Here is a 144,179-nt window from a genome sequence, read left to right on the forward strand (position 1 = left end):
TTACTCATGCAAATTAATTGAACAACTTCCAAAAAGTCAGCAAGTCCGTGGCTACCCTAAACCAAGGGTACAAAGACAATGGTCACAGAAGCTGCAAGTTCAGGAAATGGTCCCTAGGTGAGCCAGGTGCAGGAACTGGAGACAGACGGAGAACTGAGAGCATACATCAGTCTGTCCCAGCGGCACCTCGCTATCATTGCACATAGTCTATTATATCTACTATGAATGGAGTTCAGATTTCTCTCTTCATTCTAACTGTTGCACCATTTTTCTAGTAATTCCTGTACCTGTGACAAACTGGAAATAAGACAGACAGGGTCCTCACCATACATAGGATAAGCAGCTCTGCTCTAGAGAAAGCTTTCTTTTTTAAAAAATTAAGACATAATTGTACCTATCTGTACAATTTCCACACAGTGAAAAATGATCTGAAATGGTAGGTACCAAGCCTATCACCTCAGGTATTTGACCCATTCTTTGGGTTGGGACAATAAAAATCCTCTGTACAGCTCTGTTTAAATATTCGGTTTCTTGTTGCCAATCATGGTCACTGTCTTACTGTTCTGTCTAACACTACACTGTACTCCGAGCTAACTGAACTTCCCACACCTTACTATCTTCACTTCCCACTTACAGCCCCCAACTCCTAACCCCTAGTCCCTCTTCTTGTCAGGCCCTGGAAGACAATATTGTAGTTTCTACCTCTATGAGATTTAGCTTCCATGTGTGAGTGAAAATATGTACTACGTGTCTTCTGTATGTAACCTGTTATATCTAACATAATGTTCACAGTGTTAAAAATGACAGGTCCTCAGCCTTTGTCAATAGAACACTGTTCCATTGTACAAATGTGCCATTTCCTCATATCCATTCATGTGCCAAGAGACACTCCACGTCTTTGGCTACTGTAAAGAGTGCTGAATCTACATACATGTGCAGATTGTTTCTTAGAAATGCCGATTTCATAGCTTTTGAATAAACCAAAAGCAGACTCACTGGTCCTTTGACAGAAAAGACCTTTTTTGAGCCACAAAGAGCCCAAAAAGCTAGTGGGAAGTCAGCCAACTAAAATCAATAACTAACCTCGTTTTCCATTTTCCCACCAACCCCCTGTTACTGTTCCCTGTTTGGTTAAACAACTAAATTTTGGACAACAAAAATAGAATGTAGAAACAAAAATACAGAATGGTAGAGAATAGAGCTTCATTCACCATGACTAACTAATATCATTTGGGTCCAATATGTGACGACTAATACCACTACATGCTACCTGTGTCGTTTATTGACATATGACCACTCCGCTTTATGCTGACATCTCAAAACAAGCTCTGTAACAATGGACCGACCACATTTAATCGCCGGCCCTTTAGAGGGAAGCAAGCACCATGATGAGCTCTCTAGGACTGGCACTGGTGGGTGTTTCATGAGGAAGGAGCTCTCCTGGCGTGCTGAAGTGTGGATCAGCAGCATCTGTGGAAGGACTCCTGTTACACTCTAACCACATGTCACTTGACAGCATGCAATCCTTCTGGTTCTTCTCAGCTCCAGCCTGGCCTAGTATTCCAAATAGTACCCATTTCACTGGATTGCTGTAAGCACTGAATTTTGAAGTGCATATTTAGAGTAAATAAAAGTCAACTTTGGTTTAATTTCTTGTTGTCCTTTAGAACCTGCTTTGGTGATCAGGACTGTTTAACACTTCCAGATGAGACTAGGGGTGACAGAAAAGCCCTCTGAACCAGGACTCGGGAGAATGTCAAATCATAAAATTACATTAAGTTGTAAACATATTCTCAAGTCAAACCTAAGTTTACAAAATAGAGATTTGGTTTTGATTAATTGGTTTAATTAAATGACTTAATTAAGTATCCTTTATTTATTTACGCTAATAAAAATATTTTCAAATTATTAGCTACAAAAATCACATAATATAACATTTTGGATCTTTATTTATTGAAATGCACACAGATAAAACACACAATTTTTAGAATTTTTTTGCTAATTTCTTCTGATAGCACTTAATGTCACAGTCCTGGACAAGTATATACCAATCAAAAGATTGGGGTTTTTTAACCCATAAATAAATTGTTTCCTCAAATTTTACAGTATCCCATGAAAAACAAAATTTTCAATCAAGTAAATACCACTCATAATAGACAGAGGCAGAAAATGATGAGTACAGATGTGTACAGATAATACTGGATATAACTGTAGACCTTTTGTCATAGAGGAGGAGGGGTCAGTGAGGAAGGGTCTATTCTCCTTCCCTTAGGTTCTCTTGGGATCAGTGGCTGCTGGGAAGGCAAGAGGATATTTCTTCAGCGGTGTAGCCATCAGTAAATGCCTCTGCTCTGTAACTAAGTCCTTACCCATGCTCCTAAGGGCAACCCTAGTTATGGGGTCACCAAAAGACAAGGTGTGAAAGTTGAGGAAGAACAAGTTGGAAAGGAAATACCCAGATTAAGCAGCAGTGAGAAGGGAATAATGGGGGAGGGGGGTGCAATCAGAGTAGTGTGTGTGTGTGTGTGTGTGTGTGTGTGTGTGTGTGTGTGTGTGTGTGTGTGTATAAAGGTCAAAATGCACTGTGCATATGTGGGGAAAATGTCAAAATGAAACCGATTGTTCTACATCATTAATATGTGCTAACGAAAAGAACAAAACAGCTGTAATTACGTGCTAATGGAAAGAATAACACAGCTGTAATCCTGGGCATGGGCTGGAGTGCCCATGTGAGTGAAGTGCTTACTGCATAAACATGTGAGCCTGAGGTCAGGCCCCAGCAACCACAGGAAAAGCTGAGCAAAGGGGCCCATGGCTGCAATCTCAGAGCTAGAGGAGAGAACACAGGAGGATCTCTGAGGCTTGCTGGCCAGACAGTCTAGCTGAGTTGGTGAGCTCCAGGTTTAGTGAGAGACTCCTGTCTCCACAACAGTGGGTTCAGAGAGGACTGAGAAAGACTCCAGACATGACCTCTGTACCATCCACACACTCAGAGCCAGCTGAATGCATGCAAACTGTTCAGAGCAGGAAGCTCAGTCACACACAGCCATTCTTTACTTTTTCTTATGACAAAATCTTGGTTTTTTTCCTCATAGAAGTGCATCTTGCTGAATGTAGAATTGCCTGGAGTCTGGTTTTGGCTGGTACATACATGTGACTCATTCTGGTCAGTGGATAGAAATGGATACAGTTGGATCTTACTTCTAAAGTATTGTTCAAAAAGGAGTGAAGAAAGGTAAGAGTGTAAACTTTTGCCTTTCTGTCCCATCCTCCTTCCTTCTTTGTGGAGTTTAGAGTTCAAAGCCAGAACTCTAGGAACCATCTAAGATATGAAGCATCTTAGAAGTAGGACCCACAGTCTATCTGAAACGTCCATTTGTCAGCCCAGCAGACAAACAGAAGGTATCTGGGTTCCTAAGCCTCCTGGGCCAACCCCATGTTGCAGCTCACAGATCTTCTACCAAACTAAGAGAAAACCTCTTAGTTCTTAAACATCAAAGCCACAACATGGAGAATTTAACCTTTTCTTACAACATCTTAGAGCCATCCTCACAATACCATGTTCTTCCCAACTGCAGAATGCCATTGGAAACTACTAAAATATGGTGGGAGGGAATATGCCCTGTAATTAACAGAATGATATTCAGAGTTTCCAGTTTATCCAGTTTCTTTTACTGACTCTAAACTTTATCAGCAGAGCCTCTAGTTCTGGAGCCACAGAGAAATTTAGAGTCTTCAACTAGGAAACCAAATGGTCATGGGACTATGCTTTGCACATCCTTGACACAATTGCAACCAGTGGTGTAGAAAGCTAAGCATCCCTTATGAGTGATCTGTGGTGACGTAGCCAAGGGGATCCACTTGAAAACTCTTTGTACTATAACAGATCTTAAGTAAACACAGAAACTGTCCGGAAGTCATGGTAACCTCCAGATAAAATCAAAGAGAGACCTAATGGAAGCTAATGCTTCTGAGAGCAGGGAGAAGCGGACATTTGAATGTAGCAAACCAGAAATACCCAATAGGGTCTAGCGTCTCGCTGAATACCTAGAAATCATTATGACCATACGCAGCCTCCAGAGATTTCCAGCACTGACCTCACAAGTTGGCTACCTTCCACCGCTGCTGAAGGAAGAAACCACGACAAAGGAGTGACTGGACGCTAAGTAAGCATGAGCTATCCTCACTAGCTCTGAGCCAGATATAACCGCACATCCCAGTCTGTACAGGTAAGGGAAAGAAACTATTTTCATTAAATGGACTTAGATTATTATTTAGATATTAGAAGAGAGAAGTTGCTCTAGAGACTTCTGAATTATCATTACTATTAAGTATCATCAATTAGGAAAAGTGAAATAATAGATACTTTATAGGACCTGGTTAAGACTGATTGAACCTATTTACACTTTACTCATAACTGGACTTGGGCATCCACATGAATTTGCAATTCCAGCCACTACAATGGAAGCCACACCCTAAAACCATGGCTATATAGCTGGCTACCCATTAGCACCTGCTTAGTGAGCCTCAGCTTTCTAAGGTGTTTGTGACAGAGCATTACCATGGTAACAAGGTACCCTATAAATGCCAGCTATTGGTACACATTCTTTAAAGTTTAACAATGAGAATACACAAAGACAGAAGTCATCTGGGACAGGACACTTCTGGTCTCTGGCTGTGCCAGAGCTGAACTGGTCCCACAGTTCTTTGTACCCACTGGGGAGAGAGCTGGACTCTCAGAAGTGTGGGCAACCCTGAGAGCTCAGGGGAGACTACCACTCTGCTCACAATCCTGGCCCAAGAGGAACCTGCCTAGTGCCCTCCGGATACAGGAATATAGGAGCAGTCAGCAGCAGGAACCTTCTGGTTTCTTCCTGAACCTGGAACTGAACTAGTCCCACAGCTCCATGCACGCAAATCCTGTGAGGAAGAGAACGGGACTCACAGAAGTGAGGACAATCCTGAGAGCTCAGAAGAGACAATTACTTTTACCCACATTCCTGACCCAAGAGGAACCCAACTACTGACCTCTGTGCCCTCTGGGCACAGGGACCTAGGAGCAGCCAGGGTTAGGAACCTTCCAGATCCAGTCTCCAGAAGCATCTGCACACCTGAGAGCAGAGGGAAGACCAACTCTTCTGCTCCAAGTGTTTGTCTGGAGGCTTCAGGTCACACAAACCCAGGAGCAGCTCTTTGTTCCCAGATCCCACAGAAAGAAAACAGGTCTATAAGACACACAGGCTTACAGGAGGGTGAAGCCACTGGCAGAGACAACAAGACAAACTAACACCAGAGACAACCTGATGGCGAGAGACAAGCACAGGAACCTAAGCAACAGAAACCAAGACGACTTGGCATCATCAGAGCCCAGTCCTCCCACTAAAGCAAATACTGGATATCCAAACACACTGGAAAAGTAAGATTTGGATTTAAATTCACATCTAATGATGATGATAGAGGACTTTAAGAAGGACATAAATAACTCCCTTAAACAAATACAGAGCAACACAAGTAAACACTTAGAAGCCCTTAAAGAGGAAATACAAAAAATCCCTTAAATAATTACAAGAGGGATCCCGGCCTGCAGCAGCTCTCTGCTCCCAGACCCCGTGGGAGAGAGACCTCACCGCCTGGTCAGGTGGGCACTCCTGAGGCTGCAGAGCAGAAGAGACCTCCAACACTGCCCACCCCTGCCCACATCCCTGGCCCAAGAGGAAACTGTATAAGGCCTCTGGGTTCCGGTGGGGGAGGGCCCAGGAACGGCAGGACCCCTGCCTGAGACACCACCGGAACCTGAAGGAAACAGACTGGATAAACAGTTCCCTGCACCCAAATCCCGTGGGAGGGAGAGCTAAACCTTCAGAGAGGCAGACAAGCCTGGGAAACCAGAAGAGACTGCACTCTGCACACATTGCTGATTCCAGAGGAAAACACCAAACGCCATCTGGAACCCTGGTGCACTGAAGCTCCCGGAAAGGGCGGCGGAGATCTTCCTTATCGCTGCCGCCGCAGAGAGCTCGTGGGCAGCACCCTGCAAGCAAACTTGAGCCTCGGGACCACAGGTAAGACCAACTTTTCTGCTGCAAGTGACCTGCCTGGTGAACTCAAGACAAAGGCCCACAGGAACAGCTGAAGACCTGTAGAGAGGAAAAACTACACGCCCGAAAGCAGAACACTCTGTCCCCATAACTGACGGAAAGAAAAGAGGAAAACAGGTCTACAGCACTCCTGACACACAGGCTTATAGGACAGTCTAGCCACTGTCAGAAATAGCAGAACAAAGTAACACTAGAGATAATCTGATGGCAAGAGGCAAGCGCAGAAACCCAAGCAACAGAAACCAAGACTACATGGCATCATCGGAGCCCAATACTCCCACCAAAACAAATATGGAATATCCAAACACACCAGAAAAGCAAGATCTAGTTTCAAAATCATATTTGATCATGATGCTGGAGGACTTCAAGAAAGACGTGAAGAACTTCCTTAGAGAAACACAAGAAAACATTAATAAACAAGTAGAAGCCTACAGAGAGGAATCGCAAAAATGCCTGAAAGAATTCCAGGAAAACATAAATAAACAAGTAGAAGCCCATAGAGAGGAGACACAAAAATCCCTGAAAGAATTCCAGGAAAACACAATCAAACAGTTGAAGGAATTAAAAATGGAAATAGAAGCAATCAAGAAAGAACACATGGAAACAACCCTGGATATAAAAACCAAAAGAAGAGACAAGGAGCTGTAGATACAAGCTTCACCAACAGAATACAAGAGATGGAAGAGAGAATCTCAGGAGCAGAAGATTCCATAGAAATCATTGACTCAACTGTCAAAGATAATGTAAAGCAGAAAAGCTACTGGTCCAAAACATACAGGAAATCCAGGACTCAATGAGAAGATCAAACCTAAGGATAATAGGTATAGAAGAGAGTGAAGACTCCCAGCTCAAAAAAGGACCAGTAAATATCTTCAACAAAAATCATAGAAGAAAACTTCCTAACCTAAAAAAAGAGATACCCCATAGGCATACAAAAGCCTACAGAACTCCAAATAGATTGGACCAGAAAAGAAACACCTCCGTCACATAATAGTCAAAACACTAAACGACAAAATAAAGAAAGAATATTAAAAGCGGTAAGGAAAAAGGTCAAGTAACATATAAAGGCAGACCTATCAGAATCACACCAGACTTCTCGCCAGAAACTATGAAGGCCAGAAGATCCTGGACTGATGTCATACAGACCCTAAGAGAACACAAATGCCAGCCCAGGCTACTGTATCCTGCAAAACTCTCAATTAACATAGATGGAGAAACCAAGATATTCCATGACAAAACCAAATTTACACAATATCTTTCTACAAATCCAGCACTACAAAGGATAATAAATGGTAAAGCCCAACATAAGGGAGGCAAGCTATACCCAAGAAGAGGCAAGAAACTAATCGTCTTGGCAACAAAACAAAGAGAAGAAAAGCACACAAACACAACCTCACATCCAAATATGAATATAACAGGAAGCAATAATCACTATTCCTTAATATCTCTCAACATCAATGGCCTCAACTCCCCAATAAAAAGACATAGATTAACAAACTGGATCAACGAGGACCCTGCATTCTGCTGCCTACAGGAAACACACCTCAGAGACAAAGACAGACACTACCTCAGAGTGAAAGGCTGGGAAACAACTTTCCAAGCAAATGGTCTGAAGAAGCAAGCTGGAGTAGCCATTCTAATATCAAATAAAATCAATTTCCAACTAAAAGTCATCAAAAAAGATAAGGAAGTACACTTTAGGAAAAATCCACCAAGATGAACTCTCAATCCTAAATATCTATGCCCCAAATACAAGGGCACCTACATAAAAAAAAGAAACCTTACTAAAGCTCAAAACACACATTGCACCTCACACAATAATAGTAGGAGATTTCAACACCCCACTCTCATCAATGGACAGATCATGGAAACAGAAATTAAACAGAGACGTAGACAGACTAAGAGAAGTCATGAGCCAAATGGACTTAACGGATATTTATAGAACGTTCTACCCTAAAGCAAAAGGATATACCTTCTTCTCAGCTCCTCATGGTACTTTCTCCAAAATTGACCATATAATTGGTCAAAAAACAGGCCTCAACAGATACAGAAAGATAGAAATAATCCCATGCGTGCTATCGGACCACCACGGCCTAAAGCTGGTCTTCAATAACAATAAGGGAAGAATGCCCACATATACGTGGAAATTGAACAATACTCTACTCAATGATAACCTGGTCAAGGAAGAAATAAAGAAAGAAATTAAAAACTTTTTAGAATTTAATGAAAATGAAGGTACAACATACCCAAACTTATGGGACACGATGAAAGCTGTGCTAAGAGGAAAACTCATAGCGCTGAGTGCCTGCATAAAAAAACAGGAAAGAGCATATGTCAGCAGCTTGACAGCACACCTAAAAAGCTCTAGAACAAAAAGAAGCAAATACACCCAGGAGGGTAGAAGGCAGGAAATAATCAAACTCAGAGCTGAAATCAACCAAGTAGAAACAAAAAGGACCATAGAAAGAATCAACAGAACCAAAAGTTGGTTCTTTGAGAAAATCAACAAGATAGATAAACCCTTAGCCAGACTAACGAGAGGACACAGAGAGTGTGTCCAAATTAACAAAATCAGAAATGAAAAGGGAGACATAACTACAGATTCAGAGGAAATTCAAAAAATCATCAGATCTTACTATAAAAGCCAATACTCAACAAAACTTGAAAATCTGCAGGAAATGGACAATTTCTAGACAGATACCAAACCGAAGTTAAATCAGGAACAGATAAACCAGTTAAACAACCCCATAACTCCTAAGAAATAGAAGCAGTCATTAAAGGTCTCCCAACCAAAAAAGAGCCCAGGTCCAGGCGGGTTTAGTGCAGAATTCTATCAGACCTTCATAGAAGACCTCATACCAATATTATCCAAACTATTCCACAAAATTGAAACAGATGGAGCACTACCGAATTCCTTCTATGAAGCCACAATTACTCATATACCTAAACCAAACAAAGACCAAACAAAGAAAGAGAACTTCAGACCAATTTCCCTTATGAACATTGACGCAAAAATACTCAACAAAATTCTGGCAAACCGAATCCAAGAGCACATCAAAACAATCATCCACCATGATCAAGTAGGCTTCATTCATCCCAGGCATGCAGGGATGGTTTAATATACAGAAAACCATCAACGTGATCCATTATATAAACAAACTGAAAGAACAAAACTACATGATCATTTCATTAGATGCTGAGAAAGCATTTGACAAAATTCAACACCCCTTCATGATAAAAGTCCTGGAAAGAATAGGAATTCAAGGCCCATACCTAAACATAGTAAAAGCCATATACAGCAAACCAGTTGCTAACATTAAACTAAATGGAGAGAAACTTGAAGCAATCCCACTAAAATCAGGGACTAGACAAGGCTGCCCACTCTCTCCCTACTTATTCAATATAGTTCTTGAAGTTCTAGCCAGAGCAATCAGACAACAAAAGGAGGTCAAGGGGATACAGATCGGAAAAGAAGAAGTCAAAATATCACTATTTGGAGATGACATGATAGTATATTTAAGTGATCCCAAAATTCCACCAGAGAACTACTAAAGCTGATAAACAACTTCAGCAAAGTGGCTGGGTATAAAATTAACTCAAATAAATCAGTAGCCTTCCTCTACACAAAAGAGAAACAAGCCGAGAAAGAAATTAGGGAAACGACACCCTTCATAATAGACCCAAATAATATGAAGTACCTCGGTGTGACTTTAACCAAGCAAGTAAAAGATCTGTACAATAAGAACTTTAAGACTCTGAAGAAAGAAATTGAAGAAGACCTCAGAAGATGGAAAGATCTCCCATGCTCATGGATTGGCAGGATTAATATAGTAAAAATGGCCATTTTACCAAAAGCGATCTACAGATTCAATGCAATCCCCATTAAAATACCAATCCAATTCTTCAAAGAGTTAGACAGAACAATTTGCAAATTCATCTGGAATAAAAAAAACCCAGGATAGCTAAAACTATCCTCAACAATAAAAAAGGACTTCAGGGGGAATCACTATCCCTGAACTCAAGCAGTATTACAGAGCAATAGTGATAAAAACTGCATGGTATTGGTACAGAGACAGACAGATAGACCAATGGAATAGAATTGAAGACCCAGAAATGAACCCACACACCTATGGTCACTTGATTTTTGACAAAGGAGCCAAAACCATCCAATGGAAAAAAGATAGCATTTTCAGCAAATGGTGCTGGTTCAACTGGAGGTCAACATGTAGAAGAATGCAGATCGATCCATGCTTATCACCCTGTACAAAGCTTAAGTCCAAGTGGATCAAGGACCTCCACATCAAACCAGACACACTCAAACTAATAGAAGAAAAACTAGGGAAGCATCTGGAACACATGGGCACTGGAAAAAATTTCCTGAACAAAAAACACCAATGGCTTATGCTCTAAGATCAAGAATCACAAATGGGATCTCATAAAACTACAAAGCTTCTGTAAGGCAAAGGACACTGTGGTTAGGACAAAAACAGCAACCAACAGATTGGGAAAAGATCTTTACCAATCCTACAACAGATAGAGGCCTTATATCCAAAATATACAAAGAACTCAAAAGTTAGACCGAGGGAGACAAACAACCCTATTAAAAAATGGGGTTCAGAGCTAAACAAAGAATTCACAGCTGAGGAATGCCGAATGGCTGAGAAACACCTAAAGAAATGTTCAACATCTTTAGTCATCAGGGAAATGCAAATCAAAACAACTCTGAGATTTCACCTCACACCAGTGAGAATGGCCAAGATCAAAAACTCAGGTGACAGCAAATGCTGGCGAGGATGCGGAGAAAGAGGAACACTCCTCCATTGTTGGTGTGGTTGCAGACTGGTACAACCATTCTGGAAATCAGTCTGGAGGTTCCTCAGAAAATTGGACATTGAACTGCCTGAGGATCCAGCTATACCTCTCTTGGGCATATACCCAAAAGATGCCCCAACATATAAAAAAGACACATGCTCCACTATGTTCATCGCAGCCTTATTTATAATAGCCAGAAGCTGGAAAGAACCCAGATGCCCTTCAACAGAGGAATGGATACAGAAAATGTGGTACATCTACACAATGGAATATTACTCAGCTATCAAAAACAACGACTTTATGAAAGTCGTAGGCAAATGGTTGGAACTGGAAAATATCATCCTGAGTGAGCTAACCCAATCACAGAAAGACATACATGGCATGCACTCACTGATAAGTGGCTATTAGCCCAAATGCTTGAATTACCCTAGATGCCTAGAACAAATGAAACTCAAGACGGATGATCAAAATGTGAATGCTTCACTCCTTCTTTAAAAGGGGAACAAGAATACCTTGGCAGGGAAGAGAGAGGCAAAGATTAAAACAGAGACTGAAGGAACACCCATTCAGAGCCTGACCCACATGTGGCCCATACATATACAGCCACCCAATTAGACAAGATGGATGAAGCAAAGAAGTGCAGACCGACAGGAGCCGGATGTAGATCGCCCTGAGAGACACAGCCAGAATACAGCAAACACAGAGGCGTAATGCCAGCAGCAAACCACTGAACTGAGAATAGGACCCCTGCTGAAGGAATCAGAGAAACAACTGAAGAGCTTGAAGGGCTCGAGACCCCATATGTACAACAATGCCAAGCAACCAGAGCTTCCAGGACTAAGCCCCTACCTAAAGACTATACATGGACTGACCCTGGACTCTGACCTCATAGGTAGCAATGAATATCCTAGTAAGAGCACCAGTGGAAGGGGGAAGCCCTGGGTCCCTAAGACTGAACCCCCAGTGAACTAGACTGTTGGGGGAGGGCGGCAATGGGGGAGGGTGGGGAGGAAGACGACACGGAAGGGGAGGGGAGGGGGATGTTTGCCCCGAAACCGGGAAAGGAATAACACCTAAATGTATATAAGAAATATTCAAGTTAATAAAAAAAAAAAAAAAAAAAAAGAGCTCTGACTGCTCTTCCAGAGGTCCTGAGTTCAATTCCCAGCAACCACATGGTGGCTCACAATCATCTGTAATGAGATCTGATGCCCTCTTCTGGTGTGTCTGAAGACAGCCCCATTGTACTCATATATAATAAATAAATTTTAAAAAAAGAAAGAAAAAAATAATTACGAGAAAACACAATCAAACAGGTAAAGAAAAAAAAAGCCATCCAGGACTTTAAAATGGAAATAGAAATAATAAAGAAAACACAAAGGGAGACAACCCTGGATATAGAAAACCTAGGAAAGAGATCAGGAGACATAGATGCAAGAATCACCAACAGAATAAAAAACATAGAAGAGAGAATCTCAGGGTCAGAAGATACCATAGAAAACATCAACACAACTGTCAAAGATAATGTAAAACACAAAAACCTCCTAACCCAAAACATTCAGGAAATTGAGGGCATTTTAAGAAGATCAAACCTAAGGATAATAGGTATAGAAGAGAGTGAAAACTCTCAAATTAAAGGACCAGTAATTATATTCAACAAAATCATAGAAGAAAACTTCCCTAACCTAAAGAAAGAGGTGCCCATAAACATGCAAGAAGCCTACAGAACTCCAAGAGAAAAGAAATTCCTCCTGTTTCATAATAGTCAAAACACCAAACACAGAAAACAAAGAAAGAATATAAAAAGCAGGAAAGGAAAAAGATCAAGTAACATATAAAGGCAGACCTATCAGAATTATACCAGACTTCTCACCAGAGACTGTGAAAGCCAGAAGATCCTGGACAGATGCCATACAGACCCTAAGAGAACACAAATGCCAGCCCAGGCTACTGTATCCAGCAAAAGTCTCAACTAACATAGATGGAGAAACCAAGATATTCCATGATAAAACCAAATTTACACAATATCTTTCTACAAATGCAGGCCTACAAAGAATAATAGATGGAAAACTCCAACACAAGAAGGAAACAAAACTACACCGTGAAAAAGCAAGAAAGTAATCTCCTTGCAAGGAAACCAAAAGAAGAGAAACACACAAAAATAATTCCACCTCTAACAACAAAAATAACAGAGGAATGGATACAGAAAAGTGGTACAACTATACAATAGAGTACTACTCAGCTATCAAAAACTGCTTCATGAAATTCATAGGCAAATGGATGGAACTAGAAAATATCATCCTGAGTAAGGTAACCCAATCCCCTCCCCCCCAAAAAAATCACACATGGTATGCACTCGCTGATAAGTGGATATTAGCCCAAAAGCTCAAATTATCCAAGATAGAATCCACAGATCACATGAAGCTCGAGAAGTACAACCAAAGTGTGGGTTCTTCAGTCCTTCTTAAAAGGGGGAACAAAAATATTCATAGGAAGAGATATGGAGACAAAGTTTGGAGCAGAGACTGAAGGAATGGCCATTCAGAGCCTGCCCCACCTAGGTATACAGCCCATATATATACAGCCACCAAACCTAGACAATATTGATGAAGCCAAGAAGTGCATGCTGACAGGAACCTGATATAGTCCTCTCCTGAGAGGCTCAACCAGAGCATGACAAATACTGAGGCGAATGCTAGCAGCAAAGCATTGAACTGAGATCAGGGTCCCTGTTGAATTAGTTAGAAAGAGAACTGAAGGAACTGAAGGGGCCTGCAACCCCATAAGAACAACAATATCAACCAATCAGAGCTCCCAGGGACCAAACCACTACCCCAAGACTACACATGAACTGACCAATGGCTCCAACTGCATATGTAGCAGAGGATGGCCTTGCTGGGCACCAATGGGAGGAGAAGCCCTTGGTCCTGTCAAGGCTGGACTCCCCAATTCAGGGGAAAGAAGAGGGGTGGTTGGGAGGGGGAATACCCTTATAGAAGAAGGAGGAGGGTGATGGGATAGGAGGCTTATGGTCAGGAAACCAGGGAAGGAAATAACATTTGAAAGGTAAATAAAAAATATCCAATAAAAATAAATAAAAAAAGAGAGAATGTATATATTCCATGTATTACACACTGTTTTAATTTATCCTGGTAGCATTTTTAAACTCTAATGATTATGCTGTCTTAGTAAAATGGTGGTTGTAGTTTCTCCCCCAATAGCCATTACTGAATAACTAGCTAGGTTTCCAGTAGTTGGCATGATTTCCTTCCTTTTGAGTAGGTATTAAGGCCAACTAGAGAGCTGTTCTGAAGTCAGCCGAACAAACCAAAGAAAGAAGCAGTATGCAAGACCCTTCCATGGCTTTTGCTTGAGTTCCTACTTGAGCTCCAATTCTAAATTCCCTCAATGATGGCTTGAAATCTGTTATATGAAATAAATCCTTTCTTCAAAAAAAATAAGATTATAAAATATTCATCTCTGTAATGAATGCCCCCATAGAAGATGTGTTGGCAGGATTATGCTTACTTGAAAAAGGTTAGTCAGGATAATTTAAATGTCATCACTGTTTTCCTTCTGCCTCCAACAAGCAATTGCCTCTTGCCTTTAAGTCATCGTCAGCCAAAGTTCTTTGTTCTCCATGGTAAAAGAAAATGATGAAAAACCCAAATCCATAGGAAGGGCGCCAAAAAGTCAACAGACAATCCTCATGTATAAATCTTGACTCCCTTCAAAATATTTCAATAAGTCGTTTTATTAAAAATACATACAAACTATACTTTTTTACGTTATGTATGTGAGTACACTGTTGCTGTCTTCAGACACACCAGAAGAGGGCATCGGATCCCATTACAGATGGTTGCGAGCCACCATGTGGTTGCTGGAAATTCCAGGACCTCTGGAAGAGCAGTCAGTGCTCTTAACTGCTGAGCCATCTCTCCAGCCCACAATGTATACGTTTAAAAAGCAAAAATTGCTAAGCAGAGAAACAAGAAGTTGTACTAATATAGATTGTGTTTATTGAAATGAAAAACAAGTCTTTGTAGGATTTGTTTGCCAGATCTTTTTGAAATCAGCAGCGCAACATCATTTTCCTACTTGCCTCTCTCCCCATGACACCAGGCACACAATAGTCACTCAAAATAAAGACATGTTAAGAAAAAAAAATAAAACTGACACAGTATACGGTTTCAAAATTGTTTACTGTCTGGTCAAATAAGTTTTAATTGTCAGTCATAGAGTGAAACACACATAAACATATATGTTAACGTTTATCGAGTTTGCATTGTTCTTACATGAAAATGTGTTTTGGCTTATAGGGAAACACAATCCCGGGATAAGTTGTGTTCTATTAATCATTCTCATCACTGTCAAATCATCTCTTTTGGGTTCCTTGGGAGTGTGAATTGAGATTGGGATGTTCAATTCAGACTAATTGTCTACAACCTGCTCAAAAACTCAGCGAGCTCTGTGTTTTACCAAAGGTAGAAAAATAAGCACAGTATGTTGAGTTTTTCCATCCAAAGGTATAGCATATGGGAACAAAGCATGCTGGGCATAAAAGAAGACGTTTCTGACTGTCAATCACCCCTAATGAACACACACTTCCTCCACCATCAGTCTCTGACACAGCCCAGCCCAGCTGTTATTTTGCATTTATTGAAATTCTCCCTGCTAAATAATTATGCTCGCCTTTAAAAAAGTAAATTGCTCAAAATTATATTCAATTTCTCTCTCCCACCCAACACATTCTTCACCCTTACAAAGCAATCCCAGAGCACGGCACGACTGCGTTCTGACCGGTCTTACATACTCCTCGGTCATTTCTGTTGGGCTGGAACCACAACCTAAGTCACAGCACAGCAAATTCTGGTCTTCTGCAGAGTGTGTTCAAGCTTATATACTCAGGGAACAAGCCCTAAGCCCAAGCTTCACCTGGCTAGCAAGGCTCTCATCCTTTCCTAATTCATGTTACTTTGGGATTCAAAACAATCCTACAGGTCGCCAACTGAGACAAAAAGCTGAACAAACGCTGTGCACAATCTCTCTGGGGTTCATTGAGGCACTGGAATCCTTCCTGCATGCACTGGAACTGTTTTGATTTTCTTCCACATTTGAAGCACCTGCCTTTAAAAGCAGACGAACACATTAATCGGAAGAAAACCACCATGAAAACAAGTGTGTGTGTGTGTGTGTGTGTGTGTGTGTGTGTGTGTGTGTGTGTGTGTGTGTGTGTGTGTGTGTGTTTATTCCAACCAAGTTCTAAAGCCTTGCATGACTCAGATTGTGTTTTTCTCTGGGTCTGTATGTCTGCTACTGAATGCATGTGTTTGCTTCATGATAATTTTCTAATAGGCATAAAATATTGAAAAGCAGGTATTTACCAAAGGCCCCATACACCAGCCATTTCAGACTGAAACCGAAAACCTTTTAAAGAAATTTTTAACAACAAATTTCACCTATTCTACGTGTCTGAAACCAGTCATTAGATTTCTTAGCTTCTAGTTGAAAAATTTAAAAAAAAAATCTCTTTTAACTAAATAGGATACACTTTTAAAAAAAAAAAAATTCCCTATGGAGATGTTTCTTCTGTGTTGTTGTTTATTAAATGCCTTGCCGCGCTGACGTCATACTCCCAGCTACTGCAATTCGATGTCCCCTGCGTACAAGGTGATGAGCAAGATGGCAGTGAATCCGGTTAACATCCCTGCGTTCTGGATCATGAAGAAGGTGAAGTCCGTTTGTCTTCCAGTTACTTTTTCTCTCAGCATGTCGTTCATCTCTGGAAACTAGAAGGTACATTATTAAATAGCTGTCGCCATCTTGTGGTGAAGCCTGAAATGTTCGTCTGGGGTTTCCGCACAGGGGCTGAGCATTAGTTTCATTTGGGACATAGCACTATTTTGGTTCAGGTATGATAATGAGGAATCCTAGTATTTTTGCGGCATCCACAGTAAAACAATCGAAAGGTACCTAGCTTGATGCGTTCTCCCCTCAACTCTCTTCCCATATATCGTTGTCTACACACCAAATTTTAAGGAATTCAACCCTGTCGTTTTCACCCTCAGGCACGCATTTCCTTTAGTCCTTCCTATGCAATACTATATTCTACTTCATCTCCCATTAGATATGCTATTTTTCTTCTTATTTCATAGTATTTTTAAGTTTTTATAAATATTCAGTCTTCTGTATACCTTGTTTTATTTTGTTGTTTCTTGCTTAGCCCAAGCTGGCCTACTAATCACTACGTAGCTAATGATGTTCATGGACGTATAATCGCCCTGCCTTGGGCCACCACAGTGTTGGTGAAGTGTTAGGGTTCTTCCTATTAGATGTGTGACATTTTTGTTTGCTTATATTCTGACCTCACTCCTCTGGAGAGAAATACTCATGGACGTGGCTTTCCCGCCCATCCGATAATTTTCAGGGCTGACTGGAGGGGGAAAAGTTTGTGTAGCTGACTGAACCATTTTCTGAAGTAACTTTATTTACTTCTTCAGTTCGTTTCATTGTGCTTGCTCTATCTTCCCAGAATGACAATATTTTTAATGAATTGTGTATTGGTCTAGTGTTGAAGATTATAATACTTTCATTACAGTGACAACAGATAAAATCCTAGGTGTTTTTAGCAAATAAATAGTGTGCTTATCCTCAGAAGACAAGTTTAATTTGTCATACAGTAAAAGGAGACCTAAGAAAATAGCCCCTACTAGCGAAAAGTGTTCATTTCATCACTGTTCATAAGATCAGACACCAAAGAATCAAAGACAGCCCTTCCAAGTTACTGTTAGCGCAAGTTACTCACAGAGTGAGACGGGCTAGGCTGGGAGACGGCAGGGAGCTGAAGGCCACACTTCAACTCATAACCCGGACGTTCATTTGTAAAACGTCAAACTAACGCAAAATAAAATACTTGATTTTCTTACCATATCTGCCAGAGAAATGTAGAGGAACATGCCTCCAGCGAGTGCAAATATAATATTTGGAGCAAAATTGTTGCCCACCAAAATGCCGAAAGCGAGCCCAACGTAGCAGGAACATGCAGAGAGGAAGTTAAACAGCAAGGCTTGCCGAGTACTCATCCCTGCATTGAGCAAGATCACAAAGTCCCCTGGAAGAGAATGTCAAGTGAGTCATGCTTCCCTCTGTTTGGGGATGAGATGAATAATAATAATAATAATAATAATAATAATAATAATAAACAATAATGAAGAGGAGGAGGAGAGAAGGAGGAGGAGAAGGAGGAGAGGGAGAGGGAGAAGGAGAAGGAAGGAGGAGGAGGGGGGAAGGGGAAGGAGAAGGAGAAGGAGAAGGAGAAGAGGAGGAGGAGGGGAAGGGGAAGGGAAGGAGAAGGAGAAGGAAAAGGAGAAGAGGAGGAGGAGGGGAGGGGAGGAGGAGGGGAGGTAAGGAGGAGGGAAGGGGAAGGAGAACGAGAAGGGGAAGGAGAAGGAGAAGAGGAGGGGAAAGGGGAAGGAGGAGGGAAGGGGAAGGGAGGAGGAGGAAGAGGAGGAGGAGGAGGAGGAGGAGGAGGAGGAGGAGGAGGAGGAGGAGGAGGAGGAGGAGGAGAAGAAGAAGAAGAAGAAGAAGAAGAAGAAGAAGAAGAAGAAGAAGAAGAAGAAGAAGAAGAAGAAGAAGAAGAAGAAGAAGAAGAAGGGAAAGAAAGAAAGAGAGAGAGAGAAAGAAAGAAAGAAAGAAAGAAAGAAAGAAAGAAAGAAAGAAAGGAAGGAAGAAAGATCATTCATCTCAACATATGATCAGATTTTGCCCAGTCCAAGATTCAATCACCTCTTGCCCTGTGACCTGAGGCGCTCACCTAACTCATGAGGAAACTCCTCACACAGGATCGCTATGGAAGTACTGAGTCCTTGAAGAAGAGACAGAGTATAGGATGCCCCGATAGCCAAGCCATCGATGAAATTGTGGAGGGCATCACAGAGCGTGATCATCCAAGCAATCGTTCCTATTTCTGACAGTTTGGGCCCCTTCAAACAGGTGCATGAACTTGACTCTGCTTTTCCATCCTGTAAAAAGAGCAACAAAAAAAATATCAAACAACATGATAACTGATATTGTGTGAACATTCAAGAAATCCAGACAACTAAGAGATGGGTTATGTCCCAGGGGAGACAAATTGTTCCAAACTAAAAGTCATTGGTAGTATATGAGGAACCCTAATAATGCATCACAGAGGGAAAAAAGCTTACAGCAGGGGCAGGTGAAATGAATCACCTGACATACCTTGAATGAGTCACTTATAATTTTAATTGGTGGCCTTTTAAATCAATCCTTTGACTTGCATGAACAAATTCTTACAACCTCCTTCCTAAGATGTAACAGATATTAACCTAGGAACTTGATATATTTGCACATCTAAATGTTATTAAAAGACTAAAGTGAAAGTCGTCTTCACATTATAATTTAAATATGGCATCAATTATTAAAACAGGATGACATCAGGAAAGGTTCGTTCTACTTCCCATGTCACTGCGTGACCATTACCAGATTATTCTGTCAGTTTCTGAAGAGACCGTACAATGATCCAATTGTTCCTCAACAACTCACCAAGTTCACTGTGCTCTAGTTACTGTTCTGGGTGCTCTAGATCTCTGTGAGTCTTAGATATTCTATAAAGTATGATGGGCACAGGCCTGCCTTTGCACTGACACTTATTTCATTTTTTTTTAAGTAACAAAAAAAATAGAAAAATCCTGCGGCAGGATTTTCAAGTGAGAATCTTTATGAGAATTCCGAGTTCCATAAAATCAACAATTTTTGAAGACCCCAAGGATGCCTGCTAAAGCTCTTTGCATAAGAAGAAGACCGTACAATGTAAATGTGACCGTATGTAGAAAGCAGTTTGCACCTAAGTAGAGAACACTGTGTTCCTAATTCTTCTCTCCATATCTATCTAAGCATCCAGTCAGACTATCTGTTGAGCACCTGCAATTCCTTACATACTATGCAGATGTTATGGGAAAGTCAAGTCTAAGAAATTTTATAGGCTGGGTTGTTTCAATCTGTGCAATATACACCCAACAAGACAGGGGCTTCTTTCAGAGTGTCTGAGGGCATGAACATTTACTCTGATGTTGCTTCTTCGCTCAAGACACTGTGGCATCCTACGTTCACGACTGAATAGAGGTCTTAGAATACATCCTTTAACTGTCTACCTGGTGGAAATCTGAATCTTTGAAGGAATGTTTTTTGTTTAAACACATAGTCGGAAGTCGTCCAAGCAAATAAAGTCTTTTACTTTACCACAGTGTTTCTCAACCTTCCTAATGCACCCCTTTAATCCTCGTGTTCCAAACCATAAAATTATTTTATCACTAGTTCATAACTCTAATTTTGCTGCTGTTGTGAATTATGATGTAAATATTTGTGTTTTCCAATGGTCTTAGGTGACCTCTATGAAAGGATCACTTACCCCCTCCAAAAGGGGTCACGACCCACAGATTGAGAACCGCTGCTCTACAAGGAGAGAGTCATTTGTGGTCACCATCCTCATCCTTGCTGTGGTTGTTATGGAGTGACCAAAAGTCAAATGGCTTGAGTAGGTCCCAGGCCCTGTTTTAAGCACCTTAGATATTTAATTTACCTCAAAAAGAAATTCTGAGGCTAAAGAAGATTATTATCATTACTGTAGAGCGGAAGAAATCAAAACAAAAAAGTTAGTGTCTTTACCCAGAGGTGAAAACAAAGCTCGTTGGCTCCTTTGGTAGCAGTGGTCATTGACTGCTGGCTAATGAGGTAGGGGGGTCTCTACTGTGGTGAGCCCTGAAAGCAATTCATACTGAGAATTCTTCCTGAACTCTTTCTCAGCCCCAAAACTCTTCTCAACACTAGAAGAAAGGACAAAATAAGCCTCTAAACTCTACTTTAAAATCTGTGTCATCTTCACAAAGAGAGTGACATCTTCTCTTCAGATCAGGTCTTTTTATTTCACGCCTGTATTTTCAATGCATGACATAATGAGTAATAATGAGCTTTGGGGGCAGTGCCCTTGAGTCAGGAAGCAGTGACAAAGGGAGCCATGGGAAAAGCCACAGAGAAAGTGACCTAAGTGTGGTAAAAACAAACTTCCCAGTTACACTTCATAGGACAGATTTGTTTTTTGTTTTTTGTTTTTTGTTTTTTTTGGGGGGGGGGAGCTGGGGACCGAACCCAGGGCCTTGCGCTTGCTAGGCAAGCGCTCTACCACTGAGCCAAATCCCCAACCCCATAGGACAGATTTGAATTACAGCAACTGCTTCACTTTCCCACTCGGCTTGCCTAACTACTCACGTGCTTATAATTTCCTTATTTACCTGTGATGGTTTAGGGAAAGATCTGCAAAATCAAGCTTTGGAAACCTACATGCCAGGTGAATCTGCAGACACCTTAGATTCTACATAAGAAATGGCATTGATCTATCAGGCATGGCCCTCTTACCTGCAAGCACAGACCTCCCTGGCTTTGTTTATTACACCTGCTGTGAGCTCTGTGTGCTCAGGTCTCAAATTATACCCTTGAGAAAGTTAGGAGCGATAGACTTTTAATCGCTTTGGAACAAACCGAAGTCACCCACCCAGGAGGCAGACATTTGCAGTTCTTTCATAATTCACCCCGAATAAATCACTAAGCAGAGAACACAGAAAAAGCTAACCACCCTATTGGGTTTCCCTCTCCTGATCTTCATTTGTAAACTTTCGCTTAATGCTGCAGTTGCGAACCTGCTGCTATCACTTGCTTGTTTGGTTCCTTGTCTGGTTTTATTCTTCCTGATGACGCTGCAGTCCTCCACCATGATAAGGCTAAAGCCTAGTTTTAAGAGACTGTGAGCCCACAACATTTCCCCCTTTTTGTCCAGTTAAAAAGCCTTTTCACTTATATATAAATTGAGTACAATTATTACCATTCTACAATTTATAAAGCATATGATATACTCAACACCCAGTCCATCACTATATCAGTTAAACAGAACATTTAGTTATTCATTCCAGCATAAGAAAGGTTTAGAATCTATATTATATCTTGGCTAGCTTGTATACTATCTGATAACTATCTAATAAAATATGTATAGAGTTAAACAGCCTGATAGGCTATGAGACTATAATGTCTTCAACCCTGTCAGAAATCTGGGAATGACCAAATCTCTATACACATAGGAAGCCTAACACGGCTTCCAGAACTGAGAGGTTGTAGAGACAAATCTCCACTAGCACAGTCCCCTGTCCTGAAGTTATCTGTATTTTGATGCTAATTCCACTGCCCCAGGACAGCTGCCCTGTCACATACTCAGGAATCAGGTGACTTCACCAGAACCTTCTCCCCATTGATTTTGTAAAATACAGGTGAGGGGCAGGTACAGGATAGAAGGAGGCCTATCATTGGAGGAGAAGGAAGGATGGGTGGGAAAGAAGCTTAAAGGAAGAGGAGGAGACTAGAAGAGAAAGGAGACAGGAGACAGAGAGAGGGGAGAAGCCATGGCAGGTGATGTTAAGATTCTGCTCTGTGTATTTACAGGTTGTTATCAATGTTTTTAAGGGATGGATGGTACCAGGCTTTGTATGTTTAAGTGGGCAATTATATCTTATCAATTGGGTCAAAGGAAAAAAAAGAGACTGTGACCCAAGATCTACGTCTGTGATCAGGGTGGGGATGGGGGTTCTGACCAGACTGACCCTTTGAGCTTCAGACTCTTTATTCCCTACATCTGTTACTTAATCTTTTAATTGAAAACAGGTTCTTCTTTCATACAATACATCCTAGCTAGGGTTTCCCTTCCCTCTACTCCTCCCAGCTCCCCTCTCTCCCAACTTAACTCCCCCTCCCTTTCCTGTAAGAAAGGAGCCAACCTCCAAGAGATGACCACCAACCATGCCAAAACAAGATACAATAAGACAAGCAAAAGCCCTCATGTCAAGATTGGCAAAGGCAAACTAATAGGAGAAAAAGAGACCCAAGACTTGGCAAAAGAGGCAGAGACACACCTGCTCCCACTGTTAGGAGTCCCCCCAAAACACCAAGCTACACAACTGTAACATACGTGCAGAGGACCATGTGGGGCCCATACTTGTAGCTTCAATCTCTGTGAGCCCCTATGAGCCCTGCTTAGCTAATTCAGTGGGCTGTGTTCTCCTGGCAGCTTTGACCCCTCTGCTTTACTGCCTGCTGTTTGATTGATTAATGCAAATAAAATCAGACAAATTGTACAGTAATCAGAATGGGGGTAGGAAGAATATCACTCCCTGAAATTACAAATGCAGATGGGAGACTAAGCAGACACCAGACATACGCTGAAGAGGAGGAAGCAAGAGTAGGAAGAAGTTGTCCTAATAGTATAAAATGCACATGTCAGGTGGTTCCTTAAGACAGCTTCAGTAACGCACGGGAAGTTGGAAAAGGAGAAGAGGCATAGAGGGGCAATGAGAGGAGGGAAGAAGGATGAGGAGAGAGAAGAACACAAGTAAGGAGGAGGGGGAACAAAGAGGAGGAAAAGATGAGAAGAAGATAGAGAAGAAAGACAGAAGGTGACGGATAGAAGGAGAAGGGAAGAGACTAAGAGGACAGCAGGAAGCAGGAAGGAGATGAACAGAAAATGAGAGGTCATGGCTGCTCTTCAGAAGAATACTGATTACATAAATATGACTCTCTCCCTTTGTGAAACACTTGAAGTATTCCTATTTTTTTCACATGTAAGCATGTTCAAAACACAATGTCAGAATAAAAATAATAAAACTGTGTGGCTAGTGCACACCCTTCTGTAAAGTCCTTAATAGTCTAAGAACAAATATATTTGGAATATATATACATATATGCATATACATATATACATATATATATATATTTCTCATCATAGTACTCTTTGGGAGAAAAAGCTGTCAGTGCTATTTGTAAAGAAAAAGTGTTATATTTTCTAGATATCCTAGACATCTTTATGATATAGATAGATATATATATATATATATATATATATATATATATATATATATGGTGAAAAAGAAACCAGGGGAGCCATGGTTGGGGGTGAAGACATTGGGGGAGGGGGGACAACAAACAGGAATGTTACATCTCTGAAGACTTGAAAGACCCTACTGCTAACTAGAAGAGTTCCCACAGCAGGCCTTCTGTCAGGCTTGCTTCACATGAAGGAAAGGGCGATTGTCCCACCAGAGCAAGCCTTGTTGTTTGTTTCAAGGTTTCAGATAGTACATAGTCAACCTCCCTGTGCACTGGCTCATGAGAGGTGACAAGAGGCAGGATCTGCAAGCAGATTTTTATGGCTTATTGCCTGTACACTTTATTGGTGAGAAGGCAAAGACAAACAACCATTTGAAGGTTAAATCTTGCATTCTCATGCTGCAAAATGATTTGCAGAGGAAGCCCTGGTACAAAGTCAAAAAGAAACGTAGCAACCTACAGGAAATTGCATTAGTAGCAAAAGGGTCTAGATGTCAAGAAATGCAAACCATGTACATAAAGGTTTAAAAAGGTGTCTATGGATGGGAATTAATATAACAGAAGTAGTAACAATAAAATCGAGTTGAAAGACGTCAACTTTAAACAAAGGGTGGTTTAAGAAAAACAGTTTAAGCTGACTGTTGCTGCGTGCATCTCTAATCCCAACAATCAGGAGGCAGAAGCGGGCACATCTCTGTGAGTTCAAGGCCAGCATAGTCTACATAAAGAGTTCCAGGTAAGCTATGGTGACATAGTGAGACCCTGTTAAAAACAAAAACAAAAACAGAAAAGAAAAAAGAGGAAGGACCTAAGCCAACAATGCAGAATGATTTGGCTCTCTCTCTCTTCATTCTTCTTCCCAAGATGGCCATTGAGTACATTTCCTTTCTCTGTAAGGATCACGTGCCTGTTTACTTAGCCTCTTGAAGACAGGTGACCAAGTCAGCTTGTAAGGGTTGCCAAGGACTACACCTCACCCCTCCAGCTTGGGTAACGATTTGATCTCCTAAGTTAACATGAACCAGAAAGTTACAGAGTCCAGGAGGGAAAGTGAAAAGAAATATTGTCATATACATCCACAATACTTCACAATTTATAAAGCAGATCTGATGCTAGCATCTGCATCTTCTCTTGATCATTACAACATCCTCAAGAGTGAAACAGGACACAGTCCAGTATTTTCATTTCGGAGACACAGAAAATGACCATCTGAGAATAGAAGCAAGTTGCTCGAAATCACACAGGAGTTATTGGGTCAGACTACTTAATAATTCATTGAGTGCAGTATATATCCCACAGCAGGAACTGGGTTAAGTGAAGCTGTAAATATAAGTAAAAGAATCCTCATTTTGTTAGAATTCATAGCCCAGCAATGAGCATTCACAATTAACGCTATAAGCATGTGGTAGATAGCTCACAGATGACTCTCAACTCCTCTCCCATGCCCTCCTCCTCTCTCTGAATATGACTCCTGAAATATTCCTTGTTTTTTGTTTCCTTTTGTTGTTTGTTATTTGGTTTTTTGGGGGATTTTTGTTTGGTATTTCCACTTGAGACTCACCACTGGAGAATCACTACAGAAAGGAAGAGAGATGTCAGGTATTTATTCTTCCAGTTTCTTTGTGCACTCTGCCCACCTCAGGCTGTCTGCATCCCTCAAATGAAGACCATGGTTTCTCTTAAAGCAACTCTCCTTTCAGGCTCCAGAAAGGCCTCTTTGATGTTTGCTAACTTGGTCATGCCACTATTTCCACTGGAAATCATTGTAGCTAGGAATAGCGTAGGAAATCAGATCTCCCAAAAAAGGATATGTTAATTTGTTTTTATAAGATTCAAAGTTGAGAGGAAAGGGAAGGAGAGGTACATTACATTTTCCAGGGAAGACATGAATTCAGAGTTCAGGTAGGTCCTGCCTCTTGGTCCTGATGGCCTGGAAGAACCAGTAATAGCTGAAGAGACTGTGGCATTCAGAGATGCTACAAAGGACCTTCTGGCAAACTCTGGTCTAGCAATCATGCACAGAATCCTAGGATTTTGGAGTAAAATAATATCCCCTTTAGCATTATATGTTGGTTGGTGGGTACTACAGGAACTCCTCTCTGGCCATAGAATACCCAGTAGATGCAAGATCACATGTAATTGGCTATGATCTGGTCCAGCAAAGTGTAAAATTTGATATCACAACATCGTTCCAGTTTTGAACTATGCACCTAAAAAAGAAGTACATTTGGGTCTTGAAGATGCATGCATGTGAGTTAACAGTCACAGGTGATTCAGTCTTATGACGTCTCACCCTAGTTAGCTCTTTTCCTTCAAAATAACATTTCAATAGGAATTCCCAACAGCCAGTTCACTGTGGTAGATCTCTAAATGTGTCAGCACCAGTCATTCAAATTTATTCATAGTTGACCTACGACACAGTGATAAAGGAAGTCCTCCAAGTAAGCAGGACTTTGGATGGAATGTCTGATTTTCTACTCCCTACAAAGGAATGGGCCTGAATATAACGTTTAAAAGACAAAACTGGAAAATTGGTAGTGAAGATGTCTGTGAGGAAATATTAAGTGCGGGGCTCTTGGTAAACCCATGGTACAAAGCTAATTCTCTTTGCCTAAATCTCATAAAGGAGATCACAGAAAACAGCCTTGATAATAAAGTGAACAAAATCTGATTACAACTCTCTTTCAATCACCATCCTGATATTTGCTTAATGAGTCCACACAGAAAATGCCAAAATAGTAGGGAAATAGCTTATTCATGTCTTCAACCTCGGAGGTGATCTGACTTTCGAGAGCTCAAGAAAGACCCAAACTGTGGAAAGCCAAAATGACATGGAGCTCCCCTTCCCAAGAACATGGCCAAGATGGCTGTGTATGGCCAGGACAATGACCCTAGCCCCTTCTCATTGTGAGGGGAACTCACTCATTAGACTCACAAAGATAGAGCGGTTGGTGCATGCCTTCTTGGCCGCCAATACTGGTGCAAGTAGTATTTACAGATTTATATGGCACATCAAAGACATCTGTAAAAATGGCCTCCACACTATTCTTCATCAAAAGAAGGAACACAGTTTATTCATAGAATGTATAGAGTGGGTCACTTAGTCTCCAAGAAGCTTACAGATGGAACTGTGGGTTAAAGCTCAGCTAGAATGAAAGCCAAGGGACCAGCAAAGTTAGCATGCTGTCCATAGAGTATGAACAAATGCCTCATACCAGCAGACACACACACACACACACACACACACACACACACACTTAGTTATTAATTAACTGATTATTTATTAATATATGTATTTATATGATTAACTCTGTCACAGAGAAGTCACAGCATCAGGAATGGCTGTAGGTATGCTATAGAGCCCAGCTCTCCTAAAACACCTCATGGGATTCACATGAATCTGTGGGGGTCACAAAATTTGGCAACAGTGAATGATTTCTGTATATCCTAGGACTCAATATTAATTCAAAATCAAGTGAGAAATGAATCATACATGTTCCCCTGTTTTGATCGCACAACAGCCTTGATTCTGAACTCCTGCGTTCCCGGTACCATGAGTGCTGTCACACCATGACATTTGTCATGCCAATGAACAATAGTTCTGCTTTTATAGAAACAGTAATAATTTAATTATAGAAAACAAAGACTTTTAATAGTTTTCTACCATCATTCTTCAGTATAGATTCTTTGGTTTGTGTCATAGTCAGCTGTTTGATTTGTAAATTGCTATTTGAATTGCTGATTGCACTTATCAGAATAAATCATTTCATGAATTTGGGTTTGGGATTAGCGAAAACAACCCCTTAAAAATCTGAAATAGCATTAAATGTGTTCCTGACATCCTTTACAAAAGTATTTCGATTAAGTAAAGTATTTGATATTTGCAATCATAAAATCAAAATATTAATCAACTCTGATAATGTTGAAGATGATCTATGCCCCCAGTATCATGCACTCAGCTAAGATTGGATAGTTAATGCATTAATAAGCCAGCACACCCATCTCGTTTACAAGCACACTTGCTTTTGTCTTTAATAAGTGGTGAAATTATACCTGTCCAAAAGATGTCTAAAATATTTTTATGAATCATTATCAGTAAATGCTTTGTTTGCTTACTTATTTTATACACCTGTATTTCTAGAATCATGCAAAAAAATTTCCCATTGAAAAAGAGTCACAGGAAGCAGCCCTGGTTATAAGATACACAACTTCAACTCTGCTATCGAAGAGAGCAATCAGTCTTAAATTAAAATTCAAAGAATTCTTATTACCCATTGAACTTGGTGATTTCAAAAGGCCTACTGCCCAAGGGATTCACAATTCCACCAGGAAACATCATTTTCCATTACTCTTTGAAAGGAGAGTTAAGCCCCTAGCAATATGATGTTCTTATGGAAGCCAGCAGGTAGATGAAGTTACTACACTCGTTCTGGGGAGAATTAATATCCTGATACCGAATGAGGCCGCAATCTACCTTAGAATGCACGGAATTTGGAGAGACTGCTCTTAATACTCCCTTCCCGGCAATCCTTGCTCAAGGGAAAACAGCCCAATAAAAACAAGACCACCAAGTTTTTAAAGAAATGAAGGTTTGGGAGGCCAGAACTGGAGATGGCCCCTGCCAGGTGAGGTGATGGCAGTCAATGTGGTAAACGCTGAAAGGGGGAGGCTATAGCTAGCATCCTACAGTGATAACCAGCTCGGAGAGTGATGGTCAGTTAAAATTAACACTGCTCATCTGCCTCTTTCCCACTCTTTCCTTCCCCACCGTATAGGGAGAACACTGGTGGTCATCGGCAGATCAGTTGAAGGCGACCATGATCTTTACATGACGTCGTGCAGAGAGAGAGTGGGAGTTGGAGTCATTTGGTCCATTCGCTGTACTTTTCAACCACATGAAGAGTAAGAATATAAGCTCACAGAAGGAAAGAGGGCAGAAACTCACAGGTTCACAGGTTTTGTTCCCTTACCCATCAGATACTCTGCCTATTTTACCCCAGCCCTCTGCCCCATGGTTGTCATGCCTCTAGCTTCCGCTTGGCTCCATAGAAGGAGTTCATACATAGAGGGAAAAGTGAGGCAAGGTGAGGGCAGTTTTCCCCTGGCTCTCTCCTTGAGAAGCAACATGGCTTAGCTATGTCTCTAATGAACAATCCCTGCTTCACTTACAGCGGATTCTTGAGACTGGAGCCTTCCATTTCCAGGAACTTCCTGCTTATCTAGTTCTTAGACCATCCTCTGTCGACTATTAACTCCTCTAGTTCAGCCTCCTCCTTGTTCCTGAGCCTCCCGAGTTCAGACCACTTCCTCCATTCCCAAGTTCTGTGAATTGTCTCCCCCGCTTCTGTTTATTATTTGTCTTCATTTAAATGCTTCACCTCTTTCTGGAAAGGGAGGTCTAATTTCATGCCCAACATAGGGCTCGCAAATAGCATATGCACCATTACTCATATTTTAATGAAAAAAATAAAACCGTGTTAAATAGACACAAAAGATTATAAAGTATTAAAGGCATCCTAAAATATAAAATATTCATAAGTTTGTGCTATGACTAGAATTTCTAGTGATTTCAGTGTTTGTATTTTATAGCTAAGGGGTCTTTCCTCGGCTCACCAAAGTGAAATTTCACGTGAGACAGGAGAAATTAGTTCTGTTATTAACACATATAGCCAACTGGAATTCAAATGTATTAAGCTGACAGGCATTTGGTTTCAGGAAAATCTCAAAGCTGCTTCTACAACTCTCTTTGGTAATGAAAATAACTGTTAATGGGAAAATAACAATTTCCAGAAACTTAAAATTTTTTTCTTTGTCTCCAGTCTATCTGTGGAATGAGTTGAGTTGTTTTGGGGGTCTTAGTTCAAATAATCTAGTAGAAATAATTGTCATTCATGTTCCACTTGGGACCACAGCACTTTACTTTGAAAAAAAAACATATTTAAGAGAAACTTTAAAGGTTTTCAAGAAATCTGCTACTCTTTGCCCATAGAATTTAAGTGGCATACTAATTAAATATATACAGTCTTCCTGATAGACTATTTCCTGCTCTCTGACAGGCTGCCTCCTGTTGTTACATAAGCCAATGATGTTGGTCTTCTAGTACATTCCGGAAGCCTGGTATCACATCTTATAAACCTGCATTCTTTACCCTATACAACTCTCACAGTCACTGAAGACTCTTAAAGGGGCTTTCCAGATAACAGAGACTGGTTATGTTTTAATATGAGCTAGAGAAATCAGCTGCTAATACCTTGAAAAGTGCCTTTTCAAAAATACAGAAATGCCTTCACTGTTCAGCAGGAGGTTTCAGGGGGTATCAGGAGGAAGGGCCTTGGTCCTGCCACTGCCTGCTGTTTGCACGGCATTTACCATGAATTATGTCGAGATCTGAAATATAAAGGATCCCACCCAGTACAATAAAAATGATGACTGACTGATAGGATGGATGGCCCTGGGGAAAAAACAAAGAAGTTCTTCCTACTGGCAGAGGAAGTTGGCCTTTTAGGGCATGGAGCTTGGGCACAGTGGTAAGAGGCAAAGGATGAAGGATGAGAAGGAGGCTGAGAGGCAGTGGTAACTGCGGCCATTGTGACAGAACAAGCCATTAGAACCACAGTGGAGTGTTAGGAAACAGGCGGGCTGCCAGAGAAGAAGTGAACGACACGGAGGCAGAATAAAAGGGCCTTCTCTGTGAGAGATGACCAGAAAGGAGTCTGTATTTCACTGGTCAGGAAAACAGGAAGTGTGTGTATTGTAAGTGGAAGGTGTAAGGGGGTGGGTGGCCTATTTATTGGGGGTGAGCACCATGCCATTCTAAAGACGCACTGGACGCTATGAGAAAAGAGATTTCTACAGTAAGGAAGTTAAGGTGGAAGATGCAGAATCTACTCCCAGAGCACACAGCACACAGAACATTGGTGGGAACAACTCATACAGCGCCTCACTTCCTCCAGTCCTAGGACTGCTGCTGTATGGCCATCTGCTCCTCAGAGAAATCTTCCACGCACACTATTCCCATTTACAAAGGAGGATGCTGAGGAATGGGGAGGCCGAGTAATATGGCGTACCTCTAGAAAGGAAAGGAGACAAGATCTGAATGCTATACCAAGCAAGTTAGGTCTTATCTCCAGGGAATGGGGAGCCTTAGTCCCCAGAGGCTTCCCTTCTCTCCAGCAAGTATCTAGCACGGTAGACACTCCACGAGTATCTGTTGGCTGGATAAGCAAGAGCATACTCAGAGCGAAAGAACGTTTTCTCTCAGAACACACCCACAAATTGTCACCCCGTGAACCATCCACTCGAATCCTTCCAAAGAATACAGCATAGAATAAACATCCAGGAAATTCTCCTTGCTCAGCTTCTCTGTGTAATACAAGACTCAGAAAGCACAAACGCATTCGTCATCTGTTTGCCCATTCCTTGTCTTCAAAACCTAGAAACCAGAGTAAATGCTCTTGACAGGCAGGGTTTTTTTTTTTTCATTTGTTTAAAACTCAGTACGTGGAAGTTAACCAGTGTTCAGTAACTAAACAAACAGAAGGAAGATTGTTTTGCAGACCTCAAGTGAGAAAGCACGATACTGAACTCTGAGTTCAGCCAACATGTCCCAGAGACTCCCTGGGATTAAGAAGGCTTTCCCTGACAGCCATCCTGCCTCCTTTGTAAGACATACACCCTTTCTTTAGATTATTTGGAGAGGATCAATAAGGTAGTAGAAAAGGGCTTATGGTTATTAGTTGAAAAGCATCTTCTGATTCACCTGACATAAACGATGCTAAATTTCTAACTGCAAAAAATTAAATAAAAAAAAAAAAACACTAGAAGCAAGGACTTGACCTGGATCATACAGTTTAAAAAACATAAAATACAGGATTTTTTTAAGTGAAGTTGAGAGACTCTCTGACTCAGAAACCTGCACAAAAAAAGACCAACAGCCAAGGGACAGCACCCTGTTTTGTTGCCGTTGCTGCTGTTGTTGTTGTTGTTGCTGTTGCTGTTTCTGTTGCTGTTGTTGTTTTGAGGAGCCAAAGAGTTAATCATTATGTTGAGTACACAGTGTTCCCTGACATTTATGTCAAAAGTTTTGAGGTTTTCTGAGTCCAGGAACTGTCTTATTACTATTTCCTGGCTTCCATCTTGAGCAATGTCATTGACTGAAGTGCATCTGTTCTTGAATAGAATATTATGATCTGATCTGAGGTGTTCTGAGGCCTGCTGATACTTCACAGATACATAGAGTAACTCCCGCCTCTGTGAGAAAAAAAATGAGTGGGCTTTGGAATCTGCCCCGTTCATTCTGTTGTACCAACTGCAAGCACAAGTGGAAGACTATAGTTTCCTTCTTGGCTGAGTCTTCTAATTTCATCATATTGATTAAAAAGTGATTTGAGAAACACCATCCTGCTTAGATCATCAGTACTATGTTAGAATATGATAATACTTTGAAGATACTGTGAAGAGTTTCCATCTAGAATTTTCTCTACAGTCATTGCGGAGCAGCATCCACACTGCTCTTAGCTACTCAGGATCATCATTATGTTCCTGAAACCCATTAAGTTCTGTCCTACCTAGAGACAAGCCATTGGGTGTCGGCTCCGTCAACAAGACTGCTCTGCAGTATTTCCAGAGACGGCTCCATCTCACCATTGAGAGGTGAGCTTACATGTGTCCTCTTCAAAAAGACCCCTTCTGACCACCCAAGTCAACGTGGTCACTTGGACACCACATTTTATTTCCATGTACAGCATTGCAGTCCTATGATGCCAAGCTGTGTATTCCGTCACCGTGAGCACAAAGATTGTATGGTTATCTCTTTGCAGTGGTGCCTCTGGTATCTAAAGCAGAGTCTGGCACATGGAGGTGATCATATAATCACACGATAGTGCCTGAGTAACAGAACAATAGTCCGAAGGCAGCTTCTACACTTCCATGTAGCTTCCGAGATGAAGCATAAAGCAAGATGTCGTAGGGCATAAAATGTTTCTGCAGTGTAGCACGTTAGTCTAGAAACTCAATTTAAGGTTGTTATTGTTTTCATATGAGTCCAACACTATGGAGTCTGGGCTAAAGCTAAGACATAAAATACACAAAATCGGAACCGTTTCTGCAAACATGGCGTCTACCCAGTGAGCAAATTACAATTTTACTTTCCAACTGCAACACCATTTCCAGATTTGAGTCTTGCTTTGAAGCCTGGAAAACTACGGACGATGTTTGAGCTCTCGCTTCGGGTTGTTTTCCAAAGGCATTTTATAATCTAGCAAAAAAGTATGAAAAACTAGAGAATATCAAATCACAGCCACAAAAGGCTTAAGGAACCTTCAAATGTCATCTTTACTGGTGTGCTCTCTTCACTAGTGAATGTTTCCAACTTCTACCGATCTCCACTGAAGGTTTCATGAGGTCAGGTTCTTTCAGCTCTTTGATATTACTAAGTAAGAGATTCGATAACAAAAGACAGTCTTTTTTTAATCTCCTGACACCAGCTGACAGAAAGAATCGAGCTCAGGCACTGGTCTCTCCTGATTGGAACTTGGAACTCACAATTCTTCTTAATAAAGGACCACTGATAGGCATGTTGGACAAAGATAAAGACCAGAGACTTGGTTAACATAAACAACAAGTCATTCGTTTAATAGGGTTTATCTTCTCATAACTGAATTTCTCTAAAGAAACAGAAATATAGTATGATCAAAGTTACCAGCCAACAGACAGTCTGATTCTAACCTGGAGAATTTGTTTTGTTATGAATGGGCACTAAAATTGTTATAGATAGATAGATAGATAGATAGATAGATAGATAGATAGATAATTAGATATATAAAATATATACCGTGAATTAATTAAAGCATTGAACAATTTCTGCCCCCCAAGAGCCTTGTCAAGAAACGTGGATGCCATTCATGGAACCACAGAGCCCGTCTTGCTTAGGCCAACTTTCCATCATGCAACCCACCAAGCAGATGTAAACTCACCAGGTTCTGGTTCAGTATCCCCAGGCTGCAAGGTGTGGCAGGCATGTAAAGAACAGAGCACAAAGTAAATAGTTTTGAAAGCATAAATAGCAAAAGTAAAAAGGAAGGAAAGCAGGGAAAGAGGGAGGGAGGGAGGGAGAGAGGAAGGAAGGAAGGAAGGGAGGAAGGAAGGAAGGAAGGAAGGAGCCTACTTTAGCAAGACTGACAATTACAAGTTAGACACCTTTTACAAAGTAATTTTTAAAAATCAATGAGAAAGCTGATGTTGAAGACCCTCCATCAGTGGGATGCAAGCTAGGTGTTCCGCGGCTTCTGCTGGTTTGCAACTGACCTTTTACATGCTACAAATGGAGCTTTTACCCAGGACTGTATCCAGAACAATTTACTCAAACCTCTCACTTCTCTCCTTGTTTTCCAAATTAAAAAAAAATGTTTGGCATTAATTTTCAACTTTTTAACAATCCACACGCATAATGGAGCAACATAGCAATTCTTCATTATACTAATGGGGGAAAAATTAACTTGACATCAAGCCTAATTGAGTAAAACCTCACTAATTCTCCTAAATAGGGATAAGTCTTGCTTGATTAGTGAAAGCAATTTTGTATAGAACATGTTTAGATAAATGCACTCGCTGATTTCAGAACGTACACTAGCAAACAAGGCTGCAGCAGCGGGCACAGTGTGGGGAGATCCTAAGAAAACCCGCCACCACCTATGGGGAGTAATGTGGCTCGTCCATTACGGAAGAGGACGGCTTTAGATTGGCATTATTTTATAGATCTTAAAATTTAAACCATTAGTTTAGAACTTTAGAATCGTGTATACATAAAAAAAATCACCTCAAAGAGAGTTTTTATAGATATTGTCAAGATAGTCTACAGCCTAGCCTATAACCAAAAGGAACGAATTGTAATTAATTGACCAGCCCTGTGATGATAGAGTCAAAATTAGCAAGGATTCATTCTGCAGGCGTTTCTCCATTCACTGCCAGCTTTGTTCCTGAAGTTCTTCTGTAATGAGAACTTAGAGCAATGCTGCCATTAGGAAACTGTGTGGAGGAAGTAGAGCAGGAAGCTGGGATACAAGGCCCCAGGAGGAGCTCTCAGGTTGACTTGACCACCGAGGAACCTAAGATACTTCTCACAGACAGGATTCGGCCCTGTGCTGCTCAGTAGAGTTGCAAAGAGTAAACAGCATCGACTACGAAGTAGACCTCCTTGCTCCTCTAATACAACGTGGTCAGCCCTAAAATCATACAAACACACACACAACACTACAGTGACTCAGTAGGTGATGTGTGTGTGTGTGTGTGTGTGTGTGTGTGTGTGTGTATTTATAGATGTGCAATAATAGTCAAAGAAAAAGAGGTCACCGATTTGAGAGTGAGTAAAGGTGGAATATCGAAAGGGTTGGAGAGGGGCTGGGGATTTAGCTCAGCGGTAGAGCGCTTACCTAGGAAGCACAAGGCCCTGGGTTCGGTCCCCAGCTCCGAAAAAAAAAAAAAGAACCAAAAAAAAAGAAAGGGTTGGAGAGAAGGGACTTGGGAAGGGTTAAAGGGAGGAACTGATGAAATTATATTTTATTTTAAAAAAAATTTAAGGCAAAAATCCTTCAGTTCGGCCCTTCTGAGTTCTCTTCTTAACTGAATCTTGACATTGTGCTTCCTTATCATTCAATTCCTAGCACAGACACCTCCAGGAAACTAGCTCGCTTTTGTTTTGTAAGTGATAGGACGTTTGGATTATTTGATTTAAAATAGCAAACAGAGGCAGGGGGCGTAGCTCAGTCCTATAATCCCAGCACTTGGAATGAAAAAGCAGGACGACCATGAATTTCTGGACTACCTGAAGAGACAGCCTCAAAAAATACTGTTTTAATTTTAAAAATAGCAAATACGTGATAGGTGGCACACAGCATGGGGGTAGGACTAAAAATGACAGGGTTGACATTATATCCATCTGGGGCACCTTAGGAACCCCAGATCCTGTTTTTCTAAGCCAGAACATCCAGGTAGCCCTCAACCATGACTGAAGACTTTTTTTCCCCTTTGGGAAAGTTGAATCCAAGAGCCGCATTCATGGCAAAGCAAACAGGACTGAAATTGAGGACTATGCTGAAGACAGAAATGCAGTCATAATACTTTTAGTGACCCAGTATACTTCTCCAAACACAGATATCCAGGAATATACTCCAGCCTTCTTCTCACCCTCCAATCCAAAGGAAAGAAAAAAATGATCCATTCCTCCCACAAAAATTAACAAACAAACAAAACAAAACAACAACCAAAAAATGAGCTGTACATACTCTCATATACAGCTTCCAGTTCCAGGTCAATGGAGGGGGGGTGGAGAGAGGGAAGGGAGGAAGGAGAGAGAGAGAGAGAGAGAGAGAGAGAGAGAGAGAGAGAGAGATTTCATTTCTCGGTGACATTTGTAACATTTTTGAATGTTACATACCAAAGGGCAGAGAGTTTGTCCCTCCACACCTCTGACACATTAGCAGTACTTAGAAGAATACCAGGAACACATTAGATACTTGGGAAATACTTACTAGGTGACTCAATGTATTTAAATCTGTAAGACTCTCACAGAGATTCTTATTTGTGGAGTATCACTTTATATCAGCCATTGATATACTCCGCTCCCTGACATCACCTGCATGGTGGATAAATTCCACTTCACTGTGTCTCCATTTTAAACATAACATGCACAGTAATCAACTTCTGTAAATGGCAGAGTAATTTTTCCCCTTCCTATAAAATTGGTAGGAGATGTTGCACACTGCAAGAGGAATGAACTAGACGATCCCTCTAGTGGCCTAGAAGCATAACACAAGACACCAAGGCCTAACGTTCCTACGGCTAAAGAAAGATCTAGTAGTAACAGCTTCTATTTCCAAGCTGTGTGTCCTAGAGGAAGAAAAGTTCCACATAGAGAGGTTTACCCCTCCCCATATCAGAGAAGGGAACAAATCAACCTCGAGGGTAGGAGGTGACACATCACCTAGTGAGAACTGAGCACGTGCGCACACCCCACATGTCACGCGCACTACTGTTTCACACTTACTAGGTGCTGAGAAATCTGTGTTTGTCTAAATACCTAAAAAGTTAGAAATGAAAACTGTCAACTCCTTTCCAACATCTTTCTGTGATACATACATGTTTGGATGACAGCAATTTTTAAACTCTTCAAAGCTATAGGTGTATGATGGAACACAAAATACCATAGGCTACTAAATTTCAATTTTCTTGCTTCTCTGATTATTCTGTGATAAAGCAGAACTGGTTGAATAAATTTAAAAATACAACATTCTTTAGACATACTTTTTAATTACACTGTGATATTTCTTTCATTCTTCTATTTCAAAAAAAACCCAAAAATTACAATTTAAAACCTAGATTACTATATAATTTGTGTCCTATCAATGTCATATCAACTTAAAGTACTTTTCTTGACTCATAATTTAAATAGTTTCTTCAATTTTCAACTTTGAAAAAAAGTTAACTCTGTTTAAACACTAGCATCCAACATTGTCAACTCAATTCTTGAACTCATACTTGAATTCGAACAAACGAGTTTTAAGTACTGTTCCATCATTTTAATGGGTAATCTAGAATAAATTACTTTTGTCGTATTTAATACCAGAAAACACTTTTTATCAAGATAAGTTTATTACTTATATCTTACCACACAGCACCTGCTGCCTCGTGAAGCAATGCCAGGCCTTCAACTTTGCTCCTTAAATTCTGTTCATATTTCTGGATAATCTAAAGCACATTAGAAATAGCAGTAGGCTGGCCAGTGTGTTTACACTTTTGTTCCTCTGTGTCTATCCCTTCAGCAAAATGTTCACAAAACAATCCTCGTAAGAAATCATTGTCAATACTGCTTAGGCAGCTCATGATACCTGGTTCACAGGTAGCATCCAGGGCCATATCTTCTCTTCCCTCTTCAGGTCTAGAGTCCTAACCTTGTTCTTCTCTGCTCATGGATTCATTGTTGATGTTGGTATGAAAATCCAATAATTTCTATTTCAAAACTGGGGGAATCATGTCACGGGTGTGTCATGTTGACATTCAGGAATCTCATACATTATCATCCCAGACCTCCTGTTTGCAAGATGGGATTGTCTATTCTATATATTGTCAGAATACTCTCTTCTCAGATTCCTTCTCATTACCCTCCACTGACCTCTTGAGAGAATCTTTCCTGATTGTTCTGTTGAAAGAATTTCCCACACCTTCCCGTCAATCACCAGGGTTTATTTTCATCAAAATATTTATTGTTTCCTCATAGCTTCTGGTTTCCCTGTTTCTACTATTTCTACTACATTGACTAGAAGGTAGGAGAATATGTTTGCCTCAAAACCCCTGTGCCTAGGGCCCTGAGCAAGTACTCAGTATTTACTGGAAAATGAAGAAAAATCTGCACAAGTTCAGTACGATTAGTCATCTCGTTGATGTATTTAAACTATGTAAAGGAAGAGACCCACCTTTGTAGTGGAACTTAGACTTACTGGAAGCATCCTCAGGCAAAGTTAATTCTAAAGCAAGAGTCTTAATACCTTAATTAGCCCAAGCTTTCCAGCAATTTGACTAGTTAAAAGGGAAATGTCCGGGGTGGGGAGCAGCAAGATGGCTCAGGAGATAAGGGTGCTGCTGGCCTGATGACCTGCTTTCAATTCCCAGAACCTACGTCACATCACAGAAGAAGAGATCAATCCCACAACTGTTCTCTGTTAATATGGTCACTAGCCCTTTAAATTGGTTGGTCTGTCTGTCTGTCTATCTGTTTTAAGACATGGTTTCTCTGAGGATTAAACTTAGCCTTGCCCAGACTAAGCAGTTACACCACTATGGTACAACCCTCTTTCTTTTGCTTCACTTGTTTTGAGATGGGATTTCACAAAGCCAGATTGACCTTGAGCTCACTGGAGCCTAGACTGGCCTTCACCTTGCAATTTTCCTGCCTAAGCCTCTTAAGGGTTGAGTTTATAGATCTGTGTCTCCATGACTGGTGTAAAAGATCCATTCATCAGTGTTTAAACTGGCAGCTTACTTGACTGGTTCTTTGGCGTCATCACCAAATTTTGGCCATGATTTCACAAGGACCCACTGTATGGCACCCTGCATAATCATGTCCTCAGAAAACAATGCTCTTGAGCTAATCCATCTCTCCTCTCCTAGTGGAATAAATAGTATTGAACGGAGCACCAATGTGGTTGTCTCTCACATTGTGAAGAAGGAAGACCGGCAAAACGTGTCAGAACGCACCGTCCAACAGCCTCAGTGCTAGGCAATCCTCAGTGCTAGCATCCTCAGTGCTAACATCCTCAGTGCTAGCATCCTCAGTGCTAGCATCCTCAGCGCTAGCATCCTCAGTGCTAGCATCCTCAGCGCTAGCATCCTCAGTGCTAGCATCCTCAGTGCTAGGCAAGCTTCAGCTCTCAGAAGGTGTGTGTCCTTAGCTTACTCGGCATCTCTTAGTCCCAGTAGCCTAACCGTAACTGTGCTTAACCGTAGTTTATGAGGCTCAAATCAGGTAAGTCATCTACTGTTCAGACACAAACCTGGAGCACATTAAAAGTGTCCATTTTTAAGTACTACAGGAAATCATCTATTTGGATATTAGGATGTCCTCTGGTAAATCTTAATTAAAACCATCATTCATTACACCACCTGAGATAATTTCCAGTTGGTTTATTATTAACATAAAGCTATTTCAAACACACTTGAGAATTTCCCTTCATCCACTGGGAGGAGGATATGATCAAGCACAGTTTATTTCCAGGAAGAAACTCAAGTGTCTTTGTTCTGTTGGTTTTTTTCCCCCTCAACAATGGTTTTCAAATATTTCTTTTCTACTTTGCATTTTCCTCGGTTGTTTTTCCTTCTCATCTCAACTGCTCACTTTTCTAGTATGCTCAACTTGGTAGTTGTGGATCTGCATTTTCCGGATGAGTCATATGAAGATTTATCCTCTCCATCTGCCTGATGATAATTACAGTGCACACCAGTGGCTCTGTCCTCCCAGCACCCTTTTTTAATCATCTGTCTACTCCATCTGTATTCTATATTGGGTTGGTTAACATCTCTAAGTCCCTGCATCCTAATTAAAACGGTATTTGTCCTTTAGTTTATGGGGTGGTAAGATAATTAGTCTATTGTTAAAGGCACAGACCTGGAACACTCAATAAAATATCAATTGTGAGTACGATGTAAAATTACCTATTTAGGACATTTCCATATTCTCTTTAAAATCTTAGTTAAAAGTATCATTTGCCATACCACAATAACTAACTTCCTGTTAGTTTAGCACTAGTGTTCCTTCAAAGCCTGACTAAGATCCTGACACTTCATTCAGTCTAAAGTAACCACCAAGTAGAAAGCAGACCAAGAGGGTGCTTACAAGGAATTGGGGGTTTAAAAACAGGAAGTTTTTAATACTGAATACTGAATACTGAAATTATCAGTCTCAGGAGCTACCCATGGCTGTTTCCCATTTGTGGAAGGGGGATTGTCCAGGTGATAGGAACAAAATGATGCTGAGATGCTTGTGGAGGAGAAGGACTACTAACGATCCTGATGGTCCTGATGGTGCTGATGGTGCTGATGGTCCTGATGGTGCTGATGGATTGATGGTCGTGATGGTGCTGATGGTCCTAATGGTGTTGATGGTACTGATGGTCCTGATGGTGTTAATGGTCCTAATTGTCCTGATGGTGCTGATGGTGCTGATGGTCTTCATGGTCTTGAGGGTCCTGATGGTATTAATGGTCCTGATGGTCCTGATGGTCCTGATGGTGTGGATGATACTGATGGTGGTGATAGTTCTGTCCCAGCAGCTTGGCTTTCCCATACAAGATACCAGTTTCCTTCCCAACAATTAATCCTTTGGCCATAGATAATTTGAGTTTGATTTCTTTCACTTGAAATGAAAAATGGTCATAATACATAGAGAATAACCTCTACATTCAGTAGTTTTTACAAAAAAAAATGATGAGATAAAATCAATAAGTATTTCACAGCAGGTAATAACATATTACCTGCTGTGAAATACTTGCTTTAAAAATGGTACCCATTAATATTCTTCAGACAGTGCAAATATAAATTTTAAGTCAGTTAATTAACGAACACAGCTTTTGAAACCTTTGAATCTTCCTGCAATTTCAAGATCACTCAGAGCATCCTTTGGTTTGGGACCTTGAAAGAATTGAAGTGGGAGAAAGGTCCAGAGTTAATTTTGCTAGAGGTACTGTATAAATCTAACAGGAGGTTCTTATACCGCTAAACAACCTTGGAGAACCAAGAATTCACAGTTTCTTCACTTCGTGGGCTTAAGCATCCAGACGGAGAGCAGAAAGAGCGCACAGTGTCTCATCTGCTGAAAGTAGGCATGCTTAACATATGAGCACATAAAATACTGACTCTACTGCATTCCCTGCTATCTTTGTAGTGAAAATCACACAGTAGAGTAAAGGAAAAATGCAATCAGCATGACATACCTGGAGGGACACAACACTGACAGTGTCGAAGTGGATGTGTCCATTAGGCTCAGTGACAGCGGGGTTGGCATAGCATGTCACTCCATTGACAGGAGGTAATGGCAACGTTTTGGGCTGATGGGATTTTTCTTTAGAACCGAAGTCATCATTCCTGAAGTGAGTATGGTCATTCTGCATGTGAATAATGCAAGTAGGTTATAAGAAGAAAAGATGACTCATGTAGATCAGAAAATGATCCATTGTTTTTTATTTACTTTTTAATATAATTAATTTTTATTGAATTATTGAAGTAATCCAGTAATTAATTTTTATCAAAAACAACAACTGAATAATAAAATGAATGGAACTGTGGGCTCTAGAGAAAAAAATCTTGGCCATCTTTATGGTCCTATTAACATGCAGTCCTAAATGCATAAATGAATATATATATATATATATATATATATATATATATATATGAACAGAAAAGTCCTAATATTAGCATCACAGGCTCATAGCTATCTGGGCCTCAGTTTCCATTCAAGCTATGGTGAACCACTGAGTAAAAGCAAGTATGAGGGCAGACTGTGAAATGTCATCGTGTTTTTCATTTATAAAAGAATCTAGTCTATCTGCAATGTAATCTCTTGAAAGTACTAGCATTTCTTCTTTTAAACAGATTCTTATTAGTAGGTTCCATGGTTCCTGCTTTCTCTGTGATAGGGGACATATGTGTTGTTATTTAATTGATATTAAATAAGTATAAAGTATAAAATACAAACTATCCACACCTACTATTTTGCATTAAATTGGGGTTAATTGTTTCAAATTCTATATGAGTTGGGTATTTTTCTTATACTTGTCAATATACTGACTTTTAGTCTCCTCATATCTGCTAGTTTAACAGTCAGACTGTTCACATAATTCACAATTCTTGCCTTTGTTAGGAAGCCTGGAAAAGCAAGCTATCAAATGTCTCCAGTCAAGCCCGCTTACCTGGCCGTACGTTTTCAGTAGCATCTTAAGTGTTCTTTCAACAAAGAAAAGCATGTAAAATCCACCAAACACAGCAACTGCCTTTTCAACATAATTGTCAATTTTGGGATTAAATCCAAATGCCTAAAGAGGGGGAGACAGAACAATTCAGATAAAACCAAATGGTCTAATGGACTCCTGGAAAACAATGCCATGCTTTCATAGTATACAATTTTCCTGAAGTTCTAAGTCCACCCTTGAAATAAATACTCTGAAACATGAATAACCAGACCACACACAGTGCATTAAAACCTTCCTAGTAGCAGTCACCCCACGAAGTAAAACCCCCCAGACTTACAGATTCCTCTCTCGAGCATCCACAGCAATATTTACCTTAAGTAAGTTACAAGCACACACGATACTAACTGCACATATATGAACACAACGCTGCCCTAAACACGAGATGCAAATGCTTTTCTAATTTTAAAAAGTTTGTTGTGACTCTCATTGGTAACTAGCCAATTACATGGCTGTCCTCAAGTCAGTAAATCTTCTTAGAGTTTCAGTTTTCTTCTTTACATTTGAGGGTTTTAGGTAAGTATTTCTCTTGGGTTCTTTCTACACAAATACTAATAAAAACTATAACTCTGAGAATGCAGGCCTCATTTTTACCTACAGATTAAAAACTAGAAGTTTTTGTTATTTTGTAAAACTTAAAAGAGGGGCACAGTCTGAACTCTGCCTTCTCTCTGGGGCTTGCCTCTCACTCCTTCCATGTGCAGAATACATGGGGAGATGTGATCTCTGTGCATATGAATTTCTCTCATCCACTTTTAGGATGCACTCTCTTTCTTTTCTTTCACTAGTTCTTTTTTTATATGGCCATAACAGATAGGAAATAAGGCATGCACATTGCATATTGCATAAGTAAATAGTAAGTGATAACAACTGTACTCATTATCAAGTAATACACTTCAATCAAAGGAAATAAATAAGCTGTTCTGTATTTACTAACCCATGACTGATCTTCTCCTTTTAGTCAATTGAAAAAAATTGGGGAAGGGGCCTGTCAACAGAACACACAGTTAACCTCTCATCTTGTCGAGTTGTAGTAAAGACAGAAGGGAATTCTGTCGTCTATCTTCAATACATTTAAACATTAGAGAGTCTTTAAAAAAATGCACAATTAAACTGCAGAAAAGTGAAGTGTGGAGTTCTCCATGGCAACCTAGCATGCATGGTTGTCTGAACATGCATGTCCTAATGGCTGCCCTCGTAGAACAGTAATTTTGTCTCTGACTCCAACATTCCTTGAAGCATGAGATACTCTTTCCCACTTGCTGTGTTTCTGATATCTTTATCCAAAGCTTTCTAAATCCCTCATAAAAGGTGGTGGATATTATGAAGGCTAAAATGCAGAATTTGCTAAAGTGTTTAAAAGAAGCAGTTAGTCACAGAAATGCACATCCCACCCCCTTACCTCTGGAATAAGCTGGAAAATGGCATTTGAGAAAAGGGTCCCAATAGCCAGCCCCACAAAATAAGTCAAAATCTTGGGGAAATACGACTTCTTTATCAAGGGGGTTAAAATCAACCCCAGGAGAGAGGCCAAATTGATGATTGTCACTGACAAGAATCCATAGCCCCAGACTATAGAAAAAAGGGAAAAAGAGTAAAAATTAGTTACAACCAAGGACTCAGATGCACATTAACTGCATCACAGCATACTAACCTTGAAACACTTATTCTTTTTTTTTTTTTTGAAAGATTTTATTTATTTTATCTATGTGAGTACACTGTCACTGTCTTCAGGCACACCAGAAGAGGGCATCGGATCCCATTACAGATGGTTGTGAGCCACCATGTGGTTGCTGGGAATTGAACTCATGACCTCTGGAAGAGCAGTCGGGTGCTCTTAACCGCTGAGCCATCTCTCCAGCCCCGAAACACTTATTCTTTAAAGTCTTCGACAAATACCTTCTTCAAAACTAAAATTTCTCATTGAAATTTATATAGAAATTTGAGACCATACATGCAGTGGACTGAACATTAATAGGAATCATGTTTGTAGGGTCTGGGGTCCAGCTTAGTTGATGGAACACTTAATTTATCATGCAAGAGGCCCTGAGTCCAGTCCCCAGAATTTCACAAGCTCAGCGTGGTGGTTTATGTCTGTAATCCCAGCACTTGGGAGGTAGAATTGGGAGAATCACCATTTCAAAGTCACCTTCATCTGCATTGCAAGTTCAAGGCTAGCCCGGGTTATATGACATCATGTCTCCAAAGGAAAGGAAATGTGAAAATGTGCTTCTGATTTAAGTGACGAGTGTAGAGCTTACAGGGAACTGGAGAGTATCTGAAGAAGGACAAATGATCCGCCCTGTACAATGTAGAGGTTCCAGGTACCTCACCTCATCTGCAGCTCAGGGCTGACTTTAAAATGTAGCCTTTTGTGACAGACCTTTAATCCCAGCAGTTGGAAGGCAAAGGGAGACAGATCTCTGTGAATTTCAAGGCCAGCCTCGTCTGCAAAGTGAGTCCAAGACAGGACTCACTTGCAGAAATCCAGGATAGCCAGGGTCCTGTTATACAGAGAAACCCTGATTCCAAACAGTGGCCTTTTAGAAGAATAGAGGTACTGTGAGATTCAAGGGAAAGATGACGTAAACTGCTGCCAAGGTGAGTGGGGATGGCGTCGCTTCAAACTGACCACCATCATGCCAACATTGGGTTTCTCATAAACATTTGTCTGAAGAGCCCTGAAATCTACCTTAAAAGAAATTCTTAGGGGTTGGGGATTTGGCTCAGTGGTAGAGCGCTTGCCTAGCAACCGCAAGGCCCTGGGTTCGGTCCCCAGCTCCGAAAAAAAAAAAAAAGAAATTCTTCTAATTTTTCAAAACAAAATACTCCTGAGCTCTCGCCAGCTGGGCTTCCTGGAATCTGGAGTCAGCCGGTGCCCTGAGAACACAGATAGTGACCACACGGGAGTAGAGGGAACAGTTATATTGCATAGCTCACCTTGCCAAGCCCAGAGGGAGACTGGGTGATGCTGGCAACACATAGAGACGGTTCATCTCTCATTCACATGCCCAATGGCCACTCAATAAATGATGCTGGGTGTGGGGGCGGGGCACAATGACAAATGCTATCCTAGTTTGATGCTTGACTAGATGCGCTGCTCATCATCTGGACTGTAGAGGCTTGGCATGCAACAGGATAATCAGCAGTGTGGTCTGAGATAAACCAGGACCAGTACAACCAAGCCACACGTGGCACAGGGCACTGTCTGGAAGATGGGAAAGCTGCCTCCGTGTGGCCACCAGAAAACATCACTTAAATGTTGGGCCACTTTTCTCTCTGGCCCTGTCAGAGTAGTAACACCCAGCGCCCAGCAAGTGTCTGTCATATCAGCTGCTGTGCTCAGCCATCAATGTCTTCTATCTCATTAAACCAACAAAGCTTTGCAAGGCAGATGCTACCACCTTCCTTGCACAGTTATAGAACCCAGAACATAGAGTCCCTATAAGCTCAAATCACACAGATAAAACTGGATTTGGGCTAAAAGTAGTTGCTGCTCTTGTAGAGGACCAGAGTTCAATTGCCAGCTTCCTCTTATGGCCTCTTGGCTCCCATTCAAACAGGCTCACAATGCAAAGACACACAGACATTAACTTTAAAATTGATCTTTAGATATAAATATGGGGAAAATAAAAAAGAGCTGGAGTGATTGATCACAATTAAAAAACACTGGCTGTTCTTGTGGAGGACCCTGGTTTGGTTGTCTGAGCCCCACAACGGGGGCTGACAACTATCTGTAACTCAGTTTCAGGGCATCCAGTGTCCTTTTCTGACTTCTTGGGGTACCAGGCATATACATGGTTCACATACATACATACAGCACAGTGTTTTACAAAAGTAAAATAAATAACATTGTTCCTGGATATACCACACCTTCAACATATGTTGTTTATTATTATTTCCAAAACACTGAGTAAACAGACTTCTTCCTTCCTTGAGTTCACTCTTATGCAGTGAGTAGAATGGGCTTAGAGTTAAAAGCCCTGGGCCCTCTGTCCCCCTTAGCAAGGTATCTATGGAAACCTTTTTGAAGAAGTAAGCATCAGATAGATCCCTGGTAGACAGATGGTCAGACAGACGGACAGAGAAAAAAGTTCTAGATAGAATTATGTGCTTTTTCACTTAAATATTTAAAATGGCCAACTTCATGATTCTTCTCCCTCTAAAGAAAAAGACTTAGAGGACTCCCACATACCAGAAGAAACCTTTCATTGGGACTTTAAACCTTGGAGTGAGGGAGCATCCTGTGGCAAGAACTAATTAGCCCTCCCCCATTTTTTTCTAAACTGTCCTGTGCCTTGAGATAGCTCAAACCAGCCAATTCTGAGGGACAAAGGGAAACCACTCTACCCACAAACAAAAGTTTTGGTTCTGCCAGACAACTCAGATTCTAGATTCCCTCCCCACTGGTTGCATCTGTGTGTGTGTGTGTGTGTGTGTGTGTGTGTGTGTGTGTGTGTGTGTGTGTGTGTGTGTATAAGCTTGAGCATGAGAGAGCATATGTGTGTGCATAAAGATGTATGTATGCACACGTGTATGTGTGTAAGCTTGAGCATGGCAGTGCATGTGTGTATACATGTGTGTGCATGTAGATGTATGTGTGCACACAGGTGTGTGTGTGTGTGTGTGTGTGTAAGCTTGAGCATAGTGGTGCATGTGTTATACATGTGTGTTCATGCGGATGTATGTGTGCACACAGGTGTGTGTGTGTGTGTGTGTGTGTGTGTGTGTGAGCTTGAGCATGGTGGTACATGTGTGTATACGTGTGTGCATGCTGATGTATGTGTGTGCACAGGTGTGTGTGTGGCACTTCCAATAAAGCATGGCCAAGCGTTGAGATCCTGCTTCTCCTGCCTCCCTATCCTTTCGATAAGCAGAGAAAAAGACTGTGTTCCTGCGGTCCTAGACGGACTCACTCTGCAGCATCGATTTCATCTCTCTCGGGTTCACGGCTCCCTCGTTGGTTGTATTGTGTTGGACGGTATGATCTTCAAGGCCGCCTCAAGTAAGAGTCTATGATACTTCTATCTTATAGGAATTAAGTAGTTCTGCATGAACTCATCCAGAAACGAAGCAATTTTGGAGCTTTAAGTACTACTAAGATATGATTAATTTCTCTCCCAAAGAAGTAAATTTATCATTGTGTTTGACTGCATATATTATTGTGGTTTTATAAGACAAATGAAAGGCAACTTCAAAAAAAATGATAAAATGTAAGATCTCTGAGACTACCTTATTGTCAATACAAACATATCCAGAACTATGAATTAGATTTATTTTGATTTCTTAGTCTCTCGGATGACCTTAGAAGCTCAACTCACAAGCAGTGAGAAGTTATATTCAGAATCTACTAAATTTGGTTAGTTTTAATTTTAATTTCCCTGTGAGAAAGTAACATTACAGAAGGGCAGGGGAAGTCCCTGAACCTATGGCCGTGTATAAGAAGCTAAGGACAAATCTTAGATTCAAGTGCTTGCTGCACATCCATGAAGATCTTAGCTCATCTAGAGACAGGAGAATGGCTGGGACTTGATGACCAGCCTAAGCTCAGGGTCAGTGAGAACCCATGTCTCAAAAGAATGGAGAGTGATAGATCAGGACTGGCATCATCCTCTGACCCCCCCAAATCATACAAGGGTCCTCCGCCCCATACATGTTTATATTCTCCATACATACTCCTAGACATGCATAGACACATGTGCATACACAAAAAGATCAAAGACATAATCTTCTCAAGTTGTACCACGCAGTGGTCCAGTCACTTATATTGGCTCATTTCAGTGCTACCCACAATTCTCCAAAAAAGGAGCTGAGATTACACCTGCCGGAGTGACTCAGGCAGACAGATGCTGGACAATTGCTCAAGACCACACATGTGCACTAAAATAAAACTATGAAGTAGCGCATCAAATGACAATCCATTGCCAAACTAAACAGATCAGCAGAGACAAGCACTCCACTCTCTTTGTTGGGTTCTCTGTCCAAATATTTGGCACCTTTCTGATCTCGAAACTGAGAACTATTGACTTTTCTACTTTATGGCTTTGCAGTGTTGACCCTAGAGATCTCTCTCACTTCCTGCTTCCTACTTCCTGTTCTTGGCTCTTGGCTCTACCTGACATAAAGTATCCTGAACAGCTAGAGTTAGAAAACACCTATATCTCTGTCTGTCTGTCTGTCTGTCTACCATCTAGCTATCATCTATGTATTATCTATCATCTATCTATCATCTATCTGTCATATCTCTCTGTCATCTATCATCTCGCTTTCTTGTTCTCTCTTTCTTGCTCTCTCCCACTCTCACTCTTACACCAAGTCTTCCTCTGTAGCCCAGACTGGTCTGGAACTCATGGTGATCCTCCTGTTTCAGGCTCTGAAGTGCTAAGATTACAGGCCTAAGCCACCTCATCCAGATTTAGATGAATGTCAGGAATTTTTTTTCCTGAAGTCACTTCCTAAAATCGTGGGCCTTAGGCAATACAGAGCCAATATTGTTCTAGGCATTTTTAGTGTTGTCATTTAATCCTGGTAACAACACTGTGAGAAAGGAGCCAGATGGGATGAGGAAACTGAGGTAAAAAGCACGTTTCCCGAATGGCCAGAAAACCATGGAGTTGAACTGCAAGTCTGTGCCCTCATTGCTAGTAATGACAGCATATTAAAAACGTCACTGCACTTATTTTCAAATGTAAAATGTAAAGTATCACAATGTAAAAATCTTAAGGAAATGTAAACAGACTCTGGCAAAGATTTATAATTCCCACGTCTTCTTTCATGTACAAAGCTTAAAGGTTAGAAACTCCATGTTTTAAGGGTTCAACGCGTTGGTTTTCCTACGCCTTCCATCATAACTGCAGACAAACTAACACGTTTTCAAATAATAGGACAGGCAAAAGGTGACAGCAACTGTCTCATCAATTAAACCAAATAGTTAATACATAACCTGGTACGCACCTTAGATGGTTTAAAATCAAGAAATGGTTGCACAGTGATACATAAAATGACGTTTATGACATGTAGGTAGAAATAAAACGTTAGAGTCCCGGTTCTCAGCCTGTAGGTCCCACGCGACTGCCTTGTGGGTCGCATGTCAGGTATCCTACCTATCAGCAATAGCAAAATTATAGGCATGAAGTAGCAATAAAATAATTTTATGGTCAGGATCACCACAACAGGAAGAATTGGATTAAAAGGTCAATAGGAACAGGTGAGGACCATTGCTCTTAGGGGAACAAAGAAGACTTTGATGGAAAAGAGGGAAAGGGAGAAGGAAGGGAAGTTTGGGGATAAATATGGTCAACGCATTATCGTGTATCTGCATGAAAATTCCATATGTAACAGAACACAATGTTTGATGAATCTATACAATAAAAACTAAATGAATAAGTAAAAAGAGAAAACTGGATTGTGGAATTTTAATTAAATTAAAATAAATTTTATTTTATTTTATTAATTATTTACTTTATGATTTGTTAATTTAATTTTAATTTTGATCCCAAAAGCAGAAGCGTGTTGCATATAAAGTTTGTATGAGTTCCCAATATTCTTATCTAAAAACTTGCTGAATCTTATTTTATCAGGAGGTTTCTCACAACTTAAATTAAAAGCAATAAATGAGGAAAGGATGTGCGTGAGCTTCATCTCCCGCTGCCTCTCAGACTTTCCTATGGAGTGAGAAAGGGCATCTGGGTACCTTCGGAAAAACTGGGCTTTACGCTGTGCTTCTGTGGATCCTCACAGGGATGAAAGTTCAGCTGCTGTAGGATCGCGGGGCAGATGGCAGTGAAGTTCGAGCTGGTTATCTGGGTGACGTTTGAGAAACCATGAAGAGAAAAGATGTCTTCCGCTGACAGACACTGGAACAGAGCAAACAAAGGCACACGGTTGGAATGCGGTCAGCACACGTGGGTGAACACTCAGCCTTAGACTACAATCTGAGGAAACGTACTGTGTTCCATCCAGGTACACAGCGCTGTGTCTGAACCAGAGCCCACTACAGACATGAATGGACCAGTTTGTTCCTCTTTAAACCCAGAAAGAAACAAAATAGCGAAAGAATTATTTAATTAACAGCCTACTCGATGTAAACAAAGTAAGATTAAAGATTGATTTAGACGTTGAGGACAAACTTCAAAAGTAATAAAAGCTGGACTGTGGCTATAACTCCAAGTAGGGGAAGGGCACGCCTAGCATACACAAACTCTGGGTACCCTAGAGAAGTCAGTAAAAAGCACAGTGGCAGCATTTGAACACAGGGCTCTGAGATTATTTTTTTATTGTCTCAATTTACCTTTTTAGTTATTAAATGGATATCTTGTAGGGGCTGTCAGAGTAGCTTTCTAGCATCCCTTGTTAATGGTTACTTGGTTCCTTAGAGTTTCATAGTTTAAAAATGTACCCATCGATATAGCAATAATAGTTCCAATACGTAAAATTTATTTTAAATTATATCTTAGCATAAACTAGTTACTAAATTATTCTAAATGCTGATGATTAGGGCCTCTCTATTATAAAGAGTTTTGCAGACAGTGCTGGGCCACTTAGAAATTCATTAACTTTTTAATGAGGCAAAGAATCTTCATTAGAAAAAGAAATCACTGAAAAAAACAATTTTTTAAAAAGGGTCATTTACTCACAAGTGCATTTTCACTGTAAAACAGAGGAGACATTAATAAATTGATGTCATACAAATTAGAAACTGTGAGAAGTACCCGTTCCCTCAAACAGAATCCTGTCTTTAATAAAAATCAACTGATCTTTATTGATGTTTTCGTCTATTTCAGTCGCTCCTCTAACCTCACTAAAATCTTAGCTTTGACCCATAAACTGAACAGTATTCCTCAAAATTCATGTCAGGCCCTAATCCACAGTGAGTGATGCATGGAGATCATCTCCAGTAAATAATTAGTGTTAGAAGAGGCTGTGGAAAAAGGACCCTGGCCCAATGGGATGAAGGGACAGAAGAGAGGACACGGTCAGGAGACTATCTATGATCCACCTAGCAGCCCTCACCAGAAAGTCATGTCCTAGCACTTTGATTTTGGACTTTCAGTCTCTGGAACTATGAAAAAATTAATTTCTATTGGTTAAGGTGTGGCATATCACCATAGCAACCTGTTCTCAATATAATATACCATAGGTGGTATTGAGTTGAGAATGTAACGGTCGATTGGGAGCTAGAGAGATGACTCAACGTTAACAGCAGTCTGTGCTCTTGCAGAGGACCTTGGTTTGGTTTTCAGCACCCACAGGGGGCTACTCGCAGCCACCCGTAACTCCAGTTCCAGGGCATCTGAAACCCCGTCCTAGGAGTATTGGGGACCTCATACCCATGGTGCACATACAGATGAGCAAGGCACACACAGATACTCAGACATGAAAATAATATTCTGAATTAATGTGTTTGACCACAAAGCACTTTAATACCTCTTATAGTAAAACAATGAAATTAAAATTTCTAAATATTAATGCAGGAAACCAGTGCTGTTGTCAAGGAAAATGTGAAAAGACATCAAATATACCAAACTGCATGCAATTGTCAAAAACTAAGGAAACAATTACTTTACACAAAACGCATGCTCAGATTTTTTTCCTCTTTGAAAGATTTTTTTCTTTCCTTTAATGTTTCCTTTAATATTTTTGCTACCCTCTTCCTCCCTCTAAATCCTCCCATAAACTCTTCCTTGCTTTCTTTCAAAGTCCTAATCTCTCTTTTCATCGTTATTATGAATATGTATGTGTGTGGTAAGCATATAATATTTAAGAATATAAGTTTGTATAAGCTGTGCCTTACTCGACCCATTCTCTCCTCTGGTGGGCAACAATAACAGCTGTGGACTAGCCATCAAACAACCAACACTACTAATAAGGCATCCCTATAGCTGCAAGTATGGGACGCCAGACCAATAGACGAAGAAAATGGCTGGATAGCCAATCAGGGAAAGGTAAGAAGGCACAGCTCGTTCATAACCAGGAGGATGCCTGACTCAACAGCTACAGAGAAGACTTGGATCAGTCTTGATTCCAGGAACTAGCAGGTAATGCTAGCACAAAGACATAACAGCACTGGCTCCCAGCAAGGAAGTCTTAGCCTGCATGGACTTCAGGTTCTTCCAACTACAACCATGAGGAAAAAGGAAAATGCCCTATAAATAATGTTCAAAGACTTCTCAGAATTCAAGCCCTAAGACTTTCAAAATGTGACAGCTCTGAAGGAATTCTTTCAGGATCCAAATTGTAGATTAGCAAGTGAACCTGCTCAGGCATAGTCAGTGTATCTCAATGAAATAGTGGCTTAAATGCCACGGCCTTTAAAGATGCCCTAGTTGCCTACAGTGCATTATTAAAAAACTGTTCCTGTGGTCGGTCAATGAGGAAAAGAATCAGCGTGGTTACATGAATACAGAATGAACAACGAGAGGACTTAGAATCGTCATCATCAGTCAGTTTTTATACAGACTTTTTGCTGGCCAGGTGGTCAGAAATCACAGCGCTTGACAGAAGCAACTGCCCGATAGGCACCCAGATGCAGAGAGGAGGCAAAACTCAAGGCTCTGCTCGCCTTTGTTCAACACAGAGCCGATGCAGGCCTGGTAGGATTTAAATCACTTATCCACTAAGAAGCGGGATGCAAATTTTGGACAGTGGCTTATTCTTGATTTACTAAATTAAACCCGACACTAGAGAAGGCAGTATCTATGAAAGGGCAGAGTCTCCACTGCAGGGGCAAACGGAATGTGAGCCCAGCCCCTACGGAGACGTCTCAAAACCCATTGGACAGTGACACGGCTGAGCAAGTCTGACCCCTCCGGGATACACCCCTTCGCGTTGGAATTCCTGGGTCACAAGAGGTCCTGGGAAAGCAAAACAGTATCACCTTGAGAAGATTCACCGAACTTCCTTCCCCCAGACTGTCATAGTCATCCACTAACAGCTTTGCTTTTTACTTTTTTACATGACATTTCTATTCTCTAGAGTCCCTCCCAGACTTTACTGAGCCTTCTAAGCTCTGTGCTCCTGGGAACCAACTAACGCGAAGACACTCTGACATCAGTGGTTGCTCTTTGCTCGTCTAAGCCACAGTACACTGATTTGGAGCACTGATTTGGTGTATGCAGATACCAGAGAAAGCTACTTAAAATGGTAAAGGAGACTTAGGTCACATTACACACGAAACCCCCAAATTATACTCAAACAGGTAGCAGCAACAAGGTTCATGCATTCCTGCTTCTGGGCCTGCTACTCTTTCCTCATAGGGGCTTAACTCCCCTTGCTTCATCTCCAGGAGTCATTAAAGGACGGAAGGAGAGGATGAGAGAAAGATTACAAGCTCCTCCCCTTGCAATTTCTACAAATAAAATCTGTACGGTGAAGTATCACTGAAATAATTTGTCTTCTACAATGAATCCAAGGAGTATGGCAAGACTTGAAACACTAGACTTCACAAAGACTCTCCCTAGCCAAATTTCTATCTGAGCTTGGTCCTCAACCTTGACGTTTCTTGTTACAGGGCCAGCATCTCCAGGCTCTAACAAAGATCTTGCAGAGTTATTTAGAAAGAAACCTCCCACTCTTATTGGCTGATGCTTTCAAACCAAACTCCCCATCTCCAACCCTTTGTACCTGTTACCTTGGCCTGCTTTTGGGGGTGGGGGTGGGGGATTCTGTCCTTTAATCAAAGTACTTCCTATACTTGTGTTTCCTCTTTGTAAAGTTCTACCCACAGATGCTTCCCACCCCAGCTCCTGGGCTGCTCCAAGATGTCTGGCAGGAGTCCAGTTCTATGCTCTCCCCTGTAATAGGTAATTTTGAATGGACCTCACTGGCCACTGATTATAGTAGACAGATCAGGAGGATGTTTTCAGGCAAGATGAATATTTGAATCAATGACCTCAGTGAAGACGAGAGAACATTAACCATTTTATGGAAGGCTTGACCAGAGTAAAAGGCAGATAAATGGAGACTTCATACATTTTCCTACCTCACTGCCTGGAGACCACAGTCTGTTCTCTAGATCTCAGTCTGGAACTTACACCATCAACTCCCAGGTTCTTGGGTCTTTACACCCAATTACTATAGTGAGATCTGACTTGCAGATCTTCTCCCTCTCTTTCTCTCTCTCCCTCTCCTTCTCTCTCCCTCTCCTTCTCTCTCTCTCCTTCTCCTTCTCCCTCTCCCTCTTCTTTTCCCTCTCCCTCTTTTTCTCCCTCTCCCTCTTCTTCTCTCCCTCTCCCTCTCTCTCTCCCTCTCCCTCTCCCTCTCCCCACCCCTCTCTCTCCTTTACTCCCTCCAGCCATGCTCTGTTTCTCACTCAGGGATATAGGAAGGTATGGATTAATAAAGATGCAGCCATCTTTTGATCCTACTGATTCCATTTCTCTGGAAAGCCCTGGTCAATGCACCTGACTGCACCGTGCAGGTCAATGGCATGGCTGTCGTGCTTGATCATTGGTAAATAAAACCACGGTTTGACAGCACTCAATGTGGTCAAACGAGATTCCTATACTGCCATAACTGTGGTTTTCTTTAACAGTGATCAAGTATGACAGCCATGCCATCAGAGTACACATTGCATTGATTGCTTCCTTCGTTACACAAATATTTTTTGAAACCTAAAAATCTGACAGGAATATCGATGAGAGAAGTCAAAGGGAGAAGAAGCTAGAAGCAGGGAAGAAGTAGAACAGAAACAATAAGCCACAGCACCACCTTCCATTAAGAGACCTCAACAGTGTGGGGGAGGGGAGACCCACGTACACCAAGAACTGTGAAAGCAGAGTGAAAATGATAAATCCCTAAGAGAAATCATAAGAAATCTTATGTGAGGGAGAAGTTGTATGCAGAAGAAATCATGAAAGACAACTGAGGCAAACGGAACTTCAGGCAAACGGAAAGCGAGTGTTGGTCCTGGTATGACATTCGGTAGCACGGTGACCAGCTGCCTTTCAGGCCTCTGAGTTCGTAATGCCTGCAGGGCACCAGATGGTGATGAGTGATGATCCCTCTTGGGAAGCATAGAAGCCAGAGATAAGGCTATGTCTGTCTTCTGTGGAGCAGTGATAGTGGGGTGGGTGCGGGGGGAGATGGTCAGAAGAAAGCACGCTTTAGAAGAGAGCACGTGCCTGAGGAATACAGAGCATACTTGGAGAAAAACAGGAAAGAGACCCAGGAATGGTGACAGCTGTGTGTCACCCCAGCATTCAGGAAGCTGAGGCATCGAATCATGAGATGACTGAAGACCAGCCTGGGATAAGAGCTGAGGCTGTCTCAAAGCAAAACACAACACCACAACAAAAGCACAACACAACACCATACAAGACAGCATAGGCTGTGAGACTACATCAGAGCTCAAGAGTAGTTAACTAACCTCTGAAGCTTTAGAGTTAATCCCTGGCGCTACCACCACTCCCACCCCTACCACCACCAAAGCTAGAAAAAGAGAGAGAATGAAAGAAACAACACCAAAGAGGCAAAAAAAAAAAGCATAAGAAATAATAAACTGTAGTAACAATAGGCGTTGCATTTTGCCTGCCCGGGTTGACCTCGTCTTTGGCTGAACAAACCACCTCACCATCATGCCTGCACCCTTCCAGGTAACACATAACCTAAATCTAAACATCCAGACCTAGGGCTAAAGAATCATTCTTTGCTAGAAGTACCATGAATCTGAAGACTCCTTCAGCCACTTTGGCCATCTTGTGGGGAGAGAGGGGAAACAAAAGGCTAAAGGAACAGAGATTTTTTTTTAAATGCTCATGATTGTGGGCGTGGCTATGTCTGAAGTTCATACCCGTTGGCTCTGCTTATCTGGATGAATGAATTCTCTTCTTAGCTAAAAGGGAGTTACTGGCATCTTCCCCCCACCGATTGATACATAAAAGTCACTCGTTGGTTTGTGTTTGTTTTGAGAGAGTCCCAAAATTGATCACCGTAGCTCAGGTTAGCCATGGAATTCACTATGAAGTACTGAGCAGCCTAAGTGCTGGCATTACAGGCGTAAGTCACGTGCCTGGCTGCTGCCTATGGTGACAAAAAGACAAGCTCTCTTAGTCTTCAACGCTTGCCCAATTCTTCCTTTGGCCGGTACTTGACTGTCTGGTTAAGTAGCATCCATTGACAAGGACAATAAGACTGTCTGCTCTTGTGCCTCCACAGTCAACCTCTTCATACCAAACCAGAAGCAAATGTCATCCCATCTAAAGTCACCTCAGAGACCGCTTCAGATTATGTCATGGATTGGAACCCTGAGGAACACATTCCCAGCAAGGCTGTTTCTCTGTGTGGGAGACCGTTACACAGGCTGTGTTCTGTCTGTATTGGTAGAGGAAGGGAGAGTGACTTAACGCTTGCCAATTCTGTGATCACAATTAGAAAGCAGTACCAAGGTCAGTTCATTTTCCTTTATTATAAAGTAACTCAGCTATACAAAAGAGTAAACTCTATTACAAATCCTTAATGAAAGAGCTGGAGGAGGGACAAGGGCTTTGAGTCCAAGGTAGAAGGAGTTCTTTATGTCTTATTAGTGGCTTCTGTACCCTTGCTCGCTACACCACTGACTGCCATAGCCATTGGTTTCCAGCAAAAATGCCGCTTCCTTCTAGAATCTGTCATGTGTATAGATAGCAGTGACTCATGACTCAGAAGACGTCCTTCCCACAACCCCATGTGAGGCACAGTCTCCTGTTCTAGGCTGCCAGCCAACCAACTGCATGCAAACCTGTCACTTTCCCGTCCTCTGTCCCTTCTGAGGCCTTCCCACTTCCTCCCGGCTTTCGTTCCATGTGTTCATTAACCAAATAGGTTGTTTACCCTTTCTTCAGACAGGTGCAGAGGCTGGAAAAGGGTTATGGCTTCCATCACTGGCTTGTCCCACAAGAAAGCAGATGTAAAACGGGGAGACATAATAAAGATAAGCACAAGGTACGGGAGACTAAGGCTTTCAGTCAAGGAAAACTCAACCACAGTTTACTGATAAATGAGTTTCCTGAACAGTAATTATCACAAGCTTTAGCACGTCAATTACTAATAACAGAAAAATGTGAATAAAGAAATGCTGAGTCAGGCGTGGCTTCGGTGGGGACAGTGACTTGGTGACATGGTGGATGCCCCTGAAACAGGGCACCCATGGAGCCTCCACGAGTATCGATGGCCGCTGTGGGGATAAGGCTTGTTTATATAATAATGTACATATTTCATGTTCCACAGAGGAATGTCCTCCCTGTTAACATTAAAGACTCCATGATAATCTGACAGCATGAGTCCAGGAGTCGAGAGTGTAGCTAATGTCTCAGCAGAATGGTAAACGGTGGGGCTCTCAGGACAGCCGTTAAGGCTATGGGAAAGAGTTATAAACACATGAGTTCAAAATAAATAAAACTTCTCAACTCTGCAAAACATAAGAGTACAGTATGAGTTATGAGGAGCTTCACGAATCTAAAGGAACTAAGGCAGCTACCCTAGGAGCCGGCTTGTCAGAAAGATGTAAAGGCAGGCAGATTTCTGAGTTTAAGGTCAGCATGTACGCTTACTGTCCCTTAAGAATCAAAGGACTGGGGTGACAGGATGCTGATTCATAAAATAATCAAAAGGAAACCTGGAATAAATAGCTAAACTGATAATGTAAATTAAAAACTGGGCTTCCGGTCTGCATGAGATGAGCCAGCAAAAGCCAAGAGCAGTTCTTAAACGTTTTCTCTGGCGAGAGCTGAGCTCTCTGGAAATCTCTGGAGAGCGAAACAGCTCTTCAAGAATTTTTTCTTACCAGGATTTCTGACTTGGTCGAAAGATCTGATCATTTTTTTTATAGCATCTTTTCTGAGTAAACCTAGATAGCATTTAGAATTTTTACAGACAGAGTGAGCTGCTTCAACCAGAGAGTTTTTAGAATAGTGAGAAAAAGCTGTCTAGACAGAGCAGATGGAGAGAGAGGGAGAGAGAGAGAGAGAGAGAGAGAGAGAGAGAGAGAGAGAGAGAGAGAGAGAGAGAGAGAGAGAGAAGTCTAGAAAACCATCTCAGCAGAGCCTAGGCCGGCAGCTCGAACCTATGATTTACTTCAAGTCATTCTTTTTACCGCTCCCAGACACCCTTCTCTCAGAGCCCCTCTCCAATGCCAAGCAAGGCTGGACCTTGACAAAGAAATCACATCTTGGAAAGGTAAGTTGTCCAAGATTAGCAAGGTAAGTTGTCCTAGAGAAGAGTCAAGTCTCCTGTTTTCCCATTACTAAGCCACTGGAGATTGACTGGTATGTCTTCTTCATTAAACACAAAGAATGACTCAATTAATAAAAAGACAATCCCCTAGATCATGAAGTGAAATGTTATTTTATTGGGCCTACTGATTTTTAGGGTCATAAAGTTAAATTACTCTTTAAACATTAGGATCCTAGCGAATGGGTACGGTGGAGACAGAGATGGCTTAAATAAAAATTAAATAAATTCCATCATGTCTCCCCTCCATCTCCAGCTTTCAAATGGGAAAACTGGGGTTCACAAAGGCTACGTTCAAACAGAAACTAACAAGCGATCCCAGGGTCTCAAGCAGCGGCTCAGACTCCTAACACAGCTGGGGAGGGCCTGGCATGGCCACACCTTCTCAGTGGTGACTGTGGACCACTGGTGTTCGGGATGCAGAAGACCTCTACAGCCCGCAACATTATTTTTTCAGCTCCCAAAGCAGAACCAGCCTGTCAGTGCACCTGAACTGCCACGGTGTAACTACGCGGCTGCGAGACCAGAACAATAGATTACACGAGAGAAGGAAAACGTGGAGACCGAGAACGATTTTCAAACGAGAAAGAAGCCACTTAGATCCCTCGAGTTCATGTTCCCATAATACTTGCTAATCATAATAGGACTATGACGAGGCCTGGCGCATGACAGTTCCTGATAGACAGGTGTCTAAATAGATAAGAATAAAATAAAAACAGGTGAGTAAAATGGAAAGGAATGCCGACCTCTTGGCTGCTTATGTAGCCAATTGTACAACAGTATCGGAAACAAAACGGGCGCAGGAAGTAAAATCTCCCTAAGAGTAGATCGTTCAGGGTATCTGGCTTAGATCCCAACTATTTAAATACCTAAGTTTAAAGTGCAGCTTTGAATATAACTATGGGGAGGTCTTTTCTTTTTTTTTTTTTTCTTTTTTTATGGGATATTTATATATTTACATTTCAAATGTTATCCTCTTTCCCGGTTTCCCGTTCATAAGCCCCCTATCCCATCCCCCATACCCCTTCTTCTATGAGGGTGCTCCCCCACCCATCCACCCACCACTTCCCGATTCCCGTACACTGAGGGATCTCCGAGCCTTGCTTCTCCCGGGACGTCTTTTCAAACCGACAAGCGAACGTTTCACTGATTTATCCCTTCGAGGGTCACTGACAGGTCATGCATCTGGTGGCTTACAGGCATGACACTCACAACAGGAACATTCGAAGCAGGAGTGGATGCGGAGACCGCAGATTTGTCTGCCGTGATGATGGGGATTGCCTAACTCGGCGACCAGACACTTTGGTGTCTCTCCCTTTACTGTCATTCCAGCCCGCTCTCGACCAACCGCGCCCAAGTCTAGCATCTTAAGTGCCTCCTCAGAGTTGACGCAGTCTTTCTCGGCTTGATTTTTGGACACGTTCTTAACACAATAAAAGGGAAAGTTTGAACAACAACAACAACAACAAAAACCACTGCAGATGAATAATCGTCTAGGAGGCTGATCTAGGAATGACAAGTGTTTCTCTGATATCAGTGTTTCCAGTTTTTATCTCATGCTTCCTTCCGCTTCTTACACGCTCCTGAATGGTGCACATGTACTCTGAAACACACACACTCACACACACAAATACATATACACATACACATACAAACACAGAAATGCACACACACACACACACACATCCCGCTCACATTCACACATACATACACACTAAAACAGATACTGTAATATACACACATAAATCAAATCACGCACAGACACGAGGTCACTTACAAACAGGCTTATATGTTATATGTTACATACATTCTTATAAGTCTTTCTGAGGAGCGGGTGAAAACCTTTCCTCTAAAAAATATTTTTAAAGAGAAAAAAAATGCCAAATTAATTATACACTATTAAAAAATCCTTATGAAGTAGTGTGTAGGAATAACATCGCTGCTACAAAAGCACGTTTATAAAGTTTGATTCACAAATCAGGAAATGAAAAGAATCTTCAACGTTAAACCTGCTTTTTCAAAGAGGTTTGCAGACTTCACCATGGGGACGGGCACATCATCCATCTCCATCTCACTCTGTATCCATCCCTTAAGACCTCCTCACCACGAAGACACTTGCTCTGCGTTCCCGCTCTCAACCCTGACCCGTCCCCATAGCAAGAGTCCTCCTACTTTGTGTCACTATAAGATAGACCCACAGATTTTTTTTCTTCTGTTTTCTACGTTCAAAGGGCCATTTTGCCTTGCTGCTCACCAAAGCCCTCCTAGTCAGTCTCTCTGTGCATAAGTATATGTGATAAATACCTTCAGCTCACCGTCAAAGCTCCTCACATCTGCATAACAAGGTCGGCATTTGTCCTACACAGGCACACTGGTTCTCAAACTATAGTCCCCGGTTCCCCTAGGTTGCTGGGTCCCTGGCAGAGACAGGATATGGTCAAAATGATTCTCATCACGTTACTGACGGCTTCTCCTTCCCTCCCTCCTTTACAAGTGAACGAGGCTGCATGGCTCACGTCACAATAGACCAAATGCAGCAGCACACGTGGAAGTCCACATTCAAGCGAGCATCTGTTAACGCAGACACCTACCGGCCTGAAATTTTAAAGCAGTAGAGAAGTTTCTTTTCCTTTTAAAAATACTCACTATCGAGCTGGAGAGAGAGCCTCTCAGTTAAGAGCAGGAGCAACTAAAAGCATGCCCTGCACTTACACCGACCCACGTTTGGTTCTTCAGTTCACAACAGGTGCAAGGACACCCAAAGTTTCTGACCTTCACAGCACATATATTTTTAGTATATGATTAAAAATAATCTTTCAAAATTAAAGTACTAACAATGGTTTGTTATTATTGTAGCTAATAAATTGAGTAAATATTTTTGAATTTTCTCTTTTTTCGTGGCACTGGGTCTCATGTAATATAGTCTAGCCTCAATCCACCATGCAGCTGGGAATGAGCTTGAACAGACCCTCCTACTTCTGCTCCTAGCATGCTGAGACTGTCGACATGACCAACCATGCCCAGTTTTGTTCAGTGCTGGGCACAGAACCCAGGGCTTTGTGTATAGTAGGAATACGTTCAGCACCTGAGCATCTGTAGCCTTTACAGTTTTTGAATGCGATGCCTATATTCTTAATATTAAGAGACATGTCACATAAGCTAAAACTTTTTGTTGTCCCCTATATAAGAGTGCAAGGCAGTTTTGGAACTAAAAAAAAATTGTGAACGGAGTGGGTAAGAGGAGACATAGGATCCTTGACATGGTAGATGTTTGATGTTTCAGTTTGGGTTACTATTGCTATGAGGAAACACCGTGTCAAAAAGCAAAGTGGGGAAGACAGGGGGTGTTTGGCTTATGCTTCTGCATTCATAGTCTTCACTGAAGAAAGTTAGGAAAGGAACTCAAACAGGGCAGGAACCTGGAGGCAGGAGCTGATGCAGAGACCAAGGAGAGGGTCTGCTTACTGGCTTACACCCAATGGCTTCCTCCACCCATTTTTTGTAGAACTCAGGACCACCTGCCCAGGGAAAACACCACCCACAATTGTCTGGGCTCTCCCCCATCAATCCCTTAAGAAAACTAATTTACAAATGCTCTACAAGCTTGCCTAGAACCCAATCTGATGGAGGCATTTTCTTGATGTGGTTTCCTCCTCTCAGATGACTCTAACTAGACATCCTGTGACATCAAACTAGACTCCTTGTCAACTTGACACATACCCCTTTTTGAGATGCAACATTTGCTTTGGAGGGAGGGGGTATCCCCTAGATCTCAGATTAATATATGCCACAAATACAGATTTCAAACTTAAAAGTCCCACAGTCTTTACCAATTCAAACACTTAAAAGTTCAGTCTCTGGGAGAACAAGGTTTCTTCTAAAATCCAAACTCTTTTTAAAAAAGATCAGTCTCTCAACTGTGCCCTCTTATAAAATCAAAACTAAATTAAACACTTTCTTACGTCAAGAGGGAAGAACTAGGAGGGCACAGTCACAATCTGAGCAGAGCAAAGCCACACTCCAATAGTGTAAATAATTCAACGTTCAATATTTGGGATTCACTCATGATCTTCTGGGTTCCTCAAGGAGCTTGAATTGCTTCCCTAGCTCTGCCCTTTGCAGCACACGCAGCCTGTCTCCTAAGCTTTGGTCTGCTCCATTCCCTGTTGCTGGTGGTGGTGGTGTTCATCCCATAGTAGTGGCATCTTGGAAGTGCTAGGATCTTCTACTACAACTGGGCTGCACTTTACAGCTTCTGCTAGGCTTTCTTCATGGTGCAAAGCATCAACTTTTCTCCATGACCTCTTCAACCCTGGACCTTTAACTGCTACTGAGGTTGTATCTTCACCAATGGCCTCTCACAGTGCCAAGCCTCAAGGGCTCTCCATGACCCCTTCATGCCTTCAAAAGCAATATCACCTGAGAGACTCTTACACATGACCATATTTGTCTACCAGCATGAAGTACAACCTTGGTCCACCTGTGAATACAACTTGCATGGAATGAGTGAGAAAAACACTTCACAGAAGACGTTGCCTCAGTGATATTGGGCTCTTATTAATCACAGCTGATCCTTCAGTCCTAGCACAAAAGGCCCCGTAGAGTCTTTGCTTCCCCGCTAAACCTCACAAGCTGGGCCTCCATCGTCTGCGATACTCCCAACATTCTTATCTTCAAAGCTCCTACAGAACAGACCACTGAGATCACAACACTCAACGGCTTTTCTAGCCCAAAGTTTCAAAGTCTTTCCGCAGTCCTCCCCAAAGAACATGGTCAGGTCTGTCACAGCAACAACCCCCTATCCTAGTATTATTGTTGACTTAGGTTACTATTGCTAAAATGAAAAGCAAGATGAAGAAGAAAAGTTTTATTTGGCTTATGTGTCCACATCCATAGTTCATTACTGAAGGAAGTCAGAACAGGAACTCAAACAGGACAGGAACCTGGAGGCAGAATCCAATGCAGAGACCAGGGAAGAGTGATTGGAAGCATCATCAACACTGTCTCCTTATTCTGGCTGGCTTCCAAGAACCACTCCAATTATCTATCTCTGATGGTCCTTTTTGGGGGGAGATACTTCTTAAAACATCCACAAACCTCCTCAACATGCTTTTTTTTATCAGGACCTCTGATACTCTTATCTCAAAAAAGGTCATTTTAGAGGCATAATGGTCATCCTTTTGATAACCCCATTTTATTGAAGTTATCTGTTTATGTTACACACACACACACACACACACACACACACACACCAAAAAAATTAGCTATGGAGTATGGAGGAAAACATCTAAATAAAGAGAAAAAAATCTTGGAAGCTTCAGGAATTAAATATAATAGAGTCTCATTATTTCTTTCTACTCAGACAACATGTTGAAATATTAACATACATTCCTTTCATGTTGCCTTTAAAACTCTTTTGCATGAAAAACAGAATTACTGGATTATTTTCAATTAAATATTTCATTTAGGTTGATTGGACTAATTTAGGAAGGTGTGATGGAACAAAAGTTACTATTCTAAAAGTTAATGTCAAGATATTTGATTTTGAGGGCAGATACTGCAGAACCACACACGCCAAGCAAAGGTTTTCAGTTGGCATCAACTCTGGAACAAACGTATTCAGGTTTGTTCATGATTAGAGAAAAACATTTAATAAGATGTAGAGAACAGAAAGGGAAATGAGAAAGTGTTGGGTGTGGGGCCATCAATTACAGGGGTGGCTTACAGCATGTCCCTCACAAGACAGTGTGCCTAGCTACCTTTTCTGACTTCGTACCCACTGCAATCCCATAAAGTGGCCATTTTCTCCATTTTCTGACGGAGAAATGGAGTGGGTGAACTGAATCTGAGGCAAGTGTAGATGTGCAGAGTTTGGAAACGGAGCAGAGTTGCCCTTTATGTCCAAGGCTGAATCCCAAGAGAAAAATACATATGAAAGAAGCTCCGGTAGGAAATATGTACAAACACAGAGAGATACGCATAGAGATCAACATGATTGAGAAAGTGTATGGACTCAGAAGATGGGCCTGAGGAACTCTGAGGACCACGCATTGAAAGATGAAGGGAAAGGTCATGAAACATTGAAAACCCAATAGCAATGTAGTAGCTGCAAGAAAGGAAAGGGTGGGTTTCAATGAGATCATAACGGGACACCATAAAAATCTACAGAAAGGTAAGCCAGGAGACACATCTATTGTGTTTAACAACATCAAAGTCCAGGTGACCTTGTGGAGAAAGATTTCAAGGAAGTGGTGGGAGACATCCGACCATAGTGTGTTGAGGAGTAGCCGGGAAGTAAGGAAATGGTGGAAGCACTCATGCAATTCATAATCCAGCTATTCACACCCAAGGAGGCACCAAAACCAGGCAATCCTCGGGGGATGCTTGGCAGAGTCGCCTAGCCAACACAGTGTCCGCTTCAGGTCAACAAGGGAAAAGAACTGAGAGGCAAAGTTGAAAGACCCATCCATCTCCCCAGAGGACTGTGAGAACTAAGGGGATGGTTCAGAAGGGAGCACCAAGTACAATGCCTGGCGCATAAGCTGCACTCCTCAAATGTTAGCCATTGTTCCTATTAGAATAATAGGAATTCAATGCTTCCTGCCGCAGGGGAGCTGCTGCCCACATTTACTTGGATGGCACTCATCCCAAGATCAAGGACAGAGCCAGTGACTGCTTCTTATATTAATAGATGCAGAAGTACCATACACTGAATCCTGAGCACCTCTCTTGGAGAAAACCATAATCGGCCATGCTTCTATACACAAACCCAGGGATCTAGTACCCACCAACACCTTGGAATCATGAACAGAAGGGTCTATGTACCATACGGCACACAATTAATTTATACGGCACACGATCTGTTTCTCATCTCAGAATCAAACTTCTGGCTTTACTGTCCAGTCTGAAGCCTAGGCTAATGTTTTCCTTCCCGTCTAGAAAGAGCCATGTATTTCTTCTCTTCCCAGCGAGACTAAAATAGCTGTTCTCTTGTTTTTCTTCCAACTAATAAGGTTCGACTGAACTAAGAGTGTCCTGGATTCTTTGGCTTGCAAAATCCATATCAAGGTTTTCATGGATTTAGAAGTAGATCTAAGCTTAAAAAAACACAATCGAATCAATCTCTAGAAGCATAACATGGACCCCCAAGCCACTCGCATTTTAATAATGATATAAAGTTTAGAAAAATAATAAAGCAGAGCCAATTCCTAAATATAGCCCGAGAAGTCCCCTGGAAGGGAAAGAATAATTCCAATGCGTATTCAAGTACTCAGTTTCTTTCATTAAGTCTATGCCTAAGATTGACATCTTTAGGAACTTAGTTCCAGAGTTTGAGGAAAGTAAGTAGAGGCTGAGTGTTAGAGCCTTTCTCAAAACGCAAGTCACAGGAACCAAGGTCACCAGGCTGACCTACGTCTCTGTGAATTCTTTATTCCGCTAGTCCTTGTTGTCTTTTCACAGCCATACCTTCCTCTATAAACTGTCTGATACTAAGGTGTTCAGGTCCCCAACAACTAACAACTTTGTTAAGGATAATAAAATTATACCAAATATATTATGAGGACATACTATATGAGGTATTATGAGGACAATAGCTATACATAGAGCACATGATTTGAGACAGGCCCACGCTCAGCATCTTCCAAGCATCATCCCTCTCACGATTCATTGTACGAAGTGGTAGGAGGGATGGAAATTTTGGTTTTAATTATTAGCTCATGTCACACACTGGATACTCCAGGTCTGAACTGTAGCAGATGGACTCTACTTGTTACAGTTCAAACCACCATATGGCTCTGCTCCTCCTTTTGGATTCACAAAGGTGAAAACTGGGATTGAAGAAGTAAGTTATTTGCCAGGGACTACTATGTTACTAAGTGACAGAATTTAAATTTTAGTCGGGGCTGGGGGGCAGAGGGATCTGACCCTAGATGTCACACTGTTAACCATTATGCAACAGTGTCTAAAAGGGCTGGAGAACTCAGGGACTCACCACAATGTTGACAAGCATAGAATACACTGAACTGGGCTCAAGGAACTAAAATTACCTCTGGGACTTTGTGTGAGCTCATTTATTTTAGGTTTTTTGTTTTGTTTTGTTTTGTTTTTCTTTTTCTTCTAACTCCAAAGCAAAGATATTAAAATTTGGATTTAAAAGACATAATGCTACTTTTCAGGTTAGCACCATAGATTCATCAACTTTTGCTTTTGTTCCCCTTAAACAACAGAAAAACAACAGAGAATCTTTGGAAAGGGACAGAAGCAGAATTAAACAAGACTCCGTTTTCAAGGTTTTCTAAGCTCTCAGATCCCATCATCACAAAGGTAATTTGATGATAGTTTCATTTCTTTATAAATCCCAATATTCAAAAAACACACTTGTCTACACAATCAGACGACTGGGAAATAGTCCAGAAAATAAATTAATTAGCATCAATTACAAACAGGAGTTCACTACTCAGCGAGTTGAAAATGGGAGAAGTCTCTGAAAATGGCAAAGTTTCTAAGATTGTCTACAGTTTCCAAACTTTTCTTGTAAATAAATGACCTAAAGGTTAACTTTTCACACCCGGTAATGTGTACAACCCTTGTGGAACACTGCCCTCCACACAACTAACTCACAAATTCCAGCAACCCACCACACGCTGGAGTGAATCCCCCTTGACTTATGGAGCATTCATTCATGCTTCTCAACTTCAGGCCTCGTTTTCCATTCCTATTTATATTCTCCTTATTTTCCCCCAACTCCTAAAAATAATTAATGACATGGAATTCCAAAGAACATCACATTTAAAGAGAACACACCCAAACCATAGTCATAGCTTAAAGGCAATGGGTTTCCTGATGGGAAAAATTAAACCCCTGCCTGTCACTGTCCGGTATGATGGGAAGAACCAGGAAACAAGAACATAGCAGGAAGCATGGGAAGTCTGGCTGCTACAAGCCTTTCCCCTGCCTACTCTACTTGCAGCGTCCCAGGAGAAAACACAACTGGTCAAGGATGGACTTCACTCTCCCTGCCCTTATGACAAAGAGTTCAGACTCTGCCTCGTGTTGGTACTTCGTTGTATTAGAGCAACTGACTCTGTAGACAAGCCCTGCTCGCCTGCTTCATGCTGCAACTCATTCCCCAATGAACAACCACTTCCCCCCAGCAGGATGTCAAGGACCTCATAAAGAAAGATTTCTATTTTCATTGGCCAGAAGTGAACCATAAATGATGGGCTGGAAGCTATCCCAATAACATAGGTGTTTCTCTCATATTCAATCTAGCGATAGAAGAAAGATCAGCTGCTCAAAATGTCTCTGCGGGGCAGCAAATAATCAATTCATGAAAATTTCATTCCATGACAGGGAATTTATGTAACTCTCTGGAAAATCCAGCATGATTTTAAAAGTATAGACACAACTTACATAGGCAAATGGTCCATTAATGTATATTTTTTAAACCAAAGCAGATAAGCAGAATTGACTTAGCTGTGACTTTTCCAAAGGCATTCCCAACCGAAAGGATATCCCCTTCCTTCTGACTAAGACTCCGTGTTGTCCAGTAGACTGGGAGCCATGGGTATGTGTGAGACTTTGGGATATGATTTGCATGCTTGCTATGGGGTTTATTTAAGCGCTGTAGCTTTTGTAATTACATCATTTATTTACTATGTGTATGCACACAAGTTTTGGCTGTCTACTCTCCACTCAACATTCACATTTTTAATTAACAAATATGTCTTATCCTCTTTTTTTACTGGCCCCCACATATGACTGGGATGAGCTGCTGGTTTTCTTTTCTTTAACACTCAGTGCAAGCCATGACACTCCTGTGGAATTTAGAGGACAATTTGTAGGAGTCAGTCTTCTCCATCCACCATGTAGACCAAAGAATCAGACCTAAGTCATTAGCCTTGGCTTCACATGCCTTTACCTGGTGATTCATCTCTCCAGACCAAGAAACCGTGGCTTTGTCTCACACACTGACTTTCCACACCTTTCCACCTTATTTTCTAATTACATAAAAATTCCTCTACAGAGTGGAGAAGACAGCCATGGGGGCGGGGCATAAGGACCTAAGTTTAATTCCAGAATTCATGTTTAGAAGGAGGGGGACGAAGAGGAGGAGGAGGGGAGGAGAAGAAAGAAGAAGAGGAGCAGGAGGAGGAGGAAGAGGAGGAGGAGGAGGAAGAGGAGGAGGAGGAGGAAGAGGAGGAGGAGGAGGAGGAAGAGGAGGAAGAGGAGGAGAAGGAGGAAGAGGAGAAGGAGGAAGAGGAGGAGGAGGATGAGGAGGCGGAAGAAGAAGAAGAAGAAGGAGAAGAAGAAGAAGAAGAAGAAGAAGAAGAAGAAGAAGAAGAAGAAGAAGACGATGACAAACAGGAAGAGAAGGAAGAAGAGGAGGAGGAGAGGAGAAGAAGATAAGGAGGAGGAAGAAGATGAAGAGGAGGAAGAAGAATCCTAGACCTGAGGGACATGGACAAATCCTACAGGCTTCCTGGCTAGCAGTCTTGCCTCCTTGGCAAGTTCTAGGGCACTGAGAGAACCTGTCTCGTAAACAATATGGAAAAAGAAAAACTAAGGAATGACAGTTGAGGTTGAGTGCTAGCCTCTGTAGGTGTGCACACAGACACTGAAAACAAGAACCAGTCATCCTTACTAGGTACCCTGTAGCCCTGTGACTTTTCCCTTCATGTGATGAAGCAATGGAGACAGATAAGTAACACATGTGCATAGTCCAAACTATGAGATAATAGTTTATCTAACTAGATAAAATGTTTTCTTAGACTATAACAAAAATGTATGCACTACAGCAAAGTGTTTAAGGTTATCAGGGATCCCACCACTTATACCATTAGTCCAGGTACTTAACCTCTCTGTGCTATATTCTCCTGTAAGACAAAACACAGCACCTTTGTTATAGGGCTGTTAGGATAACAAAATGTGATCTTATAAATAAAATGGTTAGAAGGGTTGTATAGCATAATGAAATATTGGAAACTCCCACTATAATTACCTACATTTTATACACATGACTCATGGGGTGGTGGGTAAAAGACACACACTTGAGAGTGAGCTATGGAAGGAATGAGAAGCATCTTCTTTCTTAAGTGGATCCCACCTGGTGCCTAGGCAAATGGAGCTTTTGATGTCACAGTCAAATGAATGAATCATGCAGGTCCCTCATTTTACCAAAGCCTGAAAGCACAACATGTTCTGTATGGTTACCTTGACTGAGAGTGATGTAGTAAGTCTGTAGAGAGCCTCACCTAGGACATTTAACAAGGAACTAAGCATCATCTTTCTGTATCCCGTGAATGGGGGTTCATGAGAACCAGCAGGTCGGAGGGCATTCCGACCAGATTTGTTCCTATCATATTTCTACACAAAAGGGCCAAAGAAGAAAGGAAAGTGTGTTCTCCATCTCTTCCACCCATAGTCTTTGCTTCCTAGAATTCTCCCAATACTATCCTTGCCTTTACCTCAGGAAAAATATGTAATACATGACAGCAAGCAATACATACAAGAACACAGTGACCAACACACATGCATATGCACACCTCTTTTGCTATACACTGCTACCCTGGTCATCCATTAACCTGACTCAGGAGTTATCTTTCTAATTTCCAGAGACCTCTGGCTTCAAAAGACCAAAAGATACTAAAGGAAAAAAGACTTAATAATTACACGATCGTTCCAGGCAAACAATTGTAGGAACAGAATAGGAACATACCTCAGTGATAGCATGTTTATTTACCATGTTTGATACCCAAGACTGCAAGTAAATAAATACTATTGAAGAGAATGCATTCTTGGGGGGCCTTTCTGGGTGGAGAACCTGTTTATTGCCTTCTGCTATTTCCAGAATGAAAGGGTCAAGACGTCTTCTAAAACCCACCGCCTGGGCCTCCTCAGCCCCACCTTCATGCATTCCATACATTCCACACTCTCCTGACACCTTTGGAAAACAGGTCTGGTCTTGCCTCATTTCTGTTTGTACTCTCTAATCAGACATATCATCTGAGCACACATCACCATCAAATGCACTTGTGTTCTACCTGTGCAATGGCCTCTAGATGTGGAAGTCCAGATTGCTGTCACAGGTAGATTCAAAAAATTCTAATGAAATCGTAGACAATGGACAGGGTGTAGCATCCCTTTAATTCCAACACTTGAGAGGAAGAGGCAGGAACCTCAGTTTAAGGCCCTAAAAAAGTGAGACTCTGTCTCCGAAATTCCAAACAAAAATGTCTAATGCGTACATGGTATAAACCAGAGGCTATGGAAGCCCCCAAGAGGTGAGTGGGTCATTCCCATCCGCTTGTTTAAATCCTCACTGGGGAGCACACTTCAAGTGAGATACACCCACATGAGGAGAAAAGCTTAATAACACAGATAAAATTATTTACATATTATACTATGATTGTGAGGAACTCAAAGTTAGATCCAAAATAAAAAGAAGAGTCACAAATAGATAAAAGTGTATTTCCTTCCTCACACTCCTGACTTGAGACAAAGGCTTAGTTTTCTAGGGCTCCCCGCTTGTGAACCAATATGACAAATTCAAGGCCAGGACCAGGATTTGTTCACCCCAAAGCCATGAACTTATGGCTTCCCTGTCTTTGTTCAGAGTGACCAGCCCCCAAATTGGGGGAGTAATATCCCTCAAAGATGTCAAACTCTCCCCCTCAAAGAGAAGCCAGATTTGGGAATCCCACATTCTGTCCCTCACTCCCCATCCTGCCTCCCAGCCCCACTCCCCATCCTACCTCCCAGCCCCACTCCCCATCCTACCTCCCAGCCCCACTCCCCATCCTACCTCCCAGCCCCACCCACCTTTACAGAGAGTATTTTTCTCTGTGCTTGACTGTGGTGTATGTTTCCTCACCTCTCCTAAAAGTCTTTCCTTACTAGTGGATCCTGTCTGCTCTGTGGGAGATTTTCCTGGTGTGCTCAAGACTTTTTCTGATTCTTAACTTTTTACTTGGCAGAGAAAACAAACCTGAACGAGATCCCTAGATAGTAGCAATTGTATCAACTGACAAAGAGCCACATAGAAAGGAATTCCTCCTAAACTCTTGGTCGGATCTAAAAATCTTCTCAGAATGTAATGCCTAAACAAATTTTAAAAAAAAATACCTCAACATAAGTGGGTATAAATGGTGCCAAAAAAATAACTTAAAAGACACACAGAGACACAGCACAGAAAGGCTGTTCATCCACCTTAAAACACTTGAAGTTTAGGGAGCTTAGCAGAGCCTAGGTCCACAGAGTCCCTGGGTTCCAATACTAGCATTTCGAAATTAATAACAACAACAACAATAATAATAATAATAAATGGCAATGTGTTTACAGTTTATTCAAAGGGATCAAACTGCTTAGAAGAGTGGTATAATAAGCTTTGCCTTTTAAAGACGTTGGTCGAGGTCTGCAGAACACATATACAGACAACTGAAAGTAGCAAGGCAAATAAAGACCTTGCAAGAATTCAGAAAATAGAGACATCTCGGGTGGCAGGATTTTTAAGACAAGATTAGCTAGACTTTCCTAACGTGTCTGTTTGGATTGGAGAACTTAAGGGAAAGCGGAGCTTTCTGGTTAGAAGCAGGAAGGCTCCAGGGAAGACACAGCAAAGGCACACAGAAACTCACAGAGAAGTGAGGAGTGCAGTTCAGTAGGTGCCAAGTCTGATGAGGAAGGTTGGCACAAGGGGGGCAGAGCCAGTAATGCCAGGCTCAAGACTTGAACCTCTTTAGTGAATGGAGTTTATGGAGGTTTGGTTATTCAGAGAAAGCATACCACATTGCTTTAGGAAGATTGATTATAAATTCAAATAGTCTAAAGATAGACTGTGGGCATCCTGATGTGGATAAGAATGTGAGAGAAACACATCTGATGCAGGAGACAGCAGGAAGGACCACAGGGAAGAGCTGGGGGGATGAAGCCCAAGTGGAGGAACCATGTGAAGCAAAAGGCAGCATCACCTGGCACCTACTTCAGAGCCTCAGGGATGCTTGAGCGGAGGTGTTCCTAGAGTTCAGCATAAATCTCTAAAAAAGGAGGCCTCTCTTTTGCTTAACCAGTTTCCACATGAGAGAGTGCGGCAATGAGGTTTCTGGGAAGAGGAAAGGAAGGGAAAAGAAGAGAAACACTGAGAGACCAGCACGGAAATAAACAGAAAGCAGCCCCCGTGATCCATCCTTCCTAGAGATTCTGACCTTGGCAGTCTATATGTCAGTCAAGGAGCACCAAAGGCCATTTGATTACCAAAGCCCTTTATTACATAGTTTAGCATTGTCCTCAAAGCAGCAAGGCACCCATAATACCAAAAAATAGAAAGATTTCCAAACTTGACATGTTCAGCAGTCTATTTTCTGAAAGAAATTTGTCCAGCTGCTATCAAAGCTCTCACCCAAATGTCCAATTTTGTTGGCAAATCTTGGAGAATTTTAAGAAATTTCTGGCCCATGCAAACCTTTTACTTTCTCGGATTTTTTTCGAAGTCAGATCATTAAGTCTCTCACAATACACTTTGCCTGGTTCTATTCTGTGCCCAACAGAGACTGAAGTTGTGTTCTTTCAAGTGTGAAGATGATGAAGGTCCTATATTCCACTTCAGATTTGATGCTTTAATGCGGGCACATGAGTGCCTTGGCAAGGCTATGTATCAATTACCAGCAAATTAATGGATTCTTCTAGATTTGCGTTTGCCACCATTTCACCAATGATTGCTATATTCATTAAGACCTCACAGAACTGCAAGAGATGTTTGTTAAGCCTGATTAGTGCGGAGTTTGGCTTGGCTTCTCTGTTTCCAAGCTAATTATGGGCTTCCTCCTGTCTCCTTTTGATACTCATAATGAGGATACACATGCAAATTTGAGAATGAGAATAAAGGTATCAACATATAATTTACCCATCGAGACGTCTATCCTACATACTTACACAGTAAGCATTGTATTATAGTAAATAGAACCAATTTTACTAAATATGTTATGTATACCCCTTACTTTCTTTGCAAGGGAGCTTGGGGTCCTTGGCCTCTTGAAAACTCACCTCCAGACTCTGTGAGATAAGACTATCGTTTAAGTCAACTCAGTATGTTGTTTGCAGATACAGCCTCGAGTCAGTCCCGAAACTTCATTCCAAGCAAATGACCACGCCTACCTAGAAACTAGTCAGCTCAGCGTTTTGTTTTGTTTCTTCTTAAAAAGAAGACAATACAGCTAGGCCAGAAAATACCTACAATGGTATTTCAAGATACTTCAAGAAAATGTGTGGGCATTTTCGTGTTTGCAACATGCAATTTCTCGAACATTAAATCAAGTATAAAACCATGCAAGAAATGAAACTTAAGACAGTTTACATTTAAAAACTTGGCATGGGGCAGTACAAAATCCTTCTAGGTCAAAGAAGGATCCTATGTCACGGCATCAGAAAAAAACAAACTCTGCCTAAGAATTGTATACATGTAACTAGTGAAAGATAGCAGTAACAGAAACAAAACCAGGGGACTGGAGCTGGAACTTAGTGCTACAGTGCTTGACTTGCATGCTACACAAAATATGTCTAATTTAATAGGAAGGAAGGAAGGAAGGAAGGAAGGTAACTATAACGCTAATCAATGTTGAGGAATTGATCTGAGTGAAGTTTCCTTCATTGTAGTCGAAGATCAGACTCATTGGAAAACGCCATGTTCCCGAAAGCAGAGTTGTAGAATATAGAATTTCCCAAACATCTGAGGAACAGAAACTTTTCTAGTAAACCTCCACTGCCCCAAAATGATAAACTATATACCAACTACCCTACCTGTTATTTAACGTGGGTCGGTAAGCCGGAACGGGCAGGATGAAGCATGGATTTAATTGCCCCTTATAATGGCTTGCTGGGCTGGGATTTAAAACTCGCAGTCTCCATCACCAAACCGTAGCCCAAGCCCTGAGACAAGTGTGATTTTTAATTACTCTATAACGTTCAAGCCCGCCCTTAAATCTGCGGCATTAGACTAGATAGATACGCATGTACTGAGAAACGTACGTTTTATTATTTTGAATGAATTTTAGAGTCAAACGCATGGCACAACATGATATGACATGACATGCATGACATGACAAGAAATTAACTCCAACCCCTGACTGCCACCGGCTGAATCAGTAATCACGCGGTGATCTGAGTCTTAAGGTGTCTGTAGTCTCCCCATCTGTAAGGTGTGCAGTTTCAGCCCTAACGGCCTTATGCAATATATACAAGTGGTTTTAAATAGGAGTGGTCACTCACCCCGAAGCTGATAAGGACCGCATGTGACAGGTTCCTTCTGCTGAATGCGTAAGTTAAGTAAATGGCTCTCTTTCCTTAAGATTTAAACATACATATACCATTCCTATCTAAAGTCCACCTCTTGGGTGACTTTCCGCCCTCAACTATTTCATAGACCTATCAGTTTTACTATAGACCAACAAGCTCTCTGGTTATTCAGCTTGTCGTTTTGGCTTGCCAGATCCCTAATTCTAGTCTCTTAGTGCTTGGAGAGCCAACCGTTGTAGATCAAATGAACGCTTAGAACTTGAAAAACTTTATGAAAATTCTCCCTCTGGTGCTACTGCTCTGGGGAGGGGAATCTGATGAAACCGAAGACCCCCGGGGCCACCCTTACCTGGTTGAAGTGGAGCTGGCCCAGCTCCAGCGCTCCCTGCTGGGGTGCAGCCCCCAGGCGCTCCAGCAGGCGCCCCAGCTGCGCGGCCGTCAGGCTCTGGTTGGCGCCGAACACTCTCAGCACATCCTCAGCGAAGGCGAGCTCCGGCCCCTCCGAGGGGCGTCCCAGGCCGGTGGCCGCCAGCAGCAGCAGCCCGGCCACTGCCCGGCCCGGAGCCATCGTGGAGCGCGCAGCTCCGGAGCTAGCGGATGCAGGGACCCGAGCGAGTGCCCGGGTGTCGGTGCCCTTAGGGTGGGGGTGGGAGGTCCGCCGATCTCACGTCACTGCCTGCCCCAGTTAGCGAGACGCTCGGTGCCCCCGCTCCTCTGCAGCCTCAGACCTTCGGGGCATTAAAGAGGTACCACAGCCAGGAGGACGATAGGCAGTGTGGCCTCTCCGGGCCTCCTGCGGAGCCTGAGATAAAAGGAACAAAGGGGGACAGAGATAAAGGCTACTGGGTCAGCTGCCTGCGGGCCCCAGAGCTCCGAGTGGCCAGAGTCTCGAACTCCGAGCCGGGCGTAGGGCCAGGTGCCCTGAGCCGGGTTTGCTGAGGCCCCAGGATTTGCTTACAGTGAGGTGACACTCGCTTGTCCCGGATATAAAGCCCCAACCGCGCCACACTTCGGGGAACTAAATCCTCTCTGACTGAGCAACCCCAACTCCTCTTCCTGTCTGGGGGCTTTATTTTCCCGCCGCAGCAACGTGGAAAGGGTTGGGACTGTAGCCTCCAGCCCCCAAGGGCTGCAAAGAAACGCTCCCTCCGGGTCCCCAGGTTCACGCGTCTACGCTGCTGGACCCTCTCGGAACTGGCTGTGGGCTTGGCAAGTTGACATGGAGGAGTTGCTAGCCTCTCTCTCACCTCTTCGGTCGGTCCCTAAGGTTTAAATATATTCTCTCTCTCTCTCTCTCTCTCTCTCTCTCTCTCTCTCTCTCTCTCTCTCTCTCTCTCTCTCTCTCTCTCTCTCTCTCTCTCTCTCTCTCTCTCTCTCTCTCTCTTGTATCTCTCCTCTTTCTCTGGGAAACTCTGAGATCGGCCCTGCACCCTTTAGAGATAAGAAGGGAGGGAGGGTGCTGTCCCTGCCCCTGTAGCACGTGGTGTCACACTCCCCAGGCTGAGCTCCCAAGTGTGTCCACGCCGGGGCGCTACCTCTCTGTCTGCCATCCCAGCCACTGTGATGCCTGCTCCCTGAAGCCCACCTCCACGGTGGGATCCCTAGACCCTTTCTGGTGTCCTGCCCACTTTTTTGGTGACCTCCATGGAATCAGCTTCCTGGAACGGTGTCTAGAGCCCCTTGCATTGTCTCAAACATGAACAGGAATTGGGTTTTTTGCCTCACTTCTTAAAATCAGAGGAGAAAAGAGGAAACCAAATCAGTCCCAAGTTGGTGGGCTAGCTGAGCCAGCAGGGTCCTCGCCGGCCCTTCCTGACGCCGCTCGGGATATCCGCAGATCACAAGGAATGTTTATTTGCTCAGACGAAGGTTCAAGAAAAGCTGACTTGGGTGTCAGGTCAACAAGTTTGTGTAAAGTGAATGTGGTGTTTGGGGACAAAGGTTGTGTCCGGTGGATGAAACGATCCAGAAATAAAGAAATAAAATGAAACCGGCTTGGCTGTCAGAGGGCTGAGAAAGAATTCAAAGGGCTCTTCGCGCTTTTCAGGATGGGCGTGTGATTTGCCCTCCTAAAAACAGTGAGTTTAAAAACAGACAGACAGCTAACAGAAGAACAAGGAGGTGGAAGGGAAAAAGAAAGTATTACTCCTAAGAAATTTAGTGCTCGTTCTCTTGCTCGGGCTCTATGCCCCCACCCGTGTGTGTGTGTGTGTGTGTGTGTGTGTGTGTGTGTGTGTGTGTGTGTGTGTGTGTGTTTGTGTGTGTGTGTGTGTGTGTGCCTGTGTCTGTGTCTATGTCTGTGTGCCTGTGTGTGTGTGTGTGTCTGTGTCTGTGTCTATGTCTGTGTGTCTGTGTGTCTGTGTGTGTCTATGTCTGTGTCTATGTCTGTGTGTCTGTGTCTGTGTCTATGTCTGTGTGTCTGTGTCTGTGTCTCTGTGTGTGTGCATGTGGGTGTTTGTGTCTGTGTCTATGTCTGTGTGTCTGTGTGTCTGTGTCTGTGTCTCTCTGTGTGTGTGCATGTACATGTCTGTGTCTGTGTCTATGTCTGTGTGTCTGTGTCTGTGTGTCTGTGTCTGTGTGTCTGTGTCTGTGTCTGTGTCTGTGTGTGTGTGTGTGTCTGTGTGTTTCTCTCTCTCTGTGTCTGTGTGTCTGTGTGTCTGTGTGTGTGTCTGTTTCTCTGTGTGTGTGTGTCTGTGTGTATGTGTCTGTATGTCTGTGTGTGTGTCTGTTTCTCTGTGTGTGTGTGTGTCTGTGTGTGTGTGTGTGTGTCTGTGTCTGTGTGTGTGTGCATCTGTTTCTGTGTGTGTGTGTGTGTGTTTTGCACTGTGGGGGTGGCAGGGGGGGCTGAATTCCAGGAAGATGGGGACCTAGGTGAGAACAGCTAAAGGAGTGTCCTGTGATAAAGGTAGGGTCACATTCTGTCTCACACCAGAGGCATTAGGCAGCTGTACCAGGGCACTTGCCAGGAGGAAGTTTTCTGCATAAGTGTGCCAGGCCTTAATGTGGAGAATAATTTCTTCATGACTGGAAGCAATTCAGATCAACTGAACCCGGGTGGGAAGCACTCACCTGTACATGACAAAAAGCACTGCCTTGAAAGGCAGTGAACTAAATGATCCTGAGGCTGGATTCTTTCCAATTAAAAAAAAAATCTGTCCGATGTTGGTATTAATTTACAGAACGGTACTGATGCTCAAAGGGCAAACTTCTCACAAAAGGGCCAAAAGTAAGTTGATAGCACAAAGGAAGGAGCTCTTGCATCACCCAACTGATAGGTTTCTGATAAAAAGTCTCTTCAGGCTTTTTAGTGGGGTTTTAAGTGTAGTACGTTGTCTCCCTTTTGCTTTGGTGACAAGCAAGTGACTTCTGCAAGAGAGTGGTTGCTTTAAAAGGGAGGCCTCCATCCAATGCGTGTTCTCTTCTTTCCGGCCTATCCACAACTAACTTTGTGAATGAAAATGAAGTGCTGAGGTGATAGGGTAGGAGACAAGTGCAGTGAACGAATTTTAAATGATACAAAAGTTGCATTATGGATTTATTTATGTGTAATTTGCTTGACAGCCACTAGTTATGAACGTATTTGCAAGCCAATCACACCCTATGAGACAATAAAATAACAACCTACTTGAAGACTTTGTTAAATACAGTTCATACAATGTAAGCAAGCGGTTAAGAAAAAATACTTGGAAAATGGCAAGTTGACAGCTAATTGGGGTTAATTTCTGTCTTCTATCTTAATAAATTATCATCATTATAATGCTATTCAGATTTTGTTTGGTACTCAAAATGTGGCATTCTATCAGTAATAAAATTAGTAATGAAAAAAGCTGCCAGTTTTAAACACAGGGTGCAGTGCACAAAATGCATCCTTTTTTTTTGAGAAATGCGCTTTGAAATTCAAATAGTTTTAAATGATAAAAACAAGTGAGCACACCACGAATATTGGCCAGAGGGTTTCACAACTACCCTTTCTGTCTTCAACTCTGTCATGTGGAAAGACACTTGACAAACTCGGACACTATAGTCAATTTGCTTACCAAGAAACAAGGTAGTTAGCAGAGGAGAGAATCAGTCCAGACTCTTTGTTTCTAAGTATCTAATTTAGAAGTCACTTGTCAGGATGAAATATGAAAACACTTTGAAGAAAATTAAAGATTAATTCCGCAAATGAAAGGATAGCTAATTTCAATCTTCCAATGTTTTTGTTTTTTGGGTTTTTTTGGGTTTTTTTGTTGTTGTTGTTGTTGTTGGTTTTGTTGTTGTTGTTGTTGTTGTTGTTTTTGTTTGTTTGTTTGTTTGTTTTGAGACAATGTCTCCTATAACCCAGACTGGTCTCAAACGTACTACATAGCTGAAAATGATCTTTGAACTCTGATACTCCTGCCTCTACCTCCCAAGTGCTGGAATTTTGGCCCTGTGCTATCATTCTGGTTACTACTGGGTCTCAAACCTAGGCCATATGCTAGGTAAACACTTTATCAATTGACCTATAACCCCAGTCTACCTTTTCTTAATAGTTCCAAATTTTTCTCAGCCCAGATCTTTTGTTACCGCAGCAAATATGGAGAAAATTTATAACTTTGTAGTGCATGCATCTCTCTGTGGAAGCAGTAAGATTTCTAATTCTAGTACAGTAGTCCTCAACCTTCCTAATGCTACAACTCTTTTATTACAGTTCCTTATATTGTGGTGGCCCCAACCCCACACACACACACACACACACACACACACACACACACACACCATAAAATTATTTTGTTGCTACTTTATAACTGTAATATTACTATGGTTATGAATTGTAATGCAAATATTTTTGGAGATAGAGGTTTGCCAAAGGGATCACAACCCACAGGTTGAGAACCACTGCTCTAAAGGACAGTACATCTAGCTTACTTGCCTGCTTTTCCCTTCTACTGAGTGAAGAGAGTATCAACTAATAGCACCTTCAGGAAGAAGACCCACAGTGACGTTGTGGAGCCTGACTAAAGGGCAAAGGTCCTGGAAGCAGGAAGGGCTCATGATAGGAAATTAGAGTCTAAACAAGGTCATGAATGTCCCTGTATAGGGGAAGAGACACACAAAGTGAAAATATTTCTCTCTAATGGGTCAAGACTATATGTATGCACACAGACAGAACGTTAGAGTACAAAGATGATTCAGGAAGCATCCCTCTCGGTGTGCTTTGCCAGAGCCCGGTATCCAGGCAAAACAATGGCTTGGTGTAGCCGGTATTCTGCAAAGCCGGAACAAGTTTACCTTTAGGAATCTTGGTTATAGGTTAAAATGAAAGGAAAGGTGTGCTCTAAAGGAAATACTAAGGATTGCAGTGAAGCATTACATGAGCAAAGCCTTTTAGTCAGTCCCCAGCCAGGGGCGGAGAGGATTGGGGGCAGGGAGGGAGGAAAGAAAGGTTGCGGTGAAGAAATATGGGAGCTCTTATATCTATGAATGGTTGTAAGCAAATAATTAACAGGGCAGGTAACCCTTGAGCTTAAAGAACAGGTAAAACTTTGACAGAAAGACAAGACATGAACAGACATTGTAAGAAGTGTTAACTAAAGAGTCCCCAGAGCCTTAATGGACCAAGAACTGCAAGAGCTTTCTTGTCTGCAGATCCTGGAAAATAACAGACAATAGGGGTGGGATCCTCCAACTTCCACTGCATGGAAAATGCCATTCTACACCAAATCATTTCTTCTGGTTGTCGAGAGAGAGAGAGAGAGAGAGAGAGAGAGAGAGAGAGAGAGAGAGTTTTTACATAAGATGTAGTGATATGCACCTGGAATCCTAGCACATGAGAGTAGAGGCAGGAGGATCAGAAGTTCAAAGCCAGCCTGTCTATATATACACACTATTTCTTAATATCAAGAATCAGTCCCTTGTTAAAAATATACCACACTTAAAATTCTCAAATAAGGCACTGTAATGACTGCAGGTTATTCGGGCACATCAAGTCACCCATCAGTTCCAGAGACAGCACACACAGGCATCAGATTTCTGCATGGCCTCTCTGAACTTAATTCTTGATTTATAAAACAGATTAACATACTATCTGCCCATATTTTATCACTGGATCACTGAAAACCAGATGTGATAAGTTATGAAAAGATCCTTACCAGCTACACGACTAAGTGCAGGCCATCTCCTAAACTAAAGTAATAGCATAATGGGACCGGCGTGACCAATGGAGCAGACTCGAAATGAGAAGGAAGCGCCAGGGCTATCTCAGCACAAAGGCGGCTTTGTACCTAACAAAATTCTTGAGGGTTTTCCCGGGAAATGATTGCACCAGAGATAGACAGAGCCAGAGATAACGCCAAGTCTAATCTGGTCCTTTCATCAGCAAGGAAAGGAGAGTTCATGAGAGTGAAGTGACTTGGTGAAGTAGGACATTTTGGCTGGAACCACGAGCCCAAGCCAGGCTTCTCCATTTTACCACCCCCACAAGAAAAACGCCATGCTCTAAAGACAATATTGATTGAGCATCCCTTACTGGAGAACGTTTAACATCAGACGTGTTTGATATTTTAGATTGATTTAGATTTTGAAGTATTTATGTAGACTGACTAAAATTTCTAAATTTAAACACAAAATTTAACTATATTTTATTTAAACCTAAAACACAGGTCATTTTTTTACACAATCTTCTGAGTTTTGTGCATGGTATGAATTGGCATGGCATAGGATTTCCCACTAAAAGTGTCATACTGGTGTTCAAGTTATTTTAGGTTTTGGTAAAGCTTACCTTTTAGTTTGTCTGATAGTCATTCATACCCTTGTGATAAAATCATAAATCCCTTTGATTAAATAAATGAAATGGAATACTAATTGACCTGTACCATCCCTAGCTTTTCTTCATCTTTTTCTTTCATTCTTTACAATAAACCAATATCCTTTGTTCAATTTACTCAGTGTTATCACATAGTTTCTGGTTTTATCTATAAATTATCTTAAGATATTCTTATAATGTGTGCAAAATATGTACATGCATGGTCAAAAGATTGGATGAATTAATGAAAAATAAGAAAACATGCTGCAAGTAATATTAATGACTGTGTGAACCTGTGAGTGTCCTTGCACTTCCGGGGATAAAGGTCAAGGGAAATGTGTGGCAAGTTGTATACAATGTCGCACTGGTAAATAAAGATCTAGGGGACTGGCCACCAAGTTGTGTACAATGTTGCAGTTATAAAGGGCTAGGGAAATGTGTACCAAGTTTTATACAATGTTGCAGTTAGAGTGTTAAATATTTGGGAAATGTGTACCAAGTTTTATACAATGTTGCACTTATGTTCAAGATCTAAGGGACTATCTAGCAAGTTGTACACAATGTTGCAGTTATAGTGCTAAAGGGCTAAGGGAACATGTAGCAAGTTGTATTCAATGTTGTCCCACTATGGAGTTAGCTTGAGGGTAGGAGATTTGAGAAGCAGGAATTGCCTCTTTCTCTTTTCTTCTTTTTCTTTAAATACTCCTGCAGTAGTTCCCCTACTGTATGAAAAGATAAATGTTGCTCAGTAGTGGAGTGCCTGCTTAGCATGCACAAGGCCTCAGGTTCAATCCCCACTACAGAAGGGTCAGCAGATATGTCTCACTCTTGTAATTAAAAAATAATTAGTATTAGTGTTAGTAAGGTGACGGGAGAGTTAAGAATCAATGTGTCCATGTGTGTCCACAATGTGTCTATGTGTGTCCACAATGTGTCCATGTGTGTCCACAATGTGTCCATGTGTGCCCACAGTTCTCTGAGGGGCAAACAGGAAGTCCTCAGTCTGTGCAGCTGGCATTCTTCCTTACTACAGAAAGTTGACAAAAATAACAAAGATTTGTTTTATTTTTTTGAAAAAAAAAGTACCTAAAAGCATCCAACTCCTTTCATCCTGTGAGTCCTGATTAGCCCCAGATCTTTGATGGAGAATGGGATAAGCTGAACAGTGAGTAAGAATAACAATTTTCCACAGAAGGTGTGCTTTCTACGTCTTAGCTCTCCAGGATCAGGTCCAAAAAGTTGGTTGGAGTCGAGTTTCTGAGAAATGTAAACACATGAGAGTGGTTTAAGTTGTTATTTTTAAGATAAGAAAATACATACACTGCTTATGCTCAGTCATAGACAACGTTATAGAATGAAATGTTGAAGAAGACTAACTCTACTTCAAAGGGGAAAAAAACTGGTTTGTTATGAGCCAATGATTAGCAATGGATGGTCCCAAAAAAAAAAAAAAAACAGACTCAAGTTATCCCAGATGACATGTTCTTCCATAGAAAAGGGTATATGAACTTTTATATTCACATAACAAGCTATAATAATAATATATATAATATATAATAAGGAGAGTCAATCAGGTAGGTAGGGTACAGCAAAGAATGGAAATCTTTTCTATAGCATTCAGAAATTCTCTGGTGCTATTACCTTTAAGGCTGGAGGGCTGCTAAGGTTTGAGACACTCATGAGAATGTTAGGTCACATGCAGAGGTTTGAAAGTAAATGACTGTTGGCAGAACTAAGATAGGTCTAGGTAATTGGGGCTCTCGGCCTCCAGCAATCCATTTCTCCAATTACAACATTCTTACTCAACCACGATTAGTCTGGGACAGCTTCATTCAACACAGGTAAGGCCCAGTCAGAGACCTTTAGCTCCTCAGTCCCTCCTGTTGGCCAGGCACTGTGTGCATGCAATGTTCACAGTCAATGTTCCAGGAAACTGGCAAGGCCCATCCTTAAGATCTGAGGAGGAGAGGATGGGTGAAAGCGAAGGATCTTCAGGGCAAGGAAATAGCTGTCATTAAGATCATTACGGAAGGAGCCTCTGGGTCATATTAGTACTTAGCTGTCATTTAGCTCTCTATTTTCCTTTCTGGGTTCTGAGCATCTGATGTAACACTTAGTGCAACACATAATAGGGGTGTGGTACCTCAAGTTATAATAATTCAGAGCGCAGTGTGGCCTACAGATGAAAACAGTAGCAGAGGGAAGCAGGCATCCTCACCAGGCAAACATTCCTCCACCTGTGAGCCTCCCTACTCTTCGGTTGGACTCACCATTTGTCTTCCCACTGTAACGACATCCTCTGTATTTTACAGAATATTTCTTGCTTATATTTGTATGAGTATCCAAAACAATTGCCTTCAGATTTTATTTTTAACTTTGGCAGACTTGACTTTATGGCCCTAACTTTGCATGGCATGACTAATGGCATTTCTAAGAAAGAAAGATTGGTCTTAATTCTCATTCATTGCTAATTATATGATTTACCAAGTTACTTTAATGTTATACCAAATTCCAGCTGAGAAAATAAATGGCTCCGTCACACTATAAATGATAAACGATAACACAATTATCTCTTCAAAGTCCTTCTAAACAAAATGACCCCATCCCATGTTACAAATGCTGTTACTAATAGGGGTAAACACGAAAGATCAGACTGTCATTAATTTTTCAAACACAGACAAAGTTCTCTTCTAAATTCATAGACAGACAACAAAATAAGACTCCAATAAGTATTTTGTAAGTATTACCATCAACTTTACACTGGGGGAATGTATGTAATATGTTAATTGTTTCCTAAATCTAGCTAATGCATTTAACTGAGAAACATGGGCCCAAGGTGTAGTGTCTCTATTTCCATTCACACTAGCTTCTACAGAAAAAAAAAAAAATCACCATTGTCTCATAGCTACTTCTACCTCTGTTCACCGCAGTATTGCTAGTACTCGTTGTTGAATTAAAATTTAGTCTCTCCTTACCATTAAGTTAGGGAATTGTCCTGTATGGACAAAAGTCCTAGCAGTTTTTGCTCACTCATTCCCAACCTTGTTAACAATTCTCTCAAGCCTTCCACAACTTGTCCTGACTCTTGGTTCTACTCTACACTTTTCTTTCCCATTTTGGAACCATAACCATTTTTAGGACACACACACACACACACACACACACACACACACACACACATGTTCTCTAAAAGACAGAGCAAGAGAGAGGGGGGAGAGAGACAGAGACAGACACAAAGTGTGTACATAAGTGCTGAAACAGAGTTTTGCTCTGTAGGCCAGTCTGACCTCAACTTCACAACCCTGCAGGCTCTGCCTCCTGTGTGCTGGCACGTAGCAGCGATGCCAGTGACGGTTCACCCTCCCTTTCCTCTAGACATCTTCCTCCACTCTGACTTCCCTTTTATGCCTATGTATGCCATCCTCCTCACAAGCCAAGTTGTCTACTTCCTAGTTTCAGTTTTCACTAATATTTAGCAGCTATCTATGAGGCAGACTACACGGGCACAGAAAATTAAAGGGAAGTGGGAAGGGGAAAGGAATCTGGTTGAATCCAGCTGAGTCTCACGAATTGCAGCCCAGCTCTCAGTACCGCCTTGAAGGGTGCTGAGAGACAACGCTCCTTTGCTAGAGAGAGATTTTCAGATAAAGCTGAAAGACAAAGTTTAAGGTCTTAAGCCACTACGAACTTCAAGTGTGGCCTTACTCCTTTCCCAGTTATTTCCTGGGACTCTACCAACAGGAGAAACTGGTTAGCAGTAAAAACATCTTACCTTCCCCTGTCCCCCTGCTTGTGACGGATGTGCTTACCTCACAGGCTACAATCACACCTGATTCAGATCACAAACCACTCTGTGATCTCATCTACAAAAAAAACAAAAAAGGACCTTCACCAGCCGTTGAGACACAACTTCAGGAACAGTTCTTACAGCTCCAGTATAGGCCCTCGTCCTGGCTCGCTTCTCCTTTGAGAAGTGCACTACCATGCTCCCCAGAGTTTCTTACTCTTCCTGGAGTGTCTCTCTTTCTCTTAATCCCTGCGCTTAACCCTCTTGTTAAAGTCTCCTGCAATTGTTTTTGTAGCAGAGTCAAGGACCTGGCTTTACCTGACAGCATGCTCCTAAGGGACAAGCTAAGCTCTGCACAGCAGGAAGCGGTACTAAGCAACATCTGCACTCCTGCCACTACTGACGTGGTGCAAGAATGGTTTTCAATGTGTATTTGCTCATAATGCATTTTTTAAAGAAACTGGAGTCTCTCTATTTCCTAGGCAAGTCTTCAATTCCTGGGCTCCAGGGTCCTCCTTTGTCACGGTGATCAGGCACAAAAAGCATTTTTTATGTGCCTGACTCATAAAACATTTCAGTGAGGAAATAACTCCAAAGACAGCAGTTCACTTTTTGTCATGGCAAACAAAAACATCAAAGACTCTGAACATATGTTTCTTAAGAATTTTAACTCGCTTGGAAATAACCTAAAGGCTAGGGAGGTGGTCCAGTAGTAAGGTGCCTGCCAGGCCATCATGAGGACCTTGCTTGGCTGGCCAGCCATCCTAGTTAAATGGCTGAGCTCGAGGTTCTGGAAAAGACCTTCAATATAAAGCAGAACAAGCCAAGTGGCAGTAGCTCACTCCTTTAATCCCAGCACTCAGGAGACAGACACGAAGGCCTCTGAGTTCGAGGCCAGCTCAGTCTATAGAGCAAGTGCCAGGATAGTCAGAGCTACAGGGAGAAACTCCATCTCAAACAAAAAACAAAAAACAAAAAATGAAGGGGAAGTAATTAAGGAAGACAGAACATAATGACCAAAGTCCACAAGTGTACATGCATACATGTACCCATACACTCACATTTACACACACATAAATGTACACACATACATCATACATATATACACATATATATATATATTGTCTTCAGTATAACATGACCTTAAGATTTCAAATTACTGAAAAAGATTTTTGAAGCTCTGAAGAAGTCACATAAATCTATATTTATCACCTAATTTCATTCTTAATATTTGTCATTCTTAACATTTGTTCAAATTAATCATGAGAATTTGGAGGCACCAGGCAAAGGCAGCCGGCCACCCTCTAAGCATGTTTTTACTCGTGGATGTTAAACGCTCTTCACGGAATGAAGATCTCTACCAGGTTAAATACTCAGGTGCTTTTTCATCCAGCAGCTTTTGATTACAGCAACCTCGTTAAACGAAGCTTATCTGCTTAGGATTTTTACAAGTCATATAAATATTGACAAGCACTTGCTTCCTTATTAATTTATGATCTGTGCTGCTGCCTGGGGCCATGCTTGGAGGCAGTGGGGTGAGAGGGAAGTATTGAAGCAGGTGTCCTGTGCTGCCACCCAAGACCATGTTGAAGTTCAAGGTGTGGGCAGCCTCCAAGGGTCTTCTCTGGGTCCATGGTCCTGCTGTGGCCTGGTGGGCTGTGTTCATGGCCTGTGCTCTCACGGGAACCATGTGGAGGTCCATGGCTTGCTGACCATGAAAACCAAAGAGGCTATGTTGGCAGTGGTGTTGATGACTGCAGACACAGTTGAGAAAGAGACATGGAAGACTTCTGTAACAACCCCTACACTCCCACCTCGCCCTCCAAAAAAGTAGCAGCCTAAAAAGGAAGATAGAGAGAACTCTTAAAATTATGGTAAGGATGCTAAAGTATAGCTCCCCATGGTTAGTGGCTTCTGGTAGGGATGTGGGTGGAGAAGGACTCAGTTTTCTTTGGGGTGGTTGGCCACCAGGAGTTTGGCTTGCTTCAGTAGGACATGTGGACAATACAAATTGGATTTGTTGGAAGATGGGGGTAGGGTCACAAAAAAGAGTGGCAAACATGGAGAGATTGGAAGGTGGGTATGATCAGAGTGTATTGCTGTAGGGTTCCCAGAAAATCAGTCAAAATGCTCTGAGTTGGGAAAAATGTGAACGTTCATTTAATTCTAAGTCAACTTGGTACCATGTAGACAACATGTAAATGTAAGACCACATAATGCAAAGGCCACGGATACACACAGGAATGCATACAAACCAATAAGAAAGATTTCGTAGTTTTTACCTAAACTCACTTGCCAGCTTCCCAAAGGGTTCCATTTGTGTACTTCTTGTTTTTGTTTTGTTTTGTTGTCTTGCCTTGTTGTTTTGTTTTGTCTCCCTTACAGATCTCTTGACCATTGTGGTGGTTTGAATAAAAATGGTGACCACAGGGAGTGGTACTATTAGAAAGTGTGGCCTTGGTGGAAGAAGTCTGTCACTGTTGGGGGTCGGGCTTTGAGGCCTTCCATGCTCAAACTTCTCCCACTGCGGCTCAGTCCTCCTTCCACTGCCTCTGGATCCAGATGGAGAACTCTGGTCCTTCTCCAGCACCATGTCTGCCTGCCACCATGCTTCCCTCCACGATGATAATGGATTAAGCCTCTGAAACTGTAAGCCAGCTTCAATTAAATGACTTCTCTTATAAAAGTTGCCTTGGTCATGGTGTCTCTTACCAGCAATAAAACCCTAACTAAGACAATCACTTTCTAAATCAATAAGCAGTCCTTAACTCTGAATTTGTACTTCGAAAGTGTAATTCTTTCATGAAACAGGCTGGGAGTTTACACCTAAAACTTCCAGGCAATGTGAAATAAAAGGGTGACTTTAATATGAACAACAAAAGTCACCAAAAGAGAGGAAGAGGAGAGGAGAAAGAGGTAGAGCCGAAGTTATAACATACTAACCTCAAAAGTTAATCAATTATCCTAAAGGTGTCCTGAAACATTTTAATTATCTATTCTGATTAAATACGTTAAACTAGACACACAGAACTAAAATTGAATTTTTAAAAAGGCTCTAAGGTATTACCATGAACTTAATAGCATGAAAGAATGTAGGATAAAACCTTAGCAAACAGGAAAGGAACAGTCAAACTACTCCTAAGAATTTCAGCAGTAGCAGAGTGATGGCTATTCTTGGTTGCTACTTGATTACATCTTGATTTAACTAAAAGTAGAGAGCACACCTTTAAGTGATTTCTGCTTAATTTAAAGTGGGAAGATGTACTTCTTTTTTTTTTTCTTTTCTTTTCTTTTTTTCGGAGCTGGGGACCGAACCCAGGGCCTTGCGCTTACTAGGCAAGCGCTCTACCACTGAGCTAAATTCCCAACCCCAAAGATGTACTTCTAATCCAAATTTTTTGAGGTAGGAAGATACACTTTTAATTTACATTTAATCTTGGCCATGCCTTCTGCTGGAAACCTATAAAAGGACATGGGAGAAGGAAGCTTTTGCTCTCTGTCTGCTTGATCTTGCCTTGTTAGCAAGTCCATTCCTTCACCGGCATTAGAGCCTACTTCTTTGAGATTCCAGTATATACTGAAAATCAGCTGAGACACCCATTCTGAGCTGAGCAACTTCTGGATTCTTGAACTTTCTGTTTACAGCTAGCCATTGTTGGATATCTGGACCACAGCCTTTAAGTCATTCTAATAAATCTCTATTAGATAGATAATAGATAGACATACATAGATAGACATAGATGTTGATATTATAGCTATAGATACATATAAATATATCATATATACACTATTATATATACATATATATTATATACATATATATATGGAGAGAAGAGAGAGAGAGAGAGAGAGAGAGAGAGAGAGAGACTTTCTATAAGTTCTGTTACTCTAGAGAAACTGATACAGTTTCCTTGAGTGGACTGGATTCAGTCCTGCCTATCTCTGTCTCCAGGAGCCATTTTCAAGCCATTATTTTCTGGATTCCAAAAGAACATGAGGATCAGACAATGTTATAGAAAAAATCTATTTTTCCTTTTCAATAATTCATAGCTGAATGTCATCCAATTTTAATGCCACCCAACAGGCACTAGATGGATACTGAATTGGCATCCCTACTCTTAAAATTACCCATAAGACTAATGCCTGTGGTAAGGCCAGGCTCTAAGTCAGATGTTGTTCACCCTCATCATGAGAAATGCTAGACTGTATTTAAAGAGAAAGGTTCACTTGTCTACATTTTAAGACATAATTGAGGAGAAATTTTTCTCACTCTATCTCTGTCCTGCCTGCACCACTTAGAGAAAAGGCAAGACAAAAATTCTAAACTGTGCACACGTAGAGTTAGATATGCTCCCTGTTTGTCCCAACTGAGTGTTAGTCTTTCTCTTAGAAGCATGTCTTTCTCCAAATGGGAGGGCTTTGGGGGTAGGTAGGTCACCCCCACTCTCAGCGCTCCGCCTTGCAGCGACCTTAACAAAAGCACGCCACAGCTTCCATTGATAGCAGAATCCTCACAGTAAAAGCCAAAGCAGATCACGTCGGTTTTTATTTTTCATTGCCCAAGTGTTCTAATCTATGTAAGAGAACCAGAGTTGGGGGTCAGTGATGTAGCTCAGTGGATAACATGTTTCCCCAGTACACACAAAGCCCTGGGACCATCTTCACCTCTGTGTAAAGCTCCTGGTGTTTGGGATCCTGGAGAGGAGTGGTAGTGTGGGGCAGGGAGAACACTATAGGGTATCAAAGGAGAGCACCGGGAAGATGTAAAGCTGAGTCATGCTTGGTTTGATTTCTCCACTTTTCTAATTACAACATAAAATGCTAACCCAGCTGTCCAGTATTGCTTTCTCCTGGGGCAGTTCCTTCTACTTTAAGTTTCTGTTCCCGGTTTAATGAAAGGCTCCCATCCCCCAACAACTAACCTTTTCTTTCTACTTTAACTAGTGGGCTCTCTTCTACAACATTTACGTGCCTCTTACAGTTGTGACTGCCCTGGGCACACCTGGGGTCACCCCCTGCCACTGAGCCCAGACTTATCCTGCACATGTTGTAGAATGTGAAGACAAGGCAATGGCCTCTGATACACGGTATAAACCATAAAGTTCCTCTGGGCCTGGAAAAGGGGATCCTATGTCAGGGCTTTCCCTGTGAAATAACCATATGCTTTGCAGGCAGGGTGCTCTCTGACACCTTTGTGAGAGGCTAAGCTCTACCATAAACAGTACCTTGCCACCGAGAAAATACAAATGAAAAAGTCTATTAAGATGCATGAAAAGAGAAACAGCAAGCAGAAGGATGGCGAGAAGACTCCACAGGGAGCAGTCCCTGCCTACCTGCTGGACAGAGAGGGCAGAGAGAGCAAAAGTACTTTCCAACATGATTAAGCAGAAAGAAAGAAAAAAAAAAAACCAAAGAGGCGGGGAAATGGGTAGGTCCCTCTACCCAAAGTTCTTGCCCAAGGAGAAACAGAAGTATTGAAAGTTATTCTAACAGGAAAAAGAAACGAGAAGGCATGGAAGAGAATGGTTACAAAAGTCTCCTTTGTTGGTGATGGTTTTGCAAGAAAACCACCTAAATATGAAAGGTTCATTAGGCCAATGGGTCTACGTTTCAAAAAAAAAGCCCATGTCACACACCGTAAGCTGAAAGCTACCTTTTGCCTGCCTATACTTGGGGTGAAAAAGAATCCCTCATCCCCATTATGTCCAACCCTGGATGTGATCACCAAAGGTACAGTCACTGAAGTTAATGTGAGCGAGCTGGGCCTTGGGACACAAGGAGGCAAGGTGATTTGGGGAAAGTGTGCCCAAGTTACCAACAATCCCGAAAACGATGGGTGCGTAAATGCAGTCTTGCTGGTTTGATTCCACTCACTACCGAAGACTACCCACTGTCAGGAAAACACCATTGCTGTGATCTTTCTGAGCTACCAAGCAATCTTACCTCATGTGCAATCATCAAGAAGTATTTATCAAATTGTAAAGGAAAATAAAACACTGCCCAGTTAGAAAGAAAAAAAAGAAAGAAAGAAAGAAAGAAAGAAAGAAAGAAAGAAAGAAAGAAAGAAAGAAAGAAAGAAAGAAAGAAACTGTTTCTTGGCAGAATGTAACACCCACTACGGCTCCTATAAAAGCTCTCCTGCACAGCACAGAGGGGGAAAAGCAGAAGCTAAGAATTGCCCAGCCTGAATCCTTGTGAAGAGTTTTGTAGCCCTTCAGAGGGGCTGCCTTAGCTACTCTGTGCATTTCAGATCTTTAAGGGAGTGAGTTAAAAATCAAAACAAACTAAGACATTTTGTAAGCTACACCTCTACGGAAAACTAAAATTCCAAACTGACAGACCAGGTGAAGAGGAGTCTTTGAACGTGATTGTTGGAGTTGCCATCTTGTTTGTCCATGTGTACACACACAACGACATCAAACAAGAGAAACAGTGCATTTTCTCTAGACTGGAAAATTACCCTTCAGCGGGATCAGAAGAAAGTTCACGTCACAAACTGCTTTCCTTCCTCTTATTCCTGAAGAGAATTAGTCATTTTGTCATAGAAAATGCAATTTTTCCCAGCTGTACTTCTTGTTACTGAGTTTTTAAATTTTAATTTTAATTAACATCATTTCCCTGCTTCCTTATCCTTCCTCCAATCAATCCCGTATCTACCCTCTTCCCTCTCAAATTCATGTAATTTTCTTGAATCATTATTGTTACATAATACATAGTTAAATATTTATGCATAAATCTATTAATGCAAACCACTGGGTCAACTTAATGTTGCCTGTATTGCATGATCTCATGGATGACCACATATTAGATAACCAATTTTTCAGTTATTGGAGCATCCTTGGGGAAGACTATTTCTTCTAATTTCAACATCACTTAGTTACTTGTAGTTCTTTATTTAAGAGTGAGACCCTATAAAATTTCCCCCTTCTGTGTTAGCATTTTTACGGATGTAGGACTTGTTCAGGTATAACTTAGAGGGCCATGCTGTTGAGGTATCTGTGTGTACCCTCCCTGTCATTTCTAGAAGACACAATTTACCACAGCTTTCCTGGTCCTCTGACTCTTGAAATCTTCTTAGCCCCACTGTCCTCAGAGAGGCTCCACCCAGCAACTGACGGTAGCAGAGGCAGAGACCCATACTCAAACATTGGTGGGGCTCAGAGAACACCATGGAAGAGCAGCAGGAAGAATTGTAGAAGCCAGAGGAGTTGAGGACACCCCAGAACATGGCCCACAGAATCAGCCAAGCAGGACTCACGGGGGCTCCCGGAGACTGAACTTAACTGTGGGTTGAAGAATAAGTAGTTAGGGATTGTCGTGGTTTTGTAAAGTGCTGGTAGAAGTTTCTCCTTTTAGGTCCATGACTTCACTAGCCACAGGAAGTTGGGTAAGTTTCCAGGATCAGGCATGATTCCTCTCTGACAAATGGGCTTTAAATCCAGTTAGATATCAGGTAGTTGCCACCAAGACGTGAGTGCCACTGTGCCCATGGGGCTGTCTTGCCATGCTGATGATGACTGCAGATCAAGGGCATCATATTTGGGTAGGACTGTTGTATTGGTCTCTTTCCTGCTTTGGAAACTTGCATAGCACCTTCTTCTGTGGAAGCTGGTCCTGTGGGAGGAGTTTTCAGGTCAATTCCAGCTCAGATCTGAGTTCTATGTTCAAAGTACTTGATATCTTCAAAAACAGGGACTTACCTTCAACTCCTGGGGGGCATCCAAGGGTGATGGTAATAGTGTACTTTGTTTTGGGGGTCTCTTGGATTCCCCTGGCCAAAAGCAGGGAGAGTTCTCACATCTGGTACTGGGGTTTTTGTTAGATAATCTAAAACTCATCCAAGTGATATAATTTCATCTACGTTATGTATACATCTACACACACACTTAGATGCTCTATGTGATTTGGGGTATACAAAAAAAACCCATAAATCTGTACAGCTTTTTTTCAAACATCCAGTATGGTTTGTCTCTCCTTCCCCACCTCCTTCTGTATTGGTCTTCCCTCCCTCTCCCCAACTGAGCCCTCTGCATTTTCCCTTCATATGATTTGTACCTTCCTGATCCTGTCTCTAGCTCCCTACCATACCCACCACCATGGTACCTCTTTATTTTCCTGGTTTCTGAAATCACCCCAGGTTACATGCTTATGTCCGAAGAGTTGGAGTTAGGAAGCACCAATGAGAGAGAACACACAGTGTTTGTCTTTCCAGGTCTGGACTGGCTCCTATCTCTGATTCTTGTTCTGACTCTTTGGTTCAGCACACTCTGGGAGAAAGAATTATTTTCGTGCATATAAAATAAATCAAGATTTGGTAGCTATTCTTTTATATCTCAATACGATCCATCCCTGTAGGAAAGCCTTAATGTGTACAGATATATTCAGTTTCAATATTACTTGCAACAAAAGAACCAATGAAGACCAGAGCAGCAGCTGTTCTAGGGAAAGGTAATAGTTTGAATTCAAAGGGGAATTACAAATAGACACTAGGTAAGTACATTAAAATCCTAAGAACCAGAAAGAAGTGTTTACTTACGTTCGTCAAAGAAGAACCATTCCTCAGACATAAAGCCAAAAGTCATGAAGAAAAGATGGATTTACTAATGCCCAGAGGGGATTATATTCCCGATGTCATCTCTAGAAAGATGTTTATGGGCATATATTTCTTCAAGTCTGTTGCCCTTGACTGTCTTCTAGAACTCCACACTACAATTCTTCATTAAGTCATCCTAAATATGTTTATTCTCTTTCTCAAAGTAAAAGAATTTACTTAGGAAGTTCCTACTTAGGAAGTTTAAAAGTTCCTACTCCTGGGAGGCAGAGAACCAGGTGTTAAGCTCTGGCACTTAAGAATGCAGATGACCAGGACCCCCATCGGAGGAATTAGAGAAAGGATTGAAAGAGCTAAAGGAATTTGCAACCCCTTAAGAATAACAATGACAACCAACCAGAGCTCCCAGGAACTAAACCACTACCCAAAGACTGACTAATGGCTCCAGCTGCACATGTAGTAGAGGATGGCTTTCTTGGGCACCAATAGAAGGAGAAGCCCTTGGTCCTGCCAAGGTTGGACGCCCAGTGTAGGGGAATGCAGGGGCAGGGGTTGAGAATGGGGAGCAGAACACCCTTATAGAAGAAAGGGAGGGGGAGGGGATAGGGGCCTTATGGACAGGAAACTGGGAAAGGGAATAACATTTGAAATGTAAATAAAAAATATATCCAATAAAATTAATCAATAAAAAAAGAATGCAGATGGGTCCCTTCCAGTCTGAACAAGTGCCCTGAGCATACATTGGGCACTAGTTCTGCACCCACTCCCACAACACCCAGAAGAAGCCCTACTCCCAGGTGCTCTAACAGGCCATGGTCAAAGGTGCAATGAAACACCCAGGATCACAGGAGCACAGAATCACAGAGGAAGCTCAACTCCCAGGAGATCAGACACAACCAGGATCTCAGGACCACAGGATCCCACACACAACTGGGCTCTGAGGAATTCTCACACAACCAGGATCACAGGACGGACAGGCTGCAGTAAGAGACAGCAAGGGCCAGTAACACTAGAAATAACCAGATGGTGAGAGTCAAGTGCAAAAACCGAAGGAACAGAAATTAAGGCTACTTGGTCACATCAGAACCCAGTTCTGGCACTACAGCAAGTCCCAGACACCCGTCACACCAGAAAAGCAAGATTAGGATTTAAAAATCACACCTCATGATGATGATAAAGGACTTTAGGAAGGGCATAAATAACGCCCTTAAAGAAATTCAGGACAACACAGGTAATCAGGTAGAAGCCCTTAAAGAAGAAACACAAAAATCCCTTAAAGAATTACAGGAAAACACAACCAAACAGGTGAAGGAATTAAAGAAAACCATCCAGGATCTAAAAATAAAAATAGAAACAATAAAAAAATCACAAAGGGAGACAATCCTGGAGATAGAAAATCTAAGAAAGAGATCAGGAATCATAGATACAAGCATCACCAACAGAATACAAGATAGAAGAGAGAATCTCAGGGGCAGAAGATACCATAGAAAACATTGACACAACAGTAAAATAACTATCAAAATGCAAAACTCCTAACCAAAATCATTCCAGAAATCGAGTACACAATGAGAAGATCAAACATAAGGATAATAGGTATAGAAGAGAGAGAAGATTCCCAACTTAAAAGGCCAGTAAATATCTTCAACAAAACTACAGAAGAAAACTTCCCTGATGTAAAAAAAAACAGATACCCATGAGCATACAAGAAGCATAGAGAACTCCAAATAGACTGGATGAGAAAAGAAACTCCTTCTGTCACATAATAATCAAAACCACAAATGCACAAAACAAAGAAAAAATATTAAAAGCAATAGGAGAAAAAGGGCAAGTAACATATAAAGGTAGATCTATCAGAATTATACCAGACTTCTCCATAAAGACTATGAAAGCCAGAAGATCCTGGGAAGATGTCATACAGACCCCACAGAAGACAAATGCCAGCCCAAGTTACTATATCCCCCAAAATTCTCAATTAACATAAATGGAGAAACCAAGATATTCCATGACAAAACCAAATTGACACAATATCTTTCCACAAATCCAGCCCTACAAAGGATATTAGGTGGAAAACTCCAACACAAGGAGGGAAACTACACACTAGAAAAAGCAAGAAATTAATCTTCTTTCAACAAGCCCAAAAGAAGATAGCCGCACAAACATAATTCCACCTCTAACAACAAAAACAACAATCACTTTTCCTTAATATCTCTTAACATCAATGGACTCAATTCTCCAATAAAAAGACATAGGCTAACTGACTGGATACAGAAACAGGACCCAACATTTTGCTGCACACAGGAAATGCACCTCAGTGACAAAGACAGACACTACCTCAAGGTAAAAGGCTGGAAAACAATTTTCTAAGCAAATGGTCCTAAGAAACAAGCTGGTATAGCCATTCTAATATTGAATAAAATCGACTTTAAACCAAAAGTTAACAAAAAAGACAGGGAAGGAAATTTTATCTCGTCAAAGGAAAAAATCCACCTAAATGAACTTTAAGTTTGGGACATCTATGCTCCAAATGCAAGGGCACACACATTCATAAAAGAAACTTTTCTAAAACGCAAAGCACATATAACATCTCACACATAATAATAATAACACCCCATTCTCATCAATGGACAGATCATGGAAACAGAAACTGAACAGAAACACAGTGAAACAAACAGAAATTATGAACTAAATGGATTTAACAGATATCTATAGAAAATTTCATCTTAAAAGAAAAGGATATACCTTGTACTCAGAACCTTATGGTACCTTCTCCAAAATTGACCATATAATCAGTAACAAAACAGGCCTAAACAGATACAAAAAGATTGAAATAATCCCGTGCATCCTATCAGATCACCATGGGCTAAGGGTGATCTTCAATAACAACAAAAACAACAGAAAGTCCACATACACATGGAAGCTAAACAATGCTCTACTCAATGACGACTTGGTCAAGGAAGAAAAAAAGAAATTAAAGACTTTTTATAATTTAATAAAAATGAAGGCACGGGGTTGGGGATTTAGCTCAGTGGTAGAGCGCTTGCCTAGGAAGCGCAAGGCCCTGGGTTCGGTCCCCAGCTCCGGAAAAAGAAAAAAAAAAAAAGAACCAAAACAAACAAAAAAAAAAAAAAATGAAGGCACGACATATCAAAACTTATGGGACACAAAGCACTGCTAAGAGGAAAACTCACAGCTCTGAGTGCCTCCAAAAACAAACCAAAAAGAGCATACACTAGCAGCTTGACAGCACACCTAAAAGCTCTAGAACAAAAAGAAGCAAATACACTCAAGAGAGTAGATAGCAGGAAATAATCAAACTCAGGGCTAAAATCAGCCAAGTAGAAACACAAAGAACTATACAAAGAATCAACAAAACCTGGTTCTTTGAAAAAATCAACAAGATAGATAAACCCTTAGCAAGACTAACCGGAAGGCACAGTGGGAGTATTCAAATAAACAAAATCAGAAATGAAAAGGGAGACATAACAACAGAAACTGAGAAAATTCAAAAAGTCATCAGATCCTTCTGCAAAATCCTATATTCAGCAAAACTGGAAAATCTGGATGAAATGGACAATTTTCTAGACAAATACCAGGTAACAAAGTTAAATCAGGATCAGATAAACCATCTAAAGAGTTTCATAACCCCTAAAGAAATAGAGGCCATCATTAAAAGTCTCCCAACCAAGAAAAGCCCAGGACCAGATGGGTTTAGTGCAGAATTCTATCAGACCTTCAAAGCAGAACTAATACCAATATTCTTCAAACTATTCCACAAAATAGAAACAGAGGGAACAGTACCCAATTCATTCAATGAAGCCACAATTACACTGATACCTAAACCACACAAAGACCCAATAAAGAAAGAGATCTTGAGACTAACTTCCCTTATGACTATCGATGCAAAAATACTGAATGAAATTCTGGTAAACCGAATCAAAGAGCACATGAAAACAATCATCCACCCTGATCAAGTAGGCTTCATCTCAGGTATTCAGGGAAGGTTCAATATATGGAAATCCATCAAAGTAATCCACTATATAAAAAAACTCAAAGAAAAATAACCTACCTGATCATGTCATTAGATTCTGAGAAAGCATGTGACAAAATTCAACACCCCTTTATTATAAAAGTCTAAGAAAGATCAGGAATTCGAGACCCATACCTAAACATAGCAAAAGCCATATACAGCAAACCAGTAGCTAACATCAAACTAAATGGAGAGAAATGTGAAGCAATCTCACTAAAATCAGGGACTAGACAAGGCACACTCTCTCCCTATGTATTCAGTATAGTACTTGAAGTCCTAGCCAGAGGAATTAGACAACAAAAGGAGGTCAAAGGGATACAAATTGAAAAGGAAAAAGTCAAAATATCACTATTTGCAGATGATATGATAGTATTCTTAAGTGACCCCAAAAATTCCACCAGAGAACTCCTACAGCTGATAAACAATTCAGCAAAGTGGCTGGATATAAAATTAACTCAAACAAATCAGTAGCCTTCCTCTACTCAAAGGATAAACAGGCTGAGAAAGAAATGAGGGAAACGACACCCTTCACAATAGTCACAAATAATATAAAATACCCCGATGTGAGTCTGACCAAGCAAGTGAAAGATCTGTCTGACAAGAACTTCAAGTCTCTGAAGATAGAAATCAAAGAAGATCTCAGAAGATGGAAAGACCTCCCATGCTCATGGATTGGCAGGATTAATATAGTAAAAATGACCATCTTGCCGAAAGCAATCCATAGATTGAATGCGATTCCCATCAAAATTCCAACTTAATTGTTCATAGAGTTGTAAACAGCAATTTTCAAATTCACTTGGAATAAGAAAAACCCAGGATAACAAAAACTAGACTCAACAGTACAAGTACTTCTGGGGAATCACCATCCCTGACCTCAAGCTGTATTACAGAGCAATAGTGATAAAAACTGTATTGTATTGGTACAGAGATGGGCAGATAGATCAACAGAATAGGAAGACCCAGAAATGAACCCACACACCTATGGTCACTTGATCTTTGCAAAGAGGCTAAAACCATCCAGTGGAAAAATGACACAAATTTCAACAAATGGTGCTGGTTCAACTGGAGGTCAGCATGTAGAAGAATGCAAATTGATTCATTCTTATCACCATGTACAAAGCTCATGTCCAAGTGGATCAAGAACCTCCACATAAAACCAGATACACTCAAACCAATAGAAGAGAAAGTGGGGAAGAGACTCGAACACATGGACACTTGGGGAAAATTTCCTGAACAGAACACAGCTTATGCTCTAAGATCAAGAATCAACAAATGGGACCTCATAAAATCACAAAGCTTCTGCAATGCAAAGGACACTGTCATTAGGACAAAACAGCAACCAACAGATTGGGAAAAGATCTTTACCAATCCTACATCTGATAGAGGGCTTATATCCAAAATATACAAAGAACTGAAGAAGTTAGACTCCAGAGAATCAAATAATCCTTTAAAAACTGGGGTACAAAGCTAAACAAAGAATTCTCAACTGAGGAATACTGAATGACTGAGAAGCACCTAAAGAAATGTTCAACATCCTTAGTCATAAGGGAAATGCAAATCAAAACAACCCTGGGAACCTACCTCACCCCAGTCAGAATGGCTAACGTCAAAAACTCAGGTTGCAGCAGATGCTGGCAAGGATGTGGAGAAATAGGAACACTCCTCCATTGTTGGTGAGATTGCAAGCTGGTAAACCACTCTGGAAATCAGTCTGGTGGTTCCTCAGAAAATTGGACATAGTTCTACCTGAGGGCCCAGCTATACCACTCCTGGGCATATACCCAAAAGATGCCCCAACCTATAAAAAGGACACATGCTCTACTACATTCATAGCAGCCATATTTATAATAGCCAGAAGCTGGACAGAACCCAGATGCCCTTCAACAGAGGAATGAATACAGAAAATGTAGTACATTTACACAATGGAGTACTACTCAGTTATTAAAAACAATGACTTCATGAAATTCATAGGCAAATGGATGGAACTGGAAAATATCATCCTGAGTGAGGTAACCCAGTCACAAAAGAATACACATGGTATGCACTCACTGATAAGTGGATATTAACCCAAAAGTTTGGAATTACCCAAGATACAATCCACAGAACACATGAAGCTTTAGAAGAAGGATGACTTAAGTGTGGATGCTTCAGTCCTTCTTAGAAGGGGGAACAAAATACTCATAGGAGGAAATAGTGAGACAAAGGGTGGAGCAGAGACTAAAGGAAAGGCCATCCAGAAACTGCCACACATGGGGATCCATCCACATGCAGTCACCAAACCAGTAATTGTTGCTGATGCCAAGAAGTGCATGCTGACAGGAGCCTGATATAGCTGTCTCCTGAGAGGCTCTGCCAAAGTCGGACAAATACAGAGGCCGATGCTCACAGCCAACCAATTAACTGAGAATGTGGTCCCCAGTGGAGGAGTTAGAGAAAGGACTGAGGTAGCTGAGGGGGTTTGCAACCCCATAGGAAGAATAACAATATCAGCCAACCAGACACCCCCAGAGCTCCCAGGGACTAAACCACCAACCAAAGAGTACACATGGAGGGACCCATGGCTCCAGCCGTATATGTAGGCCTTGTCTGGCATCATTGAGAGGGGAAGCCCTTGGTCCTTTGGAGGCTGCAAGCCCCAGTGGAGGGGCATGCTAGGGCGGTGAGGCAAGGGTGGGTGGGTGAGGGAGCTCCCTCTTAGAAGCAGGGGGGATGGGAGATGGGATGGGAGGATTCAGAGGGGAAATCAAGAAGGGAGAAAACACTTGAAATGTAAAGGAAGAAGATTTCCAATAAATGAAAAGAAAAAAAAGGACTTAACATTTAAGTCTGGGAATTAAATTAGGCAAGGTTTTTTCATGTTAAAAGAGCTCCAAATGTTTACTCAGAAAAAAAAACTTATGATTTTTAATTTTAGCAAAAAGCAGGGGTGGGGGAGGTGTGTTCCAAAGTCCCATTGCCTGTTACATAGACTTTGCTCATCTCAAAGCTGAGCATGCTGCTCCAGTGGCATTCACTCCAGAAAACTGTGGAGTTCGATGCTCGCTATTTCTACATCTCGATTTCTCTCACCAAAACAGTGGTATGCGTTTGATTTACTGAATTTAGTCCTCATTTCTTTCAGCGTCTTCCTACAAGTTAAAAAAATGTGTCAAATTACAATTTCCAATTCTTGGCTTTTGAACTAAGTTGAGGATGCGTTGTTGTCTATCTGAGCTTTTACCTCACTGGAAGAACAAGAGCTGAGTCTACAAACCCTAGTTTTGTTAGGGAACAAGATTCCCTCAAGGCCAGAACTTTTATGCTCCATAAAACTTCCCTACTGCGATTGCACACTCCCACCAGTGAAAAGGAAATCCAGACTAAAACGTTAACATCTAAGGGAGTCGAGGTAATGAACAACCCCGTGAACTCTGGGAAGCCACTACTCTGCAGAATAAATGCTCAGAAAGTATTGTTAACGTAGACGCATTTAATCTAAAACAATCTAAATAAATACTAAATATGCTACCAAAAAAGTAAGCGTTCAATCAAAAGTAAAGGCATCCCAAACCTTTAATCTGACAAAATCTAAAACTGCAAGATCCGAGCTTTTTCTTCCTGTTTAATACATAAAAGGTTAATTATAAAGCAAACTTTTGCCAGCATTATAGTTGTTTTCCACCTTTAGAATATAACGCTATTTGTATTTTGTTCCCTGTGTATCATCCTAAGATTTGAAGGGTGTTTTTCTTTCCTTATTTTAAAGATTTATTTATTTCATGTATGTGAGTACACTATCACTGTCTTCAGACACACCAGAAGAGAGCATAGGACCCCATGACAGATGGTTGTGAGCCACCATGTGGTTGCTGGGAATTGAACTCAAGACCTTTGGAAGAGCAGTCAGTGCTCTTAGCCACTGAGCCATCTCTCCAGCCCCAAGGATTTGAATGTTTTTGAGAAGACAAAAATGTCTTAAGAGTGTTTGTTTCCTTTTACTTTTTGTGTCAGCATAAGAACTTGTTAGATGTTGATTATATAATTAAGTATGTAGGTATTGAATATATTTGCATAGCCGTGTAATAACAATACATTCAATACATTTGTCTTAACCAAGGCTGGAAAGAAATGCCAGAAAAATGACAGTGATTAGGAAAGGAAGAAAAATGTGGGCATTCCAATCCCCTGGCATTGCACCTGGATCTGAGGTCAGCAAAGAACCAAAGGACAGAGCCAGCTGCTACCACAGGCAGGATTTGGTTTTATGATAATTAAAGCACCTTGATATCAGCAAGGTGTTTACTCTTCTGTTTTCTGCTGACCCTTTAAAATTCCATGTTTATGGAGATAAGGCCAATGCCGTGAAACAAAAATATTATCTATAATTATTCTTCCAAATCCACGGTGAGTAGAGTGACATCATAACTCTGGGGTAATTCGCCCTGTGCAGCAGGTCTGGTCAGAACCAAGAGTAAACAATATTCTTACCATATCATTCAAATTAATGCAACCTTGGCCAACTGCTGCCAACTTCTGACAAGTTATTTTCCTCAAAGAGCCTTTACATGAGTTATTATCTGACATTCCTATCCTAGTATGTAAACATTTGGAAAACTGACTTAGTGCTTTAACCAGAAAAGAATAGTTCGCAGGGTCTAAATTCTTAAATTTTAGGAGTAAAGTCAGAGAAGAATTTTATTGAGTTTTGACTCATTTAAAACACAGGTCAAAATTGAATATTATAAACAACACTGGGCTTTGAGTCTGTCATCCTCCCTTTTGATATAAATATTGATACAGATGGCAAATCCCACTACCCACTGACAAACTGATCTATGTTTGAGAAACCAACAAACCAGGAGAGAGTCCATGTCGACTGGGCTGCTCGCCAAAAAGCCCAGGTTAAAGTACAAAGAAGTTGCAGTGTTTGATCAGCCCGTGAAGCTTCTGTGACCGGCCTCAATGTGCTCGTTCACTGTGTCATTCCTTTGATATTTTAAACCTGTTTCAATCATTGTGGTTTTTGGTTTTCTTAATTGATGTTTAATAGCTTTTTTTTAAAAAATCTCTCTGTGTCTATCTGTCTCTTTCTCTCTGTCTCTCTCTGTCTCTGTCTCTGTGTGTATGTGTATGTGTGTGTGTGTTTGTGTGTGTGTGTGTGTGTGTGCACATGTTTTATGTGTGAGTGCATGTATGTTTATGGGTATATGTATGTCTGTATGTTTGTGTGTGTATGGGTTATGCCCCACCTCCTTCAGGGCCTCCTGTATGTGTTCAGTATGAATAAACCCCCACACCATCCCCAAGCCTCCTTGAACTTTGGTTTTTTGTTTTTTGGTTTTGTTTTGTTTTGTTTTGTTTTGAGGAAAGAGCCCAGGGCCTTGCATATGCTAGGCACATGCTTGACCACTGAGCTATAACACCAACTCTTCTATGCTTATTTTCACACACAATCTCGTTAGGTGTTGGAAAGACCTTCAACTTGGGATATTATTACCTTGGCCTCCCAAGTAGTTAGTTCAGTTAGCTAGCAGGCATGTGTAGCAGCAAATTAGTTAACCCTCTCTGTGCTCCCGATAGACTACACTCGCCTTCCCACCCAAGAGTTATCTGGATTTGCAAATGAAAAGCTCACACACACACAAACACAAACACACACACACACACACACACACACACACACACACACATACACACACACAGTATCAATGATGATTACGACATCATGTCTGTATGATCTAGGCATGGTAGTACTTCCCTGTAATCCCATCACTCAGAGAACAAACAGGAAGACTGTTGTGAGGTAAAACTTACTCTGGATTCTATCATGGATCCTGTCTAAAGCAAAAATAAAGAATGAAAAGAAAGAGAAAATCGCTTCTCAGCCTTTTGCCTAAGATCAAGTGTAGAAAAGAAAGACAAAGGAAAAAACATTTCCTTTTCATTAAGAAGATACGGTCGTGCGTCCCTTGTTGATAAAAGTTGCATTGCAAGACATGATTTATTAAGTGGTTTACTATCAAGTAAGCATTGCATAGTGTACAAACTAAAATGGATACCATGTCACTAGTTGATGTACTCAAGAAAAAAAAATACCAAGTCCCTTGCCTTCATCTCACTAATGCAGAGATTAGAGACGTGTATCACCATGCCCAGTTACATAGTACTTGAATGTAGTGCCTCATGCATGCTGGACAAGCATTCTAGTGAGCTAAATTCCCAGCCCCATTAGAGGAAATACTTCAATGGCATCTGTCTTACCTACTGTTCTGTTGCTTTGAAGAGACACCGTGATCAAGGAAACTCATAGAAGAAAACATTTAACTGGGTTAATGGGTTCTGGCTTCAGAGGGTTAATACATTATCATCATGGTCAGAGTGAGGCAGCAGGTAGGCCCAATGCTGAGGAAGTAACTGATAGCTACATGTTGATCTGCAGAGAATGAGAGATGGGGGGTGGAGGGAACGACACTGAGAGTGGTCTGGGCTTTTGAAACATCAGAGCCTACCCACAGTGACACACATTTTCCAATAAGACCACACCTCCTAATCCTTCCCAAACAGTTCTGCTAAATGAGGACCAAGCATTCAAACACATGAGCTTATGGGAGTCATCCTCATTGAAATGTCTTATATGTTGTCCATAGCTGGCCAAAACTAATTGAAAGCACTCAACTGCCTATATAATGAGAAAAGAAATATTCTCTTCCTATTAATGAATCTACAGGTCACTCTTACCTCAATTCTAGTGCCCCTCTATAACAGCTAGTAAATTTTCTAAGCCCCAATGCCCCAGTATCAATACAATGGACCTCTTCTTCTCTCTCTTCTCTACAAGGCCTTCTTATCACATGATCCCTTTTCTGCTTACTACATCATCTATTTTCATCCATGCAGCAGATCATTCTCAAGAACAGAAAACATCTCTTAGCAATTTTTCACCCTTTATCTCCCTTAAGCCACCACTCTGTTCATTACAGGTTAAACTGCACTTGACCTCACTTGGAAAAGGATCGGTGTAGATGGGATTAGTTAAGAAGAGGTCACAGTGGAATAGGGTGGATCCTGACACAATACGATTGGTGTCATAAAATGTGAAGTAAAGACACAGGGCACAAAATGTGACTGTGTGAGGACAAAGGTAGAAACAGAGGAGGAAACTGAAAGCCAAGAAACACTAAGCACTGGGCATTCCTCAGTCAAAGCTAGGAAGGGACAAGCAAGGATTCAGAGACTTTCAGAAGTAGTGGGGTCTTGGTAACCAGAAGCTTCGGGGCATCTGATCATGTATATAGCAGTGACATGGCCACAGTCCCAAATTACTCTGTTTCTGTCCCTGTCTCACAGCGACCCTAGGAACTAATACAACACCAGGTGCTGTTGAACATCAGGCTGTTTCCATGAGTAGATAGTGCATTCTTTTATGTCCTAGAAGTCCCCTTGGCCTGACATTTCTCATAAGTTACCACTCTGCTTCCTTTTGAAAACACCCTGGGATTGTCATCGCAGCTTACACCCTCAGCCTTCTCTCACACTTCCACCCTGGTGCAGATCCCGCCCCCCTCCATTCTCCAAAGTCTTTTGTCAAGGTGGCTCACTGACGGTCAATTTTCTTCCTTCCTTCCTTCCTTCCTTCCTTCCTTCCTTCCTTCCTTCCTTCCTTCTTTCCTTTCTTTCTTTTAAGATTGTTCTTTTATGTGTATGTGTGTTTTCTTGCCTCTGTGTGTGGTCTATGTGTGTGTATGCTTATGTCTGTTTGTGTATATTTGTATCTGTCTGTCTGTCTGTCTCTCTCTGTGTGTGTGTGTGTGTGTGTGTGTGTGTGTGTGTGTGTGTGTGTGTGTACCATGTACATGCAGTGCCCTCAGAGTGCCCTCAGATGCCAAAGAGCTGCTATGTGGATGCAGGGAACTGAAGCTGGATCCCCTGTAAGAGCAGTAAAGGCTGTGCTAACCACTCAGACATCTGTCTATCCACTATGTCAATTGTCTTACAAAAAAATACTGTCTGTCTCATTCTTTTTTTCCCAATTTGCCAAGCTGTGACTGTTCATTAACTGACCAGATTATAAAAATACCATAGGCGACACCTTAGTCCATCCGTCTAATTAGCCTGTTTATCTGGTTTTCCCTGTTGCCAGCATCTCCACATTCTACAGAGTGAGTTGTCTTTCTCTTCATTCCACCTCGTGGGGAAGATAGTTTGAAGGGCCATAGGAAGTTATTTGCTTCCTTGAAGCGTTTCCCAACTGTATAGATCTCATGAATTAGATCCTCCATGCAGATGATGCCAAATTTACCAAGAGATCGAGCAATGGAGGAATTATCTGTCAAGGCAATCTGCTTTTTATTGATTTTGCCATAGATTCACTTGTAGATGAGCTCATTTATTGACTTCTGGTCAGGGTACCTCCATGCAATGTATGGTTCCACAATCCTCAGCATGCTAATTGAAGCCATGTTGCGCTTAACAGAGGTGCCATTGAAGATCTGTCGAAGGCGACAAAGCTGCAATACCTTGAGCACCTTTGGGCTTACTCCATTGATACTGAGATTCTGATGACAAACGCCGAATTTGGTTCTGCGGGCCCGTGGATGTTTCCAGCTCTCCTTGCCGTTCTAGCCATCCAATCTCAGGCCGGTACATCTGCCTGCATTCCTTGTGAGAGTGCTTTGCGGTCTCATAGATGAGCTTCCACCTTGCCTTTCACAGTGTCCTCAGGGCAAACCTCTTCCTCAGGTGCTTTACCCCCAACTCTGCGAAATTCCTCCGCTTTTTCTTAAGGGTTTCTGGTACAACAGCAACCTTCTTTTTCTTCTCTGGCACAGCCTCCATGGTTCCAGCCAGAAAAGGAGAGAAAGCTCATCTGTCTCATTCTTGATATAGGTACTGCTTTTTTCTCACCAGAAACTAAGTTTCACAAAAGGCAGCAAGACAATGTGTTTCTCCACTGTGACTAGGTTCTACCACCCATTATGTGCTCTATGATTTTTTTTAAAAGAAATAAGCATTTGCTTTTATATTTCTAGTTACCGACAGCAAACTTGGTTTCCATGTGAACTATAGCACACTCTGTTGAAAGGATACTAACAAGTGTTGCATGGATTCTGCTATAGCTTTTTAAGAATTTGAAGGATAATCAAGAAAAAGTTGCATGCTTTGCTAGCATATCGCCAGCCATATTCCAGCCCGATGTAAGGTGGAATGTCTTTAAACATTAGCTATTGGTCTTAGTATACATGCCATTTATTGAGAAACAGGAGGTTCTTAACTTTCATCTTACAGAGTTAGAGATTAAGGACAAAAAAAAAAAGTCCAACAGTTTTCCAATGATGTTTAAGTGGCTAAAACCACAATCAGCTGTCAGCTGGGCAGATTGCTGTCCTCCACTGATCTCCATGCCTTGCTAATTGTTCCTGATCAAGTTGTTCTACACAGGCAAGGCAGAGTGGACTTCGGAAATGAACTGTCTGACCCTCCTTACTCATAAGAACGCAATTATTCCCTGTTATCCTTCGCATGATGTGCTTCGAGTGCTTGTCAAAGCCTTTCCTTCAACCAACTCCTCCCACTCTGGTCTGAGTTCTTCCACCATCTCAACTTAGTGCAGAATGGACATCATTTGAAGTCACTTTCAGGTGTCTGGCCACCCATGCGGCCTCTACCCTGGACCTCTGCATGTTACTTCCTTCTCTTGAGACTTCCTTCATTGATACCTGTCACCACACATCTCGTCCTTTACTTCTACTTTAGATGGTACACGCTCTTAAAAACCTTTCTTGAAGTTAATTTTTTCTGAGATCTCCCCTTATGTGTTCTTAAGGCGTACTAAGCTGTTTTAACTCTCGGTTTAAGCTTTTGTGTGGCCTTACAACTTAAGGTCCTGTTTTATATTATATCTAAAATATTTAGTATATTCTAAATACCTAAGAAATCCCGGAGGAATGAAACATAAGAAAAAACTTTAAATAGTGTTAATAACTATATTAAATAACAAAAAATTGACAGTCTCTCAAACCACAAGGAATTAAAACAAATTCAGACAAAACTAATGTAAAAATCTAGGACAACAACAACAACAAAATTCCATCTTAAGAAATGCTCCCCTCTATTGTCACTGTAACCATGGATACACGCCTACTCAGGGCTTTTTAAAAAGATGTTATTTCTTAGAAAGCTGTCTTTAAAGTTATGGTACAAAACAGTTGCTCTCAAATACAAAAAGAATATTTTTAAATTGATGAATATTTAAGACATTTTAAGGAAATTGTTACTATTTCTGACCTCATGGGATGGTCCCATGGACCTTCCTGAAGGTCTCACATAACGATCTGATAAGATTGCTGTCATCACTACATGAGAAGATAGGAGAGCAGTCTTTCTTTCTGACCACAGTTGTTCTGCTCCTGCTTGAATTCCAGTTTCAGAAACACCATCAAAACACTGTCTCCTCAACCTTGTGATTTCAGAGACAAAAATGTTTCTCAGAATCATTCAAGAGAATGTTATCCACTTTTTCTCTGTCAGGTAAGCATGTTAAACATACACATGTATATACTCGTGCACATACACACACTGTCCCATCCCTTCTTTGTTTTAAACTGGTAAAACAAGTCCGCATGCGTCTTCTCCAGCTCTCATCAGAGATTAGAGACACAGACTTTGAACACTGTCTTGGACTTCACCTCAAGCACACTGTCTCCTCTATAAATAAGAAAAGGACATTTTATTCTAAAAGAATGTAATCATTAGAAGGGAAAATTCTTTTCACTACAATAAGCTTGATCTTGTGCAATTTTGTGATGTGTCTTATGCTACCACTGTGAATATTCAGTCTAACACATGTGCCCCAGGATCTGTGGCTGGTACCTAATGCTTTTCCACTCCAACCCAAGGATGGAAGGGGATGCGTCATGAACGAATTCCTCAGTCTTGTCCCTTACCTTGTACCTTCGAGCAGTTGGCTCACGGATTATTTCCTATCACTATCATTCACTGTGGTCATAAAGCCATACAAGACAGGCAAGTGAGCATCATAGAGACTTTAGATTATGAATCAGTTTTCTGTGATTGGTTTTCTTCAAATTCTCCTCCATGTTCCCATGAGACAGAACTAGGAGCCTGTGTTCACAGACCAGACTGTCTGTGAACCCTTTAGAAATTCTTCCACTGTGGGATCAGTGAAGTGAGGATGGAGTGCTGCCAGCAAAGACAGGTGCCTTACGCACCGTGAACTCCAAATAGGTACTCGTTGCTCTTGCACAGAGAAGGCTCAGGACTTCTAGATCCAGCCCTCTGGTCTACTGCTTTCTCTGCAGCTGCACATCCTTGCCCCAGGCCAACAGCATCCTCAGGTCTGGATCAAATAGACTTCACCTGTATCCCCGTGGGAGTAGGAATGAAGAGCATTCGTCTGATTCCTCCAGGCTCAGACCCATCTGTGGATTATTTTACATGAAGACTGGAAACTGTTTCCTTCCCACACAATATTTAGAGAGGATTTCTGGTTTCCATTGTGCCAAATTCCCCTCCTAGCCACGGAGGGGATAGCAAATGGCAACTCTTGGGGCAAGGTAGGTTCTGTGAGCAAAGTCACCAGAAGCGGGGAGGTGGGTTATGCTCTCCCACCCTTTCTTCTCGTTTCAAGCTAGTTAAGACAAGTTCCCATACCTCTCTCAAGCTCTCACCAGAGATTAAAGACTCAGACTCCGAACAGTGCCTTGGGCTTTGCCTCAAGCACCAGAGCAGCTATTACTGTAAGAAATGATGGGGAGGGGGCTTCTCCTTTCATCTGGCTCTCTTCCTTTATGAATTCAGGAAGAAAAAAATAAGGGAACTTGTCTGGCTATTCAAATTCCACAAAATTTCCCCTAAATTAACAAAATGTTTTAAGGGAATGATTTGAGAGTCGAGTTGCACATATTTGAGCTCAATACCGTCGCTTATTAAATAAGAGAAATGCATCTTTCTTCTACACCTATGGGTCTTTTAAGAACAAGACAACCCAATCAAACTAACAAGAGCTCAGAGCTAGGATCAACTTTAATGCTTCTTGGACCGCATTTCTTTGACTCACTGACTGCCTATGATAGTAACAGCACTCAGACCACCTGAGGATAAAATTGCATGTTGTACATATGAATAAAACGGCTCCATACAGAATAACCCTGTGATACCTTTAAGGAACCCCTCCAGCCTACAGGAAATCAGGGAGAAGCAAGCCACATACTGCCTTGGAAAATCCTATTGAGAAAGCCAAACAGTGGCCAGACAAGATTAAAAAGCAACATCCTTCTCCACACACCACCATATATGTGTCATACATATACACACTACCAGACATACTATGCCCTCAGGCCCTTTCCCATAGGACAATTTCTCATCTCACAGTCTCCTAGGAGAGTGCTTTTCTCCTATCCCATCAATACTACTGATGACCTTGGCACTGCTTTTCCTAGTTCACAAATTTGGCCAGTTTGAACTGGTTATTCTGGTAGAATTGAGCTCCAGTAACAAAAGACAGAAGGCCCAAACCCACACACTTTGACAAACCTGAAGACTATGGCCTGTGGACATGTGTCACTGAAAAGAAGCAGAGCCCAACCCTTTTCCTTCCCTTCTTTGCCAGTTCCTGGCATGACCAGCCATTCCTCTTCATGTGCACATTGCTCAGAATTGTCTGGTCCTGGCTTCCCCTTCCCTGGGTCTTTCTTCCTCACTCAGATAGAGCTGCTTGCCTTAGCAGTAAATGTTAATTTTCTCCTGTCCTTAGTACAGTAACACCCCCCAACCCCCACCACACACACACACACACACACACACACACACACACACACACACACACACACACACACACACCATTACCTGGTGAAGGGGAAGGGGACTTTACTCTCCGGACAGCTATCTCAGATTGTGGCCTGTCAGGCATTCAGTGTAACTTACCATATTACCTCCACCCACCTCTACCACAGCTTTCTTTCCAAAGAGAGACAATAAAATCACTCGCCTAATGCAAAATGTCCCTGAGTTTATCCCCTTTCAAAGACACTTGTGTAGAAGAACATCAAAATGTCCATTTCCAGTGCTGGAAGTGTAATGTTAATAAAGGTTCTCAGACAAGCATAGCTCCCTAATGTCCTTAAAACTATTTAAATTTAAACAAATATAAATATTTAAATGTGTAAATAATCCAAAACACCATGTTCAAATAGGGTGGTGATCTACTCGTGAATCTTAGTGGATAGATACCAATTTATCTTTTAATAAATAAAATTGAAAAGACTAAGCATGTCTCCTTGAACTTTCACTTGCTCTCTGTTATGTACATCCACACAGATGCACGCATGTATATAGTTCTTTTGTTTTATTGAGTCAGATATGATAGATATATTTGTATGAAAATTAAAAATGTATTTCTGCGAATGATGAGCATCCAAAAGCTTAGGGGTCCTCTCTTCCAGCATTGAGGCTAAGGTACCATGAACCTGTGGTTTCTTCTGTGTCAGTTCATTAATATCAAGCCAGACCCACCACTATCACCTGGGTCAGACATTTCTACCCGCAGGTTCTCAGAGAATCATGAGCCAACATAACCAGTCTTTTTATTATTCAGAGCCCCCTCAGTTTCCAAAGGACATCCTCCTTGGGTCACCATCTGGTAGTGAAGCATCCTTCAGCTGCCCACTTTCAGCCTCTTACTTCTGTCTTTCTGCCTCTGGCAGGGTTCACCTCCTTATGGAAAGCCTTGGTACAGATTCTGTCACGGACCAATATTGCTGCTGCCCTCGTAGTTCACAGTTCATTTTCTGTATTTCTGTCTTGCCTTTTCAAGGAGGTCACAAGCTCTCTTTAAAAGGTTGCTTCAGTTTCTCTTGCCTCCCACAACACTGAGAACTAGAGAAGACCTTTATAAGCTAGCTTGATAGTGGATTTCTCCTGTACTACACAGGATGCTAAGATAACCATCACCTAATAGGTTAGCATTTGGTCATTGGTTTAGAGAAATGCTACACAGTTTATTTTTTTATTTTCCATCCAGTTTCACTTTCTAAAATAAAAGATGATTATTATGTATTTTATATACTTTTAATACTATTTGCTCTACAATTAAATAGATCTACAAATGTTTGTAATCACAGTAATTTGTGACTCTTGACCTCAGATTTCTGCCATTTTTCCCCGTCTGAGAGACACTAAATTCTCACTCCTCATTATTTTGAAATAGCCATTGCCATTCATGGTTATTATAGAACGCTTTAGAATGTTAGAAGTTACCTCATCTACACAACTGTGCTGGAAAATGTAGATTTTCAGGACATTTACATTATATCTCAATTTTAAGACAATAAACAGAAAACCAACTCTTTTAGGCCATTAAAAGTATTTAAATCAGAGATGGATGACAAGAGTCAAATAATCAGTTAAGTATTTATGGTTCACATTATACTGTCCAATTACTTACAGATACTTAAAAACAAATTTTTGACTGGCTTATGTCTTTAACCATTGCTTTCGGTGTCTCATGGTACAGAGTCAATGTTTTCTAATTTCCTGTTAATCTAAAGACAAAACTTTTTTTTAAATCAGTAAGACTTTTTTCTTTCACAGTTTCACACGTACACTGTATAGCTTGGCTTCTCACTCCCTACCCTTCCCCATTTCCCTCCTATCCCTAGCAGCCAACATTCCCATCACTAGAAACCTCTTCCCCCTTTCTACTAGTTTTTGTTTTGTTAGGTACCCCACAGAGTTCAGTCAGGACTGTCTGTATGATCTTCAGTTTGTAATTAACCATCAGAGCCTGGTGGGCTCACCATTCGGCATGAAACTGGACACCATGCTTTTCCTTCACCCAGAATCTGTTCCTTGCCAATGCCTCAGAAGTATGCACAGAGGTCCCTGAGGGCTTTTCCCTCCATTGGCTGACTATTAGGATGGTCTGACTTCTGTGGACCCCAGGCCAGGAAGCAAAGTGGCTGTAAGTACATGGTTGCGGCATCCATGTCCATGTCCATTTATCAGTCATAAATATCCCTAAGCTTTAAGGGGATGGCATAAATGTCTGAGCCCTCATCGGTTACTTATTTTTGGCATCTTGTGCAGCCAGGGGTCTTAAAAAAATCCATAAAACAAGCTATTGGCGCATGATATAAACACGTATAGTTTCACTATCAATCGCTATTATTCTTTGGAAAGGCTTACTTTTAGCTGATGCACTTATTTAATTATGACTTGAGTGGGAAACAGCTTGTGGAGTGGCCCCTATCCACAGTCCACAGTTTGGATGACTCTATTTTCAACTATGTGTCCCTCCAGACACATAAGGACGCCATGTTTTTCTCATCAGGCCACAGTGAAGATGGCTTACGGGTAGCTTTTTCATTAAGCTAATTCATTCTACTCACAGATAGCAACTGTAGCACTAAATCACTCAATGTATTGAGAATTCAGGCCTCCATCAACTTAATCCCTAAATCATTAGTTTACAGTGGCCACAAGGTCATGAAACAACACTTAGCGATATTCTACATTAAATATCAATTATGCTTCTAATGTGTTTATTCTCCAACTTCATTAAATAGAAGACGTCACTTAGGAAATAATTAACATTCAATTATAACAAAGCCAACAGTTGGCACAGGAATAATTTTAACTCTAAAATCTCGAAGAATTTCAGCGTTGAACTTTGATGGATGATCTATAGATTTACAAAAGGTGTTATTCAACGTCACTAACATAAAACAAAGGCTCTTCAGAGTCCTGTTTGAAGGTTTGTTTGGTTTTCAGGGGGAGATAAGGAAGGAACTTGAATAATATTTTTCATAGTGCCCTTATCCAAAAGGATAGCAATTATTCATGTAATTACTAGATATTTTTGTGAATAAGAGTTTGAGAGGGGTTTGACACGGTCCACTTGGCCGAGAACCATAATAGATGCCCTAACTGTTCCTTTATTATTTGCGGAGGGGAAAACAAACAAGTTGAGCTATTATTTGAAATCTCTACAAATCCCATGAGCTAGTCTAAAGAGACATTCAGCTGAAAAATTCCTAGTCACCAGATTGGGTTGTTTTGCTTTGCTAACTGATCTACTTAAGGCTTTAAAATAAAAATGTTTTATTTACTTGAGCTCTTTGTAGCTCTGAAGAGAATGACCCCACATTTCTTAATCCGAGTGCTATGTTAAGAGGTAAAGCAGGGACAAGGCAGTTAGCTCACCTGGGAGGAGCTCAGAGAGATTAGAGCTATGATTCCTCAGAGTAGAGGCATTGGAGGGCAATGTCTTCATAGAAAGCAGCTGCTTCTCTTAATGTCAGAAGGGAAGTTATCCTTCCTGAGTGAAAGAATAAGACGACACTGGATATTCTACTGTAGAGCCTCACGGGTGACTCTATATTAGGTAACAGACTCCTAGCTTTGGTTTATCCCGTGAAGTCATATTACTGCAGAGTTTGTGAAATGAGGAAAAACCTAGTTGAAATCTCTTATGTAAATAAAAAGGAAAAAGATTCACAAAGATGCGATTAACCAGCGGCGATGCGGCTCGGTGGTAGAGATCTCGCTTAGCACGCGCAAGGTTCTGGTGTTGAGGTCCAACCTGGCGACAAACGCAAAGGTAAGGACCTCATACAGGCTGTTACATCATTGCACACACAAACAGCCAAAATTTGCGTCATTTTACGAAAAAAAAATCCCTTCGTGGGAAATGAAAAGTATTAGCCATATTAGCTGAAGAAGAGTTGTTCGTTAGTGTTTTTATTATGTTAGCACGTTTCCCCTTTGTCCTAGACGCACACAGTTTTGCACACTGTGTCAACTTGGCAATGCAGCCATTTTCTTTTGAACGTTACTGTAAGAATCCCTTAGATTGCTTTCGCGGGAAAGCATCGACTCCTCACTCGAGCGAGCCCAGAGAGTGACTAAAAGCAGCAAAAGAAAAGGCAGTGTCCAGTCATTGTCTTCATCTGACAGCCATTGTGGATTCCAAGAACAACAGGATTGATCGATACACGGCCCTGAGAGGAGGGATTATGCACCCAAAGCCAAGCGGGTGCAAGCTCACAGATGAAATGACAGAGTGAGGCTAATTATCAGTGAGGAAGGGGTTTGCGCCTGGATTAGGAGTTTTAAGGAACCAGATTGCTCCTCACAAGCAGAAAGGACTTCTTCCCGCCACCTGGCAGGTAATGAGCACCAAGACCAGAACTGCTCAGTTACTACACCTTTTGCCCTGCCACCCAATTCTTCCTTGATTTAAACCAACTTCCCTGCCATGTCCTTGGAGAGAGTCTTGCAAGAAGCACTGAATCCCTTTATGTTATCCTCATTTTTCTTTTTATCACAGATTCTCTCTGTAAATGACATTTGGGGCTGAGTGGTTGAGCCCAGCCCACTGGGATTCCCAAAACCTGGTGGCTAAATACAGCCTGTAGAGGCCCCAGAAGCCTGGATTTTTACCCCAAACTTTGATGTCAATAGTACATTTACCAGCACTCCAGGCAGATAAGAGTACATTTTAAACCCCCATCCACGTTTTTTAAGATTTATTTATTTACTATGTATGTTTGCAGGCCAGAAGTGAGCACCAGATCCAATTATGGATGGGCGTGAGCCACCATGTGCTTGCTGGGATTTGAACTCAGGACCTCTGGAAGAGCAGTCAGTGCTCTTAACCACTAAGACATCTCTCCAGCCCTCCCATCAACATTTTTAAAACCAAGAACCTATGTGTGTGTGTGTGTGTCTGTGTCTGTGTCTGTGTCTGTGTCTGTGTCTGTGTCTGTGTCTGTGTCTGTGTCTGTGTCTGTGTCTGTGTCTGTGTCTGTGTAGGTAGGTGGTTGAGAGAGAAAGAAAGAGAGAATACATATTCATATATTCATATAGTCATATCTAACTATATTGTTTTACCTTGTAACTTATTGATTATTTTAAAACAAATTTTATTTATTATCATTTATTATATTATTTATTATTTTAAAAATAAATAAAGGGCTACAGTCAATCTCAACTAACAATGGAAAATCAAATGAGTATATCATTTTGGGAGTCGGGTGAATAAATGAACTGAGACACTGAACAGCAGCATCTCACTGCATCATAAAGAGATAATTGCCAGACACTGAGGAAGAGTGGAAACTGGGCTATAAGGTAAAGAATAAAATGGAGGCTAAACCCACATGCTATGACATAAAAAACATACCCCCACAATTTTTTTATTATTTTGTATTTTTTTATTCTTTTTTTTTTATTTTTTGAGACAAGGTCTCACTCTATCCTAGGCTAACCTGGAACTCATTAGCTAGCCGAGGCTGGCCTTCAGCTTTCAGCAGCACTACACTCAAGCCTCCCTGGTACTGAGATCATACATGTGAACCATCATTTCTATCAAGGGCAAGGCATTCATAAATTGAACAGGTCGCCAGATGGGGCGTCTAGAAGGGTGATGTATCTTTATGTGTTGGCCTGGGATGTGGAAAGTGTTGACTTATAATAGTTCAAAACTATATGGTTTGTTCTATGTAGTTTTTCTAGATCCATATAGCTACTACTTGATATGCCCATCACCCATTTGATAAACACACTGAGGACTCAGGGGTGTTTTTCCTGTAAGCTTTACTGTGAATACCTTCCTCTACGATGAAAGGTGCCTTCCTGTAAGTAGAACTTGTCAAATTCTTTTCATACCTCCAAGATACACTGCTTATCTCCTTCTGAGTCAGATGTTGGCTTTCCCAGCAACTAAAATTATTCAAATATTTTACAGAAGTTCTGGCTAAGCCTACATAAAGATCTAGCTACAGGCTGATAATATCTCCATATCTTGGCCTATGTTATTGTTACCCTACTTTCCTCTTTAATTTAAGCAAAAATCATTATTTTTCTTAATCAAATGAGAAAGGTGTATTCACTTTAGAAAGATCTCTATACCTTCTTAAGCACGTGCCTACTCTGGGACCCATCATTTCTATCCCTATAGATTTATGAAAAGAACATATATGCTTACAAAAGAAATTCTACAAGAGTGTTCTATGCAACTTTGAGAGCCTGACTCAAAACTAAAATGTCCGTCAGTACAGAAGAGAACATGTAACATATATTTATGCAATTGGATGCTAATCTACAATTTTACAAAGCGAGGCAAATGAACAACGTGATGTAATCTCAATATGATTATGCTAATTGAAAAGCACTGACCTCAAAAAGAGAGTGTATATCTTATGAACATATTTGAGAGATGTTTACAACAAGATACAATAATTGAATGGAAAAATCAACATGGGTGTGGCCTCTCAGGCAGTGGTACAGGGGCTCACAGGAGTAAGTACTGTGAGTACTGTAGGCAGTAGGCATGTGGCCAAGTGAGACTTAGTGGGAGGGGTTGTTATTTGTCTGTTTTTCTCAGCAGATTTGCACATACTAGGCAAGAGCTTTACCAGTGGTCAGTACACCACTCCTCGTTGTCATCCCCACAACTATGCTGGCACCAGGCTATACTTTGAAAGAAGTCCGAGTTGCCCAGGTACAAGTATGTGTCAAAATATACAATTAACACATTGTGGTTTACATAAGATTTTTGTCAAAATGAAAAAAGCTTGCAACTCCAGTTAGTGACATTCATATTAAATTATTTATGAATAAATATTAAGGAGTCTACAGATTGTTTTGAAAGATCTAAATAAGACTAATGGGTGATTAGACGGCTTGACCAATCAATAGGGACATGATGAAAACACATTGCGTAAAATGCAAACACTAAAATGGACAACACATAGATTAACTGTGAACTTTTAACTTGATCACATTTAAAATTATTATAGAATGAGATGACACTTGCTGACAAGCTTGATTACCTGGTTGGGTCTCTGGAACCCACAAGGTAGAAAGAACCAATTAACTCACAAACGTTACCCTCTGTCCTCCAGACTCAAGCCATGACAATAATTAACAAAAAAATAAATTCATAATTTTATATAATAAAAAATATGATCAAGGGCAGCAAATGAGATTCCTTATTTAGGAATCTGTGGGATTCAACCAAGAATAAAACACCAATTCCTGGTTCCCTGGGCCTCACAAGCTCTCTTGGTCTCTGTTTTTGTCCCATATGCATTCCAGGAAGTTCAACTTTCTGTCTAATCTTCAAGCCCAAGACAGTTGGTTGCGGAGTTCTTCTTATCTATTGCTTCTCTCTGGAATACTCTTTGCCTAGATTTTCTTAGTATTTCGCTTTCTTCCCTTGGGTCATCATAATCGTTCAGAGAGATTTGCTTGCATACCATTGGTCTACATTGAAATTACTTTTTGTGTGAACTTCATAAGCTCTGCAATCCCTCTGAGTATCTGCCTTCAAGAAAGGTACCTAGTGGATACACACATATAATCTGAGTATTGGGGAACACACATATAATCTGTGTATTGGGAGTATAGTGAGATTCAGAGTTTGAAGCCAGCCTGAGCTATATAGTGAGTTCAAGGATAGGCAGGGACACATAGCAAGATCTGGTTTACAAATCAAAATGCAGATAAGGCATGATACCTGAAACCACATCACTTGGGAAACAGAGGAAGAAGAATCAAGGGTCTAATGTTATTCTCAGTGACATAGTAGGTTTGACATTGCCAGTCTGGGCTAAGTGGTACTGTCATTAAAATAAGAAGAATAGCTGGTATCTATAAGGAAAGTGGGCTCCAAGCCTTGCTTAAGCAGTACAGTAAAGCTGGCTCTGGAGGAATGGGTCCCAGTGAGTCAATCTGAGGGTGTGAGAGCAGGAGGGCTGACTCTGCCTCCTGCCAATGGCAGCATTGATTGGCCTAGCCAGAATAGTGATGGAGAGCTCACCCTGTTGGTGCAGATAAGGGAAAGTCAGTGTGCTAACCAGCTCTGTTACCACCCAGGCCCTGATGCAGTGCCTGAGTTGACCCACCCCAAAATCTATATCATCTGCAAATGGTTGGGACACATGAAAGGGCCAGTCCTGCTTATCCAAAGCTGCATGATCTCCATGACACAGAGCAACAACTGGATCACCAAAAGGAGTCCTGGTGAGGATCCAATATTGATGGTGAAACAGAAGCCAAAGATCTTGAACCAAACCAATGACTCACTGCAATGAACATTTGCAAATGAAGATGTGTGGACAGAGATATATACTATGGGACACACTGGGACATACTATAGCTTGAAAAATGAGATGTTTTCTATGCTTTGGGTTGGGGTGTGTGTGTGTGTGTATGTGTGTGTGTGTGTGTGTGCGTGTGTGTGCGCGCGCGCGCTTATGTTGGGAGAGTGGCTATAAGAGCAATGGGCAGATATGAGGAGACAGGGAGATGAATAGGACTGGGGTGCATGATGACTCACAAAGCAATAAAAATTTTTTTTAAAAAAAGACAAAGTGAGATTAAAGTCTATGGGGCAATAGCATTTTTTATAATTAAATGTATAATAAGTAAGTGGATAAAGTACATACATAAAATATGCAAAGCCTAGGTCAAGTGTATAAGAGGAGCGCCATATGTATCTATGAATTTAAAATTTCGATTAGGCTTATATGTTAAGTACAGTATATAACAAAATATCTTCTTAATTATAAACCTTAGCAACATATGTAAACAATACATTTAAATGGATATATTTAAATAGGTCTAAAAGTTGGCCAAGTATCAGAGACTAGTCTTAATGATAATTTGCACACCTTTGAGTGTTTTGCTCATAAGCCAATAATGCCTGAGTCACTTAATAGTATAGGTTACTGCTCTACTCTTTGAGCAACTTTTACAAACAATATGCTCACTCACAAATCCCTTTTAAGCTACAATTTTAACACTAAGATGTGTGTTATGTTCATACATCATCCCCACCATGAAGACGGTCTTGATCTTTTAGCTCCGCCTTCTTTTTTAAATTTTTTGTTTACCTTTTATTATCCACTTTACATCCTGCTCACTGTTCCCTTCCATGTCACCCCCTCCCATAATCATTCCCCTATCCTCCATCCCCTTCTACTCTGAGCAGGTGGGGGTCCTCTTGGGTATGCCCCAACCCTGACACTTAAAGTGTCTGCAAGGCTAGGCAATTCCTCTCCCACTAGGCCAGACAAGGCAGCCCATCTAGAAGAACATATCTCACAGACAGGAAACAGCTTTTGGGATAGCCCCTGTTCCAGTTGTTTGGGGCCCACATGAAAACCAAGCTGCACATCTGCTACATATGAGGGGAGAGGCCTCAGTCCAGCCAGTGTCTCCTCTTTGGATTGGTGGTTCGACCTCCAAGAGTCGCAAGGATTCCAGGTTAGTTCATTCATTGGTCTTCCTGAGGAGTTCCTTATCCCCTTAGGGACTGCAATCCTTCTTCCTATTCTGTATGGCAAAGGACACTGTGAGTAGGACAAACAGCAGCCTACATATTGGGAAAGGATCTTTGACAACCCTACATCTGACAAATACCCAAACTTTATAAAGAACTCAAGAAGTTAAACATCAACAACCCAAATAACCCAATTTAAAAATGGGGCACAGAGCTAAACAGAGACCTCTGTCCCTCAATTGAAGAATGGATAAAGAAAATGTGGTACATCTCTACAATGGACTACTATTCAACTATGAAAAAACGAAGACATGAATTTTGCAGGCAATTGGATGAATCTTGAGAGTATCATTTTGAGTGAGTTAACCCAATCCCAAGGACATGAATGAAAGGAGTCCAGCATGGCTGTCCTCTGAGAGACTCCACCCATCACTGACTCACACAGATGTAGACACCCACAGCCAAAGAGAGGATGGGGCTTGGGGACTCTTACAGAAGGGTAGGAGGAGGTAAGCTACACCTTTTAATAAAGCTCCTTTCCAAGTTTTCAAAAGCACACCTCTCCTTCTCTTTAGAGGCCCTTACTCTGTTTTTACTATATGGTCCTGTTTCCTCTCTAATGTTCTTTCAGCTCAAGACCTAAGCATGGCTGAGGTCCTTTCTCCTAATAAACCTCATTTCTGAAGGACGATTGTGTGTTGGCTTCTTAAGAATCAAGAGCCCTGGCATTTCCTTTTCCTTTTCCTAACGAAACAGAAGGGAGAAATGGGCACATTCAGAAATCAAAGAATTATTGATGACCAGAAACAGTACCTCATTTAACCAGAGACAATGGCATTTACACTGAGAGCAAAGATTTGACAAAGACATTTGTCTTTTCTCCTACCTGAGATTTTTCTACCACTTAAGTCCTTACTAAACAGCAAACTTGTCTGACAAGAGTGCAGTGCACAGAATGTATGCATTTGGACAGAGATGATTCAGGCAGGAGTTACTATGTCGCACTTTCCTAAGAAGGGAGTGGCATCAGGAGATCCCAGCACACCAGCAGTACAAGAATGAGGTTAGAAAAGATTAGGAAAATAACACAGACAGACAGACAGATGAATACAAGACAGATGCCTGATAGAGCTATTGTGATGGTATGCCACAAACCAGAACTCTTAGCTTCGTCTTCCTTGGTCAAATAAAAACAGGGTAGGAGGCAAGCAGTGATTGAATTTTGAGGGTTTCATTGGTGGCCCTTTTCCAACAAAATATGATACCGTCCTCATCTGATTTGTGCAGGGTGATGTAAAACCTTTCATTTTGCTCCATCATTTCCCCAAATTCCTTTCTTCATCAATTGTGGTGAGGTCACCCTTTTGATTTTGATTGTTTCCTGTCTGGGTAGGTCATTGCCTTCCTCCATTGCTAGCTGCTTTAATTGTGCTAGATGTTGGGAGTTTCATCATTGTTCAACAACTGTATACTATCCTGTTTCTTGTAAGATTTCAAATGTCACTTGCGATGCCTTGACATTTTACTGTAACATGCAAAAAATCAATAAGGAGCTGAAGATGCCTAGGGTTAAGCAGCGGCATAATCACCACCAATCAGAAGTACAGGTTAATTCTGCGAACAGAAATTCCTTTGTCATGGCATCCCATCAGAGAGGAACACTCAGACACAGTTTATAGCCAACTGAAAGTCTTCATGTCACCCTCAAGTATTTGGGGCCCAAGGACATCACCAAGTGTTCAGAGTAACAGGTTTTTTATTTTATTTTTCTTGTATATTTTATGTATTTACATTTCAAATGTTATCCCTTTTCCCCCTTCTTCCAAAGCCCCTCCACCTCCCCCTGCTTCAGTGAGGAGGCTCCCATTCTCACCCACCCACTCCAACCTCAACGCCTGGCATCACCCTACATTGGAGAAACAAGACTTCACAAGATCAAGGGCTTTTCCTCCTATGGATGCTGGACAAAGCCATCCTCTGCTACATATGTGGCTAGAGTTGTGGGTCCCTTCATGTGTACTCATCGGTTGGTGATTTAGTCCCTGGGAGCTCTGGTAGGTCTGGTTGGTTGATGTTGTTCTTCCTATGGTGTCACAAACCCCTTCAGCTCCTTTAGTCTTTTTTCTAACTCCTCCATTGGGGTCCCCTTGTTCACTCCAATGGTTAGTTGCAAGCATCCTCATCTGTATCAGTAGGGCTCTGGTAGAGCCTCTCAGGAGACACCCATATCTCGCTCCTGTCACCAAGTACTTCTTGACATCAGCAATAGTGACTGGGTTTGGTGGCAGCATATGGGATGTACCCCCAGTCTCTAGATTACCTTTTCTTCAGTCCCTGCTCCACTCTTTGTCCCTGTGTTTCTTTGCATGAGTATTTTGTTCTCCCTTCTAAGGAGGAATGAAGCATCCACATTTTGCTCTCCCTCCTTGAAGGGCTTCATATGATCTGTGAATTTTTTCTTAGGTATTGCAAACGTTTTGGCTAATATCCACTTATCAGTGAGTACATACCCTGTGTGTTCTTTTGTGATTGGGTTACCTCACTCAGGACTATATCTTCTAGTTCCATCCATTTGCCTAAGAATTTCATGATGCAATTGTTTTTGATAGCTGAATAGTACTCCATTGTGTAAATGTACCACATTTTCTGCATCCATTCCTCTGTTAAGGGGCATCTGGGTTCTTTCCAACTTCTGGCTATTATAAATAAGGCTGCTGTGAGCATAATGGAGCATGTGTCTTTGTTGTATGTTGGAGCATCTTTTGGGTATATGCCCAGGAGTGGTATAACTGGATCCTCAGGTAAAATAATGTCCAGTTTTCTGAGGAACCACCAGACTGATTTCCAGAGTGGTTGTACCAGCTTGCAATCCCACCAATAATAGAGGAGTGTTCCTATTTCTCCACATTCTTGCCAGCATCTGCTGGGACCTGAGTTTTTGACGTTAGCCATTCTGACTGGTGTAAGGTGGAATCTCGGGGTTGTTTTGATTTGCATTTCCCTGATGACTTAGGATGTTGAACATTTCTTTAGGTGCTTCGTGGTAATTCAGTATTCCTCAGTTGAGAATTCTTTGTTTAGCTCTGTACTCCATTTTTTAAAGGATTATTTGATTCTCTGGAGTCTAACTTCTTGAGTTCTTTGTATATTTTAGATATAAGCCCTCTATCAGATGTAGGATTGGTAAAGATCTTTTGCCAATCTGTTGGTTGCTGTTTTGTTCTATTGACAGTGTTCTTTGCCTTACAAAAACTTTGCAATTTTATGAAGCCCCATTTGTCAATGCTTTATTTTAGATCATAAGCTATTGGTGTCTTGTTCAGGAAAATTTCCCCTGTGCCTATGTGTTTGAGGTTCTTCCCCACTTTCTCTTCTATTAGTTTCAGTGTATCTGGTTTTATGTGGAGGTCCTGGATCCACTTGGACTTGAGCTTTGTACAGGACAAGAGAATGGATCGATTTGCATTCTTCTATACGCTGACTGCCAGTTGAATCAGCACCCATTTGTTGAAAAGGCTATCTTTTTTCCACTGGATGGTTTTAGCTCCTTTGTCAAAGATTAAGTGACCATAGGTGTATGGGTTCATTTCTGGGTCTTCAATTCTATTCCACTGATCTACCTGCCTGTCTCTTTTCCAATACCATGCAGTTTTTATCACAATTGCTCTGTGATACAGCTTGAGGTCAAGGATGGTGATTCCCCTAGAAATTCTTTTATTGTTGAGAATAGTTTTTCTACCCTGGGTTTTTTGCTTTTCCAAGTAAATCTGCAAATTGCTTTTACTAGTGAAAAATTGAGTTGAAATTTTGGTGAGGATTGCATTGAGTCTGTAGATTGCCCTTGGCAAGATGGTCATTTTTACTGTATTAATCCTGCCATCCATGAGCATGGGAGATCTTTCCATCTTCTGAGATCTTCTTTGATTTCTTTCTTCAGAGACGTGAAGTTTTTGTCACACAGATCTTTCACTTGCTTGGTTAGACTCACACAAAAGTATTTTATATTATTTGTGACTGTTATGAAGGGTGTCGTTTCCCTCATTTCTTTCTCAGCCTGTTTATCCTTTGAGTAGAGGAAGTCTCCTGATTTGTTTGAGTTAATTTTATATCCAGCCACTTTGCTGAAGTTGTTTATCAGCTGTAGAAGTTCTCTGGTGGTATTTTTGGGGTCACTTAAGTATAATATCATATCATTTGCAAATGATTAAGGAGTTTTTTTAAGGCAAAAACTACATCCAGGTGTCTTTCTCTGACTGCAGGGGGAGCTTGCACAAGCAAGCAGTTTCATGGAAGGTAAGATAAGCAGTTAGATAGAAGGGGAAGTTTGCACACACAGGCATTTTAACAGAAGATAAAATAAGTTAGCCAGGGCCTCTTGACTCTGGGTTCCTAGACTAGAGTTAGGTAATATTCCATGCGACTTCTCATCAAGGAGATCAAATTCTAGTTAAACCTAAAATAGCTTCCACAAGAATACAAGATGGGGGAACTTCTGCATGGTCTTTCCCTGTCACATCTTGGTAAATATTTTCATGTTCCAACTTAAAAGCACCTCAAAGGAGATAAGAGATAGTTTATTCTAGACCATATACAAATGACCATGATCTGGGGACCCAAACTTAAGTTACTCTGAATTCCATTTTCCAGTGCAGAAGCAGTATCATAAAGATTTTACGGTAACATAAAAAAAAATGCAAGTCATAAATCAAGAAACTTTTAAGCTCATTGGTAGAAAACATCAGTGAGTTAAAGCAGGGCAGGAGAAATGTCTGCTATGAGCCTCGGATGCTGTATCATGATATTCAATTCCTACGAATTGATGGGACTAGGTATCAATCTATACATCCCAAAGGATTTACCTAGAGGTCACAAGTTGTTAAGTGAGGTACAGAGGAGGAGAGTACACATAGCCTCTTAGCTGTTAAGAGACTAAAGATTGCCCAAGATAATTTAGCTAATGTGACATTCTAAGCTCTTCACAATCAATGAAGTTCTGACCAGTTATTTAGCAGTGGAAGGTGTAGATTTTTCCAGAAACTTCTATCTACAAATGCTATGAGGAATCTGGCTTCCTTATTGCAAATTTGTAGCTTTCTTTGAGGACTAGCTGAACAAAAATTTGGATAGCAAATGAGAATTCTGTACATGGTAAGGTCTTCTTTAGCAGATGTTATGTTAGAAAGGGGTGTTCACAGTGTCATACAATAGCACAGAAACAAAGTGAAGGTGATCTGGCAAGATGATCTCGTTTTATAAATAGTGTGTACCATATTCCCAGACCAGGATACTGAGTAGAAACATGGCTAAGACTGCCTCTGTGTTTTATACCTAACCAACAAGGAGCTTGACAGTTCCTTGTTGGCTAAAGTTCAACCTCACAGTTAGAAAGCATCATGAAAAAGGAGAAGACTTTGTTTGCAAGAGAAACAACGTTTAGATATTGAAGCATTTCAGCAATTCTACACCTGGTCAAACAAGCTTATCTAACAAAGAACTAACAAAAGGGACTGTAGGGTAAGTGGAAACATAAGGAGAAGCAGACCCACTGCTTATAAAGTGTTTATAAGAAAAGAAATGACTAGAACTCTCACAGTTATTCAAACTAATTGACCCAGTTCATAGAATATTGTGTTCTGATTCTCCTTAAACTATACAGTATTTACAATCAAATTTCTTTTACAGTCAAATTGTTGCAGTCCTTCTAATATTGCTCGACCTGCCCAAGTTGTGGTATTTTAAGTAAGATTGCCATAGACCATAAATTTGAAAGAGAACAAGGTGTGGGTGGGGGTAGGGGGATACTTACAGAGAAGAAAGGGAATGGGGAAATGATGTAACTATATTATACTTTCAAAAATAAAAGAAATAATTATTTTAAACTGACTGCCATAGAGACACTTGTAGGAAGAATTTAAAAGGACATGATCAGGTGTGTGAATTGGGCTGCAGAAAGGTTTCACATGGACTGCATAATTAAAGAGAAGTCATTTTACCTACCCAGAAACATGGCCTCCAGGGTCGTCGGAATGTAGGATTTACAACTATGATTACAAAAAGTTAAGTGACCAACCAAACACAAATGTTTACTAAGAAGTGCAGTTTTACTTGTTTTTTTTAATCTTCCAATCTATAAAACTTTTACATAGGAATAGCTGCATAACTCTTTGCCCCTTCTCAGTCTTACTCAAGTCCTAGTTGCCTATTTCATCTCATTGAAAGATTTAGACAATATGAGTCCTGTGAAATATTCAGAACTATTAGCCCTATGAAGCACTGTCCTCTGGAGAAGGCACACATAATCGTGGACTCACAGAAGAGATGGTTATCTGCACAAAAGGGAAGTGATGAAAACAGGAATGCAGGAGAAGAGGTTTTGTCTGTAGGGGTGGAAGGGGATCAAAGAGGATACACACCACTAAATATGCTCACAATACATTGTAGACATGGGGAAACGACAATACGTAGATTTCTAAGTGTTAATTATTAAATGGCTGACTATACAAATAGCCGGATTTAAAAACAAATCTTTGATCTTTTCTTTTATATGTATTAGGTAATTCTTTCCTAAGGTTCAGAGTCATAGGAAGGAACAAAACTATTAGCCATTCAAGTGTAGGAAGTAAAACTTTTACAAGAAAAAGAAATTTACTAGTATGCTAGCATTTTCCCAAGAAGCAGAAGTAATATGACGTACGCAGGGAGAATGATTTTAACCTATCAGCTTACCTTAGGAAGGCTAATACTTTAGGATTTTATGGATTAAGTTAGCAGGGTAGAAACCTAAAGGAGTCAGGTCTACAAGATGTCTGCTCCCAGAATTCTGTGCTAAGGGTAGAAAATTATCTTTTTCATTTGAGACCTTGAACTGACTGAAGCCCATCATAAAGTGGAAATATCTATAACGCTTGACCTAAATACCTGAGTGCTGTGGACTCAGCTATAGGGATGTATAAAATTATCATTTGTGGATAAATTAATCATTATAGCTGTCATGTGATTTTCATAAAAATTTAATACTGTTGGAGGAACAAAGCACTTACTTCAGATTTCAGATAAACTTCAGCAAGAATCCGCCTCCCATAGCTACATGGCCTTGGACACAGTATTCCTAATAATTCTTTAACTGCTGAAGGAAGAAATAAAATTCTCTCTGCTTCCTGGAATTGTTGTGAACATTAAGTTAATTGATTAATAGCATTTAACACACTGTAGGTATTCTATAAATAATACCTGATTGTTATTTTGACTGAACTTTCCCTGACCTCTATATTCTTTCCTTAAGATGATACAGAATTTTAAAGAAAATGTATTTTCCTCAAATAGTCTTCATGTATTATCATACACTCTTTAAAATGTTTTATTAAATAAAATGTTATAATGCAGCAAACTATTTCCTAAGTCACCAGCTTGGTTTCTTTCAGGGATAGAACTTACTCCTTGCAAAGCAAAAGTGTTATTATTTTAGGAATTTGATGACTTATAAAGAAGAAAATAATAATCACCATTTGTACCCTGCCTTGGTATCTTGATATTCATTCTCTCTCTCTCTCTCTCTCTCTCTCTCTCTCTCTCTCTCTCTCTCTCTCTCTCTCACACAACACACACACACACACACACACACACACACAGAGGTCAGAATGTTTAACTAGAAGCAGCAATTAAGATTAAATGTGCAGAGAACACCAAATGTACAATTTAGTTAAGTACCACACCGAGAAGGGTACTGACCAGTGCCACTCTTCACAAGGAGGACAGAGCATTCCTGAGACCACTCCTGAGATGACCCCAGACACCCAGAGACCCACAGATGCCACTATGAGGAGTAAGTAAGTGGTGGGGAAATAGAGAAGAAAAAGAAACCAGAAGGATGTGGGTACAATGAAGAGGGGCAGAACTGGAGATTCAAGGGTAGTAAGAAATAGCCTGATGTGCAAGGCCGTTGATGCACCTAAGGTCATGGTGAAGTTTTTGGCTGCACTACTGCAGAAGGCCATGTCTGGGTTCACCACCAAAGATAGGGCAGATATCCCTGGTCTGGGCTGCCACCCAGGGCCATGTTGATGTCTGAGTGCTGTGCAGAGCTGAACCCAGCCCTTGCCTGGGCATCGTGAGAAAGCTGGCCCCAAAAACATGAGAGCAAGAGAACTTGCCCCACCCCTCACCAGCTGTAGTACTTGGAGAAGTGGGCACCGCACATTGCCCCGATCCACAGTAGAGCTGGCCTTCATTGCAGGAGTTGTAGGCAAGCCTGCCGAAGCAGGTGAGCATGGGAGAGCAGTCCCTGCAGTTTGTCTGCCCTGCCGCGCAGTGGCCTGGATAAGGGAGAGAGGCCCTCTATAGCTTCAGATATAGTTAGTCAAGACAAAACAGACTCCATTGTGGGTTTGGGGTTTTATGAGGTGTCTGGAGGGTTTTTAAGAGGGGGTGTCATGTGCTTTTTGTTTGATTTGGTTTGGTATTTTTTTTGTGTTGTTGGGGTTTTTGTTTGTCTGTTTTGATCTTTGTTTTTTGCTTTTAGTAGACATTTTTTTTCCAGGGGGGGAAAAACATTAATTTTGGGTGAGAGGGGAGAGAAGAGGAAGATCTTGGATGAGTTGGGGGGAGAGAAAGAATGTGATCAAAATATATGATATGTAAAATATTAATAACAATTTCTATTTTAAAAAGAGGAAATACGATTATGGTAAGGCATCTCACAAAGTTGGTATCGGCTCTTCCCATAAATGACCTGTATTTGTATGAGCTCTATACAAAATCGTGTGTGAAGCAAATCACTTTTCAAGTAGTAAAGTATCATACAAATGCCAAAAAACAAAGTTAAAAGGCAGGCACAATGACATATGTTTTTAAAATGCTACTCAAGAATTTCATATGCAAGCTTTGCTCCTGTCCTGGGTGGTAAAGACTGGACGAGTATCCGGGAGATTCCTGGAGAACTCCTCAGACAAGAGGTCCAGAGCAAGCCTTGAAGCTAAAGTCAATATCCCTAACCTGCACAGCTCACTCTGGCTTCACTGAAGTGATTACGCTCCACAATGGATCCCCATGCCAAATCCCTGGATTTGGTACCTTCTTAAATTGAATGGCACGTCCCTTCCATGGCAGCCGCCTCACCACCTCTAACACTCAGACCAGCATTGCTCCCCAGCTCAGTCTCTGCAGTGAGTAACCCCTGGGAAGGTAAATTGCTGTCTGCCCTGGGGTTTGGGTTCGTTTCTTGTGTTTTACTCTCTATTGCTTTGGCTGTGGTGAATCAAGGTGCACAGAAAAAAGGGAGCTGTTAGAACAAATTTCGCTGTCCTCCATGACCAGAGCTGTCTAGCCAGCAGAAAAGTGTGCACAGGCTGGGAATTAGCAGGCCCGAGAACAAGGTAATTTGTGCAGCAGGAAACCCAGCTGTCACTTTGGCCACCTTTGCTCATGAAGCACATTTTTAGTTTGGCTATTTGTGTAGAAAAAGAACTGATCTACTGTGAAAAACACAAAGAGGCAAGGGAAGGCTTGACTTCTCATCCACTCCCTGCTTCAAACTCTTGGCATATTTTTGCTGGACGTTGGCCTACGCTACAGGGTTTGCTGTCTGCCCTTCTTTTCTTTGACTGGCATTTCCTTTTTGTATCTTCTTTCTAATTCCAAACTTCGGTTCAAAGGTCTTTGTTTTCGTTTTTGTTTTTCTGAATGAGAATATCAGTTAAAAGTCAACCTCAGAATTTTCAGTTAGACCATTAGCCAGATATGACTAGAGGCCCTTCAGAGAATAAATAAGCCCAATGGCCTCCGGAATCTCGTTCTCCAGTTCTCCACAGTATGTCAGTTTTTTCAAACTAAAACTCTTGCTATACTAAAAAAAAAATCCTGATCCACAAGCTTACAGCCCTCAAACAGCATGGTTACCTCGCTGCCCAGTGACCCAGGAAGGCCCAGCCTGCAACACAGTTTACCCGAGCTTCCATGAAGAGAGTTCTGTGGAGCAGCTTCTAACTGCCTTATTACACACTGAGCAAAAGTGCACAGTCCTCAACTCAGCTCGCTATCTTCCTGAACTCCCCAATTTGCACTGCTCCCCTGTATCTACACTTAATATACAACAATAAAATAGAATCCATCTCCCTTACATAAATGAAATCTAAATGAGCTACGAATGAACATCTGGTTCGTTATGAGTTACAAAAAAATAACAGTACTACCACCAAACATCAATACCTTCCTCATACACACATATACATGCACACATACTCACACACACACACACACACACACACTCATACACTCACACTCACATACATACTCATACACTCACACACACTCTCACACACACACACACACACTCACAAATACTCACATACACACTCACACTCTCACACTCACATACACTCACATACTCACACACTCTCACATACACTGGCACACTCACACACACTCACATACACACACACACTCACACTCACCCTCTCTCACAACACACTCATACTCTCACACACTCAACACTCTCACACACTCGCACACACTCACATATACTCACACTCGCGCACACACACACACTCACTCATACACACACACAGTGGCACACTCACACATACTCACATACACATACTCACACACTCACACATCAACACGCACACTCTCACACTCTCTCTTTCACACATACACACGTACGCATGCGCGCACACACACACAGAGAGGAGAGAGAGAGAGAGAGAGAGAGAGAGAGAGAGAGAGAGAGAGAGAGAGAGAGAGAGAGAGACTACTAGAGGCAATGGTATTGAGAAGGGCAGGATTTGGGCACTTTAGGTAAGAGACAGGAAGCTGACATTTCTATTGCCTCCTATGCATTAGCTTCCCAGAGAGCATGCTCAGTCTCAATTCCTCACAGTGGCACCACCAGGCAGGAAGCATTATTGAGACCTTGTGGTGTGCTGCAACCGACAGGCTATGGAGTCCAGTGACCCTGGTTCGCTGCTGGCTCACCCACTCACAAGTTTCATATAACCTCTCCATACCTTACTCCTTCCATAGGTCACTGTTTATAAGATTTTGGGAAGACCCAAGACACTGAACATGAGATCCTTGGCACATGCTCAATAGGACATGGCTGATGGCTCCATTTTAAGAGAAAGAAACGGAGACAGGAAAGTCCAAGGCCTCCCATTCTTGACTTTAAAGCGTTCGATACTCTGTCACCTTTTCACTGATGCACTGACCCTGATGAAGTTTATTCAGAAAAAGAGTTTTCAAATAAGGTGTTTAAAGGGACAGGGCAGGCCCTAAGCTGGAAGGAAATGTGGAATGGCTCCCACTTCTTCATGCTTGTCTTCATTCTTCTCTCTCCGAAATCCAAAATGCATTGCCAGATGCAAGATTCACAACTCAGCCACTACTACGGAACCAACTCCTTGCCCATTAATTTCCGCTTAAGCCAGGTTGCATTTGCCAATTTCAAATCTCTCACTAGATGTGGATAAGGATAAGGCTTCCACAGAGGAAGGGGGATCTCTCCATTAACTGCTCTAACAGCCTCTGCACCTTTGAGCAAAATAGAATTTACTCAGCTTTATGCTAGAAACATTTTGTATCTTTTCGTAAACTGGCTCTCCCCCACCCTCTGCCTTTAATTTCGTTCATTCCAGACTTGAGAAATCTGATACGTGTTTACTGAAAATGGCTGGACCATATTCAAAACCTGTACAAACTTCAAAACACTTGGTGCATTTGGTTCTAGGAACTTCCACTGTTTCTTCACTCCCACTCCCTTTTCAAATTCCTTCGAGACCTGTAAACCTGAAACTATTTAAGTGTGGTCATTACATTCAGTCCCAGTGGTTTGGGATTTTTTTAATACCTTCCTTAGAACATTTAAGTTCTTCCCAGTAAGAGAATTCAGTAAGAACCGAAGTAAGAACTCCCCAGTAAGTTGCCAGTCACACTCTCTGGTCACCTTTCTTACATCACTGAGTCATAAAACTATATAGCCAAGTTCACATGTGAGAGGCCACTAACTCCCATCTGTCTTAGTTAGGGTTCCATAGCTTTGAGGAGACACCATGACCAAGGCAACTCTTATAAAGGCAAACATTTAATTGGGGCTGGCTTACAGGTTCAGAGGTTCAGTCCATTTTCATCATGACAGGAAGCATGGCAGCATCCAGGCCAACACGGTGCTGGCAGAGCTGAGAGTTTGACAACTTGATCCAAAGGCAGCCAAGAAGGGACAAGATCCAGAGATCATCCTGGCCAGAGTTGAACACAGCCTCCCCTCCACAGTGACACACTTCCTCTAACAGGGCTATGCCTACTCCAGTAGGGCCACAGCTCCTAATAGTGCCGCTTCCCATTAGCCAAGTGTATTCAAACCACTGTACCACCCAACCAGCTGCTGAAGATCAGGTAGAAAGGGTCTTCCTGGTCAGGTCAGTCCTGCTGCACTTAGAGCTTGAGAAGCAGGGGCATTGAAAACAATTGAGTAACTGAATCCACGGATATGGGGAATAATGATCAGGAATGAGTGTGCATAAGTAATATGAAGTAAGTGTATAAAGTAAAGTAATAAGTTTATCTGCCTTAGTGGAGCAGAACTGGAGACCAGGAAAGGAGAAAGGAGCTAGAAAAAGCTTGAAGACTGACTGCTACCTGCCCATCAGCCACTGCACGGATTGTGTGTGTGTGTGTGTGTGTGTGTGTGTGTGTGTTGACAAAGTTGACAAAGTTTATTGAATATCTAAATTATGAATCAACCCAACTTTACCGTGGTTGTTATGGTAATTGCGAGTACAAACAGCCAAGGGTGGCAAAGCGTAAGTCAGCATTGCTGAGAGGAAGGGAATAGAAACGGTTCGTCATGTCTGGGGCTGAAACACAGTGTGGCAAAGGCCAACTGGGGATACACTGTAGAAACTTTCCATAGCCACACCCTCCTGCCTAAAATGTGTAGGTCTGGTGGTGAGACAGAAAGAGGCCAAATGGGGTTGGGGTGAGGGAAGCTCATGCTCTCTTTATCTAGGCATCAAGACCATGTTTAGTGAGGTCGCATGTTGACTTGGGATACATAAATGCAATCATTTACCTCGTAAAATCGAAGCCCAAGTAGCATTCTTTCCCAGAAACAGTGGTGCTTCCACGAGCATCCAGGAAGCAAAGTGTTTCAAACTGGGGCTAAATTTATCCCATCAGAATTTAGAAATGTCCTGACCACATCACCCGTCTCTCAGAGAGGTTCTTTGTCTCCTGTGTAAACCTAATTAAAAGTCGGTGTGCCGCTTATAACTACATAGACTGAAAACGGAAATTCACCACGACGAGTAAACCAAACTAAAGCTCATCTTGGCCCATCACAAAAATAGGCCTGAGAGAAGACGGCAAAGGCAGAAAAAGAAAATTAGAAAAGAAAAGACAAAGTAAAAACTGGAAATCCACCTGTGAGAGAATGAAGTTAAATCTAGATCTCTCACCCTGCACAAAAATCAGTTCAGAGTGGATCAAAGAACTCAGCCTAAAACCTGAACCTTTCAAAGAAAAACATAGGAAATAATACTCCAAGTTACAGGAGTAGGCAATGACTTTCTGCATAGCAGCTCTCAATAAATAGCACAGGAGAAAGTCCCCCCAGATCAACAAATGGGATTTCCTCAAACTAAAATGCTTCTGCAGAGTGAAAAAAATCCCCAATGTACAGACTCCACCATGTACGAATGGGGTAAAACTTTGCTGGCTGTATTCCAGACAAGGAGTTACTACCTAGACAGTGTAAAGAATGGTAAAAAAATTAATTGAACCCTGTCAATCAGCAGAGAGCACTCAAAAGAAGAAATAGGGATGATCGGTAAATACTGGGAGAACTGTTCAGCATTCCTCAGGGGAACGCAGATTAAAACTAGAGAGTCAGTGTCGCCCAGGTAGGAATGTCAATCATCCATCCATAAATTAAGTGACAGTTAGTGTGGGTGAGGATACGGGGGAGGGGGGATGAACCTTTGCACACTCTTGGTGAGTGTGCTTGGGTGTGAACTGTGCAAACCACCTATTCGAGTCAGTCAGAAGGCTTCTGGAAAATACTGAAAATAGAACTGCCGTATGACCCGGTTGTACCACCCCGGGGCATTCACTCAAAGGACCCCGCATCCTGCCACAGATGCACCTGTGAAGTCGTGTCTGCTTCTGCTCTATTCACAATGGCTGGGAAACCGAAACAGCCGAGATGCTCGTCACCAGATGAATGGATAATAAAAAACGTGGTACATTAGCACAAGCGAAATTTCATTCAACCGTAAAGAAAGCCAAAGTCATAAAATTCGAGGGACAATGGGTGAAACAGCTTTCTGATAATAAGGGAGGTAATTTGGGCTTAGGAAGACAAACATGTTTCCTTTCATTTATGGGTTCTGGTTTTTGTTGCTGTGTGTGTATATTTAGGTGGGGATAAGTGTGGATAGGGGTCAGGAAACTTCCCAGAAGCCCAAAGGTGGGGGGGGAAAAAAAGACTTCAATGGCAGGGTCAGAGAGTGTAATAAAACACACATATACAACGGTGAACAAAAGAATCCTGGGGATTGAAGGCTACAGTGAGGCCAGGAACTGGGGGGGAAAGTGTGGGACAGAACCAACCAAAACAAAACATGTGTGGAAAAGGTCATAAGGAAACATGTTACTTTGCAAGGTAATCAAAAAACAAATATATATATATATATATATATATGTGTGTGTGTGTGTGTGTATGTATGTATATATACATATATTTTTTTTTAAAAAGAAAAGAAGCCAAGGAGATTAGTTTTATAAGAAAAGCCCTTGCAGACCCAGTTCAAAGGCTCAAAGGTTGTTCTCTGCCTCCAAGCCTCCCTGTGCAGATAACACCTGGTCTTGTTTTCTCCTAAAAGAGCTGACCCAAAGGAATCCAGGGTCAGGGTGCTCTTCCCCTGCGTCAGGGGAAAACAACCATCAGTGTTCTGCCTCCCCACACACCTGACAGGTGTCATTTGACTGCCCACCACTCACAGGCCGGACTTCCTGCCTCCTTGTCTGATCGCAGAGATTTGAGTGTAAGCCCTGCTGTCTGCCTCCGTTACGAAGGTCACACACAAAAGACATTATTGAATCCTGGTTTCACTGTTAGAAATTGATATAAAAATTTCAGGTTTTATGGATCAAGGACAATTTGGGGCAAACGTAATTAATAATTAATAATAATAATAATAATAATAATAATAATAATAATAATAATAATAGAAAACACATGAAATAACATGAATATCCTTGCCTCCCTTCTTCCATTTCTTTTTCCTCTTCTGCAGGCTCCACCTCTTTGCTTTATTGTGTGTTAAGAAGGTCGCCCAAACCAACAAAACAACTCTTTGAAAAATCACTGCCCCAAACCCGCATGGATAGAGACTGCCTTATCATTTACTCTTCAGGAATGACAATGACATTAGTAATAACAACTGTCACAATAATCGGCCCACACTAAGCACCCATAACTTGTTGGGCCCCCTACAACACTGGTCTTTCAGACTGTGTACAGCAGATTACATGATTCTCAACTCCTAGACATAAAAGGGCTTTTGACGTTGAAGTTCAAGTGGTAGATAACTATGGAGTCAAGACTGAACCCATCTAACGGAAGCTCGCTGAGAAGAAGTATGGCCAGGATGAAGGAGAAGAATGCTGCTTGGTGTCCTAATGGACATGGGGATGGTAATCCCAAATTAGAAAAGTACACGTTGACTGCTACCTGACAGATGTGAAAAAATTATCTAAACTCTTTTAACATCCATCTAAGCCTTGGTGGCTGGGTATAGAAAAAACTTCCCATATCTTGTAGCCAAGAGTTATGATAAGGAAAATTGATAGGGCCACAGAGGCGATATCTAGTCTAATCCTTAAAAGTGAGTTGATACCAGGCAGGTGAGAGAAAGGACATCTCAGAGACAGCACGTGCAAGTATTATAAAACTTTCTGCATGTTGTATTTGGCACTCAGTTATTTTTAAAGTGAGGAAAAATGGAACCATCATCATTACTCCCATTGAAATAGAGAAATATTAGAAACTGAGGGTTAGGCAGTCTGAGTCAACATCTTGAGATTCTCAAGGCCATGACACAATTGAGTAATGGGTGTCATGGAACATTCTAGAACATACGATTTGGAAGGCACCTTTACTCTTTTTATAATATTCTCCATTCTGAGTTTACTAGGTTAAAAATTCTCTCCCCAAACTTGTGTGAGTTTGAATGTGACACACCCTGTCAGCATAGGGCAGGGGCAATCACCTTTCACCTATGTCTCATGCCTTACTTTTTTTTTTAAGTGAAAGAGGGTTGCTTGTCAGGTGGGCTGAATTCCTAGATGGGTGGGAACAAGGCCAAGGAAGCAAAAGCATTTCTAAAACAGGACGTGTTGCCCTGTATTCAGCATGAATTGAAAGGAGGCTCTCTGAGAACTATCACATTGACTTGCTCTCACATCCATCATCTAAGCAAACAACCAGAAACAGAACACTTGAGATGGATTCAGCTATTCGGGAAATCTTTCTGAAGAGTCTCTGAGAGAGAAATGGCGCCCGCAGAGCAGGTGGAACTGCAATACTGAGTCACGTTCAGCACAGGTTGAGGGTGAAGGAAGTCTACAGAGCAGATCACTGCGATATTGATATGGAGCTAAAAGAAGATGTTTTAGAACAGAAAAAAAAAGTAATAAGTATTGTTAGGGTACTCAAACCAAACTTATCAGAGCCAGGCTGTGGCGTTACAGGCCTTTAATCCCGGTACCTGGGAGGTAGAGGTAGGTGGATCTCTGTGAGTTTGAGACTACCCTGGTTTACAGAACTACAGGTTGAGTTCCAGAACAGCCATGGCTACACAGAGAAACCCTGTCTCAAAAATAAATGAATAAATAAATAAATATAACTTACTAGGCATTACCATAAATCAAGCATTAATGTATTTTCAAGCTTTGTGTCCCTTCCGTTTTCATAAACGCTTTATTACTATGTCCCCCTCATGTGGATGATTACAAGGGTGGGGTGTGGCTTACTTAGCCTTGCCTTTCATTGAGATCCAGAGCTAAGACTCAACCTCATGACTTTTGACTACAGCTGAGTGCAAGTGCTCAGACATTCAGATATTTCTCTTCCGGAGCCTTGTCTTGGCATTAAGCTCTATTCAGCTCTCTCCACATCACCTACACACTGTCAGTTATCAACTGGGAACGAATGTATCCTTCCCAGATTCCTAAGATGAACCTTACCTCTCATACTGTGTTTGGAAACTGGGCATTTGAAGTGATAATTAAAATTCAATGTCCAATAGGATGGGGCCCTATTTTAATAAGATTCATGTTCGTTCTGTTTTCATAAATATACCTTATTACTATATTCCCTTTACTGTGGTGCCCTTATAAGAAAGAGACAATGAACATAACTACACAGTAGGGCTGCCACGAGAAGTGAGCCAGGTGTCTGCAAGCCAAGGATAGAAACCTAGCCAGACACTAACCATGCTGCTATCTTGACAGGAGACATCCAACCTCCAAACGATGAGGAAACGCCTTCTTAGATTTTGCCATCCATTTTCGACTGTTTTGTTATAGAAGCCCAAGAAGGAACGAAAGTTAGCCCGAAACACACACCACCCAATCATCTGTGAATTGGGATGTGAAGAAACACCAAAGAAACACCAAAATAGAGTCCTTGGTCTTGGGCCTCCACAGATTTTTGTTTTGTTATTTTTTCATTGGAAACCAACCTCAGGGAGCTGGATATGAAGAATTCAGCACCTAACTGCACAAAATGTACATGGAAACAGGTAAATGTAGGGAAAGCATAGGACTAGAGCCAGGCTAAGCTGTTTCATGGTCTACTGTTCTCTGTAACATAGTGAACTAGGGAGAGACTACCCAGCCTCCTCTCCACATCTACAGTCTCTCCTCTGCAGCCATGAGGTTAAGGTGCACTGTAGAGTCAACCTGACACTGAGTGACCTACAATATGCAAGATAGATTTGAAGTCTATGGTTCATGACAGATATTCAACAAAGTGTACTTATTATTGTTATTAGAACAGGAAAGTACAAAGTCTAGTCAGGGTAACCACAGAGGGACAGTTATCTCCATGTGGAAATGTGGTCATTTGAAGATATCCCAGAAAAATCCAAATAATTAATCTGCATCTTTATTGTGTACGTTTACGTATCTGTGTGTGTTAGTGTGATTCACATACATGCACATATGCACATGTGGAAGCTTGAAGAAGCCAAGTGTTCTGATCCACCACTCTCACCCCACTCCTTTGAGACAGGGTCTCTCCTAAAGTGGGGAACTAGGCTGGCAGCCGCTAAGTCCCAGCAATCCTTTTGTCTTCATTCCTCCACAGTGCTGGGACCATAGACACACTGGGTGTGGCTTTTTACATGGGTTCTGAGGATTTGAGCTCAATCTCTCACACTTGTGGGGCAACCACTCTTACCTCATACCCACTGAGCCGTCCCACACACCCCTTTGATCTGCATTTATAAATATATGTATTCTCCTGTCTGATAGAGAAAAATGTACTTAAATTTGTTGCCAGGGAGCAACATAAGTAGAGATAAAAACACACTTGAAGTAGAGGAAAATATTTCATTCAACGTGGTTGGCATACAGATTGAGGAGCTGGAAAAGTTAGACCATGGCACATAGAATGTTTCTGACACACACAAAGAAGAAGTTGCTTCAATCTGATGTAAACATCTAGGCAGGTATGGTGCCTACCCTAAGCTATGCAGAATCCACATTCCAGTCAATGGGGAGGGAGAAAGAAAGTGAAAGAGGGATCAGCCATGCCTCAAGGGCAGAAGCAACACATTCCATATGCCCCTTCTCTCCACATCCTCTCAGGGACACATGGGGCTGAGGCCTGGGGACACAAACACCTGGTCCATTCTAAGAAGTCATTTTCCTGTGCCAAAACCTTCCTTGAAGATTTTTCTATTTTCCTCTAAACTGCCCGAACTTCAATATGAGAATTGTTTCCTCAATAGCATTTCTAAAGAGAATTCTTTTCATAAATTACAGAGTTTCTATTATGACTTGAGTATTCTCATTAAAATGGCTTCTACCGACATAACTCGGATCTATGCCCTGGGTGGCCCACAACCCCCCTGAGTCCTGGTGATTACTGTGAGCATCTTGCTCTCTTTTGAACTTAAAGGGAAAAAGCAACCTCCAAATCAAGTATCTGAGCCCTTAGATTTGTCTCTGAACAGACACACAAAGCCACAGTATTGCTGAGAAGCCTTTGAAGTGTCCTTTCCAAACCAGAAGCTTATTGTTGTCAATATACAGACATTTGATGGCAGTTGCCATTGTAATTCTAACATATGAAGTAAATTAAAATAGATCATTTTCACCTGCTATAATTTATTAAACTATCTTATGGACTAAACCAGTGATATTGATAAGCAAAAAAAGTCAAGGTTTTCAAGGTAAAAACAAAAGTGTGTCCATACTAAGTGCATCTAAATACCACAAGAAATACTTTGTTCATAAAAAGATGGATTAAAGTTTATCCAGTAAGTTCAAGAAACTAAAAATATAGATAGATAGATGATAGATAGATAGATAGATAGATAGATAGATAGATAGATAGATAGATAGATAATGATACATACATAGATGGATGGATATATAGAGGGATGGATGGATGGATGGATGGATGGATGGATGGATGGATGGATGGATGGATGGATGGAGATAGGGCCAACAACTAAATTTAAAAAAACAAGCCTTTAATCCTAGCACTGGGAGGGAGAACCTTTGCTTGAGAGACAAAGGCATTCGAGGCTAGCCTCATCTACAAATCAAGTTCCAGGACAATGAGGACTACACAGAGAAACCCTGTCTTTAAAAACAACAACAACAAAAATACTCTTCAAAGTTCTCTTTGAAATTAAAAAAAAAAAGTTGTTGTTCTAAACTGACTATTATAAAGGATGAAATGGGGCAGAATATATGATCATAGTTTCTTCTCTGAGCTGTGACAATTCTTTTGGTTGTATTGCTTCTTTATTTTAAGACCTGATATAGCCAGGTATGTGGCACATGCCTGTCTATAATACCTGGACTCTAGAAACTGACAAGAAGATCTGAGATCAGTCCCAGCCTGGGCTCTATAGCAAAGCATTGTATGGAGATAACACACAAATAAGGACTTGATGCAGAATACTACTAGCTAACTTAATAAAGCTTAGTTTGTTTGCCAATAGAAAAACCTTGAAACCTCTGAAACCATACACCAGTGTTAGGTCATACTCCATCATGAAGAAGACAAAACTCTTATGAGTGGAACAGGTGGAACAGGTCCACCAAACGCTTCTCTTGACAGCATAGGAGCTGTTGCTCTTACTGATCTGAGCCCCATTGAGTCCCAGAGGAAAAGACTATGCCTTCCATTTCAAGCCCATCATAGTGCCTGAAACATGAAGGGATCCTAGCATTCAAGAGATGGATGAGTGGGTGGGTGGGTGGGGGCGTGGATGGATGGATGGATGGATGAATGAATGAATGGATGGACGGATGTATGGATGGACAGATATGTGAATGGGTGGATGGGGGGTGGATGGGTGGATGGGTGGGTGTGTGGCTGAGTGAGTGGGTAGGTGGGTGGGTGGGTGGTAGATGGGTAGATGGGTGAATGAAAAGCTAGCATTTCCTGGCCTCAAGGTACTTATTATCAATTTCTTAAAGTACAACTTGTACACAGATGCATGATTCACACTACATTTCACAACGGAGATTACAATCTGAAAAAAAAAGCCTATTTAAATGTCTAATAGGCACTTTAATTTATAAGCCAAACAGGAAAGTCTCCAATTAACTTGCTGATTAGCACTTAATTTTAGAAGAGAAGTAACGAGTCATCACAGAGATCTTATCATTTGGAAGAAATGAAAATGCTATTAACAATGAAGAGATTGAATCTTGGGAGTGAATTTCAAGGCTCCCTTAGGCCCTTTCCTGGTGCCTTTTGTAGAGCAGATTGTGGGTTTGGTCGGGTTGGGTTTTATGGCGACTTTCCTCCTTGCCACTGTCCTTCCTTTTAATCCACAATCAGTGCTTTCATCCAGCCAGCTAAGCCAGTTCCTGGATAACGATCTAGCAGCGGCATTCAGCCAGCATCACTATTACTTAACTCTGCCACACCCCAGTGTCGCTCAACAGCTACACCAAGCCTAGATGCTTTACACCAAACACTCCTAACAGGGAGCTGCTCAAATTAGGCAGCTGATCCCAAGCAACGAGGCATTCATAATTAGTATACCTTCCATCATGAGTTAAATGAATAAGAAAATTGTGCAAACTAATAACTGAAACAAAAGTCCTCTTTATAACGGCTTCTGTATGTATGTCCAAGGAAACAGGAGAAAATTCTCATAACTTTTGGGGAGAAGAAACTATTAGAAAATCCTGAAATGTTTCCACCTTTGAACTATATAATGTGTCTTGTCAAACATGTCTCTAACAGGATAGGAGCATCTTGTCAGAATCAAAAGGGAGTCTCAGCCAAGCCAAGCCAACCCACTGGGTGAATGAAATTTAAGCACAGAAATTGAGGAAAAAAATGGGTTTAAGTCAAAGCTAACATTTTTTTATCCTTCCCACGACACAAAAGTGTATGTTTTTCCTCTCATTCTCCAGAGGGAGGCTGACCTGGGGATGTCCTGACTCCACTCTGGCTCTAGGTTGACAAGAACTAGGAGGGAAGGCCTGAGAACGCACAACGTATGATAACCCTTAGTGCCGTGGACAGCGGTGCCTTTCCATGCAGCAGGGTGGACGGGCAACCACCCTTAGATCTCAACCTATGGGTGTTAACGCATGACCGAAGCATTCACAGAAATTTCATCAACAACCAAGTAATATCCTCAGCTATTTGACCTTTTCTCCTTTCCAAGAAATCTAACGTGTACCTTCTCTTCATAAGTTGCTATTTCCACGGCTACTGGGACTCCACCCCGCTCTCTCATCATTTTAAGGTAGATTTCTCTTGAAATCTCCAGCTGTAGCCTGATGATGTTGACTTATGTAAAAGTCTAAGTCTGTAAAACAAATTTCAGGGACACCTACTTCCCCAAATGTCCTCTTCTGTCTTGCCCATCACAGCATCCTGGCCTTACCACGTCTTAAGTCTTCCACACTAAAGGCTTCCAAGTGACCTTGATCACCCCTCAAAACTTGTCCCCATCCCTTCTTGAAGACTCCACTCTCAGTCTCTCACTAGTTCCAGTCTCAGTCAGGACGATCTTCCCCAGTTCTTTGTGCCCTCTCTCTCAGTCATCACCGTAAGTTTTCTAGGAAGCCGACCACATAATTCCCAAAGCCTAAACTACAACCTGCCTAGAAAGGAAGCCACTAACATGAATTCTACATGCCTAACTCTCCATGAAAGAGACAAGTAGGAGGTGCGTTTTGCTAAAGCCCTTATCCACTTCTTGGGCCACAAGAGAGGCAGATGCAGGATAACAGTCTGCTAGGCTGATACCTTTACTCTGTCAGTCTCTCTTACGTTGCTTGAAGACATGTGAATTGTTCATGGTCTTAAATCTGCACTCACCTTGAGATTCTCAGATTAACAAAACCTCCAAATCCTTGAAGATAGACCTCCCCCTTGATACGGGTACCTTATAGCCATGATAATCGTCTTGTGATTGATCCCCACAACTGATGATAAGAACGAGGGCTTCCTGTGAGCATATAAAAGAGGCAGATCTGGGTTCGGTCCCCAGCTCCGAAAAAAAGAACCAAAAAAAAAAAAAAGAGGCAGATCTAAGACAATAATCAACCAGAATATACCTTGGCAGGGGTTGTTTAATTTTGTACGCCCCTTGCTCCATTGTTCTATTTAAACCTAAGGTGCACTGGCCAGTGGTAGTGGACACCTTAAACTCAGTGCTACAGAGGCAGAGGCAGGCAGATCTCTGAGTTCCAGGCCAGCCTGGTCTACAAAGAGAGTTCCAGGACAGCTAGAGAGGCTACACAGAGAAACCCTGTCTCAAAACAAAAACAAAAGCAAAAGTCCCTGAAGGTCATGTAGGTGCCTTGAAGAGGGACATGGGGAGTCACTAAATTCCTTTATCTGTTCCTCTTCCCAATGTGTTCATGTTGAATACATCTTCCTACTCTGCTTTGCCCACCCCTCATCCCTTTGATCAATATTGTTGGGAATGAGTGGCCAAGGCTAGCTTTTTGCAATTGTAGCTTTTTACCCTGAGCTGTCTGGTCCCACCTCTTACTCTGAGCATCTGACATTTGCCCTGCTCTGTTTATGTCTTTTTATAAGGGAATTGCTTGCTCTCAAACTTCTTTGCAAGAAAACAGCTTCAAGATCAAGAAAAGACATCAGAAAGGAACTAAAGGAGGAGGCAGGGAGGATCCCCAGTGGTGGAACAAACAAACACAATAATTAAGACCCAGGCACTGGGAATAATTGGGTTTGAAGTGTCAAAGAGAGGTGCTGAAAGGCCAGGTAGAAGGATCAGATTCAAAGGCTGGAGGGAGGGAAGAAGTGATTAAAGATGTCGATTCAAGATGAGCCTAGGCTGATAGATAAAAGCGCCCCATCCCTGGCACAGAAGTAATACCCTGTGTTGCAGTTCACCTGCTCTTTTAAAGAAAGCCACCTTAGCTGCCCCCAGCACCGGGTATCATTTCCAAACTTGGCGATGCTTTGTTGTAGAGACCTTGGGATACAGAAAAGCCTGGAGTGTAAACATGAAACAGGTAAATGCTTGTGCAGAAGGCGAACATCTCTGGCATCACACTGGCTCTGGGGTGAAAGGTCACAGCATTGATGTGTGGAGATGGTGGAGCCCAACCCTCCCAGGACTCCTAGGAAGTAGCCAACTGCTCTCCGCAGTTCTGTTTTTAGAGCAATGAGCCTG

The 144,179-nt window shown here is 41.5% G+C and overlaps 1 protein-coding gene and 2 pseudogenes across 1 annotated transcript; 1 reads left to right on the top strand and 2 right to left on the bottom strand.

Moving 5' to 3' along the window:
* Positions 1 to 14,906: 14,906 nt before the first annotated feature.
* On the bottom strand, positions 14,907 to 75,968 carry Slc39a8 (solute carrier family 39 member 8). The gene is made up of 9 exons (XM_032897275.1): positions 75,819 to 75,968; positions 75,210 to 75,662; positions 50,058 to 50,220; positions 43,767 to 43,936; positions 42,308 to 42,430; positions 41,333 to 41,503; positions 18,724 to 18,931; positions 17,837 to 18,021; positions 14,907 to 16,699 (listed from the first exon to the last, which is right to left on the bottom strand). The coding sequence occupies exons 2-9, from the start codon at positions 75,426 to 75,428 to the stop codon at positions 16,550 to 16,552; spliced, it is 1,389 nt and encodes a 462-aa protein (XP_032753166.1). The 5' UTR covers positions 75,429 to 75,662; positions 75,819 to 75,968; the 3' UTR covers positions 14,907 to 16,549.
* Positions 75,969 to 90,623: 14,655 nt separating this feature from the next.
* LOC116895309 lies at positions 90,624 to 91,280 on the top strand (annotated as a pseudogene).
* A 14,783-nt stretch (positions 91,281 to 106,063) lies between these two features.
* Positions 106,064 to 106,808, bottom strand: LOC116895310 (annotated as a pseudogene).
* Positions 106,809 to 144,179: the final 37,371 nt, after the last annotated feature.

This window comes from Rattus rattus, chromosome 3 (assembly GCF_011064425.1).
Source record: "Rattus rattus isolate New Zealand chromosome 3, Rrattus_CSIRO_v1, whole genome shotgun sequence".
Classification (NCBI taxonomy): Eukaryota; Metazoa; Chordata; class Mammalia; order Rodentia; family Muridae; genus Rattus; species Rattus rattus.

What these genes read in the sequence shown, in the direction of transcription:
- Slc39a8 (XM_032897275.1), bottom strand. Translation starts at nt 75,428, where the DNA reads ATGGCTCCGGGCCGGGCAGTGGCCGGGCTGCTGCTGCTGGCGGCCACC. An exon ending in TCAGTGTTGTGTCCCTCCAG is followed by an intron (nt 18,932 to 41,332) that starts GTATGTCATGCT and finishes CTCTTTTTACAG; the next exon opens with GATGGAAAAGCAGAGTCAAG. An exon ending in ACATTTCTCTGGCAGATATG is followed by an intron (nt 16,700 to 17,836) that starts GTAAGAAAATCA and finishes TGTACCTTCTAG; the next exon opens with TTTCCAGAGATGAACGACAT.